The sequence below is a fragment of the Cololabis saira genome, chromosome 4, assembly GCF_033807715.1.
Source record: "Cololabis saira isolate AMF1-May2022 chromosome 4, fColSai1.1, whole genome shotgun sequence".
NCBI lineage: Eukaryota > Metazoa > Chordata > Actinopteri > Beloniformes > Belonidae > Cololabis > Cololabis saira.
Genome location: NC_084590.1, coordinates 21,228,770 through 21,372,948, shown reverse-complemented (window position 1 = coordinate 21,372,948; position 144,179 = coordinate 21,228,770). Strand labels below are relative to the sequence as shown.

The window sequence follows — 144,179 nt, the reverse complement described above, 5'->3', positions numbered from 1 at the left end:
CTGCCAGTGGGGCTTTTGATGGGCTGTGTTATTGACAAGAACAGTTAGACCATCTCATCAAACTCGGTTGAGAGCAGATGAGCAAATTCTCCAAAAAGTTGGTGTTTACCCTTAGAATAACTGTAAAAAAGCAGAGAAACAACAGCATGTGTTACTTTACAGTGCACCTAGCTAGTGTCATCTTAAACAGTTTATCTTAATTTCTTAAAGTTATTTAAACAGCAGCATATTCCTTTTCAAAATAATACAGGACTGTCTCAGAAAATTAGAATATTGTGATAAAGTTCTTTATTTTCTGTAATGCAATTAAAAAAACAAAAATGTCATACATTCTGAATTCATTACAAATCAACTGAAATATTGCAAGCCTTTTATTATTTTAATATTGCTGATTATGGTTTAAAGCTTAAGATTAAGATTCCCAGAATATTCTAATTTTTTGAGACAGGATATTTGAGTTTCCTTAAACTGTAAGCCATGATCAGCAATATTAACATAATAAAAGGCTTGCAATATTTCATTTGATTTATAATGAATCCAGAAAGTATGACATTTTTGCATTACAGAAAAATAAAGGACTTTATCACAATATTCTAATTTTCTGAGACAGTCCTGTATAGTGTGCTTTCTCTAGGTTTCACTAACATGACTAAAATTACTTTTTGTTGTGACAAGTTCTCTAACTACTTATATTTAAAATGTAATAACACATAAAAACCCCTTAAATGTATAATGAACATTACAGGCAAATGCTGCTTTGCTTGAAGCGCCTTTGGTGGATAGTAAATCCCCCCTGAATCACATTTGCTGATGAGCAGCTCACTATTTTACATCCAAAAGTCTGAGCTAACAAAAGGATTTTCATTAATCCAGTAGTCTACCACACAGTCTGAGCATTAATAATCTAGTACAGTGGAAAAGAAAACACCACCTGACTATGTTGTAAGCACAATCAAACAATCACAAAAAGATTCAGTGACACAATAGAACAGACTAAATATTCAAGTTTATCTTTGTAAACTTTGTTTACCCAAAGCTGGAATATTTCCGATGTGGTCACAACTGTGGGTTACAGCTGTGCAGTTGTTGTCTCACTTTTCCCTGCCAGTCAAGTGGGCATCGTGGGGGCTGCTTTTCAAGAAGAAAAGTCTAATTGGTGCAGAAAAATTGTCAGCGACAACACTGTTAAATTTCACAGACCATGTTCATTTTAATTTATGTGCAGTTAACTAATATTTAGATTATTCTTTTGAAATTTACAGTAAATGCAAAGCTTTTCATTAGCCTGTACTAGTGTGTATGTGTGCGTGAGTGGCTGTGGACCCCAGCTGTGTGTTTGTGAATTTGGGAACCCTTGGGGAAGCAAAACTAGACAAGAAAAACTGAGAACCCTTTGGTGTGTGTGTGTGTGTGTGTGTGTGTGTGTGTGTGTGTGTGTGTGTGTGTGTGTGTGTGTGTGTGTGTGTGTGTGTGTGTGTGTGTGTGTGTGTGTGTGTGTGTGTGTGTGTGTGTGAATGCAGAGAGAGAAAAGAAAAAAAGTCCCCCATCCCCTTTCCTGTAAGCTGCTGTCACTCTTCCTCCTAGTATCTCCTCTTCTACCCGGTCAGTTTTTTTCCCCTCCTTCTCTCCATCTTACCTTGAAAGAAGAGGCCTGGATGTGATAAGAAGCCAGGGGGGAGAAGAGGGGAGGCTGATAAGATGAAATGGTGAGGAGAAGAGAGGAGAGGATGGGTGATAAACAGTACAGACACTGAAGACAAGTGAAATTATGGACACCGGGCTGAGGAGTGAAAGAGCAGATGGGGAGAAGGGAGGAGAAGGTGAAGTAACGTAAAGGGCAGGAACTATTTTTAAATGGCTGATGTATGAGCATGCTTAACTACTTCAGATGAGAAATCTTCTGAGCTTCATGAATAATTTGGCTCTATGAATGACTGCGCAGTGAAGAGAAGAGCGGAGCAGGTGATGGACAGGCGGATGAGAGGGATAAACTGTTAAATGTCAAGCTGGACCCTCAATTAATACAGTTTGAACTGTCACTGGCAGCAAACGATATGGCGATTTATCATCATTTTCACTTCTCATTGCACAAAATTATGTTACTCTAAAGTTACAAAAAAGAAGGAAAAAAAACAGTGGATATGTGCAGCGACACTGCTGCTTCATTTAATTGGACCATTTAGCATTTCTGCTAGCATCAGTTCTGAGACTGGGAAAAGAAATGGTGGCAGATAAGTAGCTGGCCAAAGGGCAGCGGAGGAAGCAGTAATGATGAGAGACAGCAATGCGCATGTAGCAGGCAAAGCCTCCGTCTTCTCCTCAGGATGTTTTAGAGGCGAGGCTCATGCACTCTTCTTCTTTCTTTTCTTTCTTTTGTATGTTAAACATGACAAAGCAGGGGATGTCCCTCTTTCTGACCATAGACTTGTTCAGTCTCTTTTTCTTTCCCTCCTTCCATCACTTGGAGCACCAGTCTTTGATGGATCGTTCGGGTCGATGGGGTTGACAGGCAGGCTGATGTAAGAAACTGAGAGAAGGGAAGACATGGCATGCATGTTTGTACGCACGTGTCTTTCTGAAAGGAAGAAACAGAAAGGAGAACAGGCAGTTAACCTACCCTCCTTCACCCTTCCCAGTGTTCCCTCTGTCTTCCTTCTATAATGCTTTCATCCTAGCCGTCTCCTCAAACTTATAGCCCATCTTTTTATTTGTTTTAAGGCCACCCTTTCCAATGTTTCTGTGTGTTGCTGTGATTTTCATGAGGATGAAGAAGAGCTCTAACACAACATTTGCTGATAAAACAAATGCCTGGTGGGTAAAAAATTAGCATGGAATTTAAATGAGAAATAAACTAATGGGTGAGTAATTACAGGCACGCTATGGTAATATTTAATGGGAACTATCTCTAGATTGAATAATCCCCATGTCAAGACGACAAATCCTCTTGTATTTCATTATGCAGGTAGCTGGAAGTTATTGTTTCACCATTTTATATCAGTTACATACAGTGTTTTTATTTCTTCCCCAACCTTTATTTAAATGCCATTTAGTGAATCACGTTATATTCTTTTACCAGTTCATCATTTATTCTGTCTTGTACCTGCTTCCTTAACACAATTAACCCGCTGACACATAAAAGTGTACTGGTTTAAGCTGTGCAGAACCTTTGATAAATGACTAAAGATATTTTGCGTGATTTTTGGTGAGCCAAAAACCTATGTATCACTGTCAGGTATATTTAATCTACATTTTGCACTTGAGAGAAAAAAAAGAAACTCTTTCATATCCATAAATAGCTTTCTATTCTATATTCAAGCTTTTATCCTCAGTTTACCTATCGAGCTTTTGTAATACCACACAATTTAACCTTTTTTTCATTGTCTTTTGGATTTCTATCTGTGTGAATGAATGAATGCCCAAGCATGCATGAGTAAAATGAGCCAAGGTCTTTAAAATGTTGGGGGGGGGGCACTATGGTTGGATGTAGAAGGTTTATCAGGGGGACCGTCTACAAGCTGAGTTGCACTGTCATGAGTAGTTTCTACATTTATGGCAAAATAAAATGTGGTTACAACCAGAGATGAAAGCAATTTGGTTTCAGTAAAATGTATTTAATAGTGCCGTATGGCCTTTCTCTTTAGGGGTTATGGCAGTGGATCACCTGTTTACATCTCGCCCTGCCTTTACTGCTTCTGTCACGCCAATCAAATGCATAGCCTCTTTTCTTTGGTCTCCCCCCTTTTTTTCCACCCTGGCAGCTCCATCTCCAGCTACTTCTGCTAATGTGTATGTTATCTCTCATCTTTAAATATCCAAGCCGTCTCTCACTTTGTCTCCATGACAACGAAACCTGGCTGTTCCTGTGATGCGCTCACTTTTTTACCCATATCCATCCTTGTCACGCCAGAAGAAAATCTTAATTTCTCTAACTCTGCCACTTCCTGCTCGGCTTACTGCCTCTTGGAGACAGCAGCACTGGCACTGACCAAGTCAGAGTAGGGCTGATCTCACAACCATCTTGTGAACCTTCCTCTTCATTCTCGCCACTTACAAATATAGCTATAATGCTGTATACGTCAAAAAGTTATCACATTTCATGCTAAAAGAGTAATGATCCATTTACAAAATAAAAGGGTTTCGACTTGTGTTATGGCTATATTTATTGTTGACCCAAGCCCAGTGAAAAAAAACACTTAGGCTGTGTTTGGACCTGGTATTGGCTTCATTTCAAGTGGACTTCTCTCCACAATAGTTCACACCTGACATTAGCAGGTGTCTCCACATGTATCTCGGAGGACAACTTTTCAACCCCTAAAACAACCCAAAAAAGAAAAAGAAAATTTTTCCTGTCCCTGTTTCCCCTCTTTCCTAGGAATGAAAAAAGAAGAAGAAATTGGGGCTGATCAAAACAGTGTAGACAATAACACACAGCAACACACAGCCATGTTCTTTGCATTTTTAATGCAACACTGGTTTTGTGAAAATGAGTATATCATTCTGCCTACACAGAAGATGCAAGTCATGAAAGTGACTGTTAGTGTGATCCAGGTCAGGCTGTTTTTATAAACTTAAAAGAATGTGGTTACACTAGTCCCAGATACCCCTTAAAAATGTGATTAAAGGGATTGTATTTCAATCCATCTTCAAACATGTCCTGCATGCAATTTCATTTGTGTTTGTGATCGGATCACGCAGAAATGTTGTTAATACAAGGTCTAAACAGGGCATTTGAAATATGCTGAATATATTTCCCCTTTTTTTCATTTAGTTTTTTATTTCATCTGCGTGTCTGATTGCTTGTGTATAAGTTGAATATGGTCGGATGCCAGAAAGGCATGTGGAGATCCAGACAATGCAGGGACCGGCGGTGTGCTCCTCAAAAATGAAATCCTTGTTAACTAGATATGGCTGCTTCTCAGATTTCAGCAACAAAGCACACTGTGATATTGGGGCTGTGTGATACTTTATGCAAGTGTGAGTAGAGATGACTTGTCCCTTGTCAGTAAGACAGCACAGTTTCCTGGAAGCTAAAGTCTTTCTCTCAGAGCAGATTGGAAAATTAAGAAGCTCTTTTCTTTTCTCATTTTCACCTTTTCAGAACTCTTATTGACCTATTCTAAATAACCCTCATTGTGTTCATTGTTTTGTGTTAGTGGATTTTTTTCCTGTCCTCTTTCTGAGAGTGAATTCATTTTAAGTAATTTGAACGCAAACATGATTAACTTAATGATTTGAACAAGATAATGTATGTTTGTCTAATCAACAAAAACCTGATGATCTCTCCATGAAAGAGGAGGATGAATATATATACAAATACATGTGAATCTGTGTGTATGTGTGTGTGGTGAGCCTGAGATTAGATTGGTCTTGTGGGACCTGATTGAAACACTTGAATGGATTGAACTGGACATCAGTAAAGTCTGACATGGCAGAGTGTTGCTGCTGAGCTTGCAGCGCCTTATATATCACCCCAATGAGACGGTGTGTGAAGTGTGTGTGCATTTACATATTCAGGACTCTCGCACAAATATTTGCACACCCAATGAAGTCACTGTGTGTGAGAGAGGACTTGGAAAAGGAGTTTGCATTGCGTTACGATCCATACACATGCACACCTGTTTCTGGTGCTGGACTCAGTCCAAGTTCTAGGTTTTCTCTTCTTTTTTTTTTTACATGTGATATTTATACCACAAGGACAGTGGTGGAGTCATGGATGGAATAATGATAAAGTGTGTGTCATTCGTGTTTATGTGCATTGAAGTGTGTATGTTTTTATAACAAGGACAGTGTTGCAGAGAGGAGCTGCATCCTGATTAAGTGAAGTCAAAGAGAGGGCCTCTGTGTTGGCAGAGCCTTTCAGTAACAACAACTCATTCACCTAATTTAGGACACACACATGCACAGACACACACTCGTTTCGAGACAGATTCCGTCAGATAACACTGCATGCAGAAGCTGCAACACAAGATGTTTTGGGGAGAACATTCTATTTTTCAGCTTCTGTGCTGTACTTCCTCCCTTTTAATTTTAAATTCTCATTTATATATTATTTCTCTCATATCAAGCATAAATATTTTATAATCCTTCATGGTCTCTGAATCAGCAGATAGGTCATTAGAAAGAGGAGTTGGAAAGAGAAGGGGAATCAGAATTAAGAGAAGATAATGGAGAGAGGGAGCAGAGACGGAGATCAAGCACAGGAAAGATCAATACCGTCTGTACTTTGAGAGCAGAGGATATGCACAGCAGGGAACGGGGAGAGGATGGAGCACGGGAACAGAAAAACACAAATGCAAACAGTTACTTTTCACCTTTTGAATATACACTCTATTGTGACTGAAATGAGCAGGAAGATACAGGAGAGCAGGTGAGGGCTGAAGAGGTGATGACAAAGGTGATACCCTGTAGGTCATCCTTAGAGAGGGAGGAAGCATCCTGCAAAGGCAGTCCTAAATGAAAGTTAATAGAAAAGAAGAGTCACGCTGCTGGAGGAGGAAATCACACTCACACTGATGCCGTGCACAAGCGTGCATACATATAACCAACACTAATATGTTGCAGAAAGCTCTTGGCACCTGAAGAAAGTTCATCTGCTCATGTTTCCATGGCAATGAGAACACTCCTTGTTGCTACCCGTGCACTCCCAGCCTAATGAGAGAGAAACAGAAGGACAGAGAGAGAGCGAGAGAGAGAGTAAGAGAGAGGCAGATTAAAATAACAAAAATAAAACAAAATTAAAGCTGCAAGCAGCGATGAACGGGCCCTCGCACCCTTGTGCACGTTCAGGCGTGCTGCAGTGGAAGCGCTTGTATGACTTGCATGTAGATTCTTCAGGCCTGGACATTTAGCGGATGACACCACCCACAACTCTCTATACCAAACCATTCAAAGGTTATTGCAGAAAATCGGAACTATCACATATCTACCAATCAGAAAAAGGGGCGGGGCTAATTTGCACCAATTAAGGTGAAGGAGTCAAAACCGAGTCCGATAACACCACCCACGACTCTGTATGTCATACCATTCAAAAATTATGGCAGAAAATAGGATCAATCAAATATTGACCAATCAGAAAAAGGCGCGGGTCTAATTCATGCCAATGAAGGTCAAATACTCAAAACCGAGTTCGATGACACCACCCACGACTCACTATGTCAAACCATTCAAAAGTTATAGTAGAAAATAGGGACTATCAAATATTGACCAATCAAAAGAAGGGGCGGGGCTAATTAAGGCCAATGAAGGTCAAGGACTCAAAACCGAGTCCGATGACACCACCCACGACTCTTTATGTCAAACCATTCAAAAGTTATGGCAGAAAATAGGAACTATCACATATCGACCAATCAAAAGAAGGGGCGGGGCTATTTCATGCCAATGAAGGTCAAGTTCTTAATACAGAGTCAGATGACACCACACATGACTCTTTATATCACACCATTCAAAAGTTATGGCAGAAAGTAGGAACTATCAAATATGGACCAACCAGATGAAGTGGGGGCGCGGTATTTGGCGTCTATCGTCGCCTCGGTAACGCTTTTGACTGAGAAAAGTAATGCGCATCGTCGCAGGATGGAGACGCACAGTTTGATGTATAACACACCTGGGTTCACGTTATGGTTCGGGCCGTATTAACTGCCGAAGGAATGGCATAAATTGCGCCAAAATTACACGATTAATTCAAAATGGCCAACTTCCTGTTCGGTTTCGGCCATGGCGCCAAGAGACTTTTCTTTAAGTTGCGACATGATACAGGTTTGTAGCAATTTTTGTGCACGTACGTCAAACCGTATTGTGGGGCTAGAGGCACAAAGTTTTCTAGGGGGCGCTGTTGAGCCATTTTGCCACGCCCATTTGCCACGCCCATTAAATATAAAAATTTTCGCCAGGCCTGGCTTGCGTGCAAAGTTTGTTGACTTTTGGGGCACGTTTAGGGGGGCAAAAAGGCCCTCCTTCTGTCGGTGGTTTGATATAAAGAGTCGTGGATGGTGTCATCGGACTCGGTTTAGAGTCCTTGAACATAATTGGTGCAAATTAGTCCCGCCCCTTCTTCTGATTGGTCAATATTTGATAGTCCCTATTTTCTGCTATAACTTTTGAATGGTTTGACATAGAGAGTCGTGGGTGGTGTCATCCGCTAAATGTCCAGGCCTGAAGAATCTACATGCAAGTCATACAAGTGCTTCCACTGCAGCACGCCTGAACGTGCACAAGGGTGCGAGGGCCTGTTCATCGCTGCTTGCAGCTTTAATTTTCAACTTGTGCTTGAACAGCAAGGTATTTTGTAACATCAAGTCGAATGCCAATCATTTTGATTGATTGGCTCATTTTGAGAAGAACAATCTCTCTGCTCATTTGAGACAGAGGTCACACAACAAGATAAGCTCATAACAATGATTTCTATTATACATAATATTGTAAATATGTATAAATAGCATGAAGTCTCTGAAATCTTTTTTGTTGGTAATTGTTCATTTCCTGCAGGAAGTCATGTCCATCTCAGCTTTTTTGACAAGGATGGGTGTTGTCAGTGAAATAAAAATGTCCTTACACAGGAGCAATTCATTTTCTGGAGTAAAAGTTTTCTCAAAAGCGGAGAGATGTGTTGCACATTGATTGGAAGTAATTATATTACCTGAAGCTCATCCGCTGCCACTTCTTCCAGACTCTCCTCATCATCTCTTTTAAGTATTAGGATCTTTTCTTCTCCATATTCCGATTCATTAAAATTGAACAGCCATTAAATTGAGCATTAAAATAGTAAAAAATCAGTTTGGCATGTTGGCAAGTAATGTGAAACAAGTGAGGGCTATGACCTAAATTCTACCCCTGCAGATACTGATTTCCTTGTCAATAATACTGCAGATTTGTTGCACTCAGCTTTAGATGTAGTGACTTCTTTGAGAAAGGTTTCAAACCATAGGAGGCTTAGCTCCCTTGTATAATTCACATAGTTGCATGCTGAAACAAAGTAAATAAAATGGAAAGAAAATGGTACTCTATGAAGTCTGTAAATTCTCATTGTGCATGGAATTATAGTCCAACAGGATATAAACAAAACCTTTGCAATGGTAGAAAAACGTATTATTCGTTATATCCGCATATTCGATTCAATACTGTAGCCAGGCTGACAAAGAGTCACTGTTGAGCCGTGCCTTCCTGCAGATCTCAGTAGTGATGACTTTGAGCTTCTTTATCAGTAAATACATCAGAATTAAAGAATAAATCAATCAGATCCAACAAACAATGGCTGTGAGCGTTTCTAATTAGGGGGTGGTAGCCTAGTGCTTACAGAGGAGGGCTGGAGTCTGGAGGACCCAGGTTCAAGCCCCTGGATTGCAACTGAGGTCAACCACTTTGGGCCCCTGAGCAAGGCCCATAGCCCTTAGCCCTTACTGCTCCCCGGGTGCCGTGCCATTGCATGGCAGACCACTGCTACTAGTTAAATGCAGAGAAAAAATGTCCCCATTGTGGGATTACTAAGAGAAAAAAAATATTTTATTTATTTAAACCTTTACTCAAAAAACCCTCTCTTGACCCTCCCATGACTCACTAATGATCTTCTTAAGGCCTCAGATAATTCATTACCGTCCATACTGGTTCAGTATCAGTTCTGCTTTTGATCACAGCGTTTTACTGCACAGGTTATACATGCAGCCCTTGGGAAGTATTCTCCAGAACCACTGTTTCTACAGTGGGGCAAAAAAGTATTTAGTCAGACACCAGTTGTGAAAGTTCTTCCACTTAAAAAGATAAGATAGGCCTGTAATTTTCATCATAGGTATATCTCAACTATGAGAGACAAAATTAAAAAAAATTAAAAATAAAAAAATCCAGAAAATCACTTTGTCTGATTTTTGTAAAGAATTTATTTGCAAATTATAGTGGAAAATAAGTATTTGGTCAATATCAAAAGTGAATCTCAATACTTTGTTATATACCATTTGTTGTCAATGACAGAGGTCAAACATTTTCTGTAAGTCTTCACAAGGTTTTCACACACTGTTGCTGGTATTTTGGTCCATTCCTCCATGCAGATCTCCTCTAGAGCAGTGATGTTTTGGGGCTGTTGCTGGGCAACACGGACTTTCAACTCCCTCCAGAGATATTCTATGAGGTTGAGATCTGGAGACTGGCTAGGCCACTCCAGGACCTTGAAATGTTTCTTACGAAGCCACTCCTTCATTGCCCGGGCGTGTGTTTGGGATCATTGTCATGCTGAAAGTCCCAGCCACGTTTCATCTTCAATGCCCTTGCTGATGGAAGAGATTTTTCACTCAAAATCTCACGATACATGGCCCCATTCATTCTTTCCCTTACATGGATCAGTCGTCCTGGTCCCTTTGCAGAAAAACATCTCCGAAGCATGATGTTTCCACCCCCATGCTTCCCAGTAGGTATGGTGTTCTTTGGATGCAACTCAGATTTCTTTCTTCTCCAAACACGTCAAGTTGTGTTTCTACCAAAAAAGTTATATTTTGGTTTCATCTGACCATATAGCATTCTCCCAATCCTCTTCTGCATCATCCAAATGCTCTCTAGCAAACTTCAGACGGGCCTGGACATGTATTGGCATAAGCAGGGGAAACGTCTGGCGCTACAGGATGTGAGTCCCTGGCGACGTAGTGTGTTACTGATGGTAGCCTTTGTTACTTTGGTCCCAGCTCTCTGCAGGTCATTCACTAGGTCCCCCCATGTGGTTCTGGGATTTTTACTCACCGTTCTTGTGATCATTTTTACCCCACAGGGTGAGATCTTGCATGGAGCCCCGGATCGAGGGAGATTATCAGTGGTCTTGTATGTCTTCCATTTTCTAATTGCTCCCACAGTTGATTTCTTCACACCAAGCTGCTTACCTATTGCAGATTCAGTCTTCCCAGCCCGGTGCAGGTCTACAATTTTGTTTCTCACGTCCTTTGACAGCTCTTTGGTCTTGGCCATAGTGGAGTTTGGAGTGTTTGACGTTGTGGACAGGTGTCTCTTATACTGATAACCAGTTAAAACAGGTGCCATTAATACAGGTAACGAGTGGAGGACAGAGGAGCCTCTTAAAGAAGAAGTTACAGATCTGTGAAAGCCAGAAATCTTGCTTGTTTGTAGGTGACCAAATACTTTTACAGAGGAATTTACTAATTAATTCAGTAAAAATCCAGCAATGTGATTTCCTGGATTATTTCCCCCCATTCTGTCTCTCATAGTTGAAGTGTACCTATGATGAAAATTACAGGCCTCTCAACTTTTTAAATGGAATAACTTGCACAATTCGTGGCAGACTAAATACTTTTTTGCCTCACTGTCACTTAATCAGGTACACCTTGTTAGTCCCGGCTTGGACCCCCTTTTGCCTTCAGAACTTCCCTTCATCCTCCGTGGCATAGATTCAACAAGGTACTGGAAACATTTCTCGGAGAGTTTGGTCCATATTGACATGACAGCTTCCCACGGTTGCTGCAGATTTGTCGGCTGCACATCCATGATGCGAACTTCCCGTGGTACGACATCCCCAAGGTGCTCTATGGGATTGAGATCTGGTGACTGTGGAGGCCATCTGAGTGCAGTGAACTGATTGTCATGCTCAAGAAACCAGTCTGAAATGATTCCCGCTTTATGACATGGCATGTAACCCTGCTGGAAGTAGCCATCAGAAGATGGGTAGACTAGTGTGGTCTAATAAAGAGGCCAGTGAGTATCTGTATCTCTCTCTGTTTCATATAAATAAAACACACACATATACTGTAATCACATTGGGAAGTTGTAGCAGGCACAAGTAATTATTCAGCATTTGAGAATATAATTCGGCAAGCAAGCTTTATTTGTAAATCAATGTAGGACAAATCATCTTAGACATAAATGAAAAAATCAAAAACAGCAGTGGAAAAGTACTGAATACAACATTTTCCAACCCAAACCACACCATACCCGAACTGACCATTCAAATTTCATAAAGGAAGAAATCAAACAGCCAGTGAAACTAAAAACCAACAGCATATAATTGAAATTGAAGTGATAAAATAGCTGTCCTAAGATGGTCTAAACTTGAACTTTATGATTTTTTCATAGCACTCCACCTACTCTCTTTTAGTCTTCTGATTCCTTATTGGTTGTACTTAAATAAACAGATGTCTGTGGTTTTGTTTGCTGGGGGCATCACCAAATGGCAGTATTCACTAACAGTGGATGAGAACAGGTTCTAACATCACCAGAAGTTATGAATGCATGAGTATACATGCATTTAAAAATAAAACCGCACATTTCTTGTTTTGCAAACCCTTTGAAATAAGATCCTTGCTTTCATCTTTTTTTCTTTGATTTTGCTTAGTAGGCAAGGTTGATCAACAATTGGAAATTCTGTGGGTGTTTCACGGGGCTGCAGCGGCCAAATCTGATTGTTTGACAACACTTCCTGTAATGGAAAATGTAACCAGCTCCTCGCAATACATGCATAAATATCAACATACAAGACAACTGGAAGTGAGAAGATGTACCGGTTTCAAAACAGGAGCAGCATAATTGATCAGATTCTCTTGGATCTCTTTCCAGGCACCACCTCCTGCACACCTCAGTGAGATGTGTTTCACTGATCCCGGATTAATGTGGTTACTGGTGACATTTCTGGACAACAAAACAATCAGTAACCTAGTAAGGCATGCTCTTCCTGTGGAAACCTTTATATATTGATTTAATGCGTAAAAAAAACCTACAAATGCTCAGTTTAGCTTTATTCTGTAAATTTGTTAAAAATATCAATATTTCATAAAATTTCAAATCATTAGATCATATTAGTCTTTACATATGTTTGTGATGCATCATCACCTAAAGAAATTGTTTGATAATGATTTAAAAGTGACGCTAAGTTTGAGTTCTTCAGAGATTATGATTTAATATCTTGACTCTTGCTTGTGTCAGCACACTCAGTTTAAAAAAAAATTGCTGTCAGAATCCATTAGTTTTTAAACCTGGAATGCAATCTGGGAATAAAAAAACAAGAGAAAAGGAGGGAACAGAACACAAACTAGGCATATACAAAGAGAACACACATACACACATTGCTTTGCTCGTTTCTGTTCAACACACAGATAAGAAAGAAAGAAATACTGATACACCAAAGATGGCAGAAAGTGCAGCAGCAGTAGAAAATAGATCTCAGAGGAGGGCTTTATGTGTCTGTTTCTGCTGCCTGTTTAATATTCAACAGCTCTTCTGAACTTCAGACTTTGTGGACTTTACAAAGTCACCGTCAAGTTTCACAACATGACTGATTTAAGACAGAGGAAAGATGCATTAAAATAGTCATGTTCTCACCGTTTTGTTTTTCTGAGTCTTTTTGCGCTTTCATGGTTGACCACACAAATGTGCAAATAAACAGTGATTAGCCTACTCATTATACCACAATAAAATTAGCCAATCTAGTCACGTTATGAGTGTGTTTGTGTGTTACAGTTATGAGAGTGTTGATGAGTGGTCTCCAAAGTTGATTCCCAGCAAAACAGACAAAGAGTAATGGCATAGAGCACATAAGCCTAAGCAATGACTCAGTGGATGCTTGATGTGTATGTTTGGGTGGTTCTGTGCGTATGCATTATCCTCTTAATTCACTCTGGTGTTTCTCGCTCATAAGAGGGGAACATCTGCACTGGTGGGGGGGGCAAGGTTGGGTAATGCATAATGAGAACACTTAAGACATGACACCCAAATATGGCTTGTACAGCCAATTGAGATATAACAGTCACAGATACACAGATAACAACTGCAACATCCTGGTGTAATTAGGGCCCGAGCACTGACGGTGTGAAGGCCCTATTGTATCTGTAGGAATTTTTTTTTTCTCGTTTTTCTTCCGACAAAATGAGGGCCTTTTTGCCTCACTAAACGTGCCCCAAAAGTCACCAAATTTTGCACGCAAGCAAGGCCTGGCGAAAAATTTGATATTTAGTGGTTTGCATTAATAGGCGTGGCCTAATGGTTCAACAGCGCCCCCTAGAAAACTTCGTGGCTCAAGCACCACAATACGGTTTGACATACATGCACGAGTCTCTTGTCTCCTGGCGCCATGGCCGAAACCGAACAGGAATTTGGCCATTTTTAATTGTGTCATTTTGGCGCAATTTCCTCGGCCATTAATGCGGCCCGAACCGTAATGTGCACCCACTCTCGATCCTGTGACGATGGGCATTACTTTTCTCAGTCAAAAGCGTTACCGTAGCGACGATAGACGCCAAAAAGCGCACCCCCCACTTCATCTGATTGATCCATATTTGATAGTTCCTACTTTCTGCCATAACTTTTGAATGGTTTGATATAAAGAGTCGTGGGTGGTGTCATCTGACTCGGTTTTGAGGACTTGACCTTCATTGGCATGAATTAGCCCCGCCCCTTCTTCTGATTGGTCGATATTAGATAGTCCCTATTTTCTGCCATAACTTTTGAATGGTTTGATATAGAGAGTCGTGGGTGGTGTCATCCGCTAAATGTCCAGGCCTGAAGAAATCTACATGCAAGTCATACAAGCGTTTCCACTGCAGCACGCCTGAACGGGCACAAGGGTGCGAGGGCCCGTTCATCGCTGCTTGCAGCTTTAATTGAGATTTGGTGTCCTACAAGGATGAATAACTACATAAGCATGGACAGTTGATTGTTAGGTCAACAAACTTACCTCTGTCTTCTGGTACTGAACACGGAGATAATCATATTTTCACTCGTTGATCCTCAGAAGTAAATCTCAGTGCCAAGAAGATGTAATCACTTTGCCAAAGTGGGCAATGACAACAATGCTACAAAGAAAATAGTACAAAAAGTGGGGGACCAAACAACCTTTTTGTCATTTGAAGAATAACATTAAGAAGAATAGCCTTATGAACAGCCTTTACTGTAACATTCTAAATGATCTTCTTAAGGCCTCAGATCATTCAAAAAAAAGAAAGAAAACAGGACAAAGTTTGTATTTTACTTCTGATTAAGATGTTAAAACTGGTTTGACTGTCGGTGTCTTGTAACCCTCCAACTAAGTTTGCTAGTACCACAGCTGCATCCTGTCTTCTTTCCACAGTTCATCTCTGCCATTTGGCATCACATGTATGCAACAGTGACGGTAGTTGGTAATGGAGGAACATCAATAACATCATCATTAAGTTGTATCCATTTAAATGTCTCTCTTTATGGTACTTTTCCTTCTGGCATTTATTGCAAACATAATTGGAAAGTTTCAATGACATAATTGCAACACTGTTCTTGTCTTTATAAATTGCAAGATCTTACAGTTTATATCGATCATCTGATTTATACAGTTCACCTGGTTAGTTAAGTAAAGACTTGTGTACGACACAGTTCCTCCTAATTGCCAAAACATTAGCGTCAAAATGAAATAGAGGGATGGGGGTGGGGGGAGGGTATCGCACATCAATTATCTAAGGATGTTTACAAGACATATGGATTTACAAGATGCAAATATTCAAGGGTGATGTCACCTTATTAATTGTTGTTTTTAGATTAGACTCTGTTATCATCTTTGGACAAAGTACATGTGTATAACACACGCTGGGCTATGTAAATGAAAGATGTCTTACAGCTTCCCTGATAACTGGAGCTGGGTTGAGGGGAGGGAAGATTTCCTATGTAACATTATGGCCTGCTGACCATTTGGTTGGCCTGTTGGTGTTGCTGGCTTCACCAACATCAGAAGAGCTAGCTGATTAAGGAGATGGAGGAGGCAGTAGATCCATGCTAAATAATGGGATTTGCATAGTGACTTCTCCCAAATTGTGTTGCACAAATATGACAAGCTATCTTCCACTCCTGCTGTTGTGTTCATTGACGCAAATAACTTCTTACTAGGGTTCTTCAGTTTGTTAATGCTCCTAGTTTTGTTTCCAGCAAAGCCTTGATCTGTCATTTTAGCAGCCGGTTGCAGATTACACTTCTGCAATATGATGAATTATGAGGCCAAAGCTTTGAGGACGAGGAGCTCGCCGACATCCTCTTCTTGTTATCAACAAATCCCACCCACGACCCCGCTTCACTTCTGTTTACATTAGTCCTGACCCATATTTATACCTCATAGATGAGTTATTTGTGGAGCAAGTTTGACACGTGACTACATGTCAGTTAATGTAAAAAGGACAGGCCACATGCTAGATTCAAGTGTTAAAACGCAGGGAATCCTCCAATGTAATAGGGGCTAATGACAATTTGTTTACTTCAGTCATTAGATTCATTTATAAAAATGCTTTGTTTAGGTTTGATGGATGGACAACTATAAACCTACCCACAAGACCGGATTAACCCTAAGGGCAACTGGGCAGATGCCCAGGGGACCACGACCCTTAAAGGGCCCACAGCAGTGAGGGCACAAGCAAAATATCTGGTTATCTCCTGCTTTATGATAAACTGTCTGAGTCCTTGCGCTGTACGGAGACAGCTGTACTGCCTGTGACTTTGAATGTGAGTTGACAACCTCTCCTCATTGGTCAGTCTGCATGAGGCGGGTAAAAGATGACACCAATCAATGTACACTGAGCAGGTTGCTGCGTGGCGTCAAACGTTGCTAGGCAACCTGCTCATTGTACAAAAAAAATAAATAAATAAAAAAAAAAAAAAATCTGACATGGAGAACCTAAGTGGGAGCGCTAAACAGGAATTAAATGATTTACAGAGGGCCTGCCGCTTTCCAGAACCAGGCTGCCAAGTATCCTGCATCAGTAAGGGAGTCCGGATTTGGGACTAAGACGCACTTCCTCACCAACGATTTGCTTCAGTGATGGATCCCAAGCAACCAAATTGTGCCAAGGGAATGGCTTCTTTACTCACCATCGACTAAATCACTTTATTACTCTGTTGCAAACTCCTGCCATCTCAAAATCATACATTTATCAGCAGATTCTGTGATTGGAAACATCCAGAGAGGGTTAGTGACCACAGTGCAGAACATAGACAAAACATGCTGTCTTTAATGTACTGGTCTAAATATGCATGCGGAGTGGACGCTTCTCTTGCCCGACACTGAGTATCGGGATACATATTGTTAAATAAACGTAGGAGGGTTTGGCAGTGGTTGGTTCTTTTTATGTGAAAATGGGGGAGGACTTCCTTCCCCATCAATGTGATGGGTCAATTCTACCAGATAAATACTGGCTGTTGTGTTTTGTTTTCATATATGTATGATTGGCCTTAACAAGAGGACATCGTAGTGCATTTATAGTTCTATGAGCATGTGGATATTTGTAAAATACACTTGATAGTTAACATTTTAAAGGGGGCCTATTATGGCATCTAATACCTATTTTAAACAGGCCTTGAATGTCTTAAAAACAAGCTTTTGATTATTTTTCTAAATAAATTAGAAATTCAGCCTCGGAGCTATGTCTTAATCTTCCCATTATCTAACCTCATTCTTTATGCGGGATTCTGAGTGGGCGGGCAGCTATGATAATGAGTGCTGATTGGCTACCTGAATGACACGAAAAAATGGCGGAAGCTCCGGCCGGCGGAGTTGTTGTTCTGGCCAGATTTAGTTGTGGGCGTGGTTTCACGCATTCAAGGCCAACCTATGTAAATCGCGCCCGTCGTTACGTAACAACGGGCACAGAATCTGAATGGCTCGTAGAAGCCACATCACACTGGATGGCTCATCCGGGCGGCTGTACAGACACTGCAGAATTTGGTTGCTTTCCTCCTTCTCTGAGTTGGCAGGCTGAGGGGAGACCACTTTATATATGTTAAAGCAAGAAAAAACGTGTTTTTCATAATAGGTCTCCTTTAAGTATTGAGTATATTTACTGTATAGTATGGTAATTTATTCTGAATTTTGCCAGATTATGGTGATTCTGTGGTCATGATTATGGGGCCCTTGAATATTGTTGCACAGGGTACAGCGAAGTGTTAATCTGGCCCTGCCTACCCAAGCAAGATCACTTTTATGGTGACACAATTTTGTGTTACTTTTTATGCCATGTACAAAACTTTCGCCAGTGAGACTGAGCTTAAATGAAGATGGGCAAATGGTACTGAAATTAGATTAGTGTTTATTGTTCATGGATACTGAGTAAAGAGTTAGTGAGTTCAGCAGTAACAATTACCTTGATACAATCTATATTTATTAGGGTAGGTTTCTATTAGTGAGTCAGCAGTAAACACCACAGGCTGGAACTGTAAGATGGCTGACTTCCTCCAGTCTCAGCTTCTGGGCCTCAATTACAGTATCTGACCTGTTAGGATCCAATGACTGACAAGCTTACCATGGAAGGATTTTAAATGGTTTCAGTTCCCGGACATGGGTTCAAGCCCTGGAATGGTGACCATGGTGAACCACCATGGGCCCCTGAGCTAGGCCCTAACCCCAATTGCTTCCGGGCGAAAATGTGTGTTCTCTCAGATGTAAGTCACTTTAAAAAAAGCGTCTGCTAAATGACAGTAGTAGTATTAGTAGTAACAGTGGCAAAAAGATTAGAAAAGACATCTCAAAGTCAAAGGGCTGTATGTCATCCTTTGCCTACAGCATATCCACTCAGCATTGAGCCAACCCCAGCCCCTACCCAGCAATATTTCAGAGGGCATTCTGAAGTACATAACTCAAGGCAAAGAGTGCCTGGAACCCAGGCAATGCAACCCTGGCACATTTTCTGCATGCCTATGATTGAATGATACATTTTGGCATTGTATCAATCCTGTAATTAAATATCTCAGATCGGATCCAATCAAAATACCACAATGACACAGTACAAAAACACCTTTTAAAAAAAAAATTTTTTTACAACTGTCTTTGTGACATTTGGTTCTAGTTGATGCAATAAATGCAGAATAATGCAAGACTGGGTGGCTTTTAAAAGGGAGAAGCTAAATAACATTAAAGGGAATGAAAAACATGTTTTTTCTTGCTTTAACATATATAAAGTGGTCTCCCCTCAGCCTGCCAACTCAGAGAAGGAGGAAAGCAACCAAATTCTGCAGTGTCTGTACAGCCGCCCGGATGAGCCATCCAGTGTGATGTGGCTTCTACGAGCCGTTCAGATTCTGCTCCCGTCATTACGTAATGACGGGAGCGATTTACATAGTTTGGCCTCCGATGCGTGAAACCACGCCCACAACTAACTCCGCCGGTCGGAGCTTCTGTCATTTTTTCGTAGCGGTGTTTCGCGTCATTCAGGCAGCCAATCAGCACAGTGCCTCATTATCATAGCCTCCCCGCGCACTCAGAATCCCGCATAGATAAGGAAGTTAGAGACTGGGAATATAAAGACATGGTTTAGATGCTGAATTTCTTATTTATTTAGCAAAAACAATCAAAAGCTTGTTTTTAAGACATTCAAGGCATGTTTACAATAGGTATTAGATGCCATAATAGGTCCCCTTTAATGGGTCTGGGTCTGTAATTTAACAGCACCCTAAGAATCTGAACCGACACAGTGAAAGACACATTTGTAGACTTAAATGTCCCCAAACATTAGAGATGCACTGATCGATCAGCAACCGATCAATATCGGCCAGTAATGTATCAGTTTTGATTCTTGAGCGTTATAATAATTCAAAGCACGCCAATCAGATGACGTTTACAACAACAAACCGCCACCCGCGTGTGCATTCCCACATCTTAGACCGAGGTCTCCTAAGGGGGCGTGACAGTCTCTAGAAGGCAGATATCAGATATCTACCAATCAGATGAAGGGGCGGGGCTAATTTGCACCAATTATGTTCAAGGACTCAAAACCGAGTCCGATGACACCACCCACGAGTCTTTATGTTAAACCATTCAAAAGTTATTGCAGAAAATAGGAACTATCACATATCGACCAATCAGAAGAAGGGGCGGGGCCATTTCATGCCAATGATGGTCAGGTACTCAAAACCGAGTCAGACGACACCACCCACGACTCTTTATGTCAAACCATTCAAAGGTTATAGCAGAAAGTAGGAACTATCAAATATGGACCAATCAGATGAAGGGGGACGCGCTACCGTGGCGACGCTTTTGACTGAGAAAAGTAATGCCCATCGTCTTTGGTGACTTTTGGGGCACGTTTAGGGGGGCAAAAAGGCCCTAATTTCGTCGGAAGAAAAATGAGAACGAGGATAACGAGAACAATTCCTACAGATACAATAGGGCCTTCACACTGTCAGTGCTCGGGCCCTATTAAAGAACTACATCCTAAGGTAATGGATTCATAGGCCTTGATCACCAGACGCTTTTTGTGTTATAAGACGTCGGGTTTAAATGCGTCGTTAGCAGCTTGAATCCGTGGTATGCGCTGCCGAGATGTTAATATTTCATTGATGAATGTCCGTCAGAGTTATACCAGACTATTTACAGTCACATCCAAAGCCTTATGCAGGACGACAGTCGTGTCAGTCGGCTTTACCAGTGACATTTGGAGTTTTAATGTGAAGAGTTGTGCTTCACTCACAAAAGGTTTGCTCACACGCGGCTGATGCTATCGCTAAAGCTCACGCAAAGCTTAATAATTCCTAATTAATTTTTTATTTTAAGATTTAATTCCTTTTTCCACAGGAAAACTAAGGTTTATAGTTTACAACTTTGTAAGCTGAGTCCAAGTCGTCTCTAAGAGTCTCTAGAGGGAAATATTGCATATTGCCTCAATCTGAAATAAAAGTCAATTCATGATACTTTCTCATCTCCTAATTTTTATACCTAATACAATGTCAGTATTGTGTACATAAGACAACAATATTGATGAATTTATGGATTTCACGCTGTGATCGGTGATCTGCAATATCGGGATCGGCAGATACTGCTTTTGTAGATCGGGGATCGGCCCTCAAAATTCTGATCAGTGCACTCTACAAAACATAACAGTTGCTTCAGACATTCAGGAATATACTCAAGTTCAGAATTCTTTTTTTTTTGTAACTATATGTCCTCCAATAAAAAGCTTAGTGAAACTCTAGAAATACTCAGAATACTGAAAGACTCTTTAGAATAACATCAATTGGAAGCATACAGTATAGCCTATCAAGAAAATCAGTGCCGTAAATCTTCTAGACTGTTATTTAACATGTATGTGCACTGAGTTTAGTAACTGTGACTGTGAAAACGGTTCTCAATATCGTCATTGTAAGCATGTTTACTTCTTTTATTGCTGATGTTGCACTGCATAAAAAGCACTCGGCAGCCACATTGAGAAAGTGCAGAAAGAAAAAAAACTACTACAAGAGCATCCAATTAAAAATGTATGAGACACAAAGGCACAAAGGACAAGGACAAACAAAAAGAAGGCAATAAATTGATCACATAAGATGACTTAACTTAAAACTTCCAAGGGGAGCTATTGCTGAAACAACTTGACTGTATAAAGGTGAGGACAGTACAGAAGGATTTGCCGATACCTAGTTACTAATTTGTTTATAGAAATATGAAGTAAAGAGAACCTTACAAATAAAAAACAGGAGAATTTTTCAAATTTCAGGACCAACCATCAAAGAGATAGAGGTTAGAGTTTGGAAAAATAGAGATCTAGTAAATGGGGATAGATTGATGTGGGGAAAAAAGTGAGACACACCATTGAAAAACTTCCAAAAAACCAATTAATTAAATGTGTGCATTACAAACAAACAAGAAAAATTTAAGTGGACACTGAAATTCACTTTTTCAATTATGAAAAGTACTGGTATACAATCTGCCAAACTATATCTGACATTTAGAATCAGATAAAACATTCACATTGAGTGAGTGAGTCCACATTCACAGACATTTTTTTTTTTTTTTATGGACACGAAGATGGATACTGTACATACAATACAAGCATATGTACAAATATCCAAGTTCTTTCCCGTCACCTACACACAAACAAAAAACCAACTTCTTCTACACATATAAAAGCCCTCAATGTTGAGTACCCTTGAGTACTATTGAAGTGACTGGATCGATACAGGGGAGGGAATTGCCACTTTTAGTTTGTTCTATTGAAATTGCTTGGTGGTGCATTCTAGAGGGAGAGCACCTGAAATTGGCAGTGACAGAGTGGAATTGGATTTGTGTGGAGAGGGATTGAAGATCAAGTGGAATAACCACAGAAGGACTTGAATGCCTACATCTCTACTCATGGCCACGCAGCATTTGAAGGTGGTTTTATTTCATTGTTGCACACATGGTGTTTTAGCCAAATTATGGAGACAGTGATTTAGATCCCCGTATCCCCGTCTAACAGTCTCACCTCTATGATCATATATTCACACAGGTAAACACACTCAAAGCTCATCTTCCCTTCTTTAATTGTCATCTTTGATTTTAAATCAAACTCTCTGTAGGATGCGAAGATTATTGCATTTGGATGTAAATTGCTCCCTCACATGATGCTCTTCAGTCACTGTAAGCATAATACTGTAAGTGTGTCTGTCTATGCGTGCATTGGTTGGATACATGACAAAAGAAAACATGTAGAATCCAACTATATATTTTTGCAAACCTTTATTTGCTAGACAAACTACACTGGTTGCTTTGTGTGGAGCTTCTTCGATTTTGTATCTGAAAAGTCCAAATTAAATAGATTCCACAAACTGGGCCACTTGCACTGTCACTATCTTGACTGAGGTTTAGAGTTTAATCTCATGTTTTACATGATGTAAAACATTCACATGACCTCTTTAACCTCACTTGCACGAGTGGTTTAACCATTAGGTGATGTTTTATCAAATCTCAACTACAATGTCCACAAAAAGATTGTTTACTTAAACCTGAGACACGTAAATGCAAGAGAATAATCCTGTTCAAGTTTTTTTTTTTTTTTTTTAATAGAAGGATGTGTGTATCTCTCTCTAGAAACTATATTTGGTCATGTTTACCCTTTTCTGTGCTCATGCAGGATGGTTCATTTATATTAAGAACAAACAGAAAATAATATTAAATGTCACCAGGCCCCCTTCTTGGAGGTCCTAGTGATCTTTGAGGATTCTCTGAAGCAGCTTTGTAGCCACGGTTATTATTTTTGAAGACAGCGTCCCATCTAGGGCCGAGCTGTTCCTGTTCCTGGTCTTGTTAAGGCCTACCACAGAAACACTCGCTGCATTAGCCCTGGAGTGACGTGCGGTGAGTTTCATGGTTGTTGAGGCACTGACTCCTTTACGGTCAGATTTACAACTAAACCCAAAAGTGTAGCTTATTCAATTGGCTACTGGTTATTTCATGTCTCATCAGCATTCTTCACACAAACACACAGACACACACGAGGTCCGTATATACATAAAGGTGAGAAAAAAAAATGTTACAATTACAGAAGCGAAATAAATTGGATAGAGGACATTTGCTCTGCACCTTCTGTGTGTTGGCCGTCGCAATTCTACAATTCATACAACACAAATGAGAGTTTGTACAGTGTACGCTGTTTGTACACCATAGAGTGGTGTACAAAAACACAGATTAAAATTTTGAGAAAATGTTGAGAAATAAAGTAAAAATTTTGTGAATAAAGTTGAAATGTTGAGAAAAAAGGCGAAATTTTGACTTTTTTTAAATTGTATTTCAACATTATTGGATTGGATTCAACTTTAATAATCCCCAAAGGGGAAACTTCATTGCCACCATGGCCACAACAATACAACATAACAATCAACAATACACTAACATGTCTCCACCTAGGGACAGCAGTGGATCAATACAACAAAAAATAACCAGAAAATGACCCCCCAAAAAAGGGAGATAAAACAAAAAGAATACAATCAATATAAAAGTGCAATGTGCAAGACAAGTATAGCAGCAAATTAAACAGCTAACAATATAGCTGCAATTAAAGTGCACTGTACAAAAGAATATGTCAGCAAGTTATGACATTCTAAAATAGTGGCTGCAGTTTAAAGTGCAATGTGCAGTCCAAGGGTTAATATAGCAGCAAGACATGACATCAGCAGTCCAAGTTAAAACGTCTGGTTGCTGCAGGAACAATGGACTTCCTAAATCTCTCTGTTGAGCATCTGGGCAAAAGAAGCCGTCTACTTCTGCTACTTCTCGTAAAAAAGCTATACAGGGGGTGATCATCTTGGGACAGGATAACTCTGAGCTTCCTCCTAGTCCTCCGCTCTGTTATGACCTCCAGAAAAGAAGGGCTCATACCAATGACAGATCCGGCCTTTTTAATAAGTTTATTAATCCTGTTCCTGTCCTCCAATGTCAGGCTGCCACCGCAACAAACAACCGCATAAAAAAGGACACTTGCTAAAATGCCATTATAAAAAACATTTAAAAGGGATCTGCTGATGTCAAATGATCTGAGTTTCCATAAGAAAATAATATGGACTGGGCCTTCTTAAAAATAGCATTGGAGTTCGTCTTCCAGTCCAGTTTACAATCCACATGCACACCAAGATATTTATATGATGGTACAATATCTACGGACTGTCCTTTAACCAAAATAGGTTCAGTTTCAGGTTTCTTCCTTCTCATGTCATTAACAAGTTCTTTTGTCTTGTCTACATTAAGAATAAGGTGGGCTTCCTCACACCAACTGACAAAACTGTCCACTTCTCTTTGGTAGGCGGCATTGTCATTATTAAAAATGGGCAGAATCATCAGAAAACTTTTGTAGATGACAAGAATTGCTGCTGTGCCTGCAGTCAGAAGTGTACAAAGTAAATAAAAACGGAGATAAAACTGTACCCTGTGGAGCCCCAATGCATGTGGTAACAGTTTCTGATCTACTGCCATGAAGCATCACATACTGAGGCCTACCATAGGCGGCAGGTGACTGAAATATTTGGTGAAGCTATAGGGAGGAATCCTCGTGTCCGCGCCTTGCGCGTGCGCGCAAAAAATTTGAGTTTTTTTTTCACCCAAAACAGTTGCGTAACAATGATTTGAGCATAATTTGACTAATATAATAGCAGGATTACCGGCAGTGCAGTCCCCTCCTCCTCCCGGGTCATCGCTGCCCATATGGCCGGTTGCACCATCAGGTGAGCCGGTGTTAGACACTGGGGGGGTCGCTGACGCGGTGGCTGCAGGCAGTGCATCGGTGCAGTCGCTCTCCTCCGACTCTCTGTCACATTGCAGCAGCTTCGGCAATGTTTTGTGTCTGTTTCTCTTTTGGTTTAAAAAATGAATGTACAGTTGAGGACGATATTATTAGCCCCCCTATGGAATTTTAAGTTTTTTCAAGTTTCTGGCAAGATCCTTTTTAGCAGAGCAAGGCGGTTCTAACAGAGCATTCCTGAACATACAATTTGTCATTATATGGGCCAAAACATTTATATTTGTGCACCAAAACATTATTATGTAAGAAAAAGCTAAAATGACCAGGGACATTATTATTAGCCCCCTTTAAGAAATTACCATTTATTAAGTCATCACACAAGCTACTTTTATGCAGTGATGTGCTTAACCTTCACAGGTGATGTGCATAAAGGTAATCAGGTCAAACAGGTGATTGCACTCAATTCAGTTAAGTTAATTAACTCAAGCCAAAACATGGTATAAAAGCCTCATCATGGAGCTGGCAGTTGAGGAAGCAACATGACAAAAACAAAGGAGATCAGTGTGGACCTCAGAATAAGAATTATAGATGCCCACAAAGCAGGGGAGGGATATACGAAGATATCCAACCGTTTCCAGGTGTCAAGGACTGGAGTGAGAGGCATCATTCAACGCTCCAAAGACAGCAACACAGTGCAGAACAAGCCTGGCAGAGGTAGAAAGAGAAAGATTTCAGAGAGACTGGAGAGGAAACTGGTGAGAGACGTGTCTAGAGACCCCAGATTAACTTCCAAGGCTCTGGCAAATGACTTGGCCACATCAGGAATCATTGTCTCGAAGAAGACCATAACTAGAGCTCTGCACAGGAATGACCTACGAGGGTGCAGACCAAGAAAAACCCCACTTTTGAGGAAGAGGCACCTTCAAGCCAGACTTCAGTATGCTCGAGACAACCTGGAGGAAGATTATTCATACTGGAATACATACTTATGGTCTGACGAGACTAAACTAGAGCTCTTTGGCCACAGGGACACTGCTTACGTTTGGAGAAAAAAAGGACAGGCATTCAACCCAAAGAACACCATCCCCACAGTGAAGCATGGTGGTGGGAGTATTATGCTGTGGGGATGCTTCAGTGCATCTGGAACAGGAAATCTTGTCAAGGTGGATGGAATCATGAATAAAGAAAAATATTTGGCTATTTTGAAAGAGAACCTTAGGCAGTCAGCTGTGAAACTGGGTCTGAGACGTCACTTCATCTTCCAACATGACAAGGATCCTAAACACACCTCCCTCTTGGTGAAGAACTATCTCCAGACGACCAAAGTGAATGTCATTGAATGGCCTGCACAAAGCCCTGACTTGAATCCAATAGAAAATCTGTGGGGGGACCTAAAGAATCATGTCCATGCCAGGCACCCATCAAATCTAGAGGAACTGGAGAGATTTGCCAAAGAAGAATGAAGTGTGAGAGACTTGTTGTAAACTACAACAAACGTCTGCAGGCAGTAATACAGCAAAAAGGATACACAATTGACTATTAGGGTGTGGGGGGCTAATAATTTTGACCCCGGTAGTTTTTGTGTTTTGTACAATATCTTCATTTCTGAGTGGAATATAAAATAGTGTAAGCATCCAAAATAAAACTACGAAGTCTACAAAAAGCTGTGTTCAGTTTATTTTGCTCTGGTTAATATCACTTGGAAAACAAGCACTATTTTGTAAGGGGGCTAATAAAATCGTCCTCAACTGTATATCCATCTTGGTCTTGACTTGGAGCTTTGTGTTGTGTTTTGAAAGGAGCGCTGCTGGCTGTGCGTTTGTAATTGGCGGACAAAAATGCGGATGTTTACAAACAACATTTGCGGTTCTGATCACCTGAGCGGTCCGCAGACCAGGGGGGTGTGACTGGCTACTTTTCATTTTTTTTAACCAAAGCCTTGCTGAATTATCACCGCATTCTCACTAGGGGAGCTGAAGCAACAACACACATTCAATATTGCAGCTTTTTATTAATGTTGCGCACATATATCATTTTTGCAAAATACCTGGCATTGTATTTGGGGAGGCTTAGCCTTCCCTAGCCTTCATTACCCGCCGCCCATGCCTACCTGTGAGGTAATCAGTGACCCAAGTGATAGTAGAGCTGTTAAGATTATAATTAAACGCTTATTGGCTAAGATCTGTGGCCGTAGTGTGTTAAAAGCATTCGAAAAGTCAAAAAACATTATTCAATTTTTCAATTCAATTTATTTATTTATTCTGTATCATGGAAATGGTAGTTCACATACATGTTCCATTCCATGATCGAAAAGGGGAAAGAAGAAGAAAGCCTTATAATTCTTATTTTTATTTCTTATTATTATTCTGATAGATGCACTACTAAGTTCCAGGTGACTGTATACTCTGTGTAACAGATACAGAATGGCATCATCCACACCTACACCTGCTCTATATGCAAATTGAAGCGGGTCCTGAAAGGCACAGACCTCTTTAAATGCCCCAGGACAGTCCTCTCAAAGCACTTCATCACTTGTGAGGTTAAAGCAATAGGTCTAAGATTTTTCAGTGCCCTAGCATTTGGTTTCTTAGGCACTGGCACAATACATGACATTTTCCAAATATCAGGAATCTTAGACAAGGACAGAGACATGGAGAACAAATAGTGCAAAACTGTGCACAGCTCATCAGCACACACTTTAAGGACACGTGGCATGATCCCATCTGGACCAGGGGCCTTATTTATTTTCAGGCGTTTAAGCTGGGAATGTACCTCATCAACTGTAACAGTTATAGGGGGAGAAGGAGTGGGTCTCTCCTCCTCAGCGGGGAAGATGAGGGGAGTTGAAGAAACCTTATGTAAAGGGTCGGAGGTTTCAAAACGGGCAAAGAATTGGTTAGCCTCATCAGGTGTAAAGCTACCCTCTCTGATGCTAGAGCTAACAGGACCGTAACCAGTGATAGACTTAAGCCCATCCATAGACCCTTAGGGTCACACACCTGTAGTTTACTTTCTACCCTCTCCTTAAAATTCTTCTTACCCTGCCTTACGACCCGCTTAAGATTTTTCTGTGCCAATTTAATTTCCTCCTTATTCCTACTCATAAAAGCAGCCTTTTTGGTATTAATAGCATTTTTGATTTCTTTAGTAACCCATGGCTTGTTGTTTGAAAACACTTTGATGGTTTTTTAATCTCGACATTTCAAATTCTCGAAGTGCACAATAAAAAAAAATCTTCACCTCACAAATATTTTTTCTCCTGCATGGCCCTAATTTTCCGTAGAAAACTGTTTGTGGTCTTACCTTTATTTGTAGATGAAGTCCATGCGCCTATCCATCATCACAAAAACCTCAGTTACTTTGTTGTACAAGTCCTCTTTATTTTCCTTTAGTTTTAAAAGTCTCTCTGTCTTAATTGAGATGATCGCCCGGGAGGAAAGCATTCCTGAATCTGTCCTATTCCGTTTGAAAAGAGCAGGTTACCTTCTGTCCCGCAGTTTGAAACAAACCATTTAGCTCTGGCGTTGGTCTTCCGTTGTTAATCACTTTGACTGAAAGTCCAGTTGTGAGAAATCTTTAAGTTTAAATATATAATCTTGTTCCATTTTGGCAGTCCGAAGAAGCAAATCGTCAAAATAAACGTCTCGCAGCAGCAGCAGTGCACTTGACTCTGCGTAGAAGAACAGCAGCCACAAGACCCCGTGGATTCTCGTACGCCCCCTTCAGGGCAGCAGAGTATTGTCTGCCTCACCCTGTGCCTTTTTCGGTTTGATGTCCCATCAGCGAAACTAAATATGTCACTTACAAACATTAAACTTTAATGGTTAAAGACATTAGCAAAACCGTGGAAAATCCGGGTATATAAATCTATCTGCAAACATTATATTGGCGACATGCACAGATACGGTGTCGTGCCAAAAAGTGATTGCCTGCCAGAATCTGATTTCTCCCCTGAAAATGGGTCTTTTTACCTGCCAAAAATTGATTGAAAGCCAAATACAGTTAATGAAAGGTTGTTTCTACCTAAATATGATTTGATCTCATTCTTGAGCTTCATAATATAAACACTAGAGCTCACAGGATTGCTTTTAACTCTTTTAAACGACCATTACAACACAAAATGGGCATTTTCACCTGCCAAAAATTGATTGAAGGCCAAATACAGTTAATGAAAAGTTGTTTCTGCCTAAATATGACTTGATTTCATTCTTGAGCTTCATTGTCTGAAAATCTGACGTTTTAGCGCTAATCGCTCAACGGGCTGCTATGCGCGCTCCCGCGGCCAGAAATCAGAAGAAATCAGATTCTGGCAGGCAATCACTTTTTGGCACAACACCTGCAACCAGCCCGCGCCAATTGCACGTATCAACACAGTTTGTGATGGATTGCGCAATCAGAGGTGAGGCTCGGCTCGTTGCTGCCGCACCTCACGTTTCAGCCCCGTATTTGAACAGGAAATATGCAAATTCAACGATTTTGACTATAGAAATGTTCGAAAATGAATCATACATAAAGATCAGTGGACAAATATTAATATTTATTTGATGTTATCATGATTATTCTTTTTACTTGTCATGATGACAGCCTCCCCTGACCGCACGTCCTTGCCCTGGACTGGTCTAATACCAGAATCAGTCTAATACTAGGACCAGCTTTCAAACAGTGGCAAGGATCTGGAACTGGTTTACTCCTGTCACTTGTGACGAATGAACCAAGAAGACAATGAAAATATGTTCAAGAGTTATTGTTTTCTTTTTTTTTAAAGAAATAGTTTAGGTTGATGCAGGGACAAAATTCAGGCAAAAAACAGGCATCTCCTATGATGCTTCTTATGTGCTGGTATATGAATATATAGACTAACTGATATACAGGTTTAAAGCAACATACTGTATAAAAGGCATTAAGTAGCATGCATCTGTCAAAAACAAAAAAGAAATTATAATGCCTCAGGGCTTGGGTGATCAGCTTTATCCTGCCAATGATCTGACCATATGGGAAATCTTTGAAAACAAAATAATTTAAATGGTCATGTTTTAATAAATACTCTAGTGTATCAGTCAGCACAACATGCATATTTCTGAAAGACAAGTGCCTTGTGGTTATTCAGAGTTTTATTGGAATACATCTTACCTGTTCTCTGTGCTGTTAGCAAACAGTCTTGATCCAGAGTGCTTTTCTTATGCCTGATAAAAACAGGTTTATTCCACAGGTGATTATGCTTTAATTCTTAAATTTTTTTCTTTACCAGATAATTTTTAATGACATATACAGGGATATAATTAATTAGAAATGAATACCCTGCAAATGAACAATAATCCTTTAAGCCAATGTAATATTACCTCTTACTTGCTTTATTGTACTTTTGCAGTGAGGCTTTGAACATCAAAATTGCATTATCAAATCACATGAGCATAAACAAACAATGGCTGAAATCTGTGTAATGTGCGCTTTTCCATGTGTGTCCTTTACGAGGTGCTCTAACGTGCTGCTTGCTGGGAAGACAACAGCTGCGACTGTAAAATAATTTAACATGTACAAAGCTCTTGACAAAGCTTTACATGTTCTGACAACACATAGAAAACTTTAAGAGCATAAAAACTCCCCTCATTGCCCTACATTTTACATATCTGCCAGAGATACGGGTTTCAACCACCTTTCATCCTTCTTCTTCAGTAAGTTGTATTGGCGGTTTAGTGTGCACACTCTTCATAGTTTATGTCCTCTGTTTCTTCTGGTAGCTGGGGGGTAGTTGCCCCACCTACTATAGAGGAGCGTGTAAAGCAGGGGTATTCAACTATATTCGGCCGGGGGCCACATCTGCAAAAGGACTGTATGGAGAGGGCCGCACAATTTGAAAATTTGGGGGTTTTCAAAATGTATTTTGCACTCAAAGACGAAGACTTATGTATATATAATACATTTGTATTATACATTTGAATATATCTAGTTTACATATGAATTATGTATTAATTGTCTCCAGATTTAGTCATTGTGAATGTTGAATATAATATTCAGATAAAGAAATATTATTTTAAATGCAAGTTCATTTTGAAACCATTGATTGTGCAAACTTAATGAAGTTGATATTGACGTACTTTTAATAAAACACGCCATAATGACAAAGCACCACTTTCCACCAAGATTTCCTTATTTGAATATTATATTAAGCATTGAGCACAAGCATTTGAGTCCATAGTAGCCAGTTTGATGTTATAAATATGCAACCAAAATATTAACCATAAGCTCCTTTATTAATGACACATCTGTGCATTATATCAGCAAAACAAAACAATCACATGAAATTATAGGAGGCTTAGAAGTTCCATCTGAAATGCAAAGTCCTCACTTATTCAAATTATGTTTTTTTGCTATTTTCGGCCGAACATTCGATGCATCAATATTATTTACAATTATGAGTGGCGTTCCTCAGGTCAACCGCAATGCAGCTAGGCAAAGGCTTTATGATTGCGATTAAATGACATAAGTAAACTAGCCTTTTTTCTTTGATTTACCTTAATATCAACATCTTCTGCATGACAAAGAGCATAAAAGCTGCTCATGAATCCAATATATTTAACCTGGACGTATGTCCCTTCCTCTTATAATAGATATCTATACTGCTGACACTGGATATAATATCTACAATATCTGAATATAGGTTTGCATCAGAAATCTTAGACCTAGGACCTTTCCGTACAAGATTATCACAGGTTTACTAAAATTTACACTCACTGATCTACTAGGTTTGGGAAGGATATTGGCAGTAGCAGGCTCTGTAAGAGACTAAATAAGACCTCCAACCAGTGGTGGCTGGTCAGTAGAGGGCGCCACCCCCATCAAATCAAGAGAAGAAGAATAAAAGAAAAAGAAAAGAAAAAACATGCTGTAAGATGCATATAATTATTAAAAGAAGGTGTTGTTTCAGTCTGTGCATGACTGTCAATAGTAATTAAATGTTGATTAAATATTTATTTGGTTACAAAAGGTTTTTTATTTTATTTACTTCCGGCAGGTAAGGGGCGCTGGTCAAACAGAATTCAGTGTAAGCTCTCGAACATTTGATAAGCACATGACCTGAGGATCTCTTTTAATTGGTTTGAATTAAATTTGTGAAGGGACGCAGTCGCGTGCGTCCCTGAAACTCACAGTTATCAGCAACGAATCAGCGATCAGTATCGTGACGTACAATACAATTGGACAATTCCTTCCCCGTCTTTTTTAGAAAATCAAACTGAACTACACAAACCAGAGTTTTATGTTTGTTTTAAATAACACTTGCTTTTGAAATAATATTTGTTGATTTTGTATATTATCAAATATCTGAATGAAAGGAACATTATCTTTTCAAATAATATACATTCCAGACAGAACAATGGAAATTTTAATGTTTTTCTTCTCTCTAACGTGTAAAATAAACTGAACCCAAACCAGGAAGAAAAAAAACGATACAAAATGACAGTGGACTTGTTGAAATGATGAACCCCTACTTTATGTTCAGTTTTCTTTTTCCACTGCAGCATAACTGAACTGCTTCACTAAAACTTATGACCAATAAGCCATTGTTGGATTGTTAAATTTTTTTAAATTAAAAAGGACCAAAATATTATTTTCTACCATTTTTAGCACCACTGCCTCCAACCCACCCACAAAAGTTTATGAAATTGAAAATATATATATTTATGTAAATAACCTGTTCAGTTTCATTTCAAAAGTATACAACAAAAAAAATGTAAACAACCAAAATAGATGTAAACAAAACTATTTAAAAACCGAAAACTATATACAGGTTGTCAACCTTCAGTTTCTTATGTCAGTTCAGTTACTTGTGTATCTTGGCCCAAAAACAAAAACCAACCTGAGTCTCACATGAAGAAAAGCAGAAAAATAATGAAAAAAGGTGCTTCTCAGGTGGATTTCCGTTAGTTTTTTTCCTACCGCCCTCCTGGTATGGCAATGTCGACGTCCTGACATGCAGAAGGCGTCCACAACCAGCAATCAAATCATGGACAACGATGGAGCAGTTCCTCACATGCCACAGAAAGAATCCCTAAAAAAAAACAAAACAGTCTGGTATATTTAAAAAAAAAAAAAAAGGGGTTTATATGCGCCTAATGGTCGCAAAAATACGGTATGTTTTAACGAGGATGTTTAGGCCACAAGGGCCCATCAAGAATGCTTCGCCCCCCCAGGGCTGGGACCCCTGCTCCGCATATATCACAATACTCTGCAACACATCTCACGCATCATTAAAACACATTCACGACTATTCTGACTGGTTATTTATTTATTCCCACACATTGAACCGTAATAGTACTAATTGAGCTGAGCTAACTCACCAGAATTGTTCAAAAATTTCGGGAAACCACTCCGACGAACCCTCTCCTACGACCGACTCCGACGTCTTCGAGGTAGGTACTTGTTCGTGGTTAACTGCGTACAACAGCTCTCTCACTAATGTTCATAGAACTCTCCTCTCATATGCTAACTGAGACAACGTACTTCATTTCTTTTCCTCACGGTTTTTTTCTGTCACACATCTTCATACGCACCGAGAGCTGCAGGTGATGAGTTCAGGCAAGCTCCGGGAATTTATCCACAACACAAGAAAACTACAATGCATTCATGGAGACTGGTATTTCTGAATGCTATAAATCTAATCGGGGTTACATACATGACATTGACTGTAGTATCATAATACTGTAAAATATTACATATAACAAAGAAAATCTGATTCTTTAAATATTAGAATAATAAACAAAATATTACGTTACTATTTTTATTATATAGTCTTGTGAATGTACTATTTCTTATAAAACAATTCAAGAAACTACCAGTACTGCCCAATTAGTGTGTGACCAAATGTTACTTGGGTTAATGATTACATGTGCTGATACACAGTAACGTGAACCACGGAATATTCTTCCATCCACACACCCAGACACACAACCTCATACAATCATTAGCATTGTGTAAGAAAAACATCAACATGGGAGTGATTGTAAGAAACTGATCCAGATGGGCTCTCTATATGGTCCCCTTACCTTGTATGGCTTTTGGACCTGCATGCTGAGGTTGTAAAATGCCTTTCCACAGCCCCCTATGCAGATGCACACAAACGGACATGATAAGGAGTGTGGGAGCAGAGATACTCTCTGACGATAATACTTCCTGTGTTTATATGACACTATCTGGCTTGAACTGAGAATCACCTTCCCTTGAGCACTGGAGAGAGTCAAGGTAAGACTGCAGCTGCAGGCTGACAAGCCCTTCAACTCAACAATTAACAAATCTTTATCTTACATTACAGTTCTTGTTTTTTTTTACAGCACATGAACATTTTCTACGCTGCAGATTATAGCATTTGATGATAAAACAGTGTGATTTATAATATGATGCTAAATAATTATTGCAAAGCTACATCAACAAATGGAAATGATAAAAGAAAACTTGAAGAATCTGTCTTATAAAAGACAAAAACCTGTAAAAAAAAAAACAGATTAAGTGCCCATAATAAGCTCTAATCGAAAATAAAGCATTTGTTGTTGAGTATGTGTGTGTGTAAACATGCAAGATGAAAATGATATGCTTGGTGAAAACTATTTTTAGACACACACTGCAAGCTAAAAGGGTACAAGAGTATCAAGTAATGGTTTGAGCTATGCAGGTGTTTGTGTATTTGTTTCTGTCTGTGTGTCACACTGCATGTTAGCAGGTTTCTTTTCAGTGTTTCTCTGCATGATGTGTGACTGATTGCAAAAAAACAGGGGCATGTGCCATGCGCTTGGCTCTCTGTCCCTCACTTTGCCCTCACAGCACATTAAACAAGATAGCTATAAGCCTCTTAAACCTCCAAACAGACACACACCACGCACAAACGTTCACATTGTTTTTTTGTACAATAGTGCACTGAATTAACATGAATTGCTAGTGATATGATGGGTGTCTCTGCAGAGTCTATACTCAAGCTGACAGCTTTGTCCCCTTTCTCTCTTTCAAATGTTCTTTCTCTTTTATTTCATTTTTGCACCCTTTTTCTCAACTGTTCATGTGTGTCTGATAGTGTATATCTTTACAACTTCTTTTTATGGATGTGTTCATCCTGCCACTGGAACTTGTTAAACATTTAGATTGTTGTAGTTTTGAGACTTTGCTTTACATAAATTTGATGTTATTGATGAGTGTAAATCATGTTGTATTTTTGTTTTTGTACTAACTTTATATACATGTGTTTGCATTTATTTAGATGGGGAAAAAGCGGTTCTCCAGTTTGGAGGCGACCCTTCTAGTTCTGTTTTTATTAATGACTGTGGTAGCCATAACTATGATAGTTCTGTTTCTCACGGGAGAACCTGGCGTCGTTACAGAAGGTAGGTCAGCCACACAACCACACAACATGTAGATGAAAATGTATTTAGAAAACCTCTGAAACCAAAGTTAATTGTAATTGTAAGTGTTTCTCAGATAAACAAATGCAGCACCTGGCAAAGGTATTCATAGTGTCAGATTTTTATTGGGTTTCTTTGTTGTTTGGTGCACCAAAATTAATCAGTAAGGCCTGGCAAATTATCTTAACAGAACGGTATTTGGTACTAAATATAGACAAATCCTGGAGAAAATCCGTTTACATCTTTCCGAGAACTTAGACTGGAGATAGAGGTTTACTGTTAAGGATGACAATGACGCTAAGTAATACTGCCAAACCAACACATGAGCACTTTAGGGGGTGGGGTGGGTTGGGAGAGTGCGAGTGGTTAAGTCCACAAAAAAAGATTTAAATCCAAATGAGAGTTTTTGGAGTGTCTTAAAGATGGCTGTACACCAACAAAGCTCATCTAATTTGAGTGAGTGTGCAGTTTGCTTTGAGGAAAGGACCTACATCCCATTAGCTCCATGAAGCAACCTTGTAGAGTGCCTATTCAATCAAATGGCACAAACCCCAAAAAAATGCATTTTAATTCTAGGCAACAAAAATGCCAAAAGGAGCAATCACTTTCACCAGGTATTATACAAACCGGATTCAGATGAAGTTGGGAAATTGTGTAAAATGTAAATAAAAACAAAATACAATGATTTGACAATCCTTTTCAACCCATATTCAATTGAATACACTACAAAGACAACATATTTAATGCTCAAACTCAAACTTTATTTTATTTTTCAAATAATAATTAACTTAGAATTTCATGGCTGCAACATGTGCAGTAGAAGTTGGGAAAGGGCATGTTTACCACTTTGTTACATCACCTTTCCTTTTAATAACACTCAATAAACGTTTCGGAAGAGAGGAGACTAATTCTCTTAGCTTCTCATGTGGAATTCTTTCCCATTATTGCTTGATGAACTGCTTCCGTTGTTCAACAGTCCGGGGTCTTCTCTGTCGTATTTTACGCTTCATAATGCGCCACACATTTTCAATGGGAGACAGGTCTGGACTGCAAGCGGGCCAGGGGAGAACTTGGACTCTTTTACTTCGAAGCCACGCTGTTGTAACACGTACAGAATGTGGCTTGGCATTGTCTTGCTGAAATAAGCAGCGGTGTCCATGAAAAAGACGTCGCTTGGATGGCAGTATATGTTGCTCTTAAATCTGTATGTACTTTTCAGCATTTATGTTGCCTTCACAGAAATGTAAGTCACCCATGCCATGGGAACTAATGCACGCCCATACCATCACAGATGCTTTAGAACTTTGCGTTGATAACAGTCCGGATGGTCCGCTTCCTCTTTGGTCCGGAGGACACGACGTCCAGTGTTTCCAAAAACAATTTGAAAAGTGGACTCATCAGACCACAAAACACTTTTCCATTGTGCATCAGTCCATTTTACATGAGCTCGGGCCCAGATAACCCGGCAGCGTTTCTGGATGTTGTTCATAAACGGCTTTTGCTTTGCATGGTAGAGTTTTAACCCGCACTTACTGATGTAGTGACGAACTGTATTTACCGACAGTGGTTTTCTGAGGTTTTCCTGAGCCCATTTGGTGATATCCTTTACACACATGTCGGTTTTTAAGGCAGTGCCGTCTGAGGGATCGAAGGTCACGGTCATTCAGTCTTGGTTTCCTGACGTGGCGCTTACGTGCAGTGATTTCATGCAGTGATTTCACCAGATTCTCTGAACCTTTTGATGATATTATGGACCGTAGATGTTGAAATCCCTAAATTCCTTGCAATTTTGCTTTGAGAAATGTTGTTCTTAAACTGTTCAACTATTTTCTCACGCAGTTGTGGACAAAGTGGTGACCCTTGCCCCATCCCTGTTTGTGAATGACTGAGCATGTTTGGGGAGGCTCCTTTTATACCCAATCATGGTACCCACCTGTTCCCAATTAGCCTGATCACATGTGGGATGTTCCTAATAGGTGTTTGATGAGCTTTTCTCAGCTTTCTCAGTATTTTTTGCCACCTTTCCCAACTTCTACTGGACGTGTTGCAGCCATGAAATTCTAAGTTAATTATTATTTGGCAAAAAACTATTACGTTTATCAGTTTGAACATTAAATATGTTGTCTTTGTAGTGTATTCAATTGAATATAGGTTGAGAAGGATTTTCAAATCGATTTGTTCATCATTTTGTTTTTATTTACATTTTACACAATTTCCCAACTTCAACCGAATCTGGTTTGTATATATGTTTTATAAAACATGGTGGCAAAATGGTTTTGCTGTCAGTATACCTTCATAAAGGAAATTAACATTGATCTAGAGGTTTTACAGTAAATCAGACAGAATGATAGTTATCATCGTTAAGTGGTTCTGCAACTATGTATTATTCACTGGTGGCAATTCTTGTTTTGTAATGTCAAAAGACAGTCAATCAGTCCACGTGTCTACCCTGGAAAGTAGCTTTGTTTCACTTGGAACTTTATGATTTCATTGCTCTCCTTTAAAAAAACAACAACCTCTCTTTAACAGAACCTTCAGACGAATTTGTTCCTCTGTGTCCAAACATTCCTCCGTCTGACAGAGTAGACTGTTTCCCGGATCACGGCGCCTCAAAGGTATCACACATCATCATGTCCAAGAACGCAGATTCATATTTTTGAAAATTTGTATCAAAGATTTAGAGCAGGCTCCTAAATAAATAAAAGTTTTCAGATTCAGTACTACTACATCATAATGTTTGTGGTTGCACTGGTGACGATGATCATCAGAACAATGGTGATGGTAATAATTATATTGTTTAGAGAAGCAGTGACGACAATAATGACAATGAAGATAATGATAATGAGAACAACATCGATCTTTCTGAACAGCTGAAATGTGAGCAGCGTGGCTGTTGCTGGAGCCCCCGGGATGAGACAAATACTCCCTGGTGTTACTTCCCAACTAACCATGGATACACAGCAGAATTAGTGGAGCAGCCGAGTTCTTATGGTAAATCTGTATTTTGCCACTCTTTAAACCTCTTTCACACTTTTGTGTTCACATCCTGAACCCCTCAATAACGTTACTTACATCATTTTTTCTTTTTTTTTTATTCTGCCTGGAGCATGGTTTTCTGTGAAATAAGACCTGGATAGAATATCATAAAACATGACAGACTGTGTGACATGCAATCCTTCCATTTTTTGCCTGATCCCTCGGCTTAATGTCAACTCAGTTGTTGTGTTCCAGCACGAATAAACGTTAGACACTATATTAAATTTCAACTACCACATTATAGACCTTTTTTTCCTTCTTTCTTTTTCAAATGCAAAATAGCACTTACTGATATGTACTTTCATTTTCAGCAGAGATAAGTGGGAACTCCACAAACATACTGCATCTTTTAATTATGCAGGTAAAATAATCACTTTGGATTGTACTGTCAAAATGGCACACCATCTCAGGTCACCAAACAATTAAATGTAAGGTTGAACTCAACTTAAGAAGTGTTGGACCAAAAAATAAATAAATAAATAAATGAAAATATAAAAATAGATAAAAACTCTTAGAGTCACATGAAAAAGATAAGTAATCATGATGTCTTAAAAGTGAAGTAGTCAGGTGCTGATAATCAAATGCATTTATTTAATAACGCACCTCCATGAAAGGAGAAATTATGATAGTCTGGATATTCAATTTAATTAAATGAAGTTCAGTTCAATTAAATAATACTTCATGAAATCACAAAAGCAAGTTATGGAACGAAAAAAGAGCTGAGTGTTAAACATCTTTTATAAGGAAAAAAAGTGTATTGTTGCTCAGCACCTTGTGTGCCGTGGAATGTTTACAGTGACTTCCCTTTGCCGAGCGGTTTGTCTTTCCACTTAGTCACCTCACCCACAACATCCATCCAGCCTCCCCCCTTAATAAAACGTTTCAAAAACTTTTCACTACTGCTATCCTATTGTAGTTTGTATAATGGTATTTTTTTTTTCAGTCAGTAAATTTGATTCACTTCTTAAACTAAATATATTCACTCTTCCCTTGATATCATATTTTATTTTGCAGTAATGACAGCCCAGCTGAGCAGAATGGCCTCTCCTACTTTATTTGGTGCTGACATAAAAAAGCTGTCATTTCATGCAGAAATGCAGACAAACAATCGACTTCGATTTAAGGTGAGCACTGACAGACAGCAGATCTTTCTTTCTCTCTGTATTAAACAATTTTGGCTTTCACACACAAATTCACACATCTACATTCTGGCAGCAGGGAGAGAATAAATGCACTCAAGTTAAATTAATTTATGAGGCAGTTAATCAATGCATGTCTACTAAAAATACTGAAAGGGGACCAAAAAAAAAAAGGTGTGAACATGACTGATAGATACAGTATGAGGCCATACATGGCTTGCATAAATGATTGTTTCCTTTTCCTCAGATTTTTGATCCTCAAAACAAGAGGTTCGAGGTGCCTCATGAGCATGTCCCAACTGTCACCAACAATCCATCCAGCCCCATCAGCGAAACACTAGAGATCACAAACAAGCCCTTTGGCCTCGTCGTGCGTAGGAGAGAGAACAAAAAAGTCCTGTGAGTGTTCATGATCTGTACATCCTTTGTGCATTTATGTTGAATGGAAACAGTATTGTTTATACACATTTTAAAAGAGATACAGAAATTCCCCAGGTGATCCATATATTGTGGAAATTGTTATGTTGGATATTATTAGGATATTACTGCGGGCTATGTGCAGAATATTATATAGTGTCTCATTTTTGGGGCAGATTAAGTACCACAAGATGAAAATATAATATATGACAATCTAAGCTGCTGAATATTTGATTTAGTCTCTCAATTACTGCCAGCCAGAATTCTCACTTGTCACCTCAGAAAACTGAGAATTTAAAGGTTGCCATCAGATTCGAGCTGATTCAGTTTTTTCATCAGATGCAATTTTGTCAGAAAAATCAAGAGTGGCTAGTGGACTATCTCACATCAGCTTGTTGCTGGGAACTGTTGCTTCACGATGACACATGACTCAATTTGATATAAGTCCGGGGGATTTACTAGACACTTGATGGTCTCTGCATGCATCACAATGGTAGACTGCTTCAGAATAGCGTGTCCTAAAATCTTAACATTTTAATGTTCTATTCAAAAAGGTATTTTTTTACGTGACATGAAAGGCTTAGGGTTCAATGTTAGCGGCTGTCTTGCTCCTGGGGCTAGGCATATTAAGTTAGACAAGCAAAAACATGTAGAATACTTTCATCTATTTTTTACTATGAAAAGTGCTGTTGTTATGGTTAGCCATCCTCTTGAACAATCCTGGTCCTGGAGGGCCAGTGTCCTACAGGTTCTAGATATTTCCTTGCTTCAACACACTTAATACAAATTAACAGTTGTCATAAGCATGTCATTGAGGTCTGCACAAGTCTGTTAACGGCACAGTCATTTGTGTCAAGCTGTGTCGAAGTTTGCCTGTTTGAAGTTTGCTCTCTAGCCATTCGCATGCTTCAGAGCCAGCTTTTGTGGACCAGTCAGACTCTGTTCTTGTCACCATGCAACATAATCTGAAACATTGTTCCCTTATCTTGATCCGCAGGGGCCGCTATCCTGCATGTTTTAAATGTTTCTCTGCTCCAACACAACTAATTCAAATGAATGGATCACCATCAGCTTGCCATAAACCTCTGCAAAAGTCTGTTAATGACACATGCATTTAAATCAGGTGTGTCGGAACAGGTTTTAGAAGACTACAGAGCCATGTCATGAGAAAATAATTGGTCGATAGCATTTCTTTAGGTTCACAACATTCAGTAGAACAACAACACTTTTTTTCAGTTACTGATCAAGATTCCTGAAGCATGCAGGGATGACAGTTTATTTCATTAGTTTCCAACCTAACTCAGGTCTTTTTTGAATGATGATTGTAAAGTGTACATTATGAAAGCTGGTAGCATTAATAAATAAATAAAGAATCGGCATGCTCGACTTCCAGATGAGTGCTGGCATAAGAAAGAAGCACAATAACTGAAGCAGTTTCTCAGGATTTTCAGTTCTGAATAACTTAAACAATATTTTCAGCAATTGAAACAATGAAACACTGTTATGGTTCCATTCCTTTGGGGGAATATTGTATACCAAGAACTAGCTACATGTACTGTACCTCTCAGAGCCCTGATAAGAACCCTAATCAACATTCTAGAGAGCAATGTTGATTTACAGTTTTCTTTGAGGGAGTCAGTGTCATCACTCCCCAGTTTAAATGTTTGTCAGTTTCCAGATCAGTAGTGTTATCAGTAATGCATCTGGTGTTGAAAAGAGGTGCTTAAACGAGTAACAACATCAGCTCAACTGTCCCTCTTTGATATGGTCCAGGAGAAATTACTACTAGCAGGTTAACATTATTCTGAAATTAGTTTCCAAATCACCACCAGACTAAAGGACCACTCCACTGCATTTTAAAACAATGCCAGGTGTAGTTCAAAAAGCAAAAGACACAAGACATTATATCTTTGAGGTTGTATACCTGTTGGTTGGAAGTGTTGAAGTGATCTGGTTTAAAATGGAAAAGCATTATTGTTATAATCTGCATATTTTCTTTCCTGACCACCACCCTGGCTATAAAGGAAAAAATCCACAAAGTCACTGCAGTTAAGTTTTGTTTGTGCTGATTCTCTGAGACCACACATGCTTTGAATAAATGAGCAGTTGCTTAATGTAATGATGATGTATGTATAGATGGCAATAATGCTGAAGCACAGCTGAGACTGGTGTAGTGTGAGTGCAGACCAATGAGGGAATAGTACAACTTGGCTAGTGTCAGTCTGCTCTAATATTGCATCATCATCAACCATTTCAGCTTAATCCCTTATTACAGCGGATCATAGTGCGTACATCGATTTGGCCCATTTTTACACCAGATGCCCTCCCTGCCACAACCCTGCAAGCACGGGGAGGCACACACACAAACATGTTTACACGCACTAACACATATTTTAGGACTATGGGAGGAAACCTGCGCAAGCACAAGGAGACAAACACGAACGTACATATTTTTAGGACTATGGGAGGAAACCCACACAAGCATGGGAAGAACATGCAAACTCCATACAGAAAGACCCCTGCTGGACCCAGGAATTGAACCAGGAACCTTCTTGCTGTGAAACAACAGTGCTAACCACTAAGCCACTGCCCCCTGCTTTAATATTGCATGACAGCAAGAAATAACAAGCAATCCACTGTGTATAAATATTAATGTTGCTGCAAAACTGAGGTCTGACAGTTTCACTTATTACTTTAATTAGGATAACGTTCAGTTTTATTTTAGATCCCTCTTTTCCAGTGTTTAAAAGTAATATACTCTGTTTTTAAACTGTCTGTCACGTTGTGACATAATTAAGCAGTAAATAAATGTTTTGCAGTGTAGACATACCAGGAACTCATCTCCTCACACAAGCATTAACTGCATCTACAAATTGGTCCCCTAATCTTCAAGCATCAGTAAAAAGCCTCAGTGTATTTTAGCATTAAATAGGTTTGCACATATGTTGCCTTGATTGAAGTCTTTGATGTCAATTCTCTGTAACCCCAGCTGTGTCCTAGAACCTCTTTTGAAAAACAGAATAATTCTTACAATATTGTCCCAACTCTGAAAGAGAGTTTTTCCAGAAAAGTTAGTCGTTCCTATTTTTAATTACTGCCTGGTGAGTTATTTGTAGTATCACATGACAACTTTTACTATTTCTAATCACGTTCGTTCTGCCTTCAGTAACATATCTTTCAGTAAATGTAACGGCTGAAAACACAGGGAACCCAAGAGCACAACAACAAGCAGATAAGCAGAGTCCAAGAAGGTTTTAATCCGGTCCAAAAAACAGGCAGAGGTCAAAACTGGGCAGACAGGCAGAATAGGCAAAACTGAGGGGGAAGGCAAGATCCAAAAACAGGGAAACAGGCTCGATATCAGGCAGGCAGTATCAGTAGGCTGGGAAATGCTGGAGAGCTGGACAAACACACTAGAGACAATCCGGCAGACGACATGTGGAACTGGGCTGGTATGTGAAGGAGGACTGATGACAATGAAAATCAGGTGTGGAGATGTGCAGGGAAGCACAGGTGAGGGGAATGAGATAATTGCCTGGCTGATTATGGTGGCAGGATTTGAAATGACAGGAGAATTAAGCTGCGTCTGAAATTCCATCCTTCCACCCTAATGAGTATGCAAAAACAGTAGCCTATGTTAGATTTTTTAGTGTGTCCGAAACATTAGTACGTACTTAATAGTATGCGCTATCCATACTCATTCCGGAGAAATGTATTAGTAAGGATTGATGGACACTAGCTAAGAAGAAACTTCCCACAATGCAATGCAGCGGTGTTTGGGTCGCTAAGTAGGCTACTGCGCAGATACATATATGTCATAAGTATAATATTAAGTATAATAATATTTTTATATAATATTAATATTATAATTTCGTATATAATAATATTACATAATGTAATCTTGTTTCGGCCAGGATAAACAGGAAAGAGCGGAGCGGTGCGCTGCTACTGCTGCTGTCCCCTCCCAACGGCAGGAAGTGCTGTGTGCGCTCTGAATAGTACGTCCTAATTAAAGTTATTCTATGCAACTTCCTAGAGCTAGCAAGATTTGAAAGTGGCGCTTCCTCTAAGCCCCGCCCCCCCCCGTCCCCACCCACGAGCGCTCCGTCCAAAGCCACGCCCCCACAAACAGGAACGCGCATACGATTATTATACATTTTGGACAGCACATTTACAGCAAAACTACCCCATGTCTCATTCACCTGTAAGCGAGGCCGGTTTTAGGGGGGGCAGGGGGGGGGGGGGGGGGGGGGGGGCTGTGCCCACCCAAACGTGCATCGTGCCCACCGGCGTCTCACGGCGAGAGCGGAGAGCGCCGGTGAACGGCACAGCAGCGCTGCGGTGCCGTGCCGTCTCTAAAGCCACGTCTACGCCGTAGCCTACGGCGTCTACGCCGTAGCCTACGGCGTAGCTGCGGCAACAAGCCTGCACGGCACCGCAGCGCGCTGCCGTGCCGTTCACCGGCGCTCTCCGCTCTCACCATGAGACGCCTACATCCCCACGGACCCCATACAGCTTCCGAGCCGTATAGTGTTTAGTATGGCATTTCGGATGCACCGTGAGTGATCTGATACAACAGAGATCATCCCATGACAGTAAATGTGTTTGACAACAGGTTAAAAAGGCGTCAGCAGCACACAGCAGTCATGTGGAAGCAGCAGCATTATTCAGTCAGAATTAGTTTACCTGTATTTTAATTTTGATGACATAGTCTGTGGTTGCAATGTATTATGGGCGGTTGGAACTCCAGAAGAGTGTTGGCAGTAACTTAAGCCTGTCTACTCATGTTGTTCCTGTGTCTTACATCTCGCCCAAACCTCCAAAAGCAATGGCTGTACGTTTAATAAGTGTTTAATAGCTAATGCAATAAGACTGTATCAGCTTTACAGTTAGAGATCATTTTTCTGTATATGTTTATTACGAGGAACTAGACCCTAGCCCATGCATCCTGCAAGCTTGTTGCAATGAATTAGCGTATGAATGCAGCTATTCATATGTGTTAACGGTCTAATTTGCATACCAATGGATCAAAATCACTTTTTAAAAGGTCATGTGACTTTTGTTTAAGTTTAATGCATTATTTTGGTGCTGTTTCCCAATGCATTTATTTCCCAATACCAAACTGATGTAGGCCTATAAATATTTTTCTATTCTGTTATGTTTTTCAGTTTCACTCAACCTTTTAAAACCACAATGTTAAGTTGTAAGCTGTCTCAAAAGACTAATAAAAGAGCAAGACGCTCGGATCCTGGCCTGCGAATACGAGTTTGTTAATGGACGCAGAGTATCTAACGAGTAGTAACAGTCCAACAGTCATTGATCTCTTTCTCAACAATTCACCTGGCCATGAACTAGAAGGCAGGATATTGCTTTTAAGATTAGCTGGTGAGGCTTAACGCCAATCTAGACTGCGATAACCCTTTTTCCCCTTCTCATTTGGCCATTTTTATGAGCAAGCAACCTATCCATAGTTTAGACTTAAATGTGAACAATTCCTTTAAATTTTGAAGAACATAAAACAATGTATTAATATGAATAAGAATCTACATGAATAGGGGGAGCTATATGGATATTGAGACACATGCTGCATTTACAGTTTAATATTTATATAACTGACTGATGATTTTCACATTACACTGCAACACTACAGTATAATGTGTACTAATCAATTTTATCAACAGCGTGATAAAATGGATTAAATATTTACAGTACTTTTCACATTTTAAAAAGTCTTGTATGTAATCAATAAAAAAATAAATGCTATCTTCCAGCAATGAGTTGTACTTTGACCTGTGTGACGACAGTGTGTGATCAGTGTGCGATCAGTGTGTGATCAGTGTGTCATAAAATGTCATAAAAATGACTTGTACATTGACACATTCATTGGATAGCCATGTAGCTGTTTATAGTTGAATTACAACTCTGACAGTTTTATATTAGTTAAAACGGTGTATTTAAAAAAAAATAAGTCCTCGTTTTTATAGCTATTTGGTATTATGATTACTAATTACAATATACATTTCATGCATTTTCAACATTTACTTGTTTGTTTTGACAGCTTTTTCCAGGTTCAGTATTTTCAAAGTAACAATGCATGTCTTGTTTTGAAGAGAAGAAAGATGCTACCCAGAGGGCTTATTAGAGCTTGATGGGGTAGTCTATCTTCTCCCAGGTTTTTCTCCGGCCAATAACTCCTTCACACGTCCTTGTCTCACTCCTTCTCTTTCCTTCTCTTTCCTCGCGGCGCATCACGCTCTCATTTTCTTTTTGTCTTTCATTCACATTTTCTGTCTCTCTGCTCCTACCCTTTTCTCCACACCCCAGTACTCTCACACACTTTCTCACTGGTGAATTTTTTTATATTTTTTTTCCCATTCAGATTTGACACTACATTTGCACCACTGGTGTTTGCAGACCAGTACCTACAGCTGTCTGCTAAGCTTCCATCCCATAATATCTATGGCTTAGGAGAGCATGTCCATACGAGATATCGCCATGATACCAACTGGAGAACCTGGCCCATTTTTACCAGAGATGCTTTTCCTAATGGGGTAAGGATGACACACACCTGTAAACACCCCTCTGACGTATTACATTCTCAAAATCTGATCAACAAGTCTAACTCAGGAGAGTTTATGTACATAAGTGGCACGTTCACATGTGATCCAGATATTTGTTTACATGTTTTATAGACAGTTGAGACTATGTATTTACCCCTTTATTTTTGCTGAGTCTCCCACATCCCTCATGTAACACACATCTCTTCCATATATCCCTTCTTCCCCATCTGCCTTCCCTGCAGGGGACGCATAACCTCTACGGACATTACCCCTTCTTCCTCTGTCTGGAAAATGAGACTGGGAAGTCTTTTGGGGTGTTTCTCATGAACAGCAATGCAATGGGTAAAGAAAACTCTCTCTCTCACACACACACACACATTGCACACAAATCCATGCATGACTGTGTCCTCCGGGATGTTTGCAGACACAAAACACACGGAAGAAAAAGTAGGAATATTTGAAATGTGGAATCTATATTTTTTGTGAAACATCTCCAAAGGGAACGTAGCATAATTATACAGTATATAAGGTAGAAGGAGAAAAATGGACTCACCTACCCATAAAAGGATCAGTTATGCCTCATCTCAGCCCAAACCCAAATTGATTTTCTATTACTTCAATCAAATGGTTGTGCTGACAAATCAAAGAGAATATTTTACGAGTGAAAAAAGATGACTGAAAGCAATAAAAACACCCAATGACACATTTCTCTCACTTATGTCTATACTTCCTTCTTTCAAAGGCTTTGTATTATGTTTTATGGAAGAAATGTGTCAGTATTGCAGTTATGATAATATAAAGCAGTTAGCACCTTCTCCACCTTTTTATTTGCAGAAGTGACTCTGCAGCCAGCCCCAGCTGTGACCTACAGGACAATAGGAGGAATCTTGGACTTCTATATTCTCATTGGAAACACACCAGAAGATGTTGTGCATGAGTTCCTTGAGGTAACTTCTAAATTCAAAAATTATTCATGGGGAAAATTTTCTGTCCAAGTCTGTTTTCATTAAAGTGGTGTGTGTGTGCTACCTGGGCACACAGCATTAAGATTATTTCCAATTATCCTGTCCAGCTCATAGGAAGGCCTGTCATTCCTCCCTACTGGTCGTTGGGTTTCCAGCTTTCTCGATGGAACTATGGTAACTTGAGTGTGGTCAAGGAAACCGTGGAGAGGAACCGTGCAGTGGGGCTCCCTTATGTAAGATTCCTTTTTTTTTCTTCAACCCACAAAATTTTAAATAGGTTTTGAAAAGACAAAAAGAGAAAAAAACGCCATTTAAAACATCCATTACAGAAGCCAGCCCTGAAATAACATAGTGACAATGCATAGTATCCAGAGAGGTACTTCTTCAACTGCCACCATAGTTATATTGCTTTTAGGGAGGGATGCAGAGGCAATCGATTGCTAATTTTGTGCACCCTTTTTTGAGTTTGAACGAGCATGCACCACTATTTGGTTCAAGAGGGGAGAGTCTCACAGACTATACTATCCGTGAAGACGTGATATGAGCTTAGAAGCAGATTCAACAGACAGAGTGATAGGTATGGCCTTTAGCTTGGACGGGGTAATCCAGCTTTCTGTCAAGTAACAGAGTCTGCTGGGCCGTGTAAGTTCAATCGTGGAACCACAATTTTTCAAGCGTCACTGAATGTTAGCGCTGATCAAAGATCAATCGACCAAGTTCCCCTTCATTATCTCAGTCATCCTGATCTGAATGTAAAAGTGTCCCAACACCTCGTCCCTACTGAGACATTTGATAAATATCAGTTCTGGTTGACATTTTCTTGGGAATGAACCTCACTTCTTATCTTTGTTGGCCCTGTGAAGGTGAGTAACTCTGTATGCAAGAAGTCTCTTGGATACAAAGATCTCATGTTTGATGTACTTCTTTTTCTGCTTTATATATTTCCATAAAACATTAAACTGTATCACAACTCCACAATGATTGCACAAGTCAAAAATACAGTTTGAACCCAATCTTATCTGAAGACTAAATACGAATACATTTCCATCACATCTCAATATATCCCTGATAATCTCAGCGATCGCCAAAGACATTAAGCTGCAGCTGCTTCCTCTCCTGTTGTTCTCGGGAACATATTTGATAACCATTTTATAGACCACAGAGGGTATTATCACACTGTTCCTAATATATATGGAGATGATTACTATTAGAGGAAGGACCTGGCGGAGCCTTGCAAACCATCTGCTCTACTGATATGAAGTAGATGTTGGCAGGCAATGAAATGATGGAGAACATGTATAAAGTCAAAGCCTAATGAGAAATAAAGAAGGAATGATAAATAGTTAGAGAGACAAGAAAAATAGATTACCGGTATGGCATCCTTACCATTGTCTTTTTAAGGTTTACCAGCACATCAGAAAGGGTTTCTTCCCCTCACCTTAATGGTCCAAAATTGTCCATTTAAAGTGTTAGGCTAACAATGAAGATATGTAATAGTTATTGTATTACCTATCCTGAAATAAGAAATGCTAGGTAAGGCAAGGGTTTGAGCCATATTGACATCTTTAGTAAACCTATCCAAGATATACAGAGAAGTGCAAATGTGAGTAAATTTAAAAGGTATTAAGAGTGACTGTGAATATATTGGAAACATGTAGGACACAAATGAGATTTTAATTGATGGAAGCCATGCCAGTAATGAACAAAATTGAGTTTTGACTATTGAAATGTACGTCCTGCTCGGTGCCCAGTGGTGGACAGTAACGGAGTAAATTTACTTGAGTACTGTACTTAAGTACATATCCAGAGGATTTGTACTTTACTTGAGTATTAGATTTCTTTGGTACTTATTACTCTTACTTGAATACATTTCCAAGACAAATATTTTTACTTTTACTCGAGTAAATTTCTAGGAAGGCTGAAAAGTACTTGTTACTTTCAGGTCTGCTCTTTTTTCTTCTTCCCTAAAATCCTATTGGACACAAGCTGTTTTTGTCAAAGGAGGAGACCTATCACAGTGCACGCTCTCCACTGGGATGTACGTAAAGCGGAAATACGCCAAGCCTCCTCAAAACGATACCGCCAAAGTAGCCTGCGTTTGTCGAGACAGAGCCGCAACAATTAATTTAGAAAAAATATAGTAATTTACTGATGTGGAAAATAAGAAATTTACTCTTACTCTTACTCTTACTTTTACTTAAAGTAAATTTAAAAGCATTTACTTTTGGATACTTAAGTACCTTTAAAAGCAAGTACTTTTCTACTCTTACTCGAGTAATATTTTGACTGAGCTACTTTTACTTGTAACGGAGTAAATTTTGACCAGTAGTATTTGTACTCTTACTCAAGTACTGGGGTCGAGTACTCTGTCCACCTCTGTCGGTGCCTCAGGTCAGCTGATCTGCTGCTCCTGGAGGTACCGAGGTCAAAGCGGAAGCTCAGAGGGGATAGAGCTTTTTCTGTTGCCGCTCCAAAATTATGGAACAAGCTTCCTTTAAACATTAGACAAGCCTCCACACTGTCGATTTTTAAAACTCGTCTTAAAACCCATTTTTATTCCTTGGCTTTGAACCCTGCATGAGACTCTGGTCCTGTTTTAGTGTTTTTATGGTATGTTTTTAGTTATTGTCTTATTGTTTTTAATTAGTTTTAAAAACAATAAACAATTATTTTAGTATTTATTTATTGATAATTGTCTTATGTTCCTGTGTTGTTTTATTTATTTGTGTACAGCACCTTATTTCAGCTGTGGTTGTTTTAAAGTGCTTTATAAATAAAGTTGAGTTGAGTTGAGTATGTAAATAAACTATGTGGTAAGTTCCAGTTATTTGTACGATGAACATGTGAGATAGGGATACAAATAAGCTTTTGGTTTGTTTTTTTTTTATTTGTTTTGTTTTTAAAATTCAAATATTAAAGTTTTTTCTACATGTACGTTTATCTTTTCTTCTGGCACAGGACGTTCAATACACTGACATAGACTACATGGAGGACAAGAAAGATTTCACTTATGACAAAGTAAAGTTTGCAGAGCTACCTCAGTTTTCTGAATACCTCAGTGCGAAGGGTCAGAAGTACATCCTTATCCTGGTAAGAAGCACTCTTTTGCAAATTGAAAAAGTGTGTGCAAGTACTCACTTTTTGACATCTTAGCTTTCATTTCAGATCTAGAAAAATTCCACACACTTTAATTCTTGTATTAAAGGTTGATGCATATTATGTATAATGATGCTTAAAATTTCACACATACAGGAGGTTGCCTTCATAAAAAAAAAGATTTTAAATCTCTCTCTCTCTCTCATATTATGTTCTTCTCCTTTAGGCCACTGAAACATGTTTTTTTTCTGTTCATTTATAACTGATAATGTGGACCTTTAGAAATGTCCAAACATCAGCTGCATCAATGTAGCTGATGACAAGGTGCTACATTGGTCGAGTCAACAACAGTTTTTCATTCAGTGTACACCTCTATTATAGAAGACCCCATGCACTGAGCTTGTTTCTTTGCCTAGAAAGCTTTTCCTCCCTCAAAAGATAATTTTACACTGTATTTCTATAATTCGGTATTCTAACAAATGTATTTGATTTCCCAGGATCCTGCAGTAGCAACTAGCAAGAGGGTAGGGAATACTCCATATGAGTCCTATGATCGAGGGACAAAAGTGAATGCTTGGGTCACAGAATCCGATGGGAAAACTCCTCTGATAGGAGAGGTGAGTTGCATTTCTTTTTAAAAGCAAATGTGAAAGAAGTTCAATCTTACAGGGCTGTTCTGAGGTACATATCAAGCAGAGCTGTCTAGGTGTGTTGGTTATTATTATTTATAGTAAATAACTCAATTCAACCCATTTAAAAAGCAGTTCAGTTCAATTTATGTAAGTTCTCTTATATTGTGCCAATTCACAAAAACAAGTCATCTACTTTCCAGAGAAGCGGTCAAGTTTAAATTAAATACAATCCAGTTCAATACAATTAAATTCAATCCGAAAAGGGGGCATACAGAGGTACTCAGTGCCTTGGAAAACAATGCAAAGGACTTGAAAATTTGCCATTTCCATCTGGGGAAAACACAGTTACGCTAAGCTGTTAAATAAAACTAACAGAGATGTGAATGCAGTTTCTGTTAGAAAACAGACACCTATATGGTACAAACACCAGGCTGCTATTGGTTTAAAGCTTCCAGATTACATAGATTTCATAGATTGTAACAGCATACAGATCAACACTGCATCAAAAAAAAACAAAAAAAAAACACTGAACTAGCAGTCACAGAAAAAAAAAAGTTTTTCCATCAGCCTACCTATGAATTTAGTCTTACCTTTGGTGTTTTGCCATTATAAATCATATTCCTGTGCATATTCATCGAATCATATAATCTCATGTCTTTATGTCAAATCCACTTAATTTTTGCTGCCTTGGATTGTTTCTGTTTCTGAGCAAACAATATTCGGACTATCAATATTGTATATTGTGAAGACTTGAGCAACACTCTGCTTCATTGTGACAGGATAGTGCTTGAATTGACATGGATTTGTGAACATCCCATTGATTCTACTGTGAAGATTCTTTAGGGAAAGAATTGGCCACCAACATATTCACAACTCAGGGTTACATACACTAGAACACACACTGAAGAAGTCAACTATAAACAAACTCAAACAAATTATATTTGACAACAATTAATACATTTAGTAGCAAGAGTTTCAAATAAATCAAGTTTTATAGTTTGGCACATGAAAAACCTCAACAGCACAGGTAAATCTTAATCTAGGAAAATGTGCCAAAGTTGGCAATTTGGAAAGCCGCCTTAACATTCTCCTTCAAAACCCTCTCCAAAGATTCTCCATTATACAATAGAAATCAATCCTGGAATCTTTATCGATGAAATATGTCCAGAATGTTTAGACTTCCAATTCATAAATCCAAAGAGAGGTTTCCACTCCAACTGCTTTACATTTTGTCAGAAAATATTTTCTTTGTTACGTAGTGTATTCTATGTTTACATTGTCCATGTAATATGCAAGTTTTACACTTCTGTAATCTCATTTTTTCTCAGAGTACATTTATTTTGATACCAAATTGTAATACACTGTTTAGTGGCTGAGATATACTCCAAATTAGGCATGTGATAGTTAAGACATGATGGTAGTTTAACTAACTGATTCTGGGCTCATGGATAAGAATAGCTAGGACTCATCTGCATGAAAATGAAAATGAAAAAGAACATCCATTAATGAAAGTTCAACAATTTTATTTTTCATTCTTCCCCAAAGAATACATGTCCCAGAATGTTGAAGTGGAGAGTAAAAATGGGTTCTTCCAGTCTTTTTATAATGTCGCTTTGATTACACACACGATTAGTCCCAGTCCATGCACTAATCGGCTTTTCATGGTGTTTGCAAACTTATGCATTGATTCTGCATTACTGTTTAATCTTAAAATGTTCTGAGTCACTGCATGGCAGATTAAGTGTACAAGTAAGTATGTGTGTAAGTGCAGGTTCTTGTGTATTAGAGAGAGGCAGACGGAAAAAAAAATAATCTAGTACCATTTGCATCAAAATATATCCTATTTAATGGAAATGCTATTCTTGGTTGTCAGTTTCATATATTTATGCACATACACTCACCGGCCACTTTATTAGGTACACCTGTCTAACTGCTCATCAACGCAAAATTCTAATGAGCCAATCACATGGCAGCAACTCAATGCATTTAAGCATGTAGACGTGGTCAAGACGATCTGCTGCAGTTCAAACCGAGCATCAGAATGGGTAAGAAAGGGGATTTAAGTGACTTTGAACGTGGCATGGTTGTCGGTGCCAGACAGGCTGGTCTGAGTATTTCAGAAACTGCTGATCTACTGGGACTTTCACACACAACCACCATCTCTAGGGTTTACAGAGAATAGTCCAAAAAAGAGAAAATATCCAGTGACTAGCAGTTCTGTGGGCGCAAATGCCTTGTTGATGCCAGAGGTCAGAGGAGACTGGCCAGCTGGTTCGAGCTGATAGAAAGGCAACAGTAATTAAAAAAACACTTGTTACAACCAAGGTACGCAAAAGAGCCTTGTATCAATGGCTCAGGCTGGTTGTGGTGGTGTAATGGTGTGGGGGATATTTTCCTGGCACACTTTGGTACCATCAGTACCAGTTCAGCATCATGTCGACCACAGCCTACCTGGGCATTGTTAAAGATAAAAGCTTTTACTGGTGGCCCACATGTCTACAAAAAGCATGTTTTTCAAATCATAACATTTCACTCATACAGGTGTTTATCTTCAGACAAAAGAGGCAAAAAAAGGACTGAAAGTAAAAAAAAAAAAGATAGCAGTTGTTAGTGAAAAGGGGTTTATGCTTAAAGATGAAGATAACAGACAGGCATGGGCAGACAGAAAGGCAGGCAGATAAGCACAGATAAAAGATAAGAAGGAAAATGAAGGCAGAAAGACTGTTCTTACTGAGTTGATATGCATATATATACACAGGAAACGAAAGCTAGAGAGAGACAAAACTACATATTACCAGGCATAAAGAACAAAGGCTCAGACAGCAGACAGAAAACATGAGAGAGAAAAGAACAGAACAGAAAAAGATTGATATGCAGCTGCAAAATGCCAGAAGATTTGATTGGATTTTTTAAGTGTTGGCCCTTTTCACTGTTTTAGCAGGAATCTGAACATGACAAAAGTTTAAGGAATAAATAAGGAAAGATGGTACCTGCTGCTATCTATCAGCAAGTTCTGACCTTGGAATTACTGACAAGCTGCCAAAAACATCCGATCTATAAATCTTTATGTGTTCACGTGATCATACATGAGGATGATTCATGCCTCTGCTACAAACCAGATTGTAAAGCTGGTGCCAATGGAAGTGAGAGCAAAGGATCGCTAGCATGGAGCAACCTTGACTTTTAATATCTCTGTGCTCAACAGAAGGATTCACACACAGAAAACACACACAGACACACGCAGGAAATCTCTGCCCTCTGCTCTGTTGATTAATCATTTTTCTCAATATACGTCATTAAGGACGACTCTTAACACACAGTCACGTCTAGAGATTTTTATTGCTTTATCGATTTCTGTTCTTCTTTGTTCTCTTCCTCAACTCGTCTATCTTTTTATCCTCATTCTCCTTTGAACTCTCTCCCTCCTCACCAATTCCCCTAGTTCACCCTTTCTATTCAAACATTTCTAAGCTATTTCCCCGACACAGGCCTTTTTATTTATTTATTTTATCTTCACTTCCATGCATCTCAATACCCTGACACATTTTGAGGTGATTGTGTAGTTATGTTACAAATGCTGTTCACAACAGCAATACTAAATTAAAATATGTTATTATTACAAAGACTCTTTAAGGAATACTCCAGTGTATTGTCCTTCAATGGCAAAGCTCAGCAACAGCACATTTGGTTAAAATGAGAATTTCAAAACTGCAGTAACAAATTCTTCATTACTTCCAAGGTAAACCACTGTAAGGAAAGTTACAAAGTTTCAAGCTAATTTTCTCGCTTTTATACCACAAATATGGAGTGAACTTATCCTGTGGAGAATGCGATTCAGATTCAGATTCTAACACTTCCGCAACAGTAACGATTAGTCAACCAGTTTGCCTTCAGTAGGACAGCAACACTGGGATTAAAACATGAATGGAAGAGGAACGTAAAACAGCAAAAATGAACATTTAATAAGGCATGTGACATCTGATAATATAAATTAACATTATATTGCCAGCCACTTGGAGATTACACCCTAGATCAGGGGTCCCCAAACTTTTTCCAGTGAGGGCCACATATCTTTTCCCTTCTCTGATGGGGGGCCAGGGTCAGTTTCACAGAAAAAGTGTGACAATCGCAGTGATCATTTATTGTTTTCCAGAAAACATGCTGACACTCCAGCGCAACACACATATCCAAATATTAATAACCCTTTCTGAGATCAAATAACCCTCTCTGGGTTCTTCACAGAATAAAATAACACAAAAAATATATAGGCTAATAACACTATTTATGAAATCAATAAAAATCAAATAACCCTCTCTGGGTTCTTCACAGAAAGCCGTGCACAATCCTAGGTAAAAGTTCAGCTTCAAACTATTTAAATATCCCGCATTCTGAATCTGAATCAATTTTTCTCTCGCCCAACCTTTTTGATGTCATTCCGTTCTTTTTTTTCACAATTCTTTATTTCAAATTGTCAACAATACATTATATAACAAACAAAGCATATATAGAAACAGTTGATGCCAGGGGATTAGTCACAGACAGAAATTAGATCAGTTCAAAAAAATGTTATACATAGTACATAACTTAGTGGTTTGGATGGCTTTTCTATTTTTAGAATATTGGATCGTTGCAATGTATTGTTTGAATTCATTTTTAAAGGCCGGGAATTTCCCGGCGGGAAAGATGGTTTGTGATTAGAGAATAGATTTGTGAATATGGAAATTACAAGTAAAAAAATGTAATTGATGATGTAAAATTGATTTGCTTTGCTAGAGGTGTAAGAAAAGAATCCAAACAATACATTTTCATATGAAAGGGAGAAATCAGACTCAATATGTTGTGAAATTAGTGAACAGATATCTTGCCAAAAAAAAGACGTCATTTCTTTCTTTTTTTTTTTTTTATTAACAATTGCAAACATAACAATGATAAAAAAAAACTTCACATTATGCAAATTCACGTCGAATTATAACATATAAAGAGTACAACACAAATAAAAAACAAAACAAAAAGCAAAACACATTACAACCAGCCAGGGGGGATGAAATTATAACAGAAAGCCAAAACATTTACATACATTTATGGTTTTGATAGCCTTTGAATTATTAGAAAACTTAATAGAGTCCAGATACTGTTTTAGTTCACAATGAAAAGTAAAAAAAGAGGGTTTTTTGCGTAAGAATTTAGATTTGTGGATGTGGAATTTTGCGAGGATAATTAACAAATTAATAATAAACGTTTCCTTTGGCTTTGTTCTAATTGTTACATGGTCAAAAACACCAAACAACACATCCTTTCAAAATAAATTAAAATCAATATCAATTCTTTCAGACACAAAATTACACATATCACTTCATTCCGTTCTGGGGGGGTCACGTTCACGTTCTATGACCGGGGTAGAGGGCTGCATGGGGATTGGCTCCCGTCGGGTCCCGCGGGACCCAACGCAAATCTCGCTGGAGCGGGCGGCTAAAAAAAAAAACACTGCGGGATCGGGATCGTAGCGACAAGATGGAAATCAATGACGTGGAAAAGAACCTCAAACAAGGTCTTTACAAAACAAAGACAAAGCAAGGCAAGTCAGATATTTGTAGAAACTGCGTTTAGTGTCTGTGGACGCATCTTGGAAGAGAGACGAGGGATTGGAACCGCAGTCGGTCAGCAGCTTTCTCTTCCTCCACACACTGAGAAAAATACATCTAAGCGCATGTAAATATAACATATTTAAATCTGTGATATTAACAATTAAAAATTAACTCTGTTGCTTTACATGAATACATCTAGTTTTGAACTTAATCTGCATTTGTTCAAAAACAAGACATTGTGCATTTTTTCCTTAACAAGCAGCATTTATGTAATCCCAGGTAAACTTTTCATTTACACAAAAACAACAAGCAATGATCTTGTTGTATTTACTTTTCCTTTAACAATTTTAATCTATTGGGCAGATTGACCAACGTTTAGATCAGGGGTCACCAATCCTGGTCCTCGAGGGCCGGTGTCCCTGCAGGTTTTAGATGTTTCCCTGCTTCATTGCACCATGATACAAGTGACTGTGTCATTAACAGAATTGTGCAGCCCTGGATGACAAGCTGATGATTATGATTAATTAGAATCAGGTGTGTTAAAGCAGGGAAACATCTAAAACATGTAGGACACCGGCCCTCGAGGACCAGGATTGGTGACCCCTGGTTTAGATGAAACATACTTTATTTTTTTAAGTAGAACACCACAGTAAAAACTATTTTGCTTGATCTACTTTAAAAAAAATAAGGCAATTTTTTCGCATGAGCTTTTTATGTAGGTAAAGAAAGATTAGTCTTTGTATAAACTACTTAATTTTTAGTATGTACAAAATTCATTTGCAAGTAAATTCAACTTAATTTTGGTGAATAAAGTAAACTTTAACTTTAACATTAAGTTGACTGTACTTGCAAAATGTATTATTTACATTGTAAAAAATTAAGTAGTTTATACAAAGACTAGTCTTTCTTGATCTACATAATAATCTTATGCAAAAAGTTGACTTATTTTTTTTAAGTAGATCAAGCACAATATTTGTATCAGTGCAGCAATGTAATGGCCAAGTGATTCATTCATTTGTTAAAGCAGCACAATGTAACTTTTCCACCTTAATATAATATTTCCAGAGTCATTGTGATGGTACATCAACTTCCAACAGGTTTAATGACACCTCTGTCATGGTCTGAGGGGTCTGTATCGCCTTCACTGGCACTATGTAACTTCGAGGTGGATGGTAGGAACCCTTCCACACTACTGGTAAAGCACTACCGCTTTTGTCCAAAGGAGCCGCCAAACTAAACAAAAGCTGAAAGTTACATTGTGCTGCTTTAAATTAATTTGTTTCATTCGTTAACTTTGTTTATTTTATGTTATTTATTAGTGTTATTTGAGCCACTCAAAGCCTACTCTCGTTGCTAAAACCTCAATCACATAATTGATACGTGCGCGAAAGGCGAAATAGCTTGTGCGATGATGACAATGATGGATTTGCATCCAACTTTCTGTCAGGTGGCCTATTAACGGTCAATTATCCATCAAGCTCCACAGTTATATTGTTAACATTAAATCAGATAGATTTGTCTAGGACAACATTTCTCTTGCGGGCTGGGAGAAGACACAAAATCAATGCATCTCTATTATTGTGCGGCACGAATTCTCAGAGTTTTGCGGGAGCGGGCGGGAGTGGATATAAACACTGGGAGCGGGCGGGAGCGAGGTGAAGAAAACGGTCCCGTGCAGGGCTTTAGACTGGGGTATGGGTGGCCATAAGGGTAAAAAACGTGCTGGGGCAAAGCGAGGTCGTAGTAACATTTTATTTTATTTTTTTCATCTCTGGTATTTTTCAGGGGGCCGGTGTTCTGTCGATCCATGCTACCCGTCGAGAACTGCTACTTTGTTCTGCGCACAGTTGATTTTCAAAGTTTGATTGCCACGCCTATCATTTCTTGCATCCCTTCTGTCCACTCATTAAGTGACGTGAGCATTATTTGATAGGATGTTACTGGACTATCAAATTATGCTACCCCTGAAATATTGATTTAAAATTGATGAATTGAGGTGTAAGTTTGCTGACATTCATCCTGCAGTGGCAGTGAGATGATTAGTCGTCTAACCTGAATGCATTAAAGGGGACCTATTATGCCTATTGTTTTTGCTAAATAAATTAGAAATTCAGCCTCTGAGCCATGTCTTTATCTTCCCAGTGTCTAACCTCCTTCTCTATGCTGCATTCTGAGTGGGCGGGGAGGCTATGATAATGAGGCACTGAGCTGATTGGCTGCCTGACGCAATGACGCAATACACCGCTACGAAAAAATAGTGGAAGCTCCGGCCGGCGGAGTTACCGTGTCCTAACACTGTGTCATAACTTTATGCGATGCGAGCGAGCGCCAGCGACAAAATCAATTCCATTGCTTTATTTTCTATTGGACTGTCCTAACTGGCCGCAGCAACCCAGCGTTGCGCAGCGTTGCGCAGCGTGACGCGGCGCGCCGTTTTGAGCTGAACATTTGTCGGACACCCTGCTTCTTCCTTAAGATCCGCCTTAAGATTCACCCCCACGGCCTCAAGCTCCTCCCCACCCTGTGTTGAGTGACAGGCAGCGGAGAGCTGTCGTGGGCGTGTCGTTGACTGAATTGGCTGTGTGCAGTGGATGCAACTCTGATTTCAGCAGAGTTGCGCTTTTTCCAGTATTTCACACTTGTTTTATTGTCTGACAATAGAAAGTAAGTGAAAAAAATGAGATTAATCAAAATCATAAAAATGTTTGTCAAGTACGTTACTTGACATACAAGGAATTTGTTACTAAAAATAATCTTTACACAACCTACAAACTTTTTTTGTCAGGTTTCAGTACAGAATCATTGACCCCCATTCAGTTTGGATAAGCCAAGCCAACATTATCTATAAAGCACTTTAAAACAAAGCAAGCACTGACCAAAGTTCTGGACATAAAATACACTTTAAACCACTAAAAGACACAAATTCAAAAACATAAAATATAAAAACCAAAAATGAACCAAGAGACTTCATGAATAAGGTAAGAATTAAACGAAATTAAAATAAGTTAAAATCAACATCTCATACTTGGTTAAAAGCCTGGCAGAAAAGGTGGGTCTTAAGAAATGTAAAAACGGCCAAGGAATGAAAACGTCTGATATTTACTAATATTGCATTCCACAATTTGCCAGACAAAATGTAAAATAGCAATGATGCTTTTGGAAATGAAGGCAATAAAGAATAACTTTTTTAGAGTCAGTTTTTAAATGAGCAAAGCCCTGTGATGAGATGATCACTGGTAATGTAAAACAATTCAATCTTTAGTCTTACAGCTCAGAAGCTTTAAAATTCACAACTTGCAACAAAATATAAAAGCTATTTGAAAAAATAAATATCTTAGGATGTACTTGTAGCAATGGCTTGCTACTTGGAGTCACCCGACAGGACAGAGGACACGGGGTCTCGAGGAGGAAATGTTTTATTCCGAATCACACAGACGTGAACCAGGACTCAGCACCTTCAGCAGCTCTCCTTCCTACCAGCAGAGAGTTGCTGGTGAACAGTCGTTGTTTATGAAACCAGGCAGGTTGGAGAGGTTGATTGGGCACAGGTGTGCCCAATCAGCTGAGTGGCTGCTTCCCCGCAGCCCACACCCAATCCTCCACCCTGCCACAGTACTGAAATAAGGTGAACACGTTTAGTTACTTTGCCTTTGCAGTAGTGTCATAGTGTCAAGTCCACCCTCAACATGTGGCTGGTTTGTTTTTGCAGCTTTGTTGTTTTTATAGGTACTGACAGTAAAACAAAAGTTCTCATAGTTGTATCTAAAAATATTTGAAAGTACTTGTAATGCTTGTAAATAAACAGCATCTCGAATTTTCTCCCTCACAGGTGTGGCCGGGAGAAACAGTCTTTCCAGACTACACCAGCCAAAATTGCATCAATTGGTGGACAGATGAGTATTTGCGATTCTACCAGGAGGTCAAACACGATGGCCTCTGGATTGTAAGTCAGATTCCACAGCATAAAGGGGACTTAGTAATTAGCTGTTCAGTGGCTATAAATTCTGAATTTGGCGTTATTCTGCAGCCAGTTACACACACACACACACACACACACACACACACACACACACACACACACACACACACACACACACACACACACACACGCACACACGCACTAGCACGCACATATGCACAGAAGGGCAGTAAGCTTAAATATTTGCAATTTAAAGTGGCAGTTACTTGACTTTGGGGTGAACACTGAAACCAATAAAGTTTACCAAGCAAAGAACAGACGGACATTTGTACTGTTAATGATACCTCAAATGGAAATTCACAAAATCCTACCATTACTTGTGTTATTTGCTGCAACACAAACAATGTCTAATGTCCAATCCCGGTTACTTGACTAAAACCTATCATGAAAGACAACAAAAGCTGTTCAATTATCTGCTTTTCCTCACATTACCATGTAGCAAAGACATTCTGGATCCCCTGTACTGTAACAAGCCAATGATCATTTTAATTTAAAAATTCACAGATTATACTTAAAATGTTTTTTGTTTTTATCAACTTCCTGATAATCAAACTTATGTACTTTCAGGACATGAATGAGGTGGCTAATTTCAAGCAAGGATCATCCAAAGGCTGTGTTGATAACGCCCTTAACTACCCCCCTTACACTCCAAGTAAGATACATAATTTACTATATTCTGAGTCACAATCATAATAAATATGCTGCTCTCCTGTGCTCTTGATATCCATATATGATATATCCACTGTTTTTTCCTTGACAAATATACAGACTCAAACATGTTTTTGGTTGATGTGAGCTAGCTTGCAATATGACTGTTTTAAGACAAAGATATAAAATTTCTTTTAGGTGTGCAGCCTAAAGCTGAAATCATGTACACAAGTTGATAAATTTACCACAATAGCTCATAAAATAAGTTGAGGTCCAGGGGAAAACTCATCAAAAATAGTGGGTCCCTGGTGAAGAATTTTGAAAATGGGTCCTCTGCCATATCTTTTATTCTGACTGTGTCCCCAACAGCTTGATCATGACTGGACAGGGATGCTTCTCTTTTTATTGCACTTCCCCTTAGTCATCCTTTTCTTTCATTGCCCTTCCTGTCCTTATTTCCTTTGTTTCTGCTTTTTGCTGCAGTGTCATACATATATCAAGGTCTCTCTCAACCTATCTGCCCCACCACCCACCTGCATCTCTCCTTGTCCTTCACTCTGCTCTATATTTTGCATTCCATACCTTCACCCACTTTTTTCATTTTCTAACCTGCTTCATCTTTTCTCTACCCTCAGAGATTCTAGATGAGCTGATGTACAGTAAGACCCTGTGCATGGATGCCAAGCAGGCCTGGGGGAACCATTACGACGTCCACAGTCTGTACGGCTACTCCATGGTCCTGGCTTCAGAAAAGTGAGTGCATCCATAATATGTGACAGAGAGCAATTTGGCCCACATGGAATATGGAAGCCAACTTGTTGCCACCCCCTCAGAACAATGAAGTATCAGCAAACTCAAAAACAGCGCAAGACGCACAAAATTCAAAAAGTGTCATACAGTTAAAGGATATGAAAACAAACAACGGAACTGGCAAACAAGAGTTCTTACAAGAGTTCTTTAGGTATGCAGCTGACTTATGCCTGCCCTAAATCATAAGCCTGTGACTCTTATACAGAAATTGTTCTTTGGATCCCATGTGTTTGAAATATGTTTTAATGAGCCCAGTTCCGAAGTTGCGTATATGAATTTCTCATCTGGGTAGAACGCCGGAACTGTTTAATGGCCCATTGTGCTCACAAACCTACAAAAGGGCATCGCTGGGACCGTAGAGTATAATCACTAAGACATGGAAATTTAAATGGTCACATAAATCTGTTAGATGACAGAAAATGTGCAAGCTCGATGAGAAATAATTGTTGTTGTTTTAAAAGCTAAAAAAATCGTCTCAGCTTATACAGATTTCAATGTGTATCATGCAGGCAGTTGGCAAGGAAGTTTTTGTGTATTCCATAATTCAATTATGTAAATGGTGGTGATGCCCATTAGAGTGATAAACATACATTTACCATGCCTGCGCTGTTGTGCGTAGATAGTGAATGGATGATACTATGGGGACGTGTCCTGAAGGGACGTGTCTTGAGAGATACAAGTTAAGTAGGGGCCTCGCAGTCATGTCTTTGGCAAGTACCATGGAACTTGAGTAACATTTTCTATCATTTTCATTTGATCTTAATTCTATGCAAAGAGGAACAAAAACATAAACACAAGATGCCTACTTAAATCTGCTCATAGTCACTGCTGAGCATAATGACCTGTTTAATGATAAATAAGAGATATACATATTCTCAATGTACATAACAAGTACTTATCTATAGAAGTACAACGACATTTGCTCATTTAATTAATATGTTCTTAAGAAGAGTAGGAAAACAGAGTGTTGGCTGTGAAATTGATCAATTTAAAGTAAACATTATGGTTTATAGTGCTTTAACAATGCTGTAACAGGAAACTCAAAAGCATAATGCTAAAAATATCAGCTAGCACATCAGTTTCAAAGGCCCCTGATGCAGACAGTGATCCGCTGCTGGAACTCAACCTGACACAGTGATGCATTCATAGGGACCACTGTTTTGCAATAATTTCTGCTCAGAAATGTTAGAGGTCTATTTAAGTTATGTTCATCACCCCAGTTCCTTTATATGTGGCTAATGGCAATGGAGATTAATTAGATTGGAGCCTAGATGCCAAAACTCATGTATTTTATCATTATGAAAGCAGTTGAGGTCTTCTTTGTGAGAGATGATTGACTGAATGATTTAAATTTACACATGAAACTCTTGTTTCTGTGTGGCTCTGTGATGGGGTGGCGACTTGTCCAGGGTATATACCATCCCTCGTCTGCTGACAGCTGGTGACCTGGAGCAGGATGGAGTGGGTATAGAAATTTGATGGATGAAGTAGCAGCTAGGTGCTGGGAATCAAATACACTTAATAAATCATCAGCAAGTGGGACCACCTCTATGAAGTTTATGTCCTTAGCTGGGCAGGGTGTGTTAACATAACGCCAAGGAGGAAATTGATCAGAAATGATCTAAGGTGTTGGTTTACCCCATTTAAAGCTAGTTCAATTTTTATTTGTTTCTGTTTTTTCAACTTACTCTTCTCTCTGTCAGCTCTCTGATTAAAATGTCCTGTTGACAGCACTACCATTACATGTTATTAGCTTTGTATTGTCATGGACATCAATGCTGCTTACATTTTTCTCAAGCTAAATACACTGCAAAATGGGTACCTCTAGAAATGATCCTAATATTCCATAAATCTAGTCAAAATTGTCTAATTTTAAGCAAAATAATATTTGCACATGTGTTAGGAAAATATTGATATTATTATACTTAAAACTAGCAAAAAAATGTCTACAATAGTCTTCAAACTTTCTTTTTTGCAGTGTATGATCATACTACAGGTATTTGTTCCCCTATCTGTGAGCATGTATGTTATCTCCAGTGTATACATTTTTCTATCCCTGTGTCCTTTTGTTTAAAAATATTTTTTTTAATCTTAATGACCTGGCCCTCCCATGATTCTCTCTTTTCTGTTTTCGCCACCTCACAGAGCCTTGCAGCAGGTGTTCGGAAGAAACCGCAGTCTGATTCTGACCCGCTCCTCCTTCCCAGGTGTGGGAAAATATTCAGGCCACTGGCTGGGTGACAATGGTGCCAACTGGAATGACATCAAGTGGGCCATACCTGGCATGCTTGAGTTTGGGCTGTTTGGAGTTCCCTACGTGAGTACCAAAGGTCCCGTTCACATTAAGCTTAATGTAAGAGGCTTTGACAACAAAAATATATTCTTAAACACCATGACCAAATAAAGCTTATCAGAACTAACTCTTTTTTGTTTTTTCCACTTTTTTTCTCTTTTCCAGTTTTGGATTTAAGAGTGTTAAGTGTTAATTAAATCTTAACTTTTGCTCATCTGAGTGCATGCAGTCCATATACAGAGTGTGAGAACCAACCCAAACCATTTATTCCAACTAACTCTTCTCTCTGTTGCATGACAGAATGATTATTCTGCAAAAAATATTACCTTTTCCTTAGTTGTTTTCTTTTCAAACAAAGCAGAACATTTATAAAGCAGAACATTTATATGAGACAAACAGCTTGTGTCGTAAGATTTAGGGCAAGTCATCTCTTAAGTGTGTTTTACCTTCTACCCTGTGGCTCTGCAATCAGAACTCCTCTGTTTGCCTTTGCAAACTGAGATCTGTATTTTGACATCCTGACGGAGGGACAGGTGAGGAGAAGTGCCTGGAATAACATTAATTTAAACATCAAGAGGGTTACCACGTTATGGAAATGCCATCACGTTCAGAAACATACATCCATACACTGTTGTATGTGTACACTGCCACTTACTATCCCCAAGTGAATGAATGTTTCTGTTCACACCAAGAGCCAACAGCAGTAAGAAAACAACGGGAAGTCAATTGCTCGCACAAACCCAACACACACTCCTCCAGCTGTGAACATCAGGTGGTCCTAAAATGCCAACTACTTCAACAGGTCTCTGTCAAGCAGAGTTTAAGTTCCTCACAACATACAGACACAAATACTTATTTAAATAAAGAGAAAGAGAGTGAAAAAATGGTATTTGGACATATACAGTAAATCTGCTATCAGAAAAGCAGGCCATGTATGTAAACATCTCTAGTCTATTTCTTGAATTTAAAAGCGTGACAGAAATGAACCAGCATCAGGAAATGTATTTTGAAAGGAAAACATGTTGCCAGTTATCACATCAATTCAAGTTTCTTATGTATTATTGTAGATATTTGTTAACATTTATACCCTTGCAATATTTCCTTTTCAATATTTGGCTTTTGGCTTTATTTTGTGTTTCAGATTGGAGCTGACATCTGTGGATTCTTTGGCGACTCACCTGAAGAGTTATGTCGCCGCTGGATGCAAGTGGGGGCTTTCTATCCCTTCAGTCGAAACCACAATGCTGAGGGCTATGCGGTACTATGAAAGCATTTTTCCATGCAGTTGTCGTGTCAGTTTTAGATGTATGTAGTACACAGCCACCGTTTGGTCTAAAAGAACTGCAGGGTATACCCTTCTTTAAAAGCACCGTATAGATGCTATGACCTACAAGTACTGTCAGCCTGCAAGCTCTAGTACAATTGCTCTCTGAAACTGGAGCAGTGGGAACTCAGATTTTGGGTTTAGTTCTACGAATGTTACTTTTTTTTTTTAAATAAAAGCCGCTGTGAGGACGGGAGCTTTGGAGTCTGAAGTAAGATGTATAGGAAAGCAGCACCAATATTTAAAGAGGTGGAGATCTTACACTCCAGTAAAATGTAATGCAAATGCTAAATTATGTTAAGTTACTGCAGTATGATATGCCATATGGCTTAGATACCCCCCTGCCCCCATGCCACAGATGGACTGGGTAGAGTTATCATTCTACCTGCGCCTCCTCAACCCCAGCTGTGAGTCTAACCGGTTTCGGTGTACACAAATGAGTCAGCTCCATGGGCCTGCTCTTTTACAAGAATGATGGGAACTGGCTCCCATTTGACAGCCGATTCTTGGAAAATGCTGTTGTTAATTAGTTCAAGATTAAGTAATGGTTTTGCATTACTTGGCCTCAGTCATCCATACATGCAACAAATCATGAATGAAAGAACATTGGGCTCATACTATCAGGTCCAAAAGGTGGATGGTGGCCTGAAGTTTTAAAGAGTGTATAAAAAAAGGAGCACAGTACACACATAATAACCTTTACACGAGTATGTGTATACCAAAATATAATGTAATGAATAAATATAATGGCGATCTGGAAATGACAAACATTTTGAGTTATTCAGGGATTCAAATTTTTCAAGCAATATTCATTAACATATATGTACAGTGCAAATCACTAATTAATGCTATGCTGTTTTTGGCTGAATTATTCAAGTAAAATAGGTAATGAATGACCACCAGTTTAGGGGTCATCAGAGCCAACTCTTAGTGCTGATCTGATCCAAATGAATGTTACATCACTCATTGGAGCTGAAAATCCAGTTCAATCCATTATCCGTGTTGTTTTATCCTGCCCATGAAACAAAATACAATCATGAATCACATCACTATTATGCAAAATCTAGTTTTTTAGTTTCCCTTTGATTTAAGAATATGATGCATTAAAAACACCACCCCATCAGTAAAATCTCATTGTCAAAGAAATGGTGTACAGTACCGTTGCATATCCATTATATTTGACATTTGACTCTCAAAAGGACATGAGCAACAATAGCTAAATATAGCATTTCTTAAGCTCATATTTCATGCCTAGCTTACAAATTCAGACCAACCACATACTAATGGATTGTCCTTTACTTTATGGTGACCATCCTTAAAACAAGACTTGAATATATAAAACTGTTTACCTCTATGAGTGCAGTTTCATAATGCAAATAAATGCCAAGGTAAAGGTGCAAAGCTATGAATGGACAGAAAGGGATTAACACAAAGTCAAATAGTTTAGTTTAATTTAAAACGCTTACCAGGCCAAAGCAGACCAGAGTCACAACCACATCCAGCTTTACTCAGTTATATTTTAATAAGAGGAAAAATACAGTTTATGTATTTCTTTAACTATAATAGTAACATGTCAGATTTGTGGCTTTATGTCACTGAGAAACACAGGAAAAGGACATGCTGAGACTGAAGCAGTGTTTAAATTTAAATTGTACTATTTCTGTAAATGACACACATAGCTTGGGAGAAAAGTTGGTCTCAAGTACTTAACAGCATAAAAATGGAAACTCTCACTTGATTGTTCAAGTGACATTTGCATGCTAATGACTGCTGCAAAAAATAGCAGTGGCAGGGTAGGAGAAATGTGTAGGTTTAAATGTGTGTGTTTGGGAAATATGGGAAAGGAAGCATTTGGTGTGGGAGAGGGGCAAGATGATGATGAATTTGATGTAAGATTTCTGCTAAACAAGATAGCCAGCATGTGACCTTTGCTTTGCCCTAATCATGGCACTCATCAAATGCCCACACGTCCAAGACCAAACACACAAAGACACAATCACACAAGTTCTCATCACTCTCAGAGGTGCTGATGGCATAAATGATTAGCTCTATGAGTGAAGCACGGCCTGTTAGCAGCTAATCACCCTCGCACTCACCACTATCATAGACATTAAATCCTACTGCTCTTTTTCTCTCTTTATTTCATAAATCTCCTTTTAGATTAGTCTTATGTCTTCCTTATCCATAGTGAATGAGGTTAACGTCACTTATTCTTCAAAATTAAATTGATGATCTCAAAGAAAATAGTTTTGTTTTTTTTTCCTTCTTCTTCTGATTGTCTCCCCTTTCACTCGGATTCAATCATTTCCCTATCCAATTACGTAGGAAAGGTATTCAAACATGTTTCACGCTTCCATCTATTTCCCATTTGTTTCCTGGTAGATAAAATACTAATCATTGTTTTCTTTTTGCCACTCTCTGTCATTCATCAACCTCATCACTTTAATCTGTTTTTGTTTCACCAGGCCCAGGATCCAGCTGCATATGGTGCTGACTCACTACTGGTGAACAGCTCCAGACACTACCTGAAGATACGATACACTCTTCTGCCTTACCTGTACACACTCTTTTACAAAGCCCACACCAAAGGGGACACTGTTGTACGTCCTGTCCTGCATGAGTAAGTCCTTGATAATATCCCCTTCAAGGAGACATATTATGGCATCTAATACCTATTTTAAACAGGCCTTGAATGTCTTAAAAACAAGCTTTTGATTTTTTTTGCTAAATGAATTAGAAATTCAGCCTCTGAGCCATGTCTTTATCTTTCCATTCTCTAACCGCATTCTCTATGCGGGATTCTGAGTGGGCGAGGAGGCTATGACTGCGTTTACATGCACTCAATAACCCTTTTAAAACCCGAATATTGGCAATAACCCGAATTTGCACGTCCATGTAAACACCAATAACCAGCGTCGCTGGTTTGTTCGGGATATCCCGAATGATTAATTACCATGTACACAGGGATAACCCTGTTTGCTCACGCATGTAAACGGAATATTCTGAATGTTTCAGTAACCGGAATATTAGCAATAACCTGAATTTTGACTGCATGTAAACGTAGTCTGTGATAATGAGGCACTGTGCAGATTGGCTGCCTGAATGACGTGATACACCGCTACGAAATAATGGCGGAAGCTCCGGCCGGCGGGGTTGTTGTTGTTCTGGCCAGAGTTAGTTGTGGGCGTGGTTTCACGCATTGCTCCCGTCGTTACGTAACGACGGGAGCAGAATCTGAACGGCTCGTAGAAGCCACATCACACTGGACGGCTCATCCGGGCGGCTGTACAGACACTGCAGAATTTGGTTGCTTTCCTCCTTCTCTGAGTTGTCAGGCTGAGGGGAGACCACTTTATATATGTTAAAGCAAGAGAAAACGTGTTTTTCATAATAGGTCCCCTTTAAGTCTTTATGGTTACAGTTTACGCAGATTGATGAGACAACATAAAGGTTTCAGGACAGAAATATTTCAGGAGTCTTTGTGTGTGAGAATGTATAACTTAACATTATTAAAATAAATTATTTTAAAAATCATTAACGTTTAGCAGCAATACTGACGTTTCTTATAATATTGATTATAATAGTAGTATTAGTAGTCAAGTCAAGGTCATGGTCAAATGTATTTAAGTAGCACATTTCAAAGACAGGTTGACCGAAATGCTTTACAATCGGATATCAATGAAACAGAAGTAATAATTTAGAAGCAAGAAAATACAATAAAAAGCATTTAAGAAACAAAATTAAAATAGCAGTACAGTCTTATATCTGTCTGTGTTACCACCAAGTGCTTTACATATTTAAAAATAGTACAAGTTCTCACAGTCTACCAATCATGCTACAGGCAAAAACCTTGCAAATTAACTTTGGATTCCCTTCCCAGTCGTCACCTGTGGCAACTTTCTATCACTTTACAGAACTATGTCACACATTGACAACAAAGACGCTAAGTCACATAGTTCCAGTGAACATCATGGCAGAGGCAACTAGGAGACTCAAGAAAGTATTGACTCACTGAACAAGACCCCAAACAAGAATAAATCTTATATTTCTTTCAGACAGAGGGAAGTGGCCACTAATATTGCACTAAAGTGTTCTAGCTGAATGTATCCAAAACCCCAAAGTGGCCATGATCTGTTTTCCCCAATTGTATGATTAATGGTTAACATTTTTAGTTTGAATCACAGCACAGTGCTGATTGGGTTATGGCTATATGATGCATCGCCTCGTGGAATGACACAAAGATCAAGGAACTGCTGGCTATACTCCTAAAGCAGAGGAAGAACTTTATCTGTAGATTAGTGACATGGTATGCAGCCATCTACTGTAAAATTGTTGAAACAGTCATTTACAGGAGCAAATCCCAGATGATCAATAAATCTAATTCACATTATTAAAAAAAAAACAGTGATCATCACTGATAAAGCAAGTGTTTCATATGGGACAACAGCTGCTATGAAGTTCTATTGCAGGCAGAGCTGCCAACCTCCTCTTGAGTCAAGGTCGGGTTAATGGTTGGATGAGGAAGCTGGACATATTTTAAATGTTCAGTTCCATATCAGTCAGGACATGCCGACTGACTCCTGATCCAAGCCCCTGCAGCTCAGTCAAGAGTTTGGATATAGAATTAGGAATGGAGAAACAGATGACAGGAGCAGCTCATCATGTTTGTTTTATGTCTGAAAGCAGTATTAGATGTCAGAAAAGCACCTTAACCTCCAGGCCTACAGTGAGCAGTACAAGCTCCTTTGTACTATTTCAATGTGTAAATATTTGGGTTTTATAAGTGTTTTTAAAAATGATAAAACATAAATAAATTCATAAGTAAATTCAGTTGTATTGGATATTTATATTTCCACTGAGAAGGTTTGTTGCTGCATCCACCCACCAATATTCATTTATTTATGGACAATGCCTGATTTATCTGTCAGTACAGTTGTAACCATTAAGGTATTCTGGAAAATGTACTGTAAGGGATATATTTATTAACTTTTTGGTATATCATAACGCAAAAAAAAACATAAATACAGTATAAAAAATCCTATGACAGGAATTTAATTTTAAAATGAGGGGAAAATGTTTTGCTATTTTAATTATGACTCAGTCCTCTTTGGGATAACGCACTATAAAGTTCAACATAAGAGGACGGTGAGGTGGTTGAGGGAGCAGGGGTAGCACGTGTCATTGACACATGTCAGTGAACATGAGAGTAAAAAGAAACAGTTTAGTATATATATGATTAAATGTTATCAGCTGCTAAGCCCTGATTGAGCCAATCATAGCAAACAATAGTGCGTACAGCTGATCCAACTCGAGCAACACAAGCACAATTCCAGCTCTCAGAGAAATTATGTCGCACTTCATATCAGTCTGAGAGACTCATATCAAGAGAACTGAGCATTTCTGTCAAATGGATATGGAGTTTGTTGAGTCTTTGAAGATGCTCTCAAAGAATCTGAGCAGCAATGACTGGTTCTGCTGAGAGAGCGGTTCGCCCAAAAAAAAGGATTATCCCTCTCTGCTTAATAAGTATCATCAAAGAAAGCATTCAAACCTATAAAAGCATAGGATCCAGTAAGTTCCAATATCCTAAATGTTGGAATAAATATCTTGCAATTTCAGCTGAATCCAGGAAAGTCTGTATGGCTGTATATGAATATGCCTGTACAATATCAATGTGTTAATGATTCTATTCTCGTGACTTCTAAGGTTCTACAATGATAGCGCCACCTGGGAGGTGGATCGTCAGTTCCTTTGGGGCAAACACCTGCTCATCTCACCTGTACTGGATCCAGTAAGAAACTAATAATATTAACTAAATAGATACCCATAAATACCCATATAGATAGGCACATTTTAATGAACATACTCATTCATTCATACTCATATACATGCGTGTTGTGTATCATATCTAAATGCAGATTCTGTCATCTAAAAATGTGCTTGTAAATCAGGAAGAAATGTGGTGAGCTACAGATGAGATGATCAGCTACTTTTACACACATACACACAAACACCCTGACCTCCAGTGGGAAAATGTGACATGGGATTTTTCTTTGTTGCCCTCCCCTTCTCTCATCCTTCTTTCTTCTCTCTTTCAAATCCTCCCTCTTTTCTCTGACTTCTAATGAGAGCACTGACCTCATTACTAGTAGATTAGAAGTGGAGTTATAAGTGTGTTTGTGCGTGTATGCCTCTCTGCGTGTGTTTGTGTGTGTGTGCACATGTAAAGTGTGTGTGCCTGTACATGCATTTATATATAAATGTATGTATATGCACATGAAGTGATTGGTGTTATGATAAAGTGGCTTGAATAATAATTTGCAATTTAGCATGGCCTCTTGTGAATAACAAAATAGTGGAAAGTGCACTGGATTCATTGTGGAGCCGGGAGTAAAATAAATTTCATCAGTGTGATTGTAAGAAAGTTTTTGGAGGTTTTGTTTTATTCCCTTTAATGCCTGAGAGTTTGAACCACATTGAGTGCAAGCAAAACAAAGGTGACTGGATAGGATGTTATTTTTGCGAATGAAGATAAATGCTCCTATTTAACAGAAATCCCATCCAGAGACACAGCTCAGCAGCAGATTCTATAGTTTTAAACAGGAAAGGATAAAACGAAATCTATTATTACAGGGTAAATTAGGGCTTGGAATCAATTATTACCAGCTGCCTCTTTTTCTTTCTCTTTAGAAGTAAGCCATAAATGTGCTGTGATAATTGAATAAAGCAGAGTATCAGCCTTATCTACGATTAGGGCATTCATGACCTTGCTTGTGAAGCTGAGGACACGTGATGAATGATTTCCAAGACATTACATAAACGTAGAAATGAATGGATTAAACATTTGCGTACTGCTTTTACCCTTGTCAGAGGGTGACAGTGAGAAACTGAGACAATTTGAATATAGAATCAATTACTGATGTTCACATGATGAATTACACCATCATGTCAGCCACCCCCAATTACAACCTAACAAGACCACAAACAACATAAACAAATTTAAAAAAAGCTCCAAGTCCGTTTAGCACAAGGTTCTGTTAATCACCAACTGTCCCTTGAGCTAGCATAATGGACCTAGCTGTTTTCTTACAAGGAAACTCTACAGAAAGATAATTGCTGCATATTCTGCCCGTGTGTAACAATGCCAGCCTGCAGATAAGATAAGAGGCATGTGGTAAAAATAAAAAAACTCATCAAGGTCAAAACAGCGGCATCTGATGATTTGGGAATCCCACTGTGCTAATATTATACAGTGCAACAATGGTCTCCAATGGCAACAGAAGTCATGGTATTTCTGAACTTTCTGGAAGTATAGTTAAATTCCATCTTAAATATACAGTGTGAAAACCCTATCATTATAATGATAGGGTTTTTTTCTCCTTCCAGGTGATAGAAAATGAAAATAAATTATTAAACACTGCCTCAATACCACTCAAACCTTTGGACAACACTGTTATGTAAGTAACATTTACGCAGAGGTTAGCACATGGATGAACGTTTAAAAACGTTTTGAATGAAATAAAAATCATCATGTCCAACTTTTAAAATGAAGTTGATTAGGAATGGGGTCAAGAAGGAAGGCTGTTTAGTAGTTTCAATTTGAAAAAATTAAGTTCTACAGTACAGTTTTCAGTTTACTATGACGTTTTTGTTTTATATTGGACTTTTTGATTTACATGTTATTTGAATGATCTGTTGCTTATTTGTAACAACTGATTTCAAAATAGCAAGAACACAAAATGCAAACCATATGGTCTCCAAATGAAAGTCTATAAAATGATCTGTGATATAAGCATGGTTATACCCATCTTGTATGCTGTCAATGCGAGAGCCACTCAGCTGTGGTGTTGTGGTTTAATCCAGAATGAAAACAAAGTGCCTACTCGATGTAACAGCTGTGCCAGGCTTTTGTGGTTGTTTCATCTCTCTTGCTGTTTATTCAACTGTCTGCCTCCCTCTGCATTTCTTTAATGATGCTCTTTCTATATCGTTCAAATCAGTCGATGCTTTCGCCTTGATCTCTGTGATAAACTAAGAGGATCTCCCGGATGCGGTCCCTGTCTGCTGTCCCCTCTGGTCTTGAACTGTACTCTGTCCTCATGCCGATCACTCTCTCTTCATTTCAGCTCATCCTTTCATCAAATGTTAACTCCCATCTGAGTCCTGTTAATCAGTTGCCCTCAGCTCACCCTTGTGATCACGTTCCATTGCATCAAATCTTTCTCTAACACTCTCTAACACTTTCTATCTGTGGCTTTTTTTCCCCCCTGTCACCCCAGCTGCCATTGAATTTTCTGCCACTGTGAATCTTTTGTCCACCTGATCAAATCTTACCTTATGACTACCTAAGCTTCAGAGCCCCATACGAGGATTCAGGCTTATAGCTTGTCCATCTCAATTACAGTTAGCAGGCATCCTATGTCCTGCAGACCCTTCCCATTAGTCTGCTGAGTGAATGATAGGCGCCACAAGCAAATCAGACACCAGAAAACGAGGTGTAGAAGGAGCATTCATTTCCCCAAGCTATCATCCTACAGGCCATGCCACGGGGGTGACAGGTGATCTGCGTCAAACTGCCAGTCTAGAAACTCAAATGGGACATTAGGTCATTTAATTTCGTTAGAAGGAAATTATGCCAATATTTCTTCATCATATTTTACATTTCTTGTTTGACACATACTTTTCTGAGTTTTCTTTTCTGATTTGCAGACATTCTTTATATGTCCTTCATTTTTGTTCATTGTGTTCTATCTTTTTTTTGCCCCTGGTCTCTAAAGTTAGAAAGGCTGAAGTGAAGAAAAAAAGAGTTAGTCTTCCCACCAGATGAACCCGTTCCTAAACGTCTTTTCTTTTCTCACTTTTTAATCTCCATATAGTGTCTATGCGTCCAGTCTGCTATAGGCAAGTCTGATGCCTGCAAAACAAATAATACACTCTTTCACATTAGTTAAGGTGATATCTAAAATTAGATATTTTTTTCCAAATGCTTTTGAGCCCAGAAAATTTTGCGAACAATTGCTTTCATTTTCTAAGTGGTAAATGCCATAATTTAGTGAAATTGCTTAAATTAGAGCAGATCATGTCTTTGTTTTATTTGAAATCTACTGCGGTAGTTCATAAAAGGCAGAACCATATAAACAAAAGATGTATAGACCTGAGTATACCAGTGCCTTTGACAGACGGCCTTGGCTTATGTAGTTGACAAGAGTATTTCACAGTATAGTATTTTTTTTTAAGGACATGTAGTTTTTGCTCTTTCTTTTGCTGTGTCCTCTGTGTTTATATCCCTCTTTACCTCTGTTCTGCACTGTCAGAGAGCACAGGAAAGTGACAGTGCTATCAAAGGCTGGGCGTATGTCTATTGATTGCCCCGTCTGTCCACTACCTTAAGTCATCAAATGCTGTCACCCATCAATCGTCTCTTGGTGCTGTCTTTTCCATCATCTGTTGCATCATAGCACCATGGATGAAATGTCACGAGGGCTTTGTAGAAAACTTTATATTAGATGATAGGCGGCGTTAAAATAGCCTTTTTAGATGGGGACATTTGATCTTCTTTTTTACTATGAGGTTGCATTGATTTATAGCTTCACTTCTTTTGTTGCGTATTATAGCTTCTCTCTTAATGTTTAGCCTTGTAAGATTAAACTGTCAGAACTGGTACAGTGAGCAGCAGCATGTATTACCAACCATACAACACAAATCAAATGCATGCTTGTTTTCACAAAAAACAAACAAGCTGGGGCCTTTTTATGTTGACTTTGCAAAACAAGCAGATAATGTTAGACTTAACGTTGTTTTGTTTTTTTTGGACATGAATAAAATAACTAATGCATTTTTTCCCCTTTTTTTCTGCAGAATGTGGACAGACTGAGGGCATATATGCCAGATGCTGTATGGTATGACTATGAAACGGTAGGGATATTCTGCATTCTCCACAATTTTTATTTAGACATGCAAATTAAATTTTACATTGCTTTCAGGTATTTTTATCTGGACACTTATAGCAGCTATTGCAAAATATCTTAGCTTAATTTTAAATGATAAGGATCTTACAACATTATCAAAAAGATAACGCATTAAACGTGGGTTTTTAACTGTAATTCAGCTGTTAGAATGAACTTTTTAATGTTTCATTTGCTCTTTTATGGAGAAATATTATTACAGGACAGGAGCTTTTCCCATCTTTTTTCCCCAAAGGTTTTAATTTCCTGAGATTTTAATGCAATCTCTGTGACAAGATTTGCTCAAAATACCCGTCTTTAAAATGCTGTTTGGAGAAGCTGATTTAAAGGTAGGGTAAGTGATTCTATGCAATCAATAACCTAGAACAATTTCTGTCACATTAATCTAACATCCCCTCACCATCCTCTAGCTTCCAATCTCGCAAGTACATGGTGAAAAACTAAGGAGAAAACAGCTCTCATACAGTAAAAACAAAACAGAGTCAGGGTAATCTGCCCTCAAACCATTGCAAACATTGCTTTAGTCACTCACTGACTAGGTGAAGGTTTGTGCTAATGCACATGGAATGGGTGAGTGTTGGAGAAAGGCCTGGGAGAGTATGATTGAGACTGTTTTCTTTGCTTGATCTGGAGGGAGGGGTATGAATGAGCCATCTCTTTATGTTGATGTTTCATATGAATGTCATATGTATGTCATTTACATATGGAAATACTTAGCCTAACTTTAAGGGGGTGGAGACAGTCACTCAACTCCGCTCCATCCCCTCTACCTTCGGATGTACCACAGCTTTTCCACAACCCACTTCCAGGCTACAGCAATATTAAGAATATTAATACTAAGAGAGGGGAGCCTGGGTCATTCTACTCTGATCTGGTCACAGTACCATTCAAATAGGATTGGCCCTCTGAATAGGATATATTCAGATCTAGGTAGCCCCAGACAAAGTGACCAGCTGTAGACAATTTCAAACATTTGGTTTTGTCTGTTTTCATGCTAACACAGAAGCAATGTAAATGGACTTCCCCCACTACCACAAATACAAGCAACATATTTCACATGGAAATCGTTGCCTGAAGTTCTTTGTTTGAGACTGAGAGACCAGTGTGATAAGGCAAAGTGGGAGTGAGGACAAAGGGAGAGGGAACAAGGGAAAGACGAGAGAGACTATCTCCCTGACAGAGAGATAAAAGAGGTCCTGAGCTCCTTTGGGACCTTATTTGGGCTTCACTGTGGCGATGTAAAGCACCCACTGATCAGATGAACGATTAGATTAGTTTTCTTGCCGCCAGGGCCTTGTCCTGGTTGGTTCCCTGCAACAATCTGGGTAGAGGGTGGGAGTAGGACAGGGAGTATTATTAGTAGTAAAAATGGCCGTAAAAAGCAAGTCATAACATGAAACAAAGAAGAAAAATTAAAAAACCCACATTGGATGGATGGAATAGAACAAAATAAAGCAAATACGGGACAAAAAAGTGCTTGGTGAGTAAGGAAAATCAATGACTAAAGTGAAGATGAGAAAAGGGGGGGAATTGCAGATTGTAAAAAGGTGGGAAGATGAGAGGATTAGACAGCAAGTTTAAGGAGAGGAAGAGAAGACAAGCCTTGAGAAGACCTCCTTAAGGCAGACAATGAGGGGAAGATAGGATCTGAAATTGCTTATAGACGCTTCACTAACTTCAGCCCACACACACACCCATAGTGTACAGCATGAAATGATACAAGCACACACAGAAATACACACACGTACACCCTCAGTGGGAATGGTTGAAAATGGGATAAAACAAGAATTAGAGCACAACAAGAGAAAATAACAGGATGTAGGGAAGGTAGTATGGAGAAGGGGAATGAGAGGAGACTGAAGGAAGAGGGTTTTAAATAGTTTCAGACAGGTCTGAGGATTCAGTCCTCAGGGGATCAGAAATTAACTGTACACTGTTGGGATCCTTTGAGAAATAAAAGGTGAGAAGCATAGAAGGAGTGACAATAAGGGAAACCTGTTGAAATGTTTCTAAAGTGGGATAAATTTGCATCATTATTATGTAGAGATAACATTAAATATCCTCATAAAAGGACTCAGTACCTTCAGTTTATTATCTGAATATTGTTTGTCTGCAGTGATTTTAAGAGGAAAATCCTGTGTAAAAGAGATAATTTGATTAACTTTGGCTGAACAAGCACAGATTTTCTGTGTCTCATCCACTTTTTCAATGTAAAACTGGTCTAGACTCCACAAACACACAAAGCTTGACATGATGCTGACCAGAAACTGCACTACAGCTGACGTGCATGTCACACCACTGCAACTCTCAGAACACTTCCTGGATACATTTTTTCTTGTCCCTTCCTCATGTCAATCACCTGACTCCAAAGATGGTTTCCTACCCCAGAAACTTACAATCTCTCAGACCTACACAGTTGTGTGATGAGATCTGCTCTACAGTCCCTTCCCAATCAGACTTCTCCAAACTATCTGTTAATGAGGCTACAGCAGTGGTTCCCAAACTGTGTGCCGCGGCACACTGGTGTGCCTTGAGGCAAGTCCAAGTGTGCCGTGGGATTTTGTGACAACCATAGCCTACTGCAATATAGTATACAACTAGACAAAAATAATTATTTTAATTTACTATATACTACTTGGAATGCACCCATTCCATAATACAGAGGCAAACTCTTTATCTAAAAACTATTTTAAAAAATCCTCCTGAAATGGGTGTGTTTGATGAAGCCCAATTTGATAAAGTTTAAATATTTTTGTGAAGTATTTTGTTAATAAATATTTCATGAGTAGAAAAGTTGTCTTTGTCATATCTTATTTGGCATTAGTAAATAATGAACTTAACAGATAAACAGATGATATTAGTGATAACACGTGTTATAAGGCTATTTTGCACAATAGGTGTGCTTTGAAATTTTTATTTGTCCTTTGGTGTGCCTTGGGCACAGAAAGTTTGGGAACCACTGGGCTACAGTATCACTCTGCTGCTCGATCGCCTCCTCTCTGCATAGACTCTGTCCCCTGGTGTCCAAACCAGCTGGACAGAAACCTCCCAGTCCATGGCTCACAGAGGTTCTGAGGAATCACAGAGATGGACTTAACGGCAGCAAAAAGAAAGTGGTGCGAATCAAATGAGCACACTAATTTGTCTGTTTACCGACAAAACTGTTCATTTTTCACCTTAAAGGCTCCCAAGATAGCCTTTTACCAGAACACAATCCAAAATGCTCCCAACACCCAACAACCCTTCATAGTATTTAACTTTCTTCTCTCTCCACCCCCTGCTCAGCCACCCACTGGGTTGACTGCAGAAAAGTTTGCTTTCTACTTTTACTGAAAAGGTTGCTACTATCAGTAACTGATTTTCTGAGCCTGACCATCTCTGCCCACTTCTTAAAAAAAAAAGAAGTATACAGAAATGCCACGTATAAATGTAACATACTGTACCAGCTCAAAATATGTATCACTTGGTTTGTTATGGCCAACTTCTTTTCTGATTCAATTAGCCATTAGGGTATGCAGGGAGTCATGACATCACAGACCTAGATCAGAGCGTTATTCAGCCTCCCCATCTTCATCTCCATTCAACTTTACATAATGCTGAATTTGCTGTACCTCGAAGGGGGATAGTAAGCTTTTACACCTCTTTCAAAAGAGCTCCTCCTTGTGGAATAAAAACCTGGAGTGAAGTCAGTGGCTGTCAGTCAGTGACTCCACCCTCTCTAATGAGCTAATACAAAGATCCACCCAGATGTTTCATAAAAGCCTAAAGAAACTGTCAAGTTTTGAAATAACAAATAATATCTCATTGTTAAAACAACTTGACAACATAAAAACATTCACTGAAAGCTGGAACTACTAAAATAACTATTTAGTGCATTTTATTGCAAAGCAATTTTGGAAGCATCCCAGGCAGATCTGAAGAACCCCACAGACCCAGATTTATATAAACCAATGCCAAACACAGGTATTTCCTGCATATCAGCTTGTCTTAAAGGGGTCTCGGGAAAAGGGAAACTGTGATGTATAGACTGCAATTTAACGCAAGCCCAAAGCCTGCCTTTGCCTGCTCAGGCTTGTAGAAAGTTATGGCCACTCACCTCACCTTGAGGTGTATCACAGAGATTGTCTTGACAAAAGGGCGGTAGGCTTCAGTGAGTAAATATATTTTATTGCCTGATCAATCAGATGGAACGACTGCGAGACCGTAAGATGCATGTTGAATTGCATCTACCAGGTGACAAGCTTGGCCTGCACATCAGAGGTGGTGGGATTCTCCCCACACAGAGGCCTGATGTCACCACCACATACAGGTACACCCATACAACAAATGTATAGTCATAAATGTTTCATATTCCACTTCATTGATTTCATTTGTTTGATTCACTAAACCATAACTGCATGTACCTACTGTATAGTGTTTGTACTTTTGTGTTTATCTATGCTATTAGTCGGCGCAACCCCATGGGTTTGATTGTTGCTCTTGATGACAACAAACAGGCAGCAGGGGAACTCTTCTGGGATGATGGAGACTCTCGAGGTATTGCTGCTTTCTCATTTGTCAAAATGTGTTTGTGTGAGAGACAGAATTGTGTTATTATTCTACTACTGATCACAAGCATTCTTTTTTTTCTCATAATGGAAGCAATTAGGTATTAGAGCCAAAAGAATTGTCGAAAAACATTTTCAAATAGTGTCAGTCAGCTCACAAAGAATAACAAACTGGGTTCAGAAACTCCTCTGTGTGATAGCATGACAAACATTAACACCTGCATGTATTTGTTTCTTTTACAGAGACAGTTAAGAATGGAAACTACCTTCACTACAGTTTCTCTTTCACAGATGTAAGTTTCTCATAAGCACCTGGTCCCTCTCTTCAAATCAAACCCTCATGTTCTCTCTGACCTGAGATGAAGTTGAAAAATAAAAACCCATCACTGGATGCTTTTGGCTCTTCTAGTCAAGATCATCAGGCTTGATTAATCCCTGTTGCTCTGTCAAAGCTTTGTTGACTCAAGGGTTCCATGTTCCTGTGATGCCTTGAAATGAAGTTTGTGTTTCATATTTAATTTGTGAGAATAATCTTTTTCTTACTCAAAGGAAATGTATTGCATCAGTTGTTTTAGGGAAATCAGTATTTATGAGTATAAACAATGTAAGCAGTGACTGTACTACCCTGGAATTGATTCTGTTAGTTTGGTTGTTTTTTTTTTATCTTGCAGAAGCCAGTTTTAGTACTAGTCAGTTTGGGAGTTTGAAGTGCCATAAATACCTTAAAAAAATAGGTATGTGCTTCTGTTTCTGTTTCCCTGCAGTGGGTACTGACAATGAAGGTGACCCATGCTGGATACACAGACCCAAATACCCTCAACTTTGATGACATTGCAATCCTCGGATTGCCAGATGCTCCATCATCCATCTCTGTGACTGAAGTTAACACTGAAAGTGGAGCGAACATTACTAGCACCTTGACAAATGACCAGATATTCCATGATGTAGCCAAGGAGGTAATCTCACAGATTTTCTTATGAAAATAAATAAATAAATGCACTGAGTTATTTCTTCGCATCAGCTGAAAAGTCATCAGGGTTTCTTTGTTTTTGCCTTCTTACAAACCAGTAGAGAATTATCACCTGATTGTGGTTTTCCCCTTAGCTGTACAAACCACTTTACAATCATGTAACTCTTTGGTTTTGGTCTCTTATCCTAAAGCAATTCTACATGTCAGCCTAGCTGAGAGCTTTGTTTTTATTTAAGTTTTTTTTTTTCTGTGGAAAAGGGAACTGATGTACCCACTCCAACCTCACAAATACGATGCAGCATGCAAAGTTGGCAGCGGACTATTAAACACAGCAAAACATTCATAAGGAAGAGAGCTTTCCTTTCAGGGCAAGACCTGCCTACAGAATTCACCCAGGAAAATCGTTTAGAATAAATGTTGAATTGGCATCTACAGAATCTAAATAGGCCTCAGTTTGATTACCTGTTTGCCATATCAACTTGATAACGTGGCATTCCATATTAATATAAGATCTCATCACAGCCAGGGAATGTGTGAACACTTAAACTGGATAATAACTAAAACTGTGAAAATACTTTTTACCAAATATTTTGTCATTAAAAACTATGATTTACTTTAATGGGGACGATGTTGGCTGGATGGTTTCTTGCACAGCCACCCTTATGTCATTTATATTAATAAGGCCTGAAATTAAACGATAGCAGTACATTTCAAGGTTGCCCTCTAAGTTAAGTGTAAGAAATGATAGCAATTTGTATTACGTTGAAGGGAAAGCAAATGCAAGACTGAAACAGAAAAGTTAGCAGTAAATGCTTCTTCTGGTGATAAGCAAAATACAATAATCTGTAAAATGTCAAGAGGCCCAGTGAAAAAAAGATGTCTAATAATGTTTTGTGGGCTTGTGTATTCATGTATCTGCACATATGCCATTAACTGCATAACCACAAATGCGCTTGTACAGATTCCTAAGGTCTATCTGGTCACTCACACATGTAGCCATTAATCAAAAGTCTTTTGTGTAATCCGCTGTTCCTGGTGAAGAGTTCATAACTAAGTTATATTGCTCTGGTTCAAATCACTTGACAAATTTGTAAACTTATAACATTTTCCCCTTACACTAGCAGTTGGAATTCATGTAAAACATGCCAAAGTCAAAGCACACTATAATGCATCGCTTCAAACCATGTGAGAACATCTTGAACATAGATGACAACGACACATCTTAGGGCCTTTTTCTTAGTATATTATCCCCGACCCTTGTTTGGTGAAAACAACTCACTTAAATTGACTGGTGGTCGAATGCAGCTGGTTGCCTCAAAAAGTTAATATAAAGATTTTTACAAAAGAGTACAGTGTCGTTCTGTAGCTATATGGCATCCAAATCATAAATCATGTGTATAAATAAATCATACAATTATATGATGTAATTGTACAGGCATGATCTCCAGCGCTATTTTGAAAAACCTCCACTTATTTTGAAGGGTGATAGTCCATTGAGTCTGCCTCCATCACAGTGAAGGAACAAAGGTTTATGTTGGGATATGACACCTCTGAACACAAAGGAGTCAGAGGTGTCATATTCCAACATCTATAATTATGTTAATAACCTGTGTCGGAACTCCCCCTCCAAGTGATATGTTTCACACATTGTCTTTTCAATGAAGCATCACATTCTACACAGTTTCCCATTTTCATACTGTGTTTTTGTCTACTTCCTCCAGGAGAGAATATTAGTTTAAAGAGAGATTTGTGGCTTCAGGCCATCCTCAAACACTTTTTTGCTATTGTTGCTTTAAATAGTTTTTTAATGAGCAAAAAGAGGCATGGTCAAACAAAGAAGAGTGATGTAATGTATTGTTGTTTCTCACATTGTATGTTGGTCAGATGTGTCTTCCACAAGAACAAATAAGAACAAAATGCTGTGTTGTGGAATATTCAACCATCCTGGGTTATATGACATGGCCAACATATGTGGATTGGAAGCCAGCATAAAATCACTTTTATGGCATTGTTTTATTCTTTTACTCAGTGTTCTGAAACTAGCTCTGTAAGCTAGATATAAGGCCACAAGCAATGTGCAGTTGGTGCATATATTGATGCAGTTGTTTTCTGAACAATGAGCACAAGCAGCTTGCACAAATAGTATCCCTACTCAGACCACTTTCAAATTACACCACACCCGTTTTTCCACACAGTTACACCTAATTTCCATTGTTTTGTTAAAAAAGTGTGGTTTTGGAGATCAGTTGGGGGACAGATCCTGTCACTAAGTTATTGAAAGTCACTTCCAGATCCTGTACTGCGTGACCCTCCATTGGCGATGAATGACGTGTAAAGTGACTTCAAAACAAAACTGATTACAAAACAGCGAGTCATGCAATCCCAACAGCTGACTCTGAAAGTCACATAGTCTGAAAGCAGCCTTAGTCATCTGACAGTGTGCAGTGTGTAGCCCAGGGTTTGGTCTTGAGGAAGCAGGCCTGTTTCTACCTGCATGCAGATGTATGTTTTGGGAGAACAGTTCAAAGAGGGGTTCCTTGTATTTATAATCAAAACAATGTTTGATATGGTTTTTATCCTTCAATCCATCCTATACAAAGGTGTTGTTCTTGCGAAACCTCTCCTTGAGTCTGGGAAAGACCTACGTTTTGAAGTGGGAAGACAGACGATTTGACTGCCATCCAGAAAATAATCCAACCGAAGCCAAATGCTTGGAGAGGGGCTGCATCTGGAAGGTGAAGATTTACTCACTGTAATGATCACATATACATGCATCTACATTCAGAAAATGTCATGATTCTTGTCTTTATTTGCTCCTGTAGACAAGTACTGTTGATCGTGTTCCATGGTGCTTTTATCCAGAAGACTATGGATATACTTCTGCAACTCCTATTTTAACCAGTTCAGGCATTACAGTTGACATCACTCGAACCAAGAGATACAGGAGTAGCGGCCGTCCAGGTTCACCACACATTGACAAGCTCCGTGTGGAGATTCGCTATCATACTGCTGACATGCTACAATTCAAGGTCTGGGTTTATCTATTGTTTGGTCCATTTGCCAATGTTTTAGTGTCAATGTTTTTATTAATGCTTGTCTTCTTTATTCCACAGTACTTTCATGAATGTTTGTTTCACATGCCTCTGCTAAATGACAGTAGTACATGAACCTTCACACAGACAAACACAAGCAGACAGAATAACAACTCTTCCATGTCCAGATCTTCGACCCGACAAATAATCGCTATGAGGTACCTGTGCCGCTGTCAATTCCTGAAACTCCCGAGACTGATGAGACCAAGCGCCATTACAAGGTCTCTATTAGTAACAACCCATTCGGCATCCAGGTAATAAGGAAACGCACAGGAACCACATTGTGAGTATTTCCATCATACAAATGAGTCAGTTTCTTTGTTTTTTTCCCCTTTCATATTAACGTGTCAGTGCTCCTGTGTAATCAGCTTTGCCCAGAAAAATGTTTTGAATATCCGTGTGTACAGTAGTTCCCTTTATTCACGTCAGCCTGCAAGTATGACACCATTTTGTGTTGAAGCCCTCATATTTGATATTTTTTTATGTTTTTTTTTGTTTTTTTTTTCTTTTATGTATCAGTTGAAGTTCTATTAATTAAAAAAATTAGTTGATGGGAAGCCTGGAGTTCCTGTGAGCCATTGCATTTATTTCAAGAGAGTTACTGGGAATAAAATCCTTTGACAAAAACTCACCCTAACATTTTCTTCCTCGTTGATCTGCTAATTCTTCCCGTCTCTCAGGTGGGACTCCTCCATGCCAGGTTTTACCTTCTCAGACATGTTCATCCAAATATCAACTCGACTGTCATCTGAGTTTGTCTACGGATTTGGAGAAACGGAGCACCCCTCCTTTAAACATGATCTTAACTACCACACCTGGGGCATGTTCTCCAAAGACCAGCCTCCTGGTGTAAGTGTCACACTAGACCACATGACTGCTTTTACAAGAACATACGATAAATACATAAATAAAAAATGATAATTTCCTATGGGATAAAATGAGCTCCTTGCAGGTTGGCTTTTGAGATGCTTGCTCAGAATCCAAGAAGGCTTTGCTCTTTGTAACCCAGTAACAAGTGCATTTATGTATTTTATCATTACCAATTACAGAAAGTGTGCATGGTCGAAGGATCAAAGAGTATATATGTAGACAGGTTGTTTTTATATGCTAAAAATACCTTTAGAATGTGATTTCATATACCATTAATGCTCTCAAAATTAGTTATATACCTTATCACTGTTAAGAATCCGTCACAAACCATCATCAGCAAAAATAAATTAGTAAACAGTCTAATCAGACCAAACAGCAACTTTGCCTTATTGTCTGTATGGTGTCAGTATGATATAATTTTTCCATTTTTTTTCCCATTTGCTTTTCATTTGGAAAGTGACTCTAGAATAAAACTACAATGGTTTTACAGTTTTGCCAATTTCCATCATCACCACATTTATGCTTGCTCATATGCATCTCTGTGCTGAACATATTTAACATAACACTCTTTAGAGCAGGGGTCACCAATCCTGGTCCTCGAGGGCCGGTGTCCTGCATGTTTTAGAGTTTTCTCTGCTTTAACACACCTGATTCTAATTAATAATCGTCATCAGCTTGTCATTGAGGTCTGCACAATTCTCTTAACGACACAGTCACTTTTTTCACGGTGCAATGAAGCAGCGAAACATGTAAAACATGCAGGACATCAGCCCTCGAGGACCAGGATTGGTGACCCCTGCTCTAAAGACTGCAGGTGTGACTTGTAGACAACCTTCCTGCATAGAGTGTAAACTAGTCTTTGATGTGGTCCTGTTGATTGGAGCCACCGTTATACTGTTTTCCTAGTAGTGTCAAGGCCAGGCAGGAAGAGGTTTCCAACCTGCCTCAGTATTATCTGGCATGATAGCTGATCTCCCAAGAAAGCTGCACAGGGTTCGAACAAATGCAATGGGAGCCCTTGAAAGGAGAATAAAATGTAGCTTGTGAAGAAAAAAAAACAAAAAAACAGAAATAGGAGATGTAGGAAACTTGGTCTTAAACCATATTACATTAAGTTACTCTTTCAATGGGGGGGGGGCAAAGTGATGAGAGTTTGATGAGAATAAGAACAAAATAACATAAAGGTGCTAACACTGACACAGGCCACCACCTGTTGGTGGATAAGCTAATGACTTGTCCTTCTGGAGTTGGGACCATCACACCACAGAGCAAGGCCACAACACTCACACGCACAAGAAAAGCACACGTCTAAATGAAAGTGACACACTGACAGAAGCAGTCCTCAGAGCCGCTGAATAGCAGTTTAACAGCTTCTTATGTACCAGAAGTGCAAGCGGCTGATAGAGTGTAACGTGTCCCTTGAGTTATCGTCACAGGATGGTGACATCTACAAGTGGCAGATTTCCTCTCCTCTCCTACACCTTTCCATCTACTCTTCCTCACAAACTGTCTACTTGCATGCTCTTCTAAAAACTGAAAAATTTTGCACCGTGTCACTATGTAGAAAAGAATCACTCAGCACCATCACTCATTCATGCTAAAGCAATTTACTGTTCCATATCTGAAATTACTCAGATCAAACTCTGAACACTGATCAAGGTAAATTTCAGGACACAACTTTTTTTTTCTAACCAATTCAGGCAGTTTATCTTTAAAACACGATTTAGCACATAAATGTGCAAAGGCTACAGCTGAAGGACTCGTGTTGTTTTTTATGGGAAACTGTTGCCGGGAGCAAATTCACCATAACACCACAATGCTGCTGTAAATACAATGAGACATGTACTGTCAGGGGTAAAGAAAGGGGCTGAAGAGGAAACTGTGGTGCACAAGGGAGTCTGGAGTTGACCACACGGGGACAGATTTCAACAAACATTCAGTAATTTCACACTTTTGATGCTTATGTTTTTGTCTTCTATAGTACAAGATGAATTGCTATGGCGTACATCCTTTCTACATGGGCCTTGAGACCACCACTGATGCTCATGGTGTGCTGCTGCTAAACAGCAATGCCATGGGTAAGAGAAACACACGTACGCACACACACTTAGAAAGTAATACGGCCATTCGCATAGACAGTACAAACACTTACAACAGATACAATCAGCCATCATCTCGTGTACAGATAATACCACTCAATTACTTGTCCGGTGAGTATTTATGAGTTGATAAGTGAAGCTGTCGTCTATGTTTGTAGCACAAGTACACTTCTAGGGAGCGTTGTGTAAAGCCTTCAGAACACAATGTGAACTTTGCACTTATCTCCAATTTTTTGTGCGTGCTTCGTGACCAGTAATACTTGCCTGCAAATGTATATACAAAGAACAGGCACAACTTAATTGAATCTTTCATTAAAATAAAAAAATATATACAGGACTGTCTCAGAAAATATTGTGTTTTCTGTAATGCAATTACAAAAACAAAAATGTCATGCATTCTGGATTCATTACAAATCAACTGAAATATTGCAAGCCTTTTATTATTTTAATATTGCTGATCATGGCTTACAGCTTAAGAAAACTCAAATATCCTATCTCAAAAAATTAGAATATTCTGGGAATCTTAATCTTAGGCTGTAAGCCATAATCATCAATATTAAAATAATAAAAGGCTTGCAATATTTCAGTTGATTTGTAATGAATCCAGAATGTATGACTTTTTTTTTTTTTTAATTGCATTACAGAAAATAAAGAACTTTATCACAATATTCTAATTTTCTGAGACAGTCCTGTATCAGGGCGGATCATTGTTTGCCAATGTCCATCCAAGCTGTGTCAGCGCCAGATTAATCATATCATAACTTATAAATGGATTTATAACAAGGGGGAAAAAGCCTTATGCCCATTTCATGGAGCCCAATTTAATGAACCTTTAATTAAAACCTCCTGAACACAAACACCTGGATGTTTCCAGAAATTAAACAAAAATGTTTTGTGAATTCATCATTGGTAAAGATCATGGAAGACTGCGCAGCTGAAATCTCATTCTCACCAAGAATATAAACAGATGTTTCTTTCAAAACCGTGACAATTGGTATCATTAGCTCCCAAATGATTAAAACGTTTACCTATTAAAAAAAACAACATAACACAAGGATGCCTGTCCTGCGTGTCCTGACCTTTTATTGGTGGCATCTAATTATTATATATGAGCTTATATCTTCTTAATATTATAAAAGTGACAGCAAGATCATTTTCTTTGTACTTGTGTTTGTTGATCTACACTCTGCCTGCACACACACCCACCACCAATCCAGGATTTATGCATTTCTTTATTTACAAATATAGCACAGGATACATACAAACCATATTTACATAACACGTCTTACCATGTATGGATATATGTTTAATAAAAGTCACATACGCATTTTGTCCAGATGTGACTTTCCTGCCAGTCCCAGCTTTAACCTATCGAACTATTGGAGGCATTCTGGACTTCTACATGATCCTCGGACCAACACCTGAAATGGTTGTTCAGCAGTACACTGCAGTAAGTCTTCTTGGACTTTGGGTTTGTTTCATTTGTGTGTCCTTAGCCATGTGTTCATGTGTGTTTCAGTAGTGGCCTGGACTCCTATTGATGGACTGCAGCAGCTGGGAGTTCCTCGCTTCATTGCTTTATCTCATTTGGCCAATATGAAACACACATGCGCACACACACACACACACACACACACACACACACACACACACACACACACAAATCAAACATAGAGGCGCTTCCATTTTCTGCAAAGCAACTATTTTTTCAGTGTTTAACTGTTTTGACTTCCTTGTTTTATTTCTTCTTCACAGCTGGTTGGACGACCTGTTCTGCCTGCTTATTGGTCGCTTGGATTCCAATTGTGTCGCTATGGTTATGCCAATGACTCAGAAATACAAAATCTATACAGAGACATGAAGGAAGCTGGTATTCCCTACGTAAGTTCTGAAGCTTTTATAGAGATGTTTTCATTTTTTTCATTTTCAAAACTCCTTCAGAGTGGGATATTTCAACCACTATATTTGCCCTCCGGTTTGATAAATTGTAGAATACTACTACTTGCAACAAGGTGGCATCATATCACATGGAAATGTATGTCTTAGTTTCTGGTTGTTATGTGTGGCCAGGTATGGGTTGCTCCACACCTAGGAGTATCATCCCAACTCATATTGTATGTGGCTCTTTGTCCAACACAGCAGATCTGTGTCCCCCCATTTGGTCACAAGTGGTATTGTTACACAGAATGGGTTAAAGAAGACCTTTAGATCTGCTGCAAGATCACAAATAGGAAAACCACTTTCAACAGAAATGTTAAAGCCCTGCATATTTTACTTATCATCCTTTAATAGTCCCCCTCTGGGGGACTATTAAAGGATTTCTTATCTTATCTTATCTTAAAAACATAATCTGGGAAGAAATTACTTTTTGATCTCTCAGACAACAAAACTTAATATACAGTGTATTGATTTTGTTTAGAACAAATCCATTATGGTTTTAACATATCAATATGTAAACCCATGATGACAACCAATATTTAAAAAAAAAAAAAATACATCAGGTGAGGAGATTTATTTACTTCCTCTGTTTATCTACTTTTTTCATTTCATTTCATAAAATCTACTTTACGCCCTGGGAAAACCTGCTTCAGTCCAAGGATGTATGACATTTCTCAGTTTCACAAATACTGTTTCTGATTATTCCTATTTTTACATTTAAAAAATTGACTATTAATGTAGTCTCCAACGTTTAGGCTTGTGTTATGAAATACCATATGTGGTATCTACAGCAACAAAATTGCACTTGATGTAGTACTGATGGTTCCCACAAACATCTGGTCCAATTTAATTTCAGTATTTCTGCCTGTATCTGCAGAGACACTGATTTCATTCAGATAATGCATAAGGGATCATGTTATTGTCCCTTTTTCTTATAAAATCTGATCTGAAAGTCTCTTCTTGTCTACTGCAGGTTCTACAGGGCAGACATGCACTCACTGGAATAGACTGAGCTAAAACCAACAACTCAGATTTTACAATATAATTACTGAATGTGCACTATATTAGATGTGATGATGTGACCTTGTCAGTTGTTATTTGGATGAATGAAAATTGACCTGAAGGTTTACCTTGGGTACATCCAATTTAAACTAATCAAATGTGACCTGTAATTTCATTGGAAATCCGATGCATTTTAGGCTCTTCAGTCTCTACACATTTCCTGTTTCTAACCAATGCCTCTGTAGTAAAATAAAATGAACTTTGGGCAGAGTAAAAAAAAAAAGAAAAAAATAAGTTACAGAAAAAATATGGAACAATATTCAAATGTGAATCATTTATGCCTACCCACAGCAAAGTATCCGTTGAAAAACAAGTCAGAAACAGAAGACAGGAAACTCCATTGATAATGAGGTGATCCCCAGAATATGGTGTCTCAAAGCCCTAACTTGCAAGATGCTGCAAGTAGTCAAAAATAACCTTGCATCATTAACTGGAATAAAAAGTAGACGGAAATGTTGCTATTTAAAAAGACTAAGCATCCGCTAGCTTTCCAAACTCGACCTTAAAAGTCCTCAAACACAGCGCGCAATCAAAGCAGACAAACAGTTTTTCTCATAGAAAGAAATACGAGCCAAAAGCAAATAATCTTGAAAACTTTGCATACCTATGCATGTGTAAAATGCCATATGATGCATTAACCTATCGGACATCAAAATAGGTTACCTGCAAACCTACGTAATTACGCAACACTATACTAATCAAGAGAAAATGAACATTTTTTTTCCCCTCGACCTAATGACAACAGACTCACATCAACCCCTTTTCGTTATTTTCAACATTCATCAATAATGAAAAAAAAACTGCTATCAATATTTGGGAGCTGTATATACAGCAAACTGTTTGGTCAACATTAGTTAACTTGAGCTTTAACTGTTGTCTTCTGCAGGATGTACAGTATGCAGACATTGACTATATGGACCGTCAGCTGAACTTTGTCCTGGACCCAGAGTTTAAAAAACTGCCCCAGCTGGTTAACAATATGAGAGAAGAAGGCATGCGGTTCATCTTCATTCTGGTAATGACATTATAGTTTAAACAAGTCTTAATTGTTGGTACATGTGCCATTGCTTTTGGGTTGAAAACTTGTATAGCAATCATTTTATTTCATTGTATTTATTTTTATTACTAATAATGCCGTGTTGTTGGTCCTTGCATACATTTGCATTTGGGACTTTTAAATAACATAACTAATAAAAACTATTGACTGCTTTTCACCTCCACCTGAAGTGCTGTGAAAGTCAATAAATACACACTGCAATGTAATTTATTTCAGCAACGTAGAGTTGTTCATCGGCTGGAAAAGTGAAGCAATGAAAAGTTACAACCAAGAGTAAAATTATTAAATATGTCTACAGCAAAGTATACTTTTGAATTGACCGAAACAGTATTTTACTTGCATTTCTTTGTCTGTACATTTATTTACAGGATCCAGCTATTTCAGGCAACGAGACAGACTATTATCCTGCTTTTGAGAGAGGAAAGGCAGCTGATGTCTTCATCAAATGGCCCAGAGAACTCAGTGATGACATTGTGTGGGGAAAGGTAAAACGGACCTGTTGATGAAAATATACAAAAGACAAAATCATATTTTTCCACATTGTTATGATGTGATTTGTAACCTTTTTTTCTTCTAGGTCTGGCCTGACTTCCCCAATGTCACAGTAAATGAATCTCTTGACTGGGAAACCCAAGTGCAGGTACATTGTTGTCAGTGTCCACTTGTCCATGTGCCTTGTCGTCAGCGTATCAGTAAATCTGCCAGTCTTCTTTTGCGGAAGAGATCTTCAGTTTCCAATATTTCATTTCCTGATTTATTTATTTTTTGATGGTTCCAATTCCAGCGCTACAGGGCATACACTGCATTCCCAGACTTCTTCCGCACTCAAACAGCAAGATGGTGGCACCAAGAAATTGCGGATTTCTATATGAATATAACAAAGTTTGATGGCCTTTGGATTGTGAGTATACTGATGGAGGACATTCCTTTAAGGGGACCAGAATCAGCTTTAATAACAAAGTTTGAACATGTCAGACAGGGAATTTGACTTCGGTTAACACCGTTGGCACCATTGTTGTTCAACGGCGCCATTTTTCCAAAAGAGGATGACACTGGGATGGAGGAGGGAAAAGGGCATCTTCACAATGTGTATAAATACAGTGTCCAGGTGCAAAAAAACACCTCGAAGACTTGCATGTGGGTGTGGGGGGGAATCCCGGCACGGTACATCCAAGTGAGCGCTGCGGCCTTTGTGGCGCTCCAACCTGGTGACTAAGGTGTTAGGGGGGGTGATGCGAGGGGAGCCGGGGAAGGCGTTGAAAATGAGGGAGGTGTATTTATCAGCGTGTGTGTGTGAGCGGTAAGTCTGTGAACTTTGTCCCAGATCTACTCCTCAGCCTTTATCCTCGGTGTTATCAGACGGGACGGTATAGTTCTGATAAAGGTCCACAGGTGTCCTAGTGGGAGCAGAGTGTCTTGTTTTCATTCCTACCAGGGAGATTGTGACTGGAGCGGCCTGCCAAGCCGCCCTGTCAAGGTCAGATTGTAGAATCAACAATTGCATTTGGGTCAGGCAGAATCCAGTAATTTTCCGTCTGCCTTAAGTCTCTGGTTCATCAATGGCGACTCCAAAAAGACGAATTTGTGGTCAATTCCCGCCAAGCCGAGTTTCCAACTTCTCCAGGGTCTTTTCCATCCTACAAATGAGTTCAAAAACTGCAGCTAGTCTGCGATTCTGTTCAATGATCGCATCCAGCTTGTGATTTTGCTCCCCCAACGTTTGAATTTTAGTGTTGGTCGCACAGCTTATCCCTTCAGCCACGTCAGGCAGCTCTGAAAGGGCCAGAACAGCTGTCGACAAATTCCAAATTTGACAATATGCCAGGTAACTGTCAGCTCCAAAAAGCAGAAATCCTGTTATCATAAATCCAATTATGAAGGCATCTTCAACGTCCTCGACCGACAGACATACGATCCTCCAGGGAGTCCATCGTGTATCCAGCAGCAAACGTCCCGTCGGGGCAAGAGGGCTCCCCTTTGCCCTGTCTTGTCTCGTCGAGAAAATTTGGTCAATTGCACTGAGAGACCAGCCAACAAATTCCATGATTGTAGAAAGTTTCGGAGGATGTGAAAAGAAAGGCTCCAAGAGTGACAAGAGAGCGGCATCAGGGCAGATAGGGAGGGAGCGGGAGCAGAAGAGCGTCCGCCTTCACGGAGAGCAGGAAGAAGAATAAACCAGATACATATTCTCCACTCACTCTGGCTGATTTCCCTTTCATTGTCATAATCCGTTCTCTCTCTTCATCTGAAGGACATGAATGAACCTGCCAGTTTTGTCCACGGTACAGTTGACGGGAAGTGCCTTGGTAATCCCCTTCTGGAGAACCCACCATATATGCCACGTAAGAAGCTGTTCCTTGTGTTCTGCGATTATGATAACAAAACGGGGTGGATGTTCTTTAAGGATTTTGTACACCTGTTTTTTTTGTGTGTGTCTGTGTGTCTTTGCACACTTAAGCCCTGGAATCCAGACATCTTGGCCTAAACCATAAGACTCTCTGCATGAACAGCGAACAGATACTTAGTGATGGGAAACGTGTCAGCCATTACGATGTCCACAGCCTCTATGGATGGTCCCACACCAAACCCACCTACGAGTGAGTGATTAAGTCTTCATGTTGTGTTTGTATGTCTTTGAATGTCTTTTGATTTAATCGTCATATTGTTTCGGTGGCATTCACCTGACTTACTAAACTAAATAATGCACTTGACATGATTTCTAACAAGGAAGATATTTATCTATTTTCCCTACTGAGACAAGAATCAACTCCAAGTCTCCCAATCTTGGAAAAATCACACACATAGGGCTTTCAAAAGCCTACATTATCTAAAAAGGAGAACACAGCGCTCTAATAGCAGAGGTATTAAAAGTAAAATTCTGCCCCTGGAGATAAATAATTGGTATCTTCCTGCCAGAAATCTGGTCTCATCAAATCTTTATGATAATAATTGCCAAAGTAGAAGTGCATTGGTCCCTGTAGCAAGATTTTCCTTTTACTACAGGAAGGCAAGACACCGGAGCCAGCTACAGAAAAGCCCTGGGATGCTCAGGACCTGAGCTCTGTTTCAAAGTCTCTTGACTCGTTTAATTTTATTATTGTTGTTCTGAACAATTCCCAATGGTATTTTAGCACATACATTTAATTGGCTGAGAATTTCTATAAGACAGTTCTGGTTTGAAAGGGAGATGATGCAATGGTGTGCGTGCGTGTGTGTGCGTGCGTGTGTACAGAAACCCCTACGTTTTTCCTTTCTTACTGCAGTGCACTGCTGAACATCACTGGGAAAAGAGGTATAGTAGTGACCAGATCCACTTACCCCTCCAGTGGAAAATGGGCTGGACATTGGCTAGGTGACAACGCTGCCAGCTGGGACCAGCTGTACAAATCCATTATAGGTATTTACAGATGTATATGCCTGATAGATTACAGTTTGTTATTCATGATTGCTGATTACAATTTGCTGGCTATATTGCGTGAACTTCAGGATCCATAACAGATCCATAACTTCCTTTTGCCTCTCTTCTGCAGGTATGATGGAGTTCAGTCTCTTTGGCATACCTTATGTAAGTATCAGTATCTGATCTTGGCTTTGATAAGACATAATTTTATTGACGCAACCTTGTCCTTTCTAAAAGGATTACAGCAGTTTGCATGATGTTATTTTGTTTGCTTGACCTGGTGATCAAAGGACATCTTGAAATCCTTTGTGAAGTATGCTTTTAAAAGCCCCACTCCATCCATGACCTTGTGCTGGTCTGTCATCATCTATAAAACTGAATATTAAATGAGTAGTATTTGATTTAGCTTGTACTTTTAAACTTTTGCCTTGGCATGCTTTGATCTGTATGTCCCTTTGTGCTCATTTCTGTCTCTCCCTCTCCTTTGCATAATGTTCTTTCGCTGCTCACCTTCTCAGCGTGCCAAGCAATAATTATAATCTGACCCCTTATTGATCCCCATGTGGAAAATCCTTTGCGTGCCCCTGGCTTAGGTCAGATGCACAACACACGAGGACACTTGAAACAAAACATAGTGCTTGCTTTGACCCAAGTCCCTGTGGGTTGGAGGTGCTCTTGGTAGTCACAGCTGCTTCCTGAAGCTCATATCTCCATACACACTTACTCTCTCTCTCTCTCTCTCTCTCTCTCTCTGTATGTCTGTCGGTCTATCACTGTCTTCCAGACTGGAGCAGACATATGTGGGTTCTTTAACAAAGCTGAGTATGAAATGTGTCTGCGCTGGATGCAGCTGGGTGCCTTCTATCCATACTCACGCAACCACAATGGCAAGGGTAACCCTGTGAGTGACCACAGAAACATGCCATTCTGCACTCATCACTCCACTGTCAGCACACAAATGATACATTCTTGAAACCGTGGCTTTTTAGCTGTAGTGTTTTCCCATTCTTATGCAAAAGGACAGCTAGTATTGAGTCCATCAGTAATAGCTCAACTTGTCAATGATTCTCAGACTTTCAGCTGCAGCTTTGTTGTGACAGAAATGAAGCAGAAAAAATTCCTCATCCACTTAGTTGAAGGAGTACATAGTAAGTGGTTTTTACAGAGAATGTTCTGGAGTTGGATGCACTTGTAAAAATGTTATGGACGTATTCATAAGAAACATGACCGATCCAGAATGGGTGACTGCAGAAAAAAAAGAAGTCTAGAAATACAAACAAAAATGGTATTACATTATACTCAGTACTAGAGTTGAGGGGGGATGGCATCCCCCCTGAAATAAAAACGGTCCAAATCATCCCCCCAGTAAAACTTCCATCCCCCCTTTCCATCCCTTATGTCATTTCATCAATGAATGTGGTTTTACTGCTATTTCAACATTTAGTCATGATCATTACCAGAAGAATAACACTGGAAAAATAACTTGACAATTTTCACCTGTTTCAAGTACATTTTCACTTGAAATAAGTAGAAAAATCTGCCAGTGGAACAAGATTTATCTTCACATTACAAGCAAAAAAATATTGTTCCACTGGCAGATTTTTCTACTTATTTCAAGTGAAAATCTACTTGAAACAGGTGAAAATTGTTGTTTTTTTCCAGTGATGAGTCTTGTTTTAAGTGTAATGAGATTTTTTTTTACTAAAATGAGACATTTTAACTAGAAATAAGACAAATATTCTTGTTAAGATTTTGAGTTTTTGCAGTGATCCATTTTACTTATCCTGTGAAGGACAGAGTCATATTGAAGTTCAGAAAACTGTTTTTTATTGTTGTGTTTTGATGTATTTGATGTAAGCCCAGTGGATATTTAAAGCTTACAGAAGGCTGCATTTAACTGCTGCTATGTCATTCCTGCAGTATTTCTGCCAGTGTTTTGGTCAGTGCTATTATTTGTAATATATTATATTATTTGTAATCAGCACAAATTATCTGTCCCCATATGATAAAATCCACCATCCCCCCTGATTTTCTTTTACAACTCGAGTACTGAGTATACTGTAGTATACTCTCCGTAATAATTGTAATCTTTGGTCTGTTCATTTAAACTACATCTACAACTCTGAAAAGGGAGCTACATGTTCTCAGAGTAAGACCTGATTGAGTTGACCTTAAACAACACCACACTGTGGCGCTCGGTTATCTAAAACTTATTTTAGACTATGGAGTCCAATTTCAACAAACACAGTTCAAACATTTGCCAATGACTCAGTTCCTACTGTTTGTTAAAAATGAAAATTCCCTTCATCTTCTTTGTCAATTCTTCCCTAATTTATGTCTGACAAACAGTAAATATGAACTCACCCAAACACAGAAAAAGATAGACCTGTTTGGCGGTGTGGTGTTGGTGGCATTCACTCTTATGGTGACCTTTAAAACCGTTGGAACACAGCTGAGAAATTCAATAATGCCCGTCCAGAGATCGATACCACCAGGCGAAATTTCTCCACACAAGAGTCTGCAATTCAAGAAGGGATACTGTTTTGTGTGTGGGTGTCTGTGTGGATGGTGTGTGTATGTGTGCTCATGCCTGTGCTTGTCCTTTTTAATGACGTAGAGCGGAGATGAAATTGAATTCTCAAGGTGATCTGAGCACTACTGCGTAACCACCTAACCTCATCTACCCACAGACACTTTTATTCTGATCATTTAATAATGACTTGCAAATAGGTGTTTAAAGATGGGTAAAGGATTTCTAAAAAATCAAAATAAATTGACACTCCGCAGGAAAGGGTGGCACAAAATGACCATTAAAAAAAATAGGAAGTGAGAGTTGATGAAAGAACAGCTTCGATATTTATAATGAATGGAATGATGGAAAATAACACGAGAATAAAGCATCGCAGCACTGAAGGTGCTCGGGCCCTAATAAAGAAAAAAAAAATCCTACAGATACAATAGGGCCCTAAATATGAGGGAATAAATGATTTATGATACACTGGTTTCCCGATTTGTCCAGAGAGTTATACAGTAATGATTAGTAATCATCTTACATGTGACCAGGAGACCCTGTTTGTAGAAAGAAATGTTTCGAGAACTTTGCAAGATCGCTAGCTATATCTTACGTAAAGATGTTATAAGCTTTGAATTTCCTTACAAAGTCATGGTCCCCAGGAAGAACATGTTTTCTCAGGTGTTAGACCAACCAGAAGACAGAAAAAGACAACATACAATGACTTAGCTAATGCTAATTTAACTGTACCTGCAGCAGAGTCCTCTCACTCTCTGGAAGTGTTTCGTCTTGAAATCTTTATCAGCCTGAAATAATTATGGGCTTTTGGAGTTATTCTTGGTGAAGAGCTACTCTGGAGGTATCAACAATTTAAAATAAAATAGCTGGAACCTATCATTGTATGGCCAGTTTGATAGACAGTTTTAATCGCTAACCCTGATATTGATGGGATTTATCACAGGTTGCTACTTGCTGACGTAACTGTTGGATGGGTTGCTTAAACTATAAAAAAATATATATGCACATATATTTTTCTGGTCAGTAGTAGCTATAGAGATTATAATAAGAGAGTGTAACCTCCAGTGTGCTTAACAAGACATATGAGAGTAACATACTAGTACCACAAACCAGGCAGGAGGCCACACAAGGTCAGCTCCAGTGAAGAGAGAAATAGAGAGTTTTTTGCAGAGTCATTCCCAGCGCTCTGTCGTGCCACACACAACTTTCAATGTTGACCTCCAACAATTTCATTGCACTACCAATATACTGCATTGTTCACAGTCATATCAGGGCAAAATTCATTAAACTAGATGTATTTCCACGAAACAGCTGTGCAGTCATATTGGAGTCATGTATATTGTTATTCACTCAAAGATGCATGTTATTGTAGCCCAGTATCTTTTCCTTTACTCGTGTGAGCTGGACAACGCAAAACTGAATGTCAAAGGTTTATTGGACAGGGTTAGGGAACACATTCTGGAGAAATAAATGAAAAGAACAACCAGGAAAATGAGCCAAAAAGATGGAGGGCTGGCATATCCACATTCTTCTTTGAAGCTTGTAAGTAGAAGCGCACACAAACTGTCACAAAGCTCTGCGCAACTAGAAATGTGGCCATAAATTGGGCAAATTCAAAAGATGGATACCCTGTCAGCTTCTCCCTCTTCCCGCTTCTCTTCATCAGTTGCTGCTCTGGTTTCACACAGATGAAAAGTCTACCTTCAGGGTCCAGCAGACAGTGGCGTAACTGTCATATGAGATTTGTGTGACTGAAAGTCATAAAGTACAAACTCAGTTTTTGCTTTGTACAAAATCTAGCTTTTGATTATCCCATTCCTTACTCGGTAAAAACGTCATAACGTCTATTTGCAACAATAAACACTGAGCCCAGAATTAATTAACCTTTTTTTTTATGTTGTTGGGTTGTGGTTTTTTATCTATTGTGTCTGAATGGAATTTTAAACAGGACAGTTTCTTAAATACAAATTATAAATATTATTAATAATGATAATAATAATAAAGATTAATTTGAATTTAATTCAAATAAATATTTGTTTACTTTTAGAAGGTGCTGTCTATCTCTCAGGATCTCCCATCACTGCTTTTGGCAAAAACCACCCAGCGTTATTCTGGATTCCTGTATGTCAATCACTTCATGGCTGGGTCACAAATCAACATGACAAAACTAGCAAAAGTTGATATCATGGCAGTTGATATTATGGTAGACGTAACTAAGAGAGTCAAGGAAGTAATGATGGGAGAGAAACCCGGAAAGAGGAGAAATTAAGGAACGAGATGGAACAAGAGTAGATCTAAATCTCAAAAGAAACTTAAGGGGGATTTTAACTGAATAGTAACATATTCAAAGGAGTCCAATTGACCATAAGACATTTTCTTGCATTGGAAGCTGTCCTTGAACAGAGTGGCAACTCCGCCTCCTGTCATGTATTCTTGCTTCACTAAAGAAACTAAAATTCTGAGGTATACTCAATAAGAACTTCTGTACTATTATCCTGACTTAACCAAGTTTCAATTAAAAACATAAAATCAAGGTTGTGCTTGTTAATAAAATAATTGATTAAGAAAGATTTGCCAACCAGAGACCTGATATTTAAAATCTCCTTAAAAGGAGACACTGGCGAGTTTCAAGGATAACACGCTATACACTGCTATGGCAGATTTAATTTCTCACCAGTTTCATACCTTTTCTGTTACCTATCATCACAGGGATAGAGAAAGCTGATTGAACTCCATGGGGCCCTGACTTTTCCTGGGACAGAGCAATGTTAATATTGACATCACAGCCTGGACCCGGCACATATCAGTCAGACTCACTGATAAGCTGGTTCAGAGGAGGTGGCGGGGGTGGTGACTTTTGGTTGACTGCTGTTTCGAGGTGGTGGTTTGGGAGGGGTTGGGTGATGTGGGGGGTTAAATAAAGGATTTTGGCATGGTGTTAGCTGGATTCCAATATTTACAAGGCTCTTCATCCTGTCAGTGAATTCCAGAAGTGGGGAGTCCTGACTCCCTGGAGAGAGAAAGCTGGATGGGCTCTGGGGGGAAGTGAGGGTTGGGTGTCTCCTGTTGGGGCTTGGTGAGACTCCCCTCGTTGGGCTGTTGGGGCTGGTGGAGAGAGGATGAAGATGATGACCCTGCAGTTTTTCTCTGACTCTGCTGTCCTCCATGGTCATTCCTTATCTCAGCATCCTCACCAGAGCGCCGTCTTATCGGTTGTTTTGGAACATACTGCCTCTTGTCCTTGACGGGGGCTGCTTGTGGCGCAAATGAAAAAAAATGCTGCTTCTTAGCAAACATAATTTAGTGACAACCAGGTTGTATCCTTAGAGTACCTATTTTTTTTCCTCCTTTTTCTTTCGCCCCAGCAGTCAATACCATATGTAGCTAAAATTGCAGCTCCAATTGTAAACCGTTTTGTAATAAAATCAAAATAAGATCATATTAAATACATTTTATTATTTACGAATCATAATAATAATCATGTCACTGAAAACATTGCTGAAATTGTGGAAAATATGCCAATGTCCTCAATTGGCCTCTTTATTTAGACTATTATAGATCTATAGACAGTTTTCTTAAAAATGACACAAGGTTGCTATATAATACACACAGAAGAGCAGAGTATTGATATCACAAGAGATTATTGAGCTTTGCACTATGAAGGCACTAAAACGAATTCCCCCAGTAAAATCAATACATACAGAAAAATATATCAGTTCTCCAATTCTTCTGTATGAACTGAACACTAGGATTTCTGTGTTGACTCCTTATTTGGAATACAATGCTTAACTGACAACAAAGTTCACTGGTGGAGTTTGGCACTGTATTAGATACACAAAAACCCATCCATATAGGTAACCAACCAAATTCACACACGTTCAGTAGCTACTACTATAACTGTGTCCAATGTGCCAGAGCAGAACAATATTTGTATTGCATTTATTCACAGAGATATGGCTTAATACACAGGCGTCTATTAACAAGATAGAGCATCTTCTGAGGTGTTGAAAAAAAAAATGCAGTCATTAGTCCAGAATCCTTTTACGTTTGTCAGGAATGGTTTCATGAGGACCCAAACGCAGGAGAGCGGGAATTCACAAAAAGCAGGATTTATTCAACAAAAACAAAAACGCTGCTGAGCAGGATAATAAAAGGGACCAGGAACATGAACAAGAAAACTGACAAGGAGAACATGGAGGGAGCAAACAGTACAGACCGACCAGGAGCAGGGGAAAGACAAGACTAGATATACACAAAGGATAACGAGACACAGGTGCAGACAATCAGGGCAGATGGAAAACAGGAGGGTCAAGAGAACTGATACTCAGGGACATGGGCTTACAAAACAAAAACAGGGAAATGTCAAATCCTGCCAACGTTGTGTCTATCTGTTTTTCTTTCGTACACACTCATAGAGCAGTAAGATTAATTACTTTCCAATGACCACATTTGATTTTATGGTAATAGGGAAGGTTAATGAGAAGTTACGCAGGTAAAACTACTGGGTCTCCACATAATTACATCCCTGTAATTTTCCCTGGAAAATTTAATAACAATCTGGTAAATACCTTGGGTCATAAGATAATAGAAATGTTCTGCATTCAGTTATGAGCTGTAAGGCCTATAGTCATTAACCACAAAGCAACACTGAATAATCATGATCAAATATCATCCAGAAAAAGCTGGGAAGAAATATTATCATCATCAGTGGCTTTGAGGATTTCAATGAATGGATCGCATTATTTAAATTTTTTTGAAATCACAATTACAATTACAATTACAAAATTGCAATGCATGACTAATCAATTGAATACACTAAGAAGAGAAGATTTGAAATCCACATTGTATTGGTAAAGTGTGTTTCATAAATTAAATTCAAAAGAAAAAGCTAAAGCACATAATTTTTACAAAATGTACAAATCACTGCGTTCTTGTTGATAATCTCGTCTTCTTTCTTTTTATACATAAACTTGCCGTTCAAAGGCCCTAGCAAAGATTTGCTCGCCTCGCTCTCCTGAGTCGCGTCCACGTCTGTCACCCTGCTCTGTTTGTTTGACTAGCAACGCAGGTGGGAGGTGACCTGCCACTGCCAAGTGGCCTACGGGTCCCTCAATGGGCCAAATTTAAAATACTCGCGCATTTTGTCACTCATGATTAATTGCGTTAATTTTCATAACAAGTTAATTAGCAGTGTAATGAATTAATCTAATTAACGCGCTAAACTGACAGCCCTAGTCTAAATTAAATTGTATTTCTGAAATGCATGTAAAATCTTAATCCGACTGAAATCGAACTAGACCAAACTTCTCATAGTCTGACTAACTCTCAGATAATGTGATTCAGGGCTCTCAAGTTTTGAAGTTTTCTTGGAGTGCGCAGAGGAATGTTTATCTTCTAGTGTCCCATCAAAAATTATATTTTCTGATTGGCTGATAGGTCAGTAACTCCAGACAGCTGCTCTGAGCTGAGAATTCAGTATTTCGTAGAGGAATGCTCCATTGTAAGAAAAACCCGTCTCCACTATTGAACATGAATGTTACGCCCCGGCAGAAGCCGCTAAGTTGTGTTGTCTTCCTGTTCTGCAGTTCGTTCCTAATGAATACTACTGCAAAGTGAAAAAACAAACGAGTCTCCTGACTCTTATTTCACACAAACACTCACACAGTAGCGCCGTCTACTGTTGTTTGTAAGATAGGCTGTTGGAATTCCTGTCCAGTGAAGTTAATTTCTCTTTGTGAGAAATGCCATGTGTGGCATGAGAGTGTCAAACTTGTTGAAATGCACCCGCCTTACGCTCAATGCATGAGACTGGAGAGCCCTGATCCGCTTGAAGTTGCGCTAATTCCTGCATATAATATAATGTTCAAACTGGGCTGGAAATGGCCTACACCGAATACAGGACATACAAATCGTTCTGGTATGTGGCATAATGCATCATCCAAAAAAATACAATGCTAACAATCTAAAAGAGGGCAGGAATGCAGATTTTGAGGACTTTAATATAAATCAATTTGCTGCATGAGGGTGTATACTGGGACAAAGAAAATAAACAAAGAACAATGTAATGGACAAAGATAAATGGGCAAATTGAGCTGTAGCTATAGCTACCAAAGCCTAACTGAACTGAACTGATGTAGCCTACAGTACATGGGTGTACTTGACCATATTGGTTGTAGTCCTCACTGCAGAAAATTAGCAAGAACTTTTGCACTTCTGGCATGCAACAAATGAGCAGCTGTATTCTGTCTTCATGGTTGGTTACAAAAAAGTCATACAACATTTCCATCAAAACTTACCATGGCCAGAATATGTCTGGGTTTCTATCTGTTGGGAAGTTGGGACTATTATGCACTTCTCATACGGTCGGCTTGACTGGCCCAACTCTCCAATATGCCCACTGCTACAGTTCTAAATGAAAGTGTTCATTAGTCCACATTATCAAACACAAATGAATAGATTAAAAAATGTAAAAAAACATCTGCCAAAATACCTTCTTCAAATATTTGTTTGTCATAGTAAGCGATGAAATTATAAAGAATTGGCCTCATTTCATCGCTATTAATTTTTTGGTTATTGTATTGTCTTTTTCCGTCAGAGACAAGATCCTGTCGCTTGGGACGCCAAGTTTGCTAATGCATCCCGTGATGTCATGAACATCCGTTACACCCTCCTGCCATACCTCTACACACTGATGTTTGAGGCACATACTAAAGGAAGCACAGTGATCAGACCACTGTTGCACGAGTAAGCGTCGATACACAACACACTCAGCTCTTCTCTTTCCTGCTGATGTCATGCCTTCCATCATTAAGTGCAGTTACTTGATCAAGTAAAGTCGTTATCACTAGCATGTGTCTTGCGTTGTAAACCATGGCAGGTTAAGTTGTTGCTGTTGCTGAAGTACATAAAAAAATTGTTGTTGGATTTCTTTTAAAAGCAGCAACTCCCATGAGATCAACACGTCAGAGGGACTTTTTTTTATATAATCTTAACAATAATTTTTTTTTTAAAGTGAAAGGGCTTCCCTGCTATAAGAGCTGCTGCTGAAAGCCCCCTTCAGCAATCAACTTCATTTCTAGTGAGATTACATAGAGACCAGTTGTGGGAGTGTGGCTCACTTGGAAACTCCCAAGTGACAATGGGGGAAGCTGTATGAAAGAAAATGCATTTATTTATTTTAAGAGATTCTGAGAAGGTCACAGATGATATTTTAAGGGGTTGCCAGGATGAGTCCGTCAGGGTTATTTGGCTTGCATCTTCAAACCACTGACTGCTGAATGAACACTTGAACAGTCATCAGGACTAAGGATGCTTGCGTGAGTGTTGGGAACACGCTTTTTCAACCTGAAAAATTGGCTTCCTGGTTTTCTGTGTGTCACAGGTTTGTGACTGACAGGATTACGTGGGGCATCCACAACCAATTCCTTTGGGGACCTGCTCTACTTATCAGCCCCGCCCTGGAAAAGGTATGTTTAAACATTTGCATGCAATTCCATTTTGTAATTATTATCATTAGGGATTTCCTATCAGAGCTCCTCCGGAGGCCTGGTGGGTTGTGCAGTTCCCTCCCTGTCTGAAGGTCCCCAGTTTGATTCCTGGCGGTGTGAGGTTTTCCCTGCTTGTGGGGTTCCGTCAGGAAGGGCCTCCCTTGTAAGAAGAAATCTGTATGCAGAGTATGAAGCTTTACTGTGGCAACCGACTCCCTCAAGGGAGGGACGTAGCCTAAACAGGAGTATTTAAACTTGCTCGCTATTTATTATCCAGTTAAAAAATCTTTTTAAACATCCCCTCAAAAGTTATATGTCTAATTAATTTTAATTCATATATTCTGGTTTGAATTTGTTTTAACTGACTTTCTTACTGACAGGGACTCAGTGAGGTGCGTGGCTACCTTCCTGCTGCTCGTTGGTATGACTTCCACACGGTACGTAACTGCCAGAAAATCATTTAAAACCTGCTAATGTTGCTCAACTGTACTGCTGATGCATAGACTAAGATACAATTCTAACTAGGTATACAGCTGATACCACAGACACAATATTCAATTCAGTTTATTTGTATAGTGTCAATTTATAATAATAGTCCAATTGCATTCAGTGCAATTCAGTCTGATGATAAACCAATTCCTTCCAATCCTTTTCAAATTTCCATACTGGATGGATGGATGGATGGATGGATGGATGGATGGATGGATGGATGGATTAGTTTAGGCGGAGGATATACCACAAAAAAAAATCTAAACTAACATTTCAGGAATTGATTAAATAAATAACATTTGCAACCCCAACTCTGGTTAACTATTTCTGCTCCATTAGGCTCGGGATGTTGGAGTGCGTGAGCGATGGCATATGATGCCAACACCTCTGACCCATATTAACCTTCACATAAGAGGAGGATACATCGTACCTTGGCAAAAACCAGAGCGTAATACATTTTTAAGGTAAGTGAGCTAACACTGCTGACACAATGTGGCAGCTCATAGTGAAACCACAGGCAGTACTCTTTGTAAAAAAGAAAAGAAAGTTAATAATGTCCAAATGAGATTTGAAATATTTGTAGCTTTTTAGTTTTGTCAATTTGTAAATCAGAGAAAAAAATTACAGCCAGTGACTGATACTTATGTTGTAAACTGAAAAAAAAAAAGCTCTGAAAAATGATCATAATCACTGAAATACGAGTCAACTTCTTTAATCCAAACATGTCAGGCTTGGAAATTTTTGAAAAATACTGTCAAGTGTTTTATAACAAATGCAGCCCGAGAGTCAGTGAGGTACAAAAAATTCACTACTTTTTACTTAGACCAAAATATTTCTGTTCCAGGGTACATTTATCATCGCTGTATTAGAATGTTTCAGAGAACCTTTTTTCCACAAACTCATTAAAATGACTGTCACCTGTGAATGTTGATGTGGGTTAAGAAAGCAGCAGTGAGAATGAGAGACTGTTCGACCGGCGGTGTGGTGATCAGGTGGATCCTCCCAGCAGGAATGTTGATGTATGTGTTCTCAGCAGCAAGTATAAATATACATTGTCCTTTAGCAAATTGCTTTAATCCTGTTTCAGTCGCAAGAATCCCCTAGGACTGATCGTTGCCCTGAGTGACAGTGGAACTGCTGAAGGATCGTTCTTTTGGGATGATGGAGAAGGAATAGGTGAGTGAAAGGTCACTTACCCAAGACTGACTGTGATTTCAACATTTATGTCTTTATTTGTGACTAGGGCTGCAACGATTCGTCGACGTTGTCGACAAAAATCGATAATCAAAATTGTCGACAATGAATTCCATTGTCGACAATTGTCGCCAGACGTGTTTTTCCAACGGAGTGAGGCGTCTCACTTCAATACAATCTCTGTCGAGTCGCGCATGCACGACAATGTCTGAGCGCAGCTGCGGGTAATAAAACTTTGATAAAAAATAAAATAAAAAGTTTGGGAGCATTTTAGCCTCGATACGGTGAATAATAAGATGACTTGCAAGGTTTGCAAAGCCGACGTTGCTTTTGACGGGAGCACGTCGGTAATGCATTTGAAGAGAAAGCACGTCGGAGTGCTGAACGAAACGCACTCGCCTTGGTAAGATATTAAGTGTATTTTGGTTTTAACGTTATGCCTGACAAAGTATTAAATTAAGTCAGATATTTGGAGAAACTGCGTTTAGTGTCTGTGGCGCATCTTGGAAGAGAAACGCACGGGACCGCAGTCGGTCAGCAGCATTCTCTCCCTCCAATGTAATGGCCAAGCGATTCATTTGTTAAATTAATTCGTTTCATTCTAAACTTTGTTTATTTTATGTTATTTATTAGTATTATTTGAGCCACTCACAGCTACTCTCGTTGCTATAACCTCAATAATTGATGCAGCGCGAAAGGCGAAAAAAGGCTTGTGCGCTGATGACAATGATGGATTTGCATCTAACTTTCAGTCAGGTGCCTATGAACTGTCAATTATCCATCAAACTCCACAATGATCATGTTAACATTAAATCAGATAGATTTGTCTGGACTTTTCTCTTGCGGGACGGGAGAAGACACTAAATCAATGCATCTTATTGTGCGCCGTGCAGGCATGAATTCATGAGTTTTGCGGGAGGGGCGGGAGTGGAACACACACGTTGCGGGCGGTAATGGTCAGAAATGCAGCGGGAGCAGGATGAAGAAAACAGTCCCGCTATAGCAGGGCTCTAGTGCCATCTTTCTTGTGTTTATTATCATTTGCCACATAATTAATGTAACCTAGTCGACTATTAAAATAGTCGTTAGTTGCAGCCCTATTTGTGGAATGGGTATTCTCGATGCTAAAAAAATTACTTCCCCAACTCTTTCAATCAAACCTCCATACACAACATACACTCAGACTTGTATATCATGTCATGTCTTTTCAAAGTAAGTTTCTGGATTATAGTGCATAAACTTTGTGCACTGGCCTTATTGAATTCTTGTTCTTTCTTTAACAACTTTAACAACTTTCAATAAAGCTTTTTCTGATTCTGATTCTGAATTTCTTTGCTTGTGTATGCGAAACAACTTGTTCTCAACTTTTGAATAGTTATACAATAATAAAAGTGAATACGAAATATACAGAAACAGTACAACCCTACCCCAAAACCACACTGAGATCCCATTTAAAAAAATATATATATCATTTGTGAACATTTGGGGATTTCAAAAATATTGACAATGTGACATTTTTGCTATCCATTCTTGTGGATCATTTGTTTAAAAAAAATGTAAAATAAAAAAAATGCAAATTACTGTGCACCATGGGAAATAAGCACCCTCATTTTTATCAATCCCCTTCATCCCTCTGGGGTGCTGAAACACACACAGAGAAACACTTTTTCTTCATCTATTTTATTTATTCTTAATAATCACAGACTGTATTATTTTTTCTTATGTTCGTGCTGAATGCTTCATATACAAATCATTAAGTCCCAGATAACAGAAAGATGCAATTCCCTTTAGTTTTGCACCTTGGCATCAAAACGAAAGGCTGGTCCCTGGGGATAAATTCGTATCCTTGCACACAAATTCACAGTGGTAAAACGCTAGACTCATGCAGCTTAACATGAAAATGTGGAGACAGATACAGCGATTATCAAACACATCCTCTGACATTGTGTAGTAAAACATGGTGCTGATGTGGTAAGCCAAAAAAAATAATAGGTTAGTGTTGAACCTGGTAAACATGCTTGGTGTTAAAAGAATGTCAAGGATAAAAACAGGCTGGAAAATAAGATATTTTAAGATCCACATGTTTGTCTTAAAACCTTTAGGGCAGTTTTATGAAAAGTTTTGTTATTTGGTGAAAAAGTTCACCTTTCGCTATCGCACTTATCCTTTCACACACACACACAGTCACTCGTTCATGCTGACTCACTTGCTCTCTCTCTCACATACACACGCGCGTTTCTCAGACAGATTCAGTCTCTGAAGTGCTTCTGTGAGAAGATACACTCCTTTGTGAATGGCATGTTTGAGCTGGGAATGAGATAGATAGCGTTTTAGGAATTCAAAGAGGGACAGAGAGAGGAACTATTACAGTAATTCCCTCTGTCGCTGTCTGAAGATGCATCCTCTTCTTTTATCGTGTCCCTTGTTCTACCCTTTTGGATATCCTTGTCCATCTTCAGTGTACTCTTCTTATGTCTGTTCTTGGTTAGTAAGCACTGACATGTTTTTCTTTTTAATTCTGGATTTTATTTTCATTTCAGAAGGTCAGATATGCACTCTGCTGTTAGTCAGACCATTTGATCTTAAATTTACTCACTCTATAATGAGTTATTCCCTCCCACATTCAGTCAGTAATGTGTTTATTCCCTCATCCAGCCAGATAATTACTTCATACAGTTAAGCAGCATCTCTAGTTGTCTTTTGCTCAAAATCATTTAAGTCATTTGCTCACTTAAATCAGCCACGACTAACCTTTCCACAGTAATGAGTTACATTGCTTAACACATGGATATACCAAATCAGGTCATTTATTTGTCTATTGAGTCAGAGAAATTCAGCTCAAACCTTTTCCCAGACTTTCTATCCTTACACAGTGTCATTCATTCAAGAAGTCGGACATTTACTTTCCCTCTGCACGTTTCTGTATGTCATTTATTTACTTTTGTTTTCTCCCGTCAGACACGGTGGCGAGACGCCAATATCTTCAGACCTACTTTACTGCTCAATCGGTGAGTTCAAGGGCCAACTAAATGTCACTGCTTCCTTTTCTTTATCATGATTTTGTTATTTAGGTGATGCAGACCGACAGCACAGCAAAAGCTTTACCAGTCAACATGCTTTTTGGGCAAATTTCCAATATTAACTCCTGGAACACTTAGCAGAGACCATCTAACTCAGGGGATGGTGATTTGAATTTAACGTTTTGCTCTTTTGGCTGAGATAATGTTAATCCTTTAAAAAAATCTTTGCATGTATCAAAATGACATCCAAAATGTGTTTGATTAAATTATTTAATAACGGCAGTATTACAACATTGCTAACAGAGATTAGTTTTAATTATTATTTGCAAAACGCACATTTTTCTGAAGCCATTCTGGGGTAGATTTAATTTGATGCTTACCATTATTGTCCTGTCGGATCACCCCACATCTACTCAGCTTCAGCTGATTGACAGCCACCCTGATATTATCCCGTATATTTTTCGGAATTCTTTTTGTTTTAAATGCTGATGGCAAGTGGCCCAGGTCCTGAGGCTAGGAAGAAACCCCAAATCACCAAAAATATCAACATTTGTTTCATCAGTCCATAAAACATTTTGATCAATGTGGTGCTCAATGCAACAATGTTTAAGTTTGGAGATGAGCAGCCTCCTCTGTGGTGAGACCTTTTTTTCTCTTTTGTGAGAAATGGTTCACATCAGCAAATCCTTCATATTAACAGCAAACTTGAAATGTCTTTTATCAGTCAAAGTAGCACTAAACCACACCCCCAAACTCATTTCATTAATCAGAGTCCAATTAATGAAATTGAAGTCAATGGTGTGCAAACCACTGACTTCAAATAGCTTTTGCGTAATTAATCTGCGGGTTCACGTTTTTCCTCCTCCAGCACATTGAATGTTTAATCAGTGTGCTTAATAAAGACACAAGAAATAATAATTGACTGTAACTATAGGTAATTTGGTGTATTGGCTAGTCAACTTGTAGATGTGAGAGATGTTAGTGTAATAGCATCAAGTATTACATATATTATTAAAAGACTCAATATAAACGTGTGTTTGGCTTTTTATTAGCACACAGCTGTTTAGTATTTCTGTGTCTCATGAATGCCATGGTCACTCAGAGGTGACTGGAGCGGAGCAGCTGTGTTTATGTTGATGTAGAGCACAGTTGGTTTCTGCCAATTATTCTAGTGGGAGACTACATTTACATTTTTAATTTCTGTGCTCAAACAACCTCTCATAACAAAATGTAACACGGAAATAAATATGGCAATAATTGGAAAAACCCAAAGTTCATTCTGAAACAAAGAAAAAAAAAGACATACTGATATTATGTTTTAGGCACTTAAATTGTGAGGATTATTTCATTATCCATTATATTCATACAAAATTCTGTCAGACCAGAAAGAAATAAGTCATTATTTGGTGTAACCAACATTCAACAATTAGTTATTAATTACTGAATAGATCACAATCATGTGTTTTCAGAAGAAATGTATCCAGATTTATGATGTTGACAACCATTAAGGAAAAATCTCGTAACTGAAGAATTGTTTACAAAAATAATTTTCTTGCTGTTCTTATTAAAGAATTGTTTTCCTAGATATAGGCTCTCATTTATTACGAAACATATTTTTGAGGCTGAAAAATAATTGTTCAATTAAATTCATGCACTCAGATCCAAGATGTCAAATTTCAGATTGATTGTGTTTAACAAGTATTTTATCAGCTGTGAAAACGAAAAAAGTATAGTATTTGTCTGGACAGAGTGGAAAGCAAGTTTTTACAAAGTTCTGTGACATAGTGTGGACATGGTCTTTAAAGAGGTTTAGTATCCATACAGCAGATGAACCAAAGTCCTTAAAAGCAGTGTTAGGGGAAGCCACAATTCCACAATTGTCACAGATACATTTCGAACAATATGTTTTGTGAGGTTCCTCCAAGATAGTCTAGGTAGGAAAGATTATGGTGCTCCCTAATGCAAAAATGGGCACTGAATTGCAACCTGCAAACTGATCAATACAGCATCAGCTAGTGTCAAACCATCCAAAACTTATCCACACTTTTATGATTAGTCATGACACTGCCAGCCAATTTATAAAAAGGAGAAAATAGAGATAACAAACATGACGTTTTTTTTGGCTTGTTTTGTTTTCTGATGACCTTGCATGTGCAAAAAATAGATCTCTGTTCGTCTGTGCTGTCACTGCACCCAGTATTTAAGGTGCGTACAGATTAATGCCTTAATTCTAAGCTAAAGAAGAAAATGTTTACCGCTGCGTTTGCTTTTTTGCCACGCATAGAACCACTGACACACATGAGCACACATTTAATCATAAATAAAGAATCATACACATACATGCACACACATCCACAGTGTACACATTCAGTTACCATGGCCAAACATCTGTGGCTGTCCTCTGCCTACCATCGCGATCAATCCAATGCAATTTCACACAGCGATAAAACAGTATCTGGCAGCAAAAGACAAAGGGAGCAGGAGAGGAAAAGAGTTCTTTTTCTTTGTGTCTGTGGCTGTAAATGTGTGAACAGGCAGATGTGAGAAGATTAGAATAAGTGGGGCAATGAGGCCATTGCGGTCTGGCAGATTGGTTTACGGTATCCTGTTTTTGATTGGTTACATTAACACATGTGTGCATGACATGTGATCATCATGACGACAATTTATTTTAGTCCTTTGCTTTTTTCAATGACATGAATTAATTTGTAACCAATGAGTGCTTTTGTGTACATATTGTGTATATTTATGGAGGGAGATATTTATCTTTCACTAAAGGATGCATCGTTGGAATCTCATTGACGAACAATCAAGAGGAAAATTGTGGCAAAGCACAAAAAATAAATCCAGCTAAGATGGTGTCTATCAGATTAATAATATGTAATCATATGTATTGAAATGTAAAAGTTTATTAAAACTGAGCAAAAGGATATTATATGTAACAGAGGTGGAACTATTACTTCCCTCTGAACGCAACTGGAACGTAAAAATGAAGACTTTTCTGCCCGACACACAGGTTCTGCTGTTAGAAAAAATAATGGATAAATTACAACAAAGTAATATTTTTATGCAGCTATAAAAATCACTCAGATTTTCTTGTGTATTAATAACTCTGTTTGTAATAATCTTACAATTTGTTTATCTCCACCATTTTTCTTCTAGAATGAATTGTCCAATCAGGTTGTCTTCAATGATCTGGCTGTTGCTGATCAGCTGACCTTGGGTGTGGTGAGGGTTTGGGGTGCAGGCACCGTCTCAATCACAGAAGCCACCTTAACAGATTCAGCTGGAAAAGCGCATCCACTGGTTCCACAGCACAACCTGGAGACTCAGGTCAGAAGAGATTTGGAGTGCTCATTGTTTAACCCCCATATTGATCATATGTCTCTGCCATTGCCTTCATTTCTGAGGAGCTATTTGGTCTCTTTCTGTTAGGCTGTGTCAACACAATCAAGCAAAAATGGTCAAGCAGAATTTAATGGAGCTTGAGTGAGGAAGATCCCATTAAAATTTAGTGGTGGCTACAGTTAATTTAAATAAGTTCCAACTTAAAATAATCGTATTTTATTATGTTTTACACTTTTGTGTGTTCTCTGTTCCCCTCCCCCACAACCAAAAGCTTCCACCATGAGTTAATTTTCATTTGAATACATTTTTGATTTATTATTTAAGGTTTCAGTTAGATTTCAGACTTTTTGGAATTTATTTAAAGCCTTTTATAGTTTAACACAAGGACATCAGAGTGGGGTCAGTATTGATCAAAACTGGGTATTAGCTCAAGGATAGCTTAACGAGAGATTGATTATCTTGCTGTAATAATATTCCCAAAACATGAGTGAAGTTCATTTAAAAAACAAAAAACAAAAAAAAAACAACTTTGCAGTAACATACACAGATTTAACTTGGGAAGTTTTTATCCAAGACCAAATGAAGAGATGAGAAAGCACACTATCCACTGTTGTCATCCCCTTTTCCGTCAAGGTTGTGTGCTACATTCAGCACATTTATCAGAAAAACGAAAATTAAAGCGACTCCGATTCCACAAGTAATAGCAGGTGGAAAAGCCCAGATTTTCAAGATATATACTGAATTGGGAGACAGAATGACAGAAGCCAACTGAGAGGGCAAACATTTTGTGAATATATGCGCATCTTGGGGACACAAGGATATAGGACTGTCCCAGAGGGACAAAGGATACATAACAGATGGTGGAGAGGGAGGAAATAAGAGAAAGGGAAGTAGGGAGAAAAGATGGTAGAAAGAGGGCAGAGAGGAACAAGAGAAGGGGACTAAAAAATGACAGTGTGCGCATAGTAATAAATGGCTTTTAAACGCGTGACAATCCATTCTTCTTGTTACAGTAAGTATTGTCTGCAAGGGTAACAACTTGAAAAAAATCTGTAAGCTGTGAGGTAGGAGAGCTAATTCTGTCTCATGAAGATGTTTTATCCTCAAGAGATATAAATCTGTTCTTTCGTCTTTTATAGTGTATTTTCACATGTAAAGGAAATACCTTGGCTTATTTAGACGTTGCCAAAGAGATAATTTATGTTCAAATTGTATAAAGAAAACTATATACAATACGCCAAATGGAGCAGGTTCTGACCATTTATTTGTCCAAGTATTATTGATACTCAGGCTTGCTGTGCATTAACATGGAGAAATTAAGAATATGAAGAACATTTTAGCATCTTGGATCTTTTTTTTTTTTTTCTTACACGTACAGAGTCATTTGCAGGACTCTAGACTGATGAAGATCTAAAGCTGATATAAACACAGTAACATCATCATACTTGTATCTCTTCTCCTTCTTCCTGTAGGAACTGGCTATGGATGCTACATCGATATCTGTTCCAGTGCATCTTCCTTTTACCATAGTTTGGAAGGTTACGGTCTGAATGCAGTTGGATTTTTGCTGGTAAACAATAAATACATCTGTACATAATGGATGATTAAAATGAAATTTGTTATTAAGGAAATTCAGTCAAACATAGCATATTTAATGTTTTTATCTAACATTAGTGTCGACTACCAATTTAATGTAATTTCTAACTGTTTCTAACTCTTTTTCTAACTTGCTTCAAAGTAAACCTGAAGACACATACGATGCAGATGTTTTTGCCATTGTGCTCAATGCAGATGTGCTAACTACTAAAGTCTGTTATACTTTCCAGTGATGGCTACCTTGGTTTCCAAGTTATTACAGTAAAGAAGCACCAATACGAAGATTATGTCATTCATTCTTTTTTATATGTAAATGTCATCCAAATAAAAGGCTTGATGAAAACATTTTAAATCTATTGTAACCAGAAGACTAAATTTGCAATTAAGCTATTTCAGTTGTAATTGTGATTAATAATTAAAACATTGAGAGAACTAATACAATTTTAACTCAGTCTCTGTATTTGAGAGTATTTCTATGTTAAAAAATAATATTTATTAGATTTTCTGATATCCTCAAGTAATGCGTGTTTGTTTCTGCCCCATTTATATTTTTAATCTAAACTTTTCAGATTTAGGTATATGTGTAGGTTCAGTGCTTACAGTCCGTCTTCAAGTCTTTGTTTTGTGAAGTACTTCTGAAAAGTTAGTATCTTTCCTGCATTAGACATTAATCCGTGTGCTGTCATTTTGATGAGGCATTTCTATATCTGATGGGGTAACCCAAGCTAACAATTAGAAAAGGATCAAGGGAAATATATTTTTTCCACCTAAATTAAGTCAAAGGGTAAAAATGATTATTGTTTGTGCAAGTGCCTCATTGTGGATCAGCTGAGTCGATCAGGAATGGTGTCAGACAGTATAGCTATTATTCAGCCTACAGTAAATGTGATTACATCAATTTACCCATGTGCACGGTCATATCTACTGCAATTACCACGCTGCCTAAAGAAAAGTAGTGTTACTTCAGAATGGTGGATCTGTGATTTTTCTTTTCTGTAATTGAGTCCAATAAGTACACATTTGACCTGAATCCTTCCAAGCTATACAGTATCTAAAACTTGAACTGCTTATGCTTTGAATAGAGAAGTTTAGACTTTTACAAAGCCCAAACTTATTCATGCAGAAACTAATTTAGCAAGTGATATGTGGCATTCTTCCTGGATTCCTACTCAAACAATGCTGCAGGTGGAAATATGAATAGAGAAGACTCAGACAAACAATACTTTTTTAAAAAACATTTTTTTTAAATCAGGGCATTGTAAAAAGTAATATTTCATCTTAAGTTATGAAAAAAATTAAACAGGAAAACCCCCCTGATATATCATTACAATTTGTTCTGATTAACTGTTAAACATGTTTTTTGTCAATAGATATGTAAGAACAATATGAACTCACACCTCCTGCAAACATCTTGGTTTAAAAGGGTAGGGTAAGAAATTCTATACCATTTCAAACCCACAACGCTTTTATCACCTCACCATCCACTTGCTGCCTCTTTCACTAGTATTATTTAAAAATAAGGTTTTCATACACAGCCCTAGCTTCATAAGTTTTGCTTTGGTATTAAATGAGGTAGTTATGATTTGGTTTGCAGCCTGCCCCCCAATCCATAAACATTTCGCCATGGGTTGGGAGAGTGGATGATGGGATTTCTTTTCTCAGGGAGCACCAGAGATAGGGGCAGGAAGAGGCTAACACTTCCTGTTTCAAAGAGACATATTACCCAAAAATTGGTTATCCTACCAGTAAGATCAAGCAAAATGTGCAGCTTTAGTTTAGTGGTGTGTGTTGGTTTATCAATACATCATCCATCCATCCATCCATCCATCCATCCATCCATCCATCCATCCATCCATCCATCCATCTTCTGCCGCTTATCCATTCCCGGGTCGCGGGGGCAGCAGCCTCAACAGAGATGCCCAGACTTCCTTCACCCCAGACACTTCCTCCAGCTCTTCCGAGGGGAGTCCGAGACGTTCCCAGGCCAGCCGAGAGACATAGTCTCTCCAGCGTGTCCTGGGTCTTCCCCGGGGTCTCCTCCCGGTGGGACATGCCTGGAACACCTCCCTAGGGAGGAGGGACATGCATGGAACACCTCCCTAGGGAGGCGTCCAGGAGGATCCGGTACAGATGCCCAAGCCACCTCAGCTGACTCCTCTCAATGTGAAGGAGTAGCGGCTCGACTCCGAGCTCCTCCCGGGTGACCGAACTCCTCACCCTATCTCTAAGGGACCGTACATGAAGTTTACAAAAATATAAATAGTTCAAAAAAATAAGAAAAACCACCTCACATACCTCATATGAACTACAAATTAACAAGCTTTCATTTTTTTGTTCAACTTTCCATAAATTTTAATTTTTCTGGGTTTGCGTTGTCATGGCAGCAGCCTGTTCAGAGACCACAATCATCCAGCATCCCCCATTACCCTTCCAGCATATCCTGGGTCTTCCTTGGATCCTCCTTATTGCACATGTCAAAATCACCTTCTATGATGATTCCAGGAGGTATTATAGACTAAGGAGAACGGGATAACTCCCTGTGGGGTCACTCAGGCTGTCTGAAGAGAGCATTTGAACTCCCTTCTTCCCCTCAAACTGCATTGTGCCACTTTGCAAATGGGCAGAACAAGCAGGCCTGGAAGCCACTCAATTACCTCATGTTTGTTTATCATCTATGATAACTAACATTTCATTAAGTCTGACAGACGAAACAGACGAGGCAGGTCTGCCTCCAAACCAAAACCATCACAAAGTACAATAACCAAAAGCCTTGGTTGTCCAAGCAGCTCAGAGAGCTCAGACGCTATAAAGAGCAGCCGTACAGAGAAAGTGACATGTGGCACTTTTCCACTAGTACTTACTCTGCTGCGCCTCTACTCGCCACGCCCCCGTCTTGCGCTTTTCCACTACGGGCCGAGGCGGGTGGAGGCGTGCAGAGTAGATACTTTTTCTGTACCTATTCTGCCGAGGTTCTAAGCGTGCTGAGTCGGCCCTGTATCTGACGTCATCACAATACACGCCAACGATTGGTCGGGGGGCGGGGCCGTCAGACGTTTGAATCAGGAAGTGGGAATCAGCGCGAGAACGACTCGCGGCTCGCAGCGATTTTATTCAACAGGCAGTGGCAGTGCAAACGTCTGTTTCGTCTGTCTGATCCAACTCTGAGGTGCAGATGTTCATAAACCTGGTGGCTGAGGAGAGAATTAAAAAGGGATCTAGACGGGCAATAAGGAACAACCAGATCTACCAGTCGCTTGGTCACTTCTCAGCCGCTCGCGGCTCCCAGCTGATTTCTCATCAGCGCCGACACAGACAAACAAAAAGCGTTGCCACTTGAAGCTTCTTTCACTCTCATTTTTTAACTTGATATCAAACACAAGTCACAGACCAAGCAGCACATATACATCATCTCCTCCATGTTCTACATCTTTAGTGTTGTTGTCTTCTCCGTTTAGATCACACAATCAAATACGTCACGGAACTTCGCTCCAACCCGCCCACTTCTCACCTGGGTGTTTAAAAACAAACGAGGACGAGGCGAGTGGAGGCGGGACGAGGTGTGTCGAGGCGCGCTGAGTAGGTACTAGTGGAAAAGTGCCAATGGACACATTCAGGCTCGCCAGACAGGACCAGAGAGGGCCATTAAAATCGCCAATTGAGTGTGATTCAGGCACGAACAACTCTGCAGCTGTGTCAAGGATCCTCAGAACCATCACCAACTACAAAAGAAAAAAGCCCTGTCATCACCCCCTCCCCCGGACTGGCTGACGATCTCAACAACTTTTACACCAGGTCTGAGAGACCACATGCCCCCCCATTGTCTCCATTCCCCTGTCCCCTCCCTCCTCTCACAATGGCACTGTGCCACCCAGCTGTCACCAGTGTTTTCAGACATCTTCAAACAGTCCATCACTGAATGTCGGATGCCACCTTGTCTCAAGACATCTATCATCGTCCCAGTTCCAAAGGATAGGATTACGTCCCTGAATGATGACAGACCTGTCGCCCTGACATCCGTGGCCATGAAGAGCCTTGAAAAGCTCCTCCTGTCTCAGACCCAACACGGAACCCCTCAGACTCCACCACATACTCAGGCACCTGGACCAGCCGAGCTCCTACGTCAGGGACCTGTTCATGGACTACAGCTCGGGCTTCAATACCACTATCCCAGACCGCCTGCACACCAAACTGCTACAGCTACAGGTACCCGGCTCCATCTGTGAGTGGATCACTGACTTCCTCACCAACAGGAAGCAACAAGTGCGGGCTGGCAGTCACCTGTCGGCCCCACTCATCACCAACACTGGTGGTCCCCATAGTTGTGTCCTCTCCCCTTTCAGGCTGCATTTGTAAATAAGACTTTGTTCATACATTGCTGGCCTGGGTAAATAAAGGCTAAATTTAAAAAAAAAAAACTGTTCTCCCTGTACACCATGACTGCCTCACCAGCCACTCATCCATCAAGCTGGTCATGTTTGCAGATGACACCACGGTCCTGGTCCTCATTAAGGACGATGATGAGACAGCGTACAGGGACACGGTGTCACAGCTGGCAGCGTGGTATACACAGAACAACCTGGAACTCAACATCAACTAGACAGTGAAGATGGCCATGGACTTCCGGAGACACCGACCCCCCCACCGCTCACTTCTCATCAACAGCTCCGCAGTTCAGGTCATGAACTCTGTGAAGCTCCTGGGCACCACCATCACCAGTGACCTCAAGTGACACACTCGTCCAAGGTCATCAAGCAGGCACACCAGAGGATGTTCTTCCTCAGTCTGCTCCGCAAGATGAACATCAAGGTTCGCTCACACTTCTACGGAGCCTCCATTGAGTGTCCTCACCTCCTCCATCACTGTGTGGTATCCTGCATCCTCTGCCCAGACCAAGAACAGACTGGAGCGCACCATGGGAACAGCCAGTCATCTCACGAGCCCCGAACAGGAGCCTGTGTGTGTTCTGCAGAGAGCCAGGAAGATAGTGGGGGACCCATCTCATCCAGCTCACTCCCTGTTCACTCCCCTCCCATCAAGTTGCAGGTTCAGGTCCATCAGAACCAAAACCACCAGGCACTTGAACAGTTTTCTCTCCCAGGCCACCACCCTGATAAATAAAGGCATGTCAGCCCCCCCGCTTCTAAAAGACACTTAAAGAACACTTAAAGAACACTTTATTATGGCCTGAGCAGGAATTTTTGCTTTTCTTGTTTTTTTTATCCTCGTTTTTCTTCCGACGAAATGAGGGCCTTTTTGCCCCCCTAAACATGCCCCGAAAGTCACCAAATATTGCACGCAAACCAGGCCTGGCGAAACATTTTATATTTAATGGTTTGCATTAATGAGCGTGGCCTAATGGCTCAACAGCGCCCCAGAAAACTGCGTGCCTCAAGCTCCACGATACGGTTTGACGTACATGCACGAAAATCGGTACACACCTGTATCATGTCACAACTTAAAGGAGCTTGAGGCCGGATTGTGGCAGGATTTATGAAATAAATCCGTATATATTTTAAGTTTTCTAGTTATAATGTCAGATGAAGCGTTCCAAACCCAAAAGAATGAGCCCTCTAGTGTATCTCTCCTTTGCCTTGAACAGGCTGTGTGCTGCAAAATGTGCTGCAATTCGGTCCCGAATTTCCCGCGCTGGGCTGCGGATGTGACGTCACATGACGCTGCATGTGCGTTCTCCCCGTTCTCCCGTGCCGGTGTGGGTACCAGATTGTATCGGGCTGCAATATTTTCCCCGGAAGTATGCATTTTTTCCCCGCAATGGTATTTTTTTGCCATGTTAAGCTAGGAAGGTAGTTTTTCACCATGTCTTCACATTCAAAACGTCTTTTTTGGCAATTGCGAATTAATCAGTGAGCGCTTAGTTGACATTACATTTTTTTTTAATTATATTTATATAATGTATTATGACTATTTTGCTTAGACATTTACAGATTCAACAATGAGAACATATAGAAAGGGAGAAGAAACATATACAAGGAATTATCAGAATTATAATATAATATATAAAATATAATACGGTCAAAAGCCAATCACAAGACGGAACGTCATCACGTACGGTCAAAAGCCAATCACAAGACGGAACGTCATCACGTACGGGGAGCCGGGAAAAAAAAGCAGGTGGGAAAAAAAAGCACCGACACCGGCTTCACTGTTGGTTGCAGTACCCCCAACGGCCGTCGTGGTGAAGGGTGGCGCTAGAGAGTCTCATTTCTTAAAAGGAGCCTCAAGCTCCTTTAAAGAAAAGTCTCTTAAACAGGAAGTCGGCCATTTTTTAATTAATTGTGTAATTTTGGCGCAATTTATGCATTTTCGGCTGCTTCTTCCCCCGAACCGTAACGTGCACCCAGGTGTGTTATCAAAATGTGCGTCTCGATCCTGCGACGATGCGCATTACTGTTCTCAGTCAAAAGCGTTACCGTGGCGACGATAGATGCCAAAAAGCTCACCCCCCCTTCATCTGATTGGTCCATATTTGATAGTTCCTACTTTATGCCATAAGTTTTGAATGGTTTGACATAAAGACTCGTGGGTGGTGTCATCTGACTCGGTTTTGAGTCCTTGAACATAATTGGTGCAAATTAGCCCCGCCCCTTCTTCTGATTGGTCGATATTTGATAGTCCCTTTTTTCTGCAATAACTTTTGAATGGTTTGACATAAAGAGTCATGGGTGGGTTATTTGTTTAAACTTTAAATCATGCTTTTTATGTATTTTTTAACATCTTTGTAAAGCACCTTGAATCACCCTGTTGTTGAATTTTGCTTATAAATAAACTTGCCTTGGCTTGCCTTTCAAAGAAATTCCAACTCATATTATTTGTAGATCATTCTGTGCTTCTTGGACTTTCTAAAAAAGAAACAATCTTTTCAAACAACATGCTTCTAAATGAGTAGCAGTAACAATGCATCTTTGTCACTAGGGTGACTGGCTGATACAAGCGTCTAAGAGATGAAGAAGAAAACAAAAAATATAAAACAACATGAAAGAGAGAGGGAAAACACTTTGAAAACATCAAAGGTTGTCAGTCATGATTGTCGTGTTGGTGCATAAACACGAGTTTTTCAAATGTTTTTTTTATACTTGTGCAAGTTGGTGTGAATGATTTATTTTATGCATGTGTATGTGCCCTTAATAAGAACTTTGAAAAGGTTTTCAAAATTAAAGTAATCTTTAAGTGGCTACAAATACAGAAATAAACCTGTGCATCTGTGAGCAGGCTAATAAAATAAAAAGTCATAAAAAGAAGTGACTTGTCACTAATAATACATTTCATATTGTAACTAAGTTATTACACCAGGATATTCTATATTTGATATGCCTATCGTGTCATCCATTTTTAGAAACACGACTGTTATTTCATAGTGAACTAAAAATCACCCAATGTAAATTTGGCCTTTTTATTTCAGCTTTCTTCAGATTAAAAAGAGGCATTATGTAGCGAGTGTCTGTCACCATTTAACACACACCCACACTCCCACAAACACATGCACAAATCCATACAATGTAACATTCTCACCTGTACTTTGTGAGTCATGGAAACCAGTGAGCACTCTGTTCACTGCAACCTACTCTCACGGCACACTGGGAAACAGTTGCACTCGTCCACCGCACAAAATGCGTCAGTTTCACAGTAAAGACCCTTCACAAATATGCCCCAAAAATGGTCTAATTTTCTTCATATAGCTAATATGATTTACACTGTGGACCACATAAGCTATATCACATTTGGATGTGAGAGGAGGGGATAAAGCTGAGAGTCTGCTGTTACATGTTTTGTACAGCATAAAAGGGAATGTTATTACATTACATAATTAAAACATGATATTTTTGTATTTTCTATCACAAATAACATAGCATTCAAATGTGATTTCATGTTAAATGGTAAACATAAAAGTAATCCCTTTAAAAATGTATTGTATTAGCTATAGGCTAAGCGCTGCTGACTGTTATGTATGCTGACTTGTACATGCATTCTGTTTCATGCATATTGTGTTATGTTTTGTACTTTATGTCAACCATGTCTGTACACTTTAAAGAGCTGCCTTTTAAATGTTATTGTATCTAAACTTAACACTAAAAGTAAGGAAATTGTGTCTTTTTTGTAACAATGCTTCTAGGGGGCACGATGGCTGGTAGTGGAGCGGTCTCACAGCTCCTGAGTTCAATTCTCGCCGGGGACGCTGTGGGTGCTGAGGGCATGTTAAGTTTCCTCATGACTTCAGCACCCAGGTGGGGTTGGCGAAAGGGCCTTTCTGTGTGGAGTTTGTATGTTCTCCCCGCCTTCCCTTGGGTAGCTAATGTTCTCTACCCTCACAAAAACATGCAGCAGTCCTGGGCTACAGATGCCCCCTCTGGCCAGCCGGGGCACCAGATGGGGTGGGGAAGATCTGGCCGGAATAACGTGATCCTTCCACGCGCTACGTCCGACCGGAGAAACCCCACCCTGTCTGGTGAAAAGAAGCGGCCTGCTCACTCCTCAAGTTAAGGAGGAGACTTGAGCTCAATGCAGGGCCCTCCCAGGGTTGGTAAAGGGTGAGCAATTCCCAGGACTGACTTAGGTAGGAGCACTGGGTGATAAAATTGGGAAAAAAATTGGGATAACTTTTTTTTTTTTTTTTTTTTTTTTAAACATTGCTTCTTGGCAATAAATCTTATAGTGTTGGAAAGCCTGTTTATTTCCCTTGCCACATTAGTAAGGAACATGCATTTGGGATGAGCAGCAGAGCTGAGTATGAGGGTTGTGCCCATGAAAAATTTGCAAAATCTTCTCTGCCAAACAGAGGGTGTGGAAGTAAACCTGCTCTTGAACAGGTTTAGGTCAGAGAGTTACCATGATAACAGACTGCAAGTATGATTATTTCGTTTTTGTAAATAGGCTTGACCTTCTTGCTTCAGAATATTTAAATTAATTTCATGAAATGGTCCTGCCTCAGGTGGAGGAGTTCAAGTATCTCGGGGTCTTGTTCACGAGTGAGGGAAAGATGGAGCGTGCTGAGAATTGAATCGGATCGAATTGACAGCAGCATCAAAAAGGAACATGCTAAACTGGATAAGTACCAGGGGTTGAAGGAGGAGATAGCGAAGATCTGGAAGGTGAAGGCAGCAGTGGTGCTGATATCAGTTCACTTGGAGCCTTGTCCTCTAAGGTGGGAAAGTGGCTACAGGAGATCTCAGGAACAACATTGAAGATCTTAGTCCAGAAGAGCGCAGTCCTAGGAACAGAGAAAATACTGTGCAGAACCCTCAAGCTGCCATGTCTCTGGTAGAAGACTCGAGCTTGAAGAGGGTAATTGCCCACAGAGAGGAATAGTCAAGAGTGGAGTGGTAGTCAATAAACATATTATTCTGGAACTATCTTTACAGTGTAATATAATGGTAGCCCACATTAAACAACATATTTTAAAAATGCAAGAGACCAAACACAACAAAGATTGTGTGGCACTTCTGGGCTTTATTAAAAGGGGGCAGGAAACAGGTAGAGACAGGGGGGGACAAAGCAAAGAGCAACAGGCCAAGCAACAGACTTGAACCCATGCCACCTTCACAAGGGTAACAGCCTCTATAAGTGGCACCCACTCAACACACTGAGCTATCCAGGGCCCAAATGCAGCAATTATGATTATAATGAACAAAAACAACAAAGGTTCATGTAAAGATTCACCCACTGTTTCTTATTTTTCCTAAAACATTGGTTCTTTCATCAAGTCTGTTGTTACACTGTTAACAAAGGTTAAACGTTATTCTTCTGCATGACTAGTTATTGGGTCATTGATGTGACTTTCACCCACCAGGCATTGTAACAAATCTAAACAAAACACAAGTTAAAGGGAAATTGAGGTCGTGCGAAGCTGTAAAGTTACTTAGGAGTCCCTGCATGTGGAGATTTTTTTTCCAAGGCAAAAAAAGCCATTCAATTCCTAAACCCATATATTAGACAATATTGATGAAGCATCAAACAGTGGTCACACATACACAAATTCACAAACCTCATCAAAGAGCACAGTGGGACACCAACACACTTATACTTACAAACATTCATAGATTTAAAAAAAATGGCATCCACAGAGAAAAGATTTGCCAATTGCCCTGACCATTCATGCAGAGAAGGATTTAAATATCACTGAAAATTGGCCCACAATGATTGCATCCCTCCCAGTTCAGCAGAGCTAGTCGAATGCCTCAGATGGCTAAGTAATTCAATATTCCAGATAGTATACATAATGTCACAAATCACCATGCATGCATGGTCTGCAATATACTTAAAAGTTCACGTAGGAGTGTTATAAAGGATGCTGTGTATCCTTTAATTATTTAGTTCATTCACATAATGCTGTTAAATGCTCATGCTAATTATTGTGCTAATTCTAATCCATGTTTGTAGTTGAAATGTTTTATTTTCACCCGGAGTAGAACTCGTTAGCGAAAACCGACATTCAGGATACGCAATCGTAATTAGGATATCAAAAATGTGAAAATGTTTTATTTAGATTGTACATTTGCCATGACAACACATGTAAACTGACTGGGATTTGCAAAGGACACAGTGCTCTCCCTTTGCAATCCCCACTTATAGGCTACCCCTTTTCCACCAAACCGATTCCAGGGCTGGTTCTGGTTCAGAACTTGTTCAACTTGCGAACCAACTCAGAACCGGTTTGCTTTTTCATAGCTCAGGGTGCTAAGGGGGAGCCACCTCGATGCAAACGTCAGTTACGCCACTGCGTTTGCATCGGCGTGAAAGATGAAGCAACAACAACGTATTTTCTCTAATACGGACTTGATCCGCGTAGCACCCTCCGCGGACCATATCGCAAAAATACAGGTTGTCTCCTCCACAGACCACTGGTGCTTTGCAGCATCCATATTAATTCATCGCTTATTTGAAAATGTCGCCGTCTCGCAATATGTAAATTACCAATTCTAATTCTAATAATTATTCTTGGTATTATCATAAATTGTTTCCTAGTGTATTATTATATTAAGTTATGAAATCTCATGGGATGTTAAACTATAGTATTATTATATTGTTATATACTATAGTATGGTGATATAATTTTGTTATATGTTATAATATTATAAAAATTATTATGTTATATTAGGATATTACTATATTATTATGCTTTTATAGTGTTACATATATTTATATTATATCGTGCCACATCACTCTATATGATAATTATTTATTTGTTTATTTATCTATTCTCGAATTAATATTCTTAATTTATTTATCTACATTCATCATATTATCTACACACACACACACACACACACACACACACACACACACACACACACACCTAGATACATAGCATTGTAACTGATGTCGTCTTTTGTTGCTGTTTGTACTATATGTTAATAAAAAAAAAAGAAAAAGAAAGAAAATGTCGCAGTCTTGCTGTTGCTTTTGGATTTAACAACTTCGCACCCGGTTCCAAACTCAGCACTGGCCCAGAACCAGCCCTGGAACCGGTCTGGTGGAAAAGGGGTATCACAGTGTTTGCACAAACACAGAAGTTAAAGATAGATACCACAGGATTTTTCAATACGTTTCGCAATGGCTTGATGTCTAGAAAAAGTACAATTTAGCTTCGATAGTGTATAGATTACATCAGAACCAGGATCAGAATCGTTCCCTGACAGATAATTGGTTTTTGTCACAGAAGCATCTATAAATATGCCGAAGACAAAAGCGCTTCCATGAGGCAGTTTTTCAGGTATGCTGATAGTTTAGTTTAGTGCAAAAGTGTAATGAAAAAACCCTTTTTGCCACATCTCTGGCATTACTGGATGTAACATGGTCATTCAATCTAAAGCCATTAAAATCTTGTTACCGACTGTTTTTGGCCTCATTCATAATATGTAGTTGCACTATAACACTAATTAATCATTTTGCATTATTGCATTACATAAGGGCTTTGCCTTTGAATAAAAATTTGAATGATCACCTACTACCTCTGTCTTCTGTTTGACTATTGGTTCAACAACGGTAACTGCAGTCACTATCATTTGTCCTAAACCAATGATGTTTTTGTCCATCTTCTTCGACATCTTTTTCTTTTTTTGAAGAGAAGTTCAAATGTTCAATGTGATTTTCCTTTGGTTATACTACACTTCTTTCTCCATGTCTATCATCATGGTTGAACTATTCTGTTGTTCTTTCCATGCTTTGCAAATTATGCAAATCAGGTCCTTCATTGAGTCATAAGACCAATGCAAACATGTTATGTGTATTCATTGAGCTATATTATGCATGAAAACCGTCATAAAATTTTATGTGCACATATATATATATATATATATATATATATATATATATATATATATATATATATATATATATACAAATCTAGAACTCAATCTATCATGTTGATAAGCTAAAATCTATAAATGAGGAGAAGAGTGGACCACGGATGTGAGGTGTTAACTCAAAGAGTTTAGTAAGAGAGAGTTGAGATTTTTAATATTAATTCGGCTTCTTTAACCGTCTTTTCTTTTCCTTACTAATTTTTCCTCTGAATCTTCAAGTCTTTGAGTTTGACTCGTTCTTTTTCTCTCTTCAGAAGCGCTGTCTTCTTTCTTTAAAATTGAAATCGTTCCTTATTTTTGCATTAATTCATTTTTGATAAACTTTTGTATGGCGTTATATTTGAGTCATTAAAGGAGCGAGAGATAACACATCTGCACGCGCGCATATTTATTTGCGCGAGTGAATTATTTTGTGTCACGCGTGCGGATTTCAATAGCCGTGCGCACTTGTTTGATGTTCGCGCACATATTCAGCAACCGAGTGGAGCAGAGGTAGGTGCGAGCGAGTAAAAAACAACAGTGACCCGTTGGACAATGACACTGTGCAGCTGCTTTGCGCGCGCTGGATCGCTCCTGCTCTCCGTCCCCTGGGCTCTCACGGGTGGAGTTCTGCTCGCTCGAAGCAAGGAGTTTTGACAGTTTGGGGGCGGAGACCGAGGATGACCCCTGGGCCTCTTAGGATTGGTCATTTTCCAGCCCCCCCTCCATCCCCCCACGTGGGCACATTTTCTGTTTTCTGCTGATGACAGAAGAGGGAAGGAAAAAGAGAACGAAAACTTAAGTATTAATGTGACGGTAACGTAAGTATGCTGTTGTATATTTGGTTGCGTATTTTATAGCAGCTAACTTTAGATAGCTTTCAAGTGTTGACGCCCACTTCACGCCTGCTCTCTGATAAGGAAAGTTGGGGGAAGCTCCGGTTTTTTACACCTGGACCTTTTTTGCTTGTTCCATTAAAGTTACAACATATACTTAGTCGTCTTATAAGTAAGACTTTAACCTAATGTTTTACATTTTAAATCATAATGACTGTGCATCTGTTTTTCTATTAATTCTCAACCTTCTATATCAATCAGCCAGCCTAGCACATCTTTAAAATAATTAGATTTATCAGCCATCAGATTTATAACAAAAGTAATAACATCAACAAGAAAAATGTTGGTTATCAAATTGGATAATCAGCTGATAACCAGTGAACACAGAGGGTATTGATTTGTGCAAGTATTTGTATCATTTAACTTTCTCTTTAACTATAACATTACCAGAACATACATAGTTTGCAGTATATATATATATATATATATATATATATATATATATATATATATATATATATATATATATATATATATGTATATGTAACCGCACATTTATCTGTCTGTTTATTTGAACATTTTCATTGAAAAGGAACGAGGAAGATGGGCAGGAGTGGCTGCAACAGGGAGGGTGGTACATGTGCACTATGAAGTAAGTACATACAGTAATATATAATATACATTATTCTATGACCATGTTCAAGCATGTGTGTCTCATAAAAGAGTAGATGGAGTAAAGGAAGATGGAGAAATTTACATTTGATGTTTCTGGAAAAAAGAAAAAAAAAACAACCCAGGATTTTCTGAACTTTTTTTTAGAATAACAGAACAATACAGCTGATGATGAAAGAACTGAGTCATCACTTAGAGTAGATTAGGGAGGAAGAAAAAGAGAAGTAGAGCCAGACAGAAGAAAGATGAGAGATGGGGAGCACTGACATTTTGAGGAGCAGGTCAGGAAGAATAAAGAACCGAGGATGAGAGTCAGACACTGTACTGAGTAGTGGGGATGGATGGAAGGATACGAAGTGGACAGGAATGTCCTCTTGCTGGAAATAGTTCTGATTGAGGTCAGTTTTCCTACCAGATGAGACGCCACTTTAATCACCCTCTGTCGGCCTCATCACCATAGAAGGGCTGGCCTCATCAAGAAGAGAGAGATTCCGTGCTTGGAGATAGATACAGAAGGAAGAAAAAGAAATAATGTCACCGGAGAGACATGAAATATATGAGCCGACTATTGTGAAAAAAAGGTAGAGGAAGAACATCCTCAGTGAGGGAAAAGGAAAAAGAAGGAAAAAGAAATACCAAAGTGCTGCAAGATTCAAAGTTTGACCAATACAATGAAAGAAGGAAGTGCTAAAAATATGAAATGGTAAGAAAAAGGAAAAGTTTTAAATGCAACTGATAAACAGCATCTTCATAATGTTTAGTGAAGGATCCACAAGACTGAGGCATAAATGGTGCCAAAAAGCACAATAATCCAAGGAGGGGGGCAGAGATCTGAAATACTATTATTCTATATACTGTGTCAAAGTGCAGCCATATTCAAAGGCTGCTGGAAAGTGGTCCTACAACAAGTTTCCAAAGCAGTTTTTTTTACATTCCGACAAACCCATCCATCCATTTTCCCTCATCTATCTGGGATCAGATTGTGAGGGAATAGCTGTTCATATGTGAAAAGAAGGTGACGCCTGGAAGCGTGTTTGGGAGCAGCTTGTTGCTTGTTAGGGCCCGAGCACTGACAGCCCTATTGTATCTGTAGGAATTTTCCTTCTTCCGATGAAATGAGGGCCTTTTGCCCCCCTAAACGTGCCCCAAAAGTCACCAAATTTTGTATGCAAGTCAGGCCTGGCGAAAAATTTGATATTTAATGGTTTGCATTAATGGGCGTGGCCTAATGGCTCAACAGCGCCCCCTAGAAAACTTTGTGCCTCAAGCCCCACAACACGGTTTGACGTACATGCACGAAAATCGGTACACACCTGTATCATGTCGAAACTTAAAGAAAAGTCTCCTGGCACCATGGCCGAAACCAAACAGGAAGTCGGCCATTTTGAATTAATCATGTAATTTTGGGGCAATTTATGCCATTCTTTCAGCAGTTAATGCGGCCCAAACCGTAACGTGCACCCAGGTGTGTTATACATTAAAATGTGCGTCTCGATCCTGCGACGATGGGCATTACTTTTCTCAGTCAAAAGCGTTACCTTGCACCATTCCCAGGTGTCTATGTCTTATGTTGTCAGTATGAATGGGGGGATGTTGGACCGTTTCCCCCTCCGTCTGGGGGCTCTGGCGGCGCCGGGGGCGCCCGTGGAGGTCCCCCTCCTTCCCCCCCTACACGATTCATACGCACATAGGCGAAGGGGCGGGGGGTACGGGTCGTGGGGGGCATTGTCCCGCGTGGCCCGGCACTCCCCGCCTCACAGTTTTAACAGCAATGTAGACACTGCACATTCAACACTTAATAAATACATTTGATAAGGACACGTAATTCGGGAGGGGGGGGGGGGGGGTCGGTGTCAAATCGATACTTGGCCCTCCCCCTCCCTGTTTTTATGGCATTAATCACATGCACTCAACACCAGGGTTAGGAGGGGGTCCCACATCACCCGTGTTCCCTCGCCGGCCTGGGATAGTTGGGTCGTGATGCCCGGGCCTGGCGGGGCTCGCCGTGCAGCCTGGGGTGCCTTCTGGCGGGGCTGGACCCCCCCGGGGAGGGGGAAACGGTGCGTGATTGTGTGTCTGTGTCAGTGAGAATGTGGTGTGGAAGGGTCCTGCCATGGAGGATTTGAGCCTCCATTGGCAGGACAACACAACTTAATAATTTATCAATATTATATTATACAAAGATGGTTATTATTATCATTATTATTATTATTATTATTATTATTATTATTATTATTATTATTATTACTGTTATTATTATGTATAGTATATCTTATTATTAGTATAGGTATCGGATAGGTGAATGGATGAATGAATGGGATGCCTGGGTCTGGGGCCCTCTGTTGTCGGGCCCGTGCGGGTGTCGCCCTGTTGGGGGGTTCCCTCTCTCCGGGCCCGTCTCCGGTCCCCCCAGCTGCCTCCGCGGCGGGGCGCCCCTCTGGTCTTGGAGGGCCACTTTCGTGGGGGCGGGTGCACCTGCGGGGCGGGTGCACATAGCCGGGGCGGCTATGTCTCTCCAGGCAGGCTGGCCCCCTGCCGGGTGGGGGTCGTAGGCCTGGAGGGTGAGGGCCTCCTGGCCACGTGTCCGGCCCGGACCGGGTGGCCGGGGGTTGCCTGGGTCGCCGCGGGATCTCTGGCTGCTTCTTCCCGCACCATGGGGGCCCCGCCCGCGGGCCCCCTCGGTCGCCGCCGGGGGGGGGGGGGGGCCTCGCAGGCGGTGGGTTGCCTCCCTCCTACTTCTCTCTTCTGTGGGGTTGCTGGTAGCCTGGGTTCCGGGTTCTTCCTTGTCGGCCTCTGGTCTCGCGGGTGGCGGGGTTGCTCCCCCCCCCTCCCCCACTATAGATACACTTCAGGTGGAGCTTTGTTTGTTTTTTTACACACGCATACATACACACACACACACACACACACACACACACACACACACACATAGCCACAAAGACATGTACACACACATGCACGCACACACATATACATACACACACACACACACACACACACACGCATGATCATATACATACACGCATACACACACACAGACATACACACTGGCTTGTTCACCTACATGCTTGCTCTATGGTTTTTGGGGTTAGGTAGCGGTAGCGGTAGCTTAGCTCAGACTGCGATCAGATCTCAAGATTTGGGTCGATTGCTGTTCGTGCTTTGGTCGGCTCCGTGCCGGTTTCGTGTACTGTTTGTGGTTTTTTTGTTGCAGATTTCCAGTGCTTGACGTGTGTCTCCGTGTGTTCCTGCTTCCTGGATTGGCAGTGGATGTCGTCACCCCCCCCCCCTCCAAAAAAAAAACAAAAAACAAAAACACTGGGTTTGTATGTGTATATTTATGTATGTGTATGCATATGTATGCGTGTATATATATATATATATGTATATATATTAAATATAGTAATAATGCACATATATATATGCCTTTGGTTTCTACCGTCATGGTATCAATCATTAATATGTGTCCAGACAAGGTAGAAAAAAAAACAAAAACATTACCATGGTGACGATAGACACCAAAAAGCATGACCCACCTTCATCTGATTGGTCCATATGTGATAGTCCCTATTCTCTGCCATAAATTTTGAACGGGTTGTGATAGACATGTGGGTGGTGTCATCGGACTCGGTATTGAGTACTTGACCTTCATTGGCCTGAAATAGCCCCTACCCTTCTTCCGATTTGTCAATATTTGATAGTCCCTATTTTCTGCAATAACTTTTGAATGGTTTGACATAAAGAGTCGTGGGTGGTGTCATCAGACATGGTTTTGAGTCCTTGAACATAATTGCCCCCCCAATTATTGTAATGCCTGATATTCCTGTATGCGTTCGCACTGCTCCTGCTGCTCCTCTACTTGACTCACCCACAACATTCACGTAGGTCCGAGGGGTTGGGGGGTCCAGGGCATGGGGGACGCTGTCTTACACACTCCCTGCTCCTCAGTTTTTAGTAACACCTTAGACATCTCTACACTCAACTGATGTACACATCACAAGATCACTTGCACATAGGGTCTTTGGAGGGGGGGACACTGTCAAGTGTGGCTACTGGCATAGCCACATGGTGACCTGACCTCTGACCCCCTTCCTTTTTTAACTGCATTAGTGCCACCCACACACACTCATCACCAGGAGGCGGGAGTGAGGTCTTCCTAACCTCCAGGGGGAGATGGGAGTGGTGAGCGACTGATTGTCCATGTCTTTGTCAGTGAGTGTATGTTAGCGTATCTGTGTGAATGGGTGTCCATTGTCTATCCTGGGTTTGGGATTCTTTGCTGTTGGGCTTGTCTGGGTGTCTACTTGTCGGGGTGTTCCCACGCTCCGTGACCATCTCGGCTTCCCCGCGCTGCCCTTGTAGCTGGGCACGCCTTTGGATGTGGGGTTCCCGCTTTCATCGGAGCAGGTGTCGGCCCGCTGGCGTCGACTGTCGGGGTGGCCTCATCTCTCCAGGCTGGCCTCTCGCTGGGTGGGGGTTGTGAGCCTGGAGGGCGTGGACCTCTTGGCCCCGCGATCGGCCCATGCCGGGTGGGATGGTGCTCGGCTGGGTCCTGGTCCTTCGCCGTGGGTTTCCTGGCTGCCTCTGCCTGTGGTCATGGGGGCTCCGCCCCGGGCTTCCCTCTGTTGCCTGCTGGGAGAGGCATGGCTCGCTAGCGGGGGGGTTTCCTCCTGTCATTCTTCTGGTCCTCCGTGGGGCTGCTGGTGGCCTGGGTTCGGGTTTCTTTCTTGTCGGCTTCTGGTGTGGTTTTGCCCGCCCTCCACTCTAGTTGCAGTTCAGGTAAAGCCTTGTTTTCACTTTGCACACACACAATTACACAGACATACACACCTGCTCACTCACCTACATACTCATCCTACAGTTTTGGGGACAGATAATCGCAGTAGCCTAGTCCTGATTTAGTTTTAGAGACCTGGAATGGTTGCTGTTTGTGTCTCTGCCTGCTCCCGTTTCTGTTTGTTTGTTGATTTAGAATAACTACAGTTTTCTCTTTAAATACTTTTGATATAATAGCTCCCACATCAAACATGTTTTATGTGGGAAGAAAGATTGGCCACTCACCTCTGTTAAAAATCCCTCCCCTTTGCCATGCATGTTAGCATCCTTCATACAGTTGTTTTGATTCAATGGTTGCCACTTCATCTGTCGTCTTTTGCACTCAACCTTTTTATGGGCTTTGGCAAACAACTGTTTTCAGTGATTCTATGAATACATTGGCCACTGCAGTACACAGCTCCAGATGGCAGACAGATACATTTAGCAACTAACTGATGGGGAAAGCAAAGCAATTAGTGGCAAAAAAAAGAAAAATGATTTTCCCACACTAGTAAGGTGGAGATGAAAGCAGAGCTGAAAAGAAGAATGAAGATTGTTTATCAGGTAGTCAAAAGATCATCTGTGTAACTTCCCCCATCCCCCCTTAGTCAAAAGCAATCCTGTATAGATGGATGGATACAATTAGAGAGGGAGAGAGAAACGGAACAATCAGTGTCAAAAAAATTCATGAGGCTTCCCATTTTCTGCAGCCATATTGACAGCTGGTTTGCTTTGATCCAAAATTTGATTATACTGTTCAACAGAAGTGCACAGATTAACTGTGTCCCAAGGCACCGACTGTATTTGTTGAAGAATGCAGGCTGAGAAGGAATGTCCTTAGAAGATCAAATCAAGTGTTTTCTTCTCAATGTGACCCGCATGAACAGATAAAAAAAAGGTTTTTTCCTAACCCATGGAAATATTGGCATCTCCTATATAGAGTCTACTATCCATTTAACTAACAATAAATGTCAGTATAACTTAATCATTTATATGGCAACCAAAGAAACATTAAATTCAGACTGAACCAAAAGTAAGAAACATAAATATTAAAGTTTAAAAGTATGGCACACACATTATGATGCTGTTATGAACCAAGTAAAGTCAAAAATAAACATAACAATGCAGCATACACACTACTATGTCCTTTTCGAGCCTTGTGGCCCATAGAGCCAGTGTTTATCTCTGGTTTCTGTAGCGCAAACGAACAGGTGGTAACCACCCCCAGGATAGGACGCTAGTCTATCGCTGGATACTTCCCCTAGAAAAGCTAGGTGTCACATGACACTGGTAGGCTCATCCGGGCCGCTGTACAGACACTGCAGAATTTGGTTGCTTTCCTCCTTCTATGAGTTGGCAGGCTGAGGGGAGACCACTTTATATATGTTAAAGCAAGAAAAAACGTGTTTTTCATAATAGGTCCCCTTTTAAATATCAAATGTTTCGCTAGGCCTGGCTTGTGTGCAAAATTTGGTGACTTTTGGGGCATGTTTAGGGGGTCAAAAAGGCCCTCATTTCGTCAGAAAAAGAAAAACGAGTAAAATGAGAATGAGGAAAACAATTCCTACAGATACAATAGGGCCTTTGCACTGCAAGTGCTCGGGCCCTAATAATAATAAGTAGATTTTATGATAACATATTTCTCACCTTTCTTGTGTACAGTGACAGGTGTTGGCATGTCAAAAAACACAGGTGTCTGTTCAGCATTGTCATCTGATCCAGTGGGTAAGAGTGCTTTTTCCTGAAGTTGATCACATAGCGCTGAAAAGACAACAGGTTCTCTCCAAAGTCAGAGGTCAGGCGCTGGGCTAGACTTGTTCTGTATCGCAGCGTTAGTCCGTTAGGCTGCATCATTAGTCCGTTACGCTGCATCATTCTTTTACACCAGCTGAGGCTTGCTTTGAAGTCAGCATAAGTTTAGCTCTTTGGCTATTTCCACGGCCTTGAGCTGAATGACAGCTCTGCTGATGGGCATCCCGTCCTTTCATTTCTCGTCCGCATACGCGCACACCCTCCTGTCGAGCTCCTGGAAGCGGCCGCTCTGAGGACCACGGAAAGCTTTTCTCTGACTGTGAGCATTTTTTAGGTGATGTTTTTGAGCTCTCCATCTCCGTACATTACACTCTGTGACACCATATTTCACAGCCGCTTGGCAATTGTTTGAAGACTCTGCCTTATTTATCACCATCATCTTGAAGTTTGCATCATAACTTCTCCTCAGCTGCTGATTAACCTGGCAGATCCCACTTTTCTCCAGATTGTCCCTATGTTTCTCCATTTTCTGTTGTCTCTTATTTTCTTCTCTTTTCTTTCTTACTGCTACTTTTTATTTTTCTTCTTCATGACAGGGGTTTGCTTTGGCCTGGGGAGTTAAGTTCAGCATTCGCTTTAAATATATCTGACGCCATCTAGCGTTGTGAATGGGTATAATGTCTAGACCCCGAATGTAAGACAACCCCCACTATTTCAGTCTTATTTCAATGCAAAAAACACTGTCTTATATTCAGGCCGATACGGTAATGGCAAAGAAGTAGTTTAGGGTTGTTAATAAACCGTTAAAGGTTGTTAATAAGCCTTTGGAGATGGGGCCATTTGGCAGGTATTTTGACTTAAAATGTATGTAAATCACAGCTTCATGAAATTTGAATATGTTGTAGTCCACAGCAAGGCGAGTTTTTAAACATTTGAATCATGTCCCTACGATAACCTTTTGCCTAGCCTGTGTGTGTGTGTGTGTGTGTGTGTGTGTGTGTGTGTGTGTGTGTGTGTGTGTGTGTGTGTGTGAGAGAGACAGTTCACAGGTTGCCCTGCAGCTGGACCTGATTGCTGCATTGCAGTCCACCTGGGCTGGATAAGGCTGATTGCTGCTTGAAGGAGTCATCGGCATATCCACCAATGAGAAGGACGCAGTTCTGGATGATAAGGTGCCAGCAGACCAGAGCTCAGGGGACAAAGGAGCATTCAGAATCCTGCACCGCTCCTGTTGCTCCTGTAGTTGTTATTGTTTAGCAGTATTTGTTTTGTTCTTAGTTGCATTATTGTTAAAACTCACTTTTGTTAATAAATACCTTCACCTACCCAATCCCATCAGGTATTTATGTTACTTCCCTGTTCCCCGAGCCAGTCCTAACATAATCGGGGGCTCGCCCGGGAGCTTTCTACGTTAATGAAGACCTCGACAAGTAGAAGTTATCATAAAACAAGGGTAAGTTGTGTAGTGTGGTAGAGGAAATGGCTTCTTTTGATTTAGATCATTTCTGGCCGACCCTTTGCTTGATGAAATCTGCAAAGGTAGGAAAGATAATTTGATTAAAATAGCTGTTTACTTCAATGTCTCTCTTTCTAGATCCATCTTAAAAAAGGAGTTGATAACATTAGTTGTAGGTAGGTTCGTTGAGTTGGGGTTGATTATGTTTGTCGGTGATTCCAAAGTCACCTGTGGCTGGGAGGGAAGCTGCTGCACAAAGAAAGCCTAGTGCTGGGAGTGAGCCGAAAACTCTGAATACTGACTCTCTGGGTGAGACTAGACTTAAAGTCAGGTTAGCCCGACTCCAGGTGGAGGCCCATGAGAAGCCTGGGAGACGGCAAGCCCAACTAAGGCTGGAGATCAGGAGAATGGGGATCGAGGCTGACAAGGCAGTCCGCCTACGTCAACTGGAGCTAGAAGCTCAGCAGAGAACAGCTCCCTCACCGAGTGCATCTGTGGGTGTAGGTACATCCCCTCCTCTAACCTGCTCTACCTCTGACTCCTTTATATCAGTAAACATGTTGCTCTTGTTCCTCCATTCCGAGACTCAGAAGTTGACAGTTATTTTGCTGCATTTGAGTGCATTGCAACTGCACTAGGGTGGCCGTAAGATATGTGGCCACTCCTCGTGCAGTGCAAAATACATGGAAAAGCCCAAGAAGCTGATGCTGCACTTCCTTTAGAGAAGAATTTAGATTATGACTCTGTCAAGATGTCAATTTTGCGGGCCTATGTATTGGTCCCTGTAGCCTACAGACAAAAATAAATGGAGCACGGCTTGCAAAACCACTGATTTTAGTTTATGAACTTTTTCTACTGGGAGAGTTCAAAAATTGTTTGCAAGAACGTATCGTCGTGCACTTAAATGAACAGAAGGTCTCATCTCTTTCTACTGCCTCTGTACTGGCTGACGAGTACGTGCTCACACACTAACCTGTGTTTCAGTCTGTGTGTGAAAAGCCTCATGCACCAGGCCCATAACCTGTACAGACAAGAGATTTCAGCAGGAATGATGAGACAGTGCCCAGTACGCATATTGAGAGACATGGGTTCCTCTCCGTCTGTGATTCTGGCTAGCACATTGCCGTTTTGTGTTGAGTCTTCTAGTGGTTATTGCATTGCTTTGTAGTGAATTGAAATGTTACGTCCCACAGCCTATTCCTTCATGTGTGATGGGGAACGTAAACTCACTGGCCAACAAGACGGACAAGCTGGCTGCCTTTTTGAAGAACGTTAGGTTGTACAGAGTGCAACTTGTTGTGCTTCACCAAAACCGGCTAATCAGCAACATTCGGGACAACAACGTGAAGCTACCTGGTTTTAGTACAGTGAGAGCGGACAGAGACATTAAACACAGGGGCAAACAACAAGGTGGGGGTCTTACACTGTATGTTAACCACAGATGGTTTAACCTAGTGCATGTAACTTTAAAAGTAAACGTCTGCTGCCTGGACATTGAATTGTTAGCTGTTAGCCTCTGCCCGTACTATATGCCCAGAGAATTTTCACACACGATTGTTGTTTAAGCAACCATCCACCACGCAGTCTTTCAGGCAGTGGACTCAGAGACTGCTTTGAGTCAACAGACTGGAGCATGCTGCAGGATTCTTTTGAATAGGACATTGATGAGGTCACCCACTGCACTACAGACTATCTGAACTTTTGCATGGACATTGTTGCCCACAAAGACTGTGTGCTGCTTCCCCAGCAATAAACCTTGGGTTGCCAGCGGTTTTAAACATCTACTTAACATGAATAAGAGGGCATTCAAAGCAAGGGACCAAGCAGAACTGAGGTATGTGCACGGTGAGTTGACTACCAGCCTCTAGGAGGCAAAGGAGGCTTACAGACGGAAGGTGGAGCAGAAACTGCAGGAAAACAGAGAGAAGTCTGGGGTGGCATGAAAACCATCACAGGCTGCAAGAAGAAACACAGCAATGTAGAGGGGGGCGTGGTGAGAGCAAACCAGCTTAATTTATTTTACAATAGGTTTGATCGCCCTGCTCCAGGTGCTAAGGGCTGCTTTTCACCTTCTCCTGCATCTTCCCCACCAGCTGCGGCTACCTGCACACTGCTAGCCTCAACCCCCACACTCTAACTACCCACACTTATACCATGATTTTATTTTTCTCCAGCGCCTTTAACACCATCCCCCCCCCACACTGATTGAGAAGCTTCTGCAGATGAGTGTAGTCCTGGACAATAAACTGGATTAGTCAGCCAACATCGATGCTCTCTACAAAAAGGGTTAGAGCCGGCTCTACTTCCTGAGGAGGATGAGGTCCTTCAATGTCTGCGGGAAACTCCTGCGGATGTTTTACCAGTCTGTTTTTGCCGGTGTCCTTTTTTTATGCTGTGGTGTGTTGGGGAGGTAGCATCAAGAAGGACGCATCGCGACTGGACAGACTGGTGAGGAGGACGGGAGCTGTTGTTGGCACTGAACTGGACTATCTGACAGTCAGTGCGGTTACACACACATCTAAATCAAGCTATTGGCAATCTAGCTAAGGATTAAACTGGAGGTTCTGAGAAATCCAAGTATACATGCACAAGAAGACAATCGATTATTGAGAATCAGAATCAGAATCAGAATCATCTTTATTGGCCAGGTTCGAACATTGTCCAACAAGGAATTTGACTCCGGTAGTTTCGCTCTCTATGGTATAAGGTGAACAATAAACAAATGAACAATAGACAAATAGACAATAGACAAATGTGGAATTTCTATGTACAAAATTATAAACATTATAAACATTTTAAGGTGCAGCAGTTTGAGGTAGTGAGAATAAGTATGACTTTACTATTTACAATTCCTACAGACAAGAATTATGCAAAAATACAAGATAAAAAATTAAAAATTATACAAAAGAAATAAAAAAGTGAGAGGTGCAGCGTGTTTGGTTACTCTGAGACTTTGTTATTTGTGAGAGTTCATCAGAGCAACCGCTTGCGGGAAGAAACTGTCTCTGTGTCTGGAGGTTCTGGCGCACAGAGCTCTGTAGCGCCGTCCAGAGGGGAGGAGTTGGAACAGGCGGTGTCCTGGGTGTGAGGGGTCGGCAGAGATTCAACCTGCCCGTTTCCTGGTCCTGGACCGGTACAGGTCGTCGATAGATGGGAGGTTAGTCCCAACTATCCTCTCTGCAGTCCTGATAGTCCGTTGCAGTCTGTGCCTGTCCAGTTTGGTGGCTGATCCAAACCGACAGTGATGGAAGAGCAGAGAACAGACTGGATGATGGCAGAGTAAAATGTGATCAGCAGCTGCTGTGGCAGGTTGAACTTCCTGAGCTGCCGCAGGAAGTACAACCTCTGCTGCGCCTTCTTCCTGACGGAACTGATGTGGGTGGTCCACTTCAGGTCCTGGGAGATTGTGGACCCCAGGAACTTGAAGGAGTCTGTGGAGGAGACGGTGCTGTTGAGGATGGTGAGGGGGGGGAGTGGCGGTGGGTTTTTCCTGAAGTCCACTGTCAACTCCACAGTCTTGAGCGGGTTCAGCTCCAGGTAGTTCTGACTGCACCAGTGGACCAGCTGATCCACCTCCTGTCTGTACGCGGACTCGTCACCTTCCCGGATGTCGTCCGCGTACTTCAGGAGCTTCACAGACGAGTCCCCTGAGGTGCAGTCGTTGCAGTGTAGAGGGAGAAGAGCAGTGGTGAGAGAACGCACCCTTGGGGGGCGCCAGTGCTGATGGTCCGGGTGCTGGATGTGATGCTCCCCAGCCTCACCTGCTGCCTCCTGTCACTCAGGAAGCTGGTAATCCACTGACAGGTGGAGGGAGGCACGGTGAGCTGGGTGAGCTTCTGGTGGAGGATTGCGGGTGCGATCGTGTTGAACGCCGAGCTGAAGTCCACAAACATGATCCTCGCGTAGGTCCCTGAGGTGTCGAGGTGACGCAGGATATGATGCAGTCCAATGTTGACTGCGTCATCCACCGACCTGTTTGCCCGGTAAGCAAACTGCAGGGGGTCGAGCAGGGAACCTGTGATGTCTTTCAAGTGGCTCAACACCAGCCGCTCAAAGGTCTTCATGACCACAGACGTCAGGGCGACAGGCCTGTAGTCATTTAGACCAGTGATGGTGGGTTTCTTCGGGACTGGGATGATGGTGGAGCGTTTCAGGCATGAGGGCACCTCACACAGCTCCAGGGACCGGTTGAAGATCCTTGTGAAGGTGGGGGCCAGCTGCTCGGCGCAGGCTCTCAGGCAGGAGGGGGACACGCCGTCCAGGCCTGGAGCCTTCTTGATCTTCTGCCTTTTGAACAGCCGACACACGTCTTCCACAGAGATCTTCAGTGCAGGCAGGGTCTCGGGTGGGGGGAGGGGGGTAGACAGAGGTGGCTGAGGTGAGGTGTGAAAAGGTTGGCAGTGGGGGGGGGGGTGATGGAGGTGAGGCCGCAGGGGGGGGGGTGGTGGAGGTGGAGCAGCAGGGGGGGATGGTGGTGATGATGATGATGATGATGATGATGATGGTGGTGATGATGGTGGTGAAGATGATGGTGGTGAAGATGATGATGATGATGGTGGTGAAGATGATGATGATGATGATGATGATGATGAGTCGAACCGGCAGTAGAAGTTGTTAAGCTGGTTGGCGAGTTTGCGGTTGCCTGCAGGGCGTGGAGCTGGTCTTTTGAACCCCGTGATGTTCTGCAGGCCTCTCCACACAGAAGAGGGGTCAGGGTTGGCGAGAGGCGGTTCTGCAGCCGTTCGCCGTAGGATCGCTTCGCCTTCCTGATTTCTCTTGTTAGTGTATTTTTGGCCTGCCTGAACAGGGCTCGGTCGCCGCTCCTGTAGGCGTCCTCCTTGTCTCTGCTTAGTTTTCTGAGGGTCGGAGTGAACCAGACCTTGCTGTTACTGTATGTGCAGAAGGTCTTGGTCTGCACACACGTGTCCTCACAAAAACTGATGTATGATGTAACAGTGTCAGTCAGTTCATGGAGATCTGAGGCTGCAGCTTCAAACACACTCCAGTCCGTGCTCTCGAAACAGTCCTGGAGCTTGAGCTTTGACTCCTCAGTCCACTTCTTCACAGTATTCACTACAGGCTTCGAGGTCTTTAATTTCTGCCTGTAGGTAGGGATGAGGTGGAGCAGACGATGGTCAGAGTGACCAAGAGCTGCGCGGGGGACAGAGCGGTATGCGTTCTTAATAATGGTGTAACAATGGTCCAGGGTTCGCGTGTCCCTGGTGGGACACGTGACGTGTTGTCTGAATTTCGGGAGTTCGTGAGTGAGGTTTGCTCTGTTAAAATCCCCCAAAACAATAAAGAATGAGTTTGGGAGTTTTTTCTCCAGGTCTGTTATCTGGTCGGCCAGCCGCTGCGTGGCTTCAGCCACACACACGTCCGGTGGGATGTAAACGCCGACCAGAACAAAGGATGAAAACTCCCGCGGTGAATAAAACGGTTTGCAGTTCACAAAAAGTGTCTCTAAGTGAGGACTGCAAGAAACTTTTAGCACTGTGGCATCTGTACACCAACCTTCGTTAATATAGAGGCAGATCCCGCCGCCTTTTCGCTTCCCTGATGATTCCTTGCAGCGATCCGCGCGGATGAGGCGAAACCCGGGCAGCCGTAACGCGCTGTCCGGGATCAGATCACTGAGCCAGGTTTCCGTGAAGCAAACGGCGGCAGATCTGCTAAAATCCCGGTTCCTTGTGATGAGCATAAGAAGTTCATCTATTTTGTTTGTAAGGGATCGGACGTTTCCCAGGTGGATGGAGGGGAGCGCGGTTCGGAAACCTCTCTCTCTCTCAGCCGCACGAGGGCTCCGGCGCGTTTCCCCCGCTTGCGTCTTCTGAAGAGCCGGTAAACAGCAGCTGCTGCTCCGACCAAAATCTCCTTGAAGCTGTCCGGATCGGAGAAAATTGGGCAAGATGTGCCGGGAGAAGACTTCCTAATATTAAGTAGTTCTTCTCTGCTGGGGAAAATAAACAAAAAGCAGAAGAAAAACAGAGAGTGAGACACCGAGGCGGCCATAGGCGGCGCCATCTTGCATAAAGCGTGAGTGAGGTGTGTTTGACTACACAATGCTAGGTGCAACCAGACGCACTCACGTTGGCATTCTTCCGGTACAATTAGTAAAGAAGAGCAAAGGAGGACAATATGCGAAAAAATGGACGGTAAGGATGCAGCAGTTCTGTAAATTTCGTATATACTAAGTCCGGTCATGTTGCAGGTAAGATGAACACAAAGTCACAAACTCTTCTTCTTCTGTTACCGTGTTGTTGTGATGCCATGACTGTTATTATTCACGCTTCCGCGGCTCGTCACTTCAGGAAGGGGGAGTACCGGGACAGTCAGTAGCTCAGTTCAGCATGGTTTGCGGCACTAAGGTGCCTAAAGTTTGGCCCAGTTAAGGTGTATACATGGCTTTTAAAATTTTGAAATCGGTCGGATTAAGGCAAGAATTTGACTTTCTGACTAGTTTGCCTCAGCCTCCCCCATCACCCACCCACAGACTCATTTTTGTAATCTATCTCAGTGGTACTCATTCCTGGTCCTCGAGAGCTGCTGTCCTGGATGTTTTTGATGTTTCCCTGCATCAACACACCTGATTCTAATTAGTGGTCATCACCAATCTTTCCTCCAAGTCTGCACAGTTCTGTTGGTGACACAGTCATCTGTATCAGGGTTTACTGGAGCAGGGAAACATCTAAGATATGCAGCACAGCGGCTCTCGAGGACCTGGAATGAAGACCACTGATCCATCTGGTTCACATCTGTGGCTGTTTGTCCTGCTCTGCCCATAAAAGGGGTGGCTCTCTTGATGGTAACGACAGCAGGTGGGGATGTAATCCCTGCCTTGGAAGTATTGGATTCTCCGAGCAAGAGATGGTTAAAATAAGCAAATCTGAGATTTAATTGTTTCCGTCCTGTGTGTTGACTCATGCTCAAGCCCGTAAGCGCGATGAATATTCTCTGTCGGATACTGTGCTCATATCCACCTTTTTAGATGACACAGAGGAGAAAGCTTTGCTGGAGAAAGCTCCAGCTCTCCTGCTTCCAAAAGTCATTGAGCCCATCTGGTGACCTGAGCTCGTCTCCGTCGGATAGTCTAATGCTGCCAGTGGGAAGTGAAAGCTTCATTGCTACACAGGGGGTTGACCTGACGTTGAAGCCTTGTTTTGAAAAAGTAGTGAGTACCAACAAAGCAAGTGACCCTGTGGCCTATGTGATGAATAAACACATTCTCGTGTGTAAATCAACTCCTTTTGAGACGGATTCTGTGACGAGTCTGAGACGAGTCTGAGAGTGTTTACCAGGTTTGCTGTGCCTTCAGTGTATCTGCCAGATATGCTATCCCTGGCCCACGAAAGTAACTGGTCAGGTCATTTGAGAGTGACTAAGACTTACAGCGCATCCTCAAACATTTCTTTTGGCCTGGGTTAAAAGCTGACATAGCTCTGTAGATTTTGTCGATTTTGTCATGTGTGTAAAGTAGCTGGAAAACTGAATCAGACAATTCAACCTGTTCCACTCCATCCCATTCCTGCCATATGTGAGCCCTTTGAGCACATAATAGACTGTGTTGGTCCAGTACCCCACTCTAAAACCAGGAATCAGTATTTACTCACCATAATGTGCACGGCCACACGTTATCCTGAGGCCGTTCCGCTGCCTAAAATCACATCTAGTGCGGTTGTCAACGAGCTGACAAAATTCTTCTCCACCTTCGGCCTTCCACCAGTAATCCAAACAGAGGCAATCAATCACAAACTTTCAATTCTGGCTTTTCAGACAAGTCCTTAAAACATTACATGTGAGACACTCTGTATCCCGTGTTTACCATCCTGAATCCCAGGGAGTATTACAACGCTGGCATCAGACGTTAAAGTCTAAGCTGCGCAAATACTGCCTGGAAACTGGGAGGAG

The 144,179-nt window shown here is 40.1% G+C and overlaps 1 protein-coding gene across 2 annotated transcripts; it reads left to right on the top strand.

The window, feature by feature from the left end:
* Positions 1-33,941: 33,941 nt before the first annotated feature.
* si (sucrase-isomaltase) lies at positions 33,942-109,521 on the top strand. 2 transcript variants are annotated; one of them, XM_061719127.1, is made up of 46 exons: positions 33,951-34,145; positions 35,152-35,275; positions 37,823-37,908; positions 38,164-38,284; positions 39,344-39,453; positions 39,716-39,867; positions 46,265-46,436; positions 46,688-46,787; positions 47,280-47,392; positions 47,518-47,643; positions 50,369-50,500; positions 51,004-51,123; positions 60,553-60,666; positions 61,270-61,354; positions 61,986-62,103; positions 64,306-64,477; positions 65,595-65,711; positions 68,243-68,397; positions 71,484-71,568; positions 75,636-75,692; positions 79,927-80,051; positions 80,190-80,278; positions 80,533-80,582; positions 81,054-81,245; positions 83,860-83,994; positions 84,082-84,288; positions 84,480-84,634; positions 85,032-85,200; positions 87,203-87,299; positions 88,658-88,770; positions 89,076-89,201; positions 91,207-91,335; positions 91,746-91,862; positions 91,955-92,017; positions 92,162-92,278; positions 93,629-93,719; positions 93,836-93,974; positions 94,641-94,774; positions 94,908-94,942; positions 95,562-95,678; positions 103,903-104,051; positions 104,689-104,773; positions 105,175-105,231; positions 105,623-105,747; positions 106,371-106,459; positions 109,436-109,521. In XM_061719127.1, exons 2-46 carry the CDS (start codon positions 35,152-35,154, stop codon positions 109,504-109,506), a joined length of 5,235 nt encoding a protein of 1,744 aa, XP_061575111.1. In that variant the 5' UTR covers positions 33,951-34,145; the 3' UTR covers positions 109,507-109,521. The 2 variants fall into 2 exon arrangements, with proteins under 2 accessions (XP_061575113.1, XP_061575111.1); XM_061719129.1 differs by lacking the exons at positions 94,641-94,774; positions 94,908-94,942; positions 95,562-95,678; ... (4 more) ...; positions 106,371-106,459; positions 109,436-109,521 and adding an exon at positions 94,381-94,555 and having other exon boundaries at positions 33,942-34,145.
* Positions 109,522-144,179: the final 34,658 nt, after the last annotated feature.

Excerpts from the sequence above, each read along its gene's own strand:
- si (XM_061719127.1), top strand. The coding sequence starts at position 35,152 with ATGGGGAAAAAGCGGTTCTCCAGTTTGGAGGCGACCCTTCTAGTTCTG. Across the intron at positions 92,279-93,628 it reads AGTTTGATGGCCTTTGGATT|GACATGAATGAACCTGCCAG; the intron begins GTGAGTATACTG and ends CTTCATCTGAAG. Across the intron at positions 104,052-104,688 it reads ATCAGACCACTGTTGCACGA|GTTTGTGACTGACAGGATTA; the intron begins GTAAGCGTCGAT and ends TGTGTGTCACAG.